Genomic DNA, 142,077 nt, shown 5'->3' on the forward strand with positions numbered 1-142,077 from the left:
AAATTTTAATTTTTGATGCATTTCGATTATTATAATTATTTTTGCTTTTTTTTTTTAACAGTTTTGGGGTATTGTTAAACACTTATTACAATAAAAGAAGTAAAATTATATAAACTTCACAAAATCTCTGCATATTGCATCAAATGCATTTTACATTCCAAAATTGTCCAAAATTATACTAGAAGCAGTTTAACAATCATAGTGCACAAAAAACTTAAGTATATCGACCAAGGTACCAAAAAAAAAAAAAAAATTAAGGATGAAAGTGTGACTTTAGATATAACTTAGGAGCTAACAAAGCTAATAACCCTAAAAAATTATTTCCTGCTTTCCACGTTGCCTATAATCATACTATTATTTATCCTCATTAAACTTTAAATTAATAGAGACAAACTATTCCTAAATATATATATATATATATATATGAGTATACATATATTTTGGTGAATCGCACTATTCCTAATATATATTTCTAATATTTTTATTATTTGATATTTACCTAACTATGGAAAATAATGAAACTACTGAATAGAATACTGCTTAGGGTACAAACCTTTTTATGGTTATCTTTAGATACCAGCTCACATAACAGAACATTGATGGTTGGTAAAAAGATAACATAATATAAATAAATAAATAAAGTTTGAACAAATTAATTAAACAATATCATATTAATTGGTAAAAAAAATATAAATAAATTATCATTTATTAATTATTTACAAATTAATGTGATCAATGCTTTTATTTTATTTTATTTATTCCCTATTGAATTTTACTTATTCTTTTAAAATTTTAGTTCGTATTTAGTTAATATTATAGTCCAATCAATAAAATAAATTGTCAGTTAATGAGCCATTCTAGCCATCCTAGCCATCCTAGTATTATTGATAAATGTTATAAATATATAAGTTTTCATATTATTGGACAAATCAAAAACATCTGAAAAGAATCAAACCGTTTATATGAATTTTCTACCACCATACCACAATCATCGTGGTAAATCCTTCCTCTATCCAACAAAACAGTAAATATAGACAATGAAATGAAGCCATGTCAGCATGTCAACGGTTACTCACAAGCACTATTGCCAGCTTAATGACTTTTCACCATTCATTCTGATGTGGATAAAGTTTATTGGTTAATGTAAAATTTGGTGTGCGTGTGAGCGATCATACCAAGCTAAATATTATTTTTTTTATTTTTTTATTTTGGTAAATATAACAAACTAAATATTAGACTCTTTGTTGAAAATAGCGAAGCATATGTTTTATGCTTTGGATGCATTAATTTTGTCAAAAAATTTGTTTTACAACCAATGATGAGACCATTCTTCAAGAAAAAACAATGTGTAGAATTTGATTTTTGGCCTTGCACTTTTATAGGCATTATTGTATTAGCTATAAGAATGAAATAAAAGAGGGAAAAAAAAAAGTAAAAAATTACTAATAACAATAAAAAGGAAAATTTATAATTTTTGGTTCATAGTTAATGATTTAAAAAAAGAAAAAAGAAAAGAAATTTTTTTAGTGCCTAGCATATGAGGATTATGACGACTTCCTGAAAGAGTGCAAGAGACATTGACAGACTATTTGATGTCCAATTTTGTATTATCTAGATGTGAAATGGGGATGATTTAGTTTAAATTTAATTATAATCACTTACATAAGATCGGGATTTTATCGAAGCAGTTGGTTTCAAAATTTAGAAGAATTACAAAATTAAACTAAACGTGCTCAAGCTAAAATTCCAATATCGACAGAAAATTACAGATCTATCTGACGAAGGCCAGATGTTACAAAGACTATAATTATTGTATAGTATCCGAAACACAATGACTTGCCTTTAACATCTTCAATTTCAACATTCAATTTCCAAATTGAGTTATTTTTCATGTGGTGCATATTAATCCAATTATTATCAAATTAATTTCTCAATATTAATTGAATTGTCTATATAACTCATCAAAGTATCAAATAACCAATTCACTTCATACAATTTGCATACCATACTCTATAATTACAGTAAGAGTTAAAACCATAATTATTAAATTTTATATTCATACAATTTGCATCCCATATCCTATAATTACAGCAAGAGTTAAAATACCATAATTATTAAATTTATAGAAAGCATCATGTGCATCAAATAGAAAATAGAAGACTCAATATAGTGGATTGATGATTTAAATTACAATATTTTAAAACTAAAATGTACTTACATGCAATTAATTTGTTAATTTGTTAATTAAAAATGCACAATTAGTAAAGTTGAATAATAAAACAATAATACAAGTAAATAAAGGACAAATGCTGTTTAGATCTTTTATGGTTACCTAATTACATTTTTTTACCATGGTTTTGGAATTATATCAATAACCTTCATTTACTTTCATAATTTATCAAAACATACGTTACATACCTATATATCAATTTTTATCAATTAATTTTAATATTAAAAAAAAATGTTAAAATCCAGTACTAAACCGTTTTTTCATGGACGGACACATAGAATTTTTTTCATTTATTTAGGGGAAAATTCGATTTAGATTATTTGAATTCTATTTTAATTATATTTCAATCTATATTCTTAAAAAAAAACAAAAAAATCATGGTTAACCTTCACTTTTTATTAAATAATTTTAAAAAATTTAAAAATATAATTATATTTTCACAATATCTATTAAATGATAGTAAATTCCATAATCCTTCCACAGCAAGTAGAGAATGGTGGGGAACATGATCATAAAAGTCCGTACGACTCACTTTTGCACAGTATGCATGAAAAGGAAAAAAAGTGACGAAACTTGGTATCTATTGGCTGAGCAAAAAGTGATCCGTACGATGCTGACAAACTTTTGTCAAATAGTTTAAAAAACTTACATGACCATGTTCCCCAACATTCTCTACTTGCTGCGGAAGGATTATGGGACCTACTAACATATATATATTTATTTATTTAAATTGAGTTATAAATTATTTGCGTGTCTCAAAAGCCACAAACTGATGATGTGGATTTGAAGAGTACTGTTGCATGGCTATTTTTTCCAATTTTCCAATCATGTATCCATGACAATTGTGGGGTAAATTTCAAAGATTCTATTCTCTTTTAATATACGTGTGGGATCCACACGGATACAATAAAACTCATCCCTGTAGATCCCACATATATATCGGGTAGATTTTTTCCACAATGTGATATAATTTCCGAATCAGGGCTGTAAAGGACGGGATTATGACCATTATTCTACTTAGTTTGTGGCCAAAGAAAAAGTTAGAGACCAAAGGCTTTGAACCTGACCACCAACAGTATGTCTCTCTCCATTTCATCCAATCCTCTTGTATTATTATTATTTTTTTTTTGGTAATATAAAAGGCTTAGTGGGGTAAAAGTTGATATACTTATAATCTCAAATGATGAATCTATCTATATTAATTATATATATATATATATATATATATATGTGTGTGTGTGTTTATATTTACATTTTCAACAATGACAATGGTCAAATTTAAGCTTTTGCTCTTTGTAATTCTTTATCAACTTATTTGTAAAGATATCTAATCCTTTGGAATATGTGATTATATAAATTAGATGAGCTCTAATTTTTGTGCCATTGAAGAATTATTATTATTATTTTTTTGGTGAATGTGTCATGAAACATTTGTTCTGTTATCTGTTGAGCTCACACTTTCAGGTGACACTCTTTATCTCTCATACGATGATATAAACAAGTGAAGAAGTTGCGTATGATTGGCCTGGGCAAAAGCGAGTCATATGATGATAAAAAAAAAAGCGCTTTTGTCTTATAGTTTAGAAATCTTACAATGACCATGTTCCCCACCATTATTGATGATTCTCTACTTGCTGTGGAAGGATTGTGGGACCCGCAACGATAAATTAATATTATATATATATATATATATACACATATATTTATTTTATCTTTTGATTGGATATTAAATACTCCTTCTAGGAAGGTTGTTTGAACCAATGACTTTAAAGATATGATCTGAAGGTCTATTGGTGGTCAATTTCTTCACTCATTGCTTCATTTTTTTTTCTTTTCCCCCCCGATAAAGCTTACGAAGAAGTTGAATGACCTTAAAATATGTATAAAGTAATGCCATTGAACCAACATCAATCCTTACTCAATATATCCTAAACCCTAAAGGGCAAAAAAAATAAAATATATATATATATATATCATGATGAGAATGGAATTCATATGTAATAGAAATTCAGTCCTTCAGTCCAGTTCAGGATTACTTGTTGTGCAAGTTAGCTACCAACTGATAAAATTTCCGAGAAGCTCTGCTGAAACCTAGCGGGGTTGTCATTTTCATCTGTCCTTTATGTCAATTACATATTATGCATTTTTTTATTTTTTATTGTTATTTTTTATTTTTTATTATTATTCTCAAATGAAATTGGCTAGTAGTACTACTGATCCCTCACATTGACACACACCCATAAAATAGAATATTGTGGCTTCGAGTCACAAAAACAACAAAATGAAATAAATTTGATCTTTATATAATTGATTACTAAATTCAAAAGAAAAGAAAACACACTTATCTCTACTCTGGCTTTTATTTCATTAAGACCTGGAATGCGGGGCCACCACCACTACAATATTCACTCTTTCCATTAGCTAGCTTACATAGTGATTTATTATTATTATTAATATTATTAAATTTAAAATTTTTATTTTTTTAATGTAATTTGAGAACCATCTTTTTAACTGCAAGTATATGTCGCCACGTTTCATGTACAGCAGGCATGAATTAGTGCTGCGAAGTACGGGATCATGACCATTATTCTACTTTGTTTGTCGCCCGAGAAAGAGAGAGAAAATAGAAGACTTAAAACTTGACCACGAAAGGTACTATACCACTCTCCATTTCATCTAATACTGTCGTAAATGTGTGTGCGTGCGTGCGTGCGTGCGTGTATATATGCAGATAGATTAGATGAGCTATCATTTTTGCGCCATTGAAGCCACCGTTTAGTTATCTTTGAGCTTACACTTACAGGTGACACTCTTTCAATTCTCTCATTATCATTGAATACCCTTTTAAAATCTTTCTTTGACTAGCCGGTTTAATTTTCAGAACGCTCAGTAAAGCAGGAAGCCATTGAAGCCACCGTTTAGTTATCTTTGAGCTTACACTTTCAGGGGACAATATTTTAATTCTCTCGTTATCATTGAATACCCTTTTAAAATCTTTCTTTGACTAGCCTGTTTAATTTTCAGAACGCCCAGTAAAGCCGGTTCTCATTGAACTGCTTTGGAAAAATATTTTTGTTTTTATGTGGGTAGTTGAAAAATTGAAGCATTGTGTTAATATATATATATATATATATATTTTTTTTTTTTGTTATTTATTTATTTTGTTTTTAACTGTGGAAGGCATTATGTGACATTTTTTTTCTTTGGTTTTCACCGAGAAAGTTGCAAGAACCAAATTAATTTTATGTCTCCATTGTTTCTCTGATCTATTAGTGCATAATTGCTATAACTCTCTCTTTTGGTAGTGTTCTATATCGGTGTTATATATCGGATTCTGTTATATATATAAATATATATGTAGCACTTGACGTTATAGTATGATAGGAAACTCAAATCTCTGTTCTGTTCAAATTTGATCAACTTTTGAAAAAAGGTACTAATTTACTGTGAGAAACTCAAATTGAGTTTTAGAGTTACTAAAACTTTGATGTTGTTTACGGAAACATGTATACAGAATGGGAAAGACAATCCGGTTACATGGATTTTCTGGTGTAGAAAATCCAAAAGATGCGGTGGAATTTCTAGAGGAATATACTGGGGAAGGAACCGTTTATGCTGTTGAGGTTGGGCAGTACAAAAATCAGCGAAGGGCATTTGCTAAAGTTCAATTCACTAGATTATCATGGACTTGGCACCTGATCCGGATGAACGCTTTTGGTATGATGAGGTGTCTTACTTACAAGCTCGGGAGTTGGATCTCGACATTGAAAAGAAGCCAAAGGTCTCTGCCTATAGCATGGATGATGCAACATTATGCATTGGAGGTCAGATCTCTGAGGACAAGTTTTCTGTGCTATGGAAAAGGAGGAATGTATCAGTGAAATTTGGAATGGGGCTTAGAAACTTCTACTTCTTTTCTCTTATCATTCTGTCGAATACAAGCTTGAGGTCCCCTGTGAGAGCATTTGGAAGATTGAGCTACGTCGTCCACGACGTCAAGCTACCAAGTTTCTTCTCATCCAGGTTAGCTATCTAATTTGATCTTCCAGTTTTGCTATTTTCCCATATTGTACTATTTCTTATTTGGCATGGTGTTTCTTTACTTTGTGATAACACTATAAACATGATGGGAGTAGATCAAATTGATGATTCTGCTTTTAGAAGATGCAAAAAGTTTCTTCCAACTTAAATCTGAAATTTCGTAATCATTCTCAATTGGTTACACTTTGATGAAACAGGCTACTGTTAGTTTATTGCTTTAGAATGTTTAATAGGCTTTTATATGTGTGTATATATGTAAACTCCATGTTTCCATTTGCTACATTATTAGGAAATCAATGACATATTCATTTCTTTTCAATGATGGTAAAGCGGTCTAGAATTTCAGATGAGTTGGTTTGTTTCGTTTGTTGGAGTAATTATGAGCACAACAACTTGGTTAAAGATGTTCAACTTGGTTAAAGAAAAAAATAATTTTATAAGATGCATTTTAAATTTTTATAGCAAAAAAGAAAAAAAATATAACCAAAAAACAAATCGAAATTAAACAAATACAAAAGTAATAGAATATATCAGAAAAATAAAAATTGACTTATGGTAAAACAAAGATAAAAAAGTACATTGGCAAAAACTATATAATTATGTTATTTATGGAAAAGAGCATAAACACATGAACAAAATTATGAATCACATAGTTATAGAGAAAATGAAGAGTTTTTTCTTTTTTCTATTTTTTTAATAAGAGAGTGTTTTCTAAAGCACTATTAAATATTTTTTTTTTTGGCTAGTTAAAATTTAGTAAAATAATTTTTTTCAATTTTCAACCAATAACTTTCCATAAAATAATATATAAATATATTTTTATTAATTAGTTTTGCATATAGTGATATTTACTATGCATTATTATATAGGTTACCTTAATGATGTTTGATAATATTTAATTGTGATGTGTGTTTCAAGAATAATAAAAAAAAATCCTGTTAATTAATATGTTCTATTTTTTTTCAAAAAAAGAAAAGAAAAAAACAAAGATACATTCATCTAATATTTATATATTTTTTGATCCTTTTATCTTCAAATTTTGTGCCAATTAATTTTGATAAAAATAAATTCCTTTCAAAAAACTCTTTAAATAAAAAAAAAATACATATACATAATTTATTATATAGCTATGACTATGGTATCCTTATAGTTGCATATGTTGCATACCCTCAAAGCTGACCCTGATTGATTACTTATGAACCATTGCTGCCAGAGCCCAAGATAGTTGCAGACAATTGGAAGAGAGGCAGAGCTATTGGGTGTACAATGACTTTTTATTGGAAGATGCTCCGTTTTGCTTACACATATGGACTTTGTGGCTGAGTTCCAGCGCAGGAAATCATAACTTTCCTAAATTTTAACAATTATGAATTGCACTTAGATGCTTGAATTTTTTTTTTTTTTTTACTCTTTATTTTCTAAATTTTAATTTTTAATGCATTTTGATTAGTAGAATTATTTTTGCTTTTGTTTTTAATAGTTTTGAGGCATTGTTAAACACTTATTACAATAAAAAAAAAATTATAAAATTATATAAACTTCACAAAATCAAAACTTTACATGCTACATCAAATGCAATTTACATTGCAAAATTGTTCAAAATTAAACTACAAATAGTTTAACAATCATAGCGTGCACAAAAAACTTTGAGTATATAGACTAATGTACCAAAAAATAATTAAGAATGAAAGTGTAACTTCAGATATAAATTAAGAGCTAACAAAGCTAATAACCTTAAAAAATTATTTCCTACTTTCCACGTTGCCTATAGTCATATTATTATTTACCCCCATTAAAACTTTAAATTAATAGAGACAAACTATTCCTAATATATATATATATATATGAGTAAATATATATCGTGGTGAATCACACTATTCATAATATATATTTCAAATGTTTTTTGTTATTTCATATTTACCTAACTCTGGGAAATAATGACACTACTAAATAGAATACTGATTGATATAAACTTTTTTATGGATATCTTTAGATATATACTGGCTCACATAACAGACATGAATGGTTGGTTAAACCATAAACATAATATAAATAAATAAATGAACTTTGAACAAATTAATTAAGCAATATCAAATTAATTGGTAAAGAAAACATAAATAAACTATCGATTTATTAATTAGCTACCAATTAATGTGATCAATGATATTATCTTATTTTATTTAGTCCCTCCTAAATTTTACTTATTCTTTTAAAAATTTACGTGGTATTTAGTTAATATTATATTCCAATCAATAAAATAAATTGCCAGTCAAAAAGCCATCCTAGTATTATTGTTAAATGTTTTTTTTTTTGGGGTAAATATGAAGTATTATTATTAAATGTTTAATGTTATAAATATATAAGTTTTACATATTATTGGCCAAAAAATATGCATAGATGTTAAAGAATCAAAAACATCTGAATAGTTAAAGCGAAAAAAAAAAATATATATCTGAATAGAATCAAACCGTTTGTATAAATTTTCCACCATTATACCACAATCATTGTGGTAAATCAGAACCCTTCCTTTATCCAATAAAACAGTCTATTGCCAGCTGAATGACATTTTCACAACATCCATCTGATGTAGATAAAGTTTATTGGTTAATGTAAAATTTGGTGCGCGGTAACGATCATACCAAGCTATATACTATTTTGTTTTTCTTTTTTGGCTAAATATAACAAACTGAATATTAGACTTTTCACACCATCCATCTGATGTGGATAAAGTTTTGCTCCCGTACGCGTGAAAGCCCAGCAAGCTTCCAAAAGCAAATAAAATAACAAAATTTTAGCAAAATAGTAATAACAATAATAATAATAATAATAAAACCAACCATGAAGGATGAGGACTCTGATACAAAGGAAGGAAACATGGAAAAATAGGGGCAAGCATAAAGCGAAGTGCTTTATTATTAGCCAAGACGCTTCAAAATTGCTAGAGGAAAAAAAAACAAAAAAAACAAAAGAAGCTTAAAATTGAAGAAGCATAAAATAAAATTAAAAAAACCAAAAGTTTAAAACAATTATTTTTCAGAAAAAAAAATATTATATTTACTAAAAAAACTGACATGGATAAAATTTTAATTTTTAAAGAAAAATGAGTGTTTTTTCTTCATTTGGACATTACAGAGGACATTTCTCATAAATATCCACATGATCATAATGGAATCTATATATGTGGGATAATATGAACCCCATTTTCTGTAGAGGGGGGGGGGGGGGGGGGGGGGGGGGGTTACAACACGTCGTAAAACAGGAGGTTGTGCTCCAGAAGCACAATTACTTTTTTTGTATAAATAGTATAGTCTAGTGTAAGATTATTATTTATTTATTTTTTTTGCAAATGTGCAGTCTAAGATTACTTGTTGTGCAAGTTAGTTTGGCCACTGACAAATTTCCAAGAAACTCGAGTGTTTGTTTTTTGGGGTGCATTCCCAGAAACTTACTGGGGTTGTCACTTCATCAGTCCTTTTATGTCAATTGTGTAGTATGCTCTTTTCTTTTTTCTTTCTTTTTTTTTTTTTCTAGTCAAGTCAACGCTTCCCCAGCAAGGAGTAGACTTGTACTCTCACTGTCAACTCCACTAGTTACACAAATTTCCCATTTTACATTTTTTTTTTCGATTGCACATTTACGAATTTTCTTCAATATTTCATTCTTTCTTATAATTAATCGTTTTAATTGTAAATGCAAAACAAAGAGAATGAAACAAAATAACCCATACAACTCCTATCCTGACTTCTGTTTCATGATTTCTTTGAAGGCATAGAATGTGGTCCATTTGATTCACCAAAAAATATATATATATATATATATAGTCCATTTGCGTGTCTCAAAAACCACAAACTGATGATGTGGATTTGAAGAGTATACAGTTGCATGACTATTTTTTCCAATTTTCCATCGTATATCCATGACAATTGTGGGGTAAATTTCAAATATTTCGAAGAGAATCTTTTCTCATTTTTAATATACGTGTGGATCCCCACACGGTATGAATTCAGATGGATAAAACCCATCCGTGTGGATCCCACATAGATACATCCGGTAGATTTTTTCCACAATGTGATATAATTTCCGAATCACCTTCTAACTGCAATTAAATGCTGCCACGTTTCATATACAGTAACATGAATTAGAATGGGTAAAATCCAATTCAATCCGTTCGACTCGTTCAATTCAATCAATTTTTAACGGTTTGGATTAGATTTTTACATCAATTGGATTAAATTGAATTCAAAATATTATAAATTGTATGGATTGGATCGATTATACGTTGAAAATATAAATCCAATCCAATCAAAATAATATATTATATAACTAAAAAATTATATATTTTTTATTTTTTTTATTTTTATATATTAATTTTAGTATTTTTTTTTAATTTTTTTCCATTTTTATATATTGATTTTTAATATATATATATATTTTACATCCCCACATTCCGAATTCTAAATCAAATTGTAAGTTGTAACTATAAACTAAACATTTACCTTTATTGTCGTCCACCACCAGTCCATCACCATCACCATAATATATATATATATATATATTTTACATTCCCATCATATATATATATATATATATCTACATATATTGTATTCAATTGTTACTTATATATTTATATATATATATATATAAATGTTTAAATATAATTTATTGCTAATTTTATTGTTTTGATATTTGTTGAGCTTACAGAATCAACTAAAATTAATGACCCTATCAACGTTGATTGACTTATCATTTACCAAAGTTTTAAGGTTAAAACAAAGAAAAAGAAATTATGCATTGATTATTGAGTGAATGAATTTTAATGAATATATTATTTTACATTATTTATTCTAACAATTTTAATTTAATTTTATAGGAGTGAGATGATAACAATAATGTTTGCTATTTAATAAGTGCATGATGTGTATCATTTGCTACATTTTCTTCTTTATTTTCCATTGTAGACTATGTGGTATTATTCTAATTGTATTTTATGTTTGGATAATTATAATTTATTATTTATATTTTATATTTGAAAATTTTTTTATTTGTATTATATATTTATAAATTAGTAAATTTTAAACCGATCAACCAATCCAAACCAAATCGATCATAAATTATTTGGTTTGGTTTGTATTTAATGTTTTAATGATTTGATTTGGATTGTAAATTAGAAAAACTGATATATATAAATTGGATTATATTTCGTTTCAAAACCGAATCAAACCAATCTATGTCCACTCCTCAATGCATGAATCAAGGTTTCAAAGGACGGAATTATGACCATTATTCCAATTAGTTTGTCGCCAGAGAAAAAGTTAGTGACCAAGACTTTGAACCTGACCACCAAAAGTGTATCTCTCTCCATTTGTACTTTTTTTTTTTTGGTAATAAAAAAAGTTAAGTGGGGTAAAAGTTGATATACTTATAATCTATCTATATTAATTATATATATATATATATATGGGGTAAAAATTAAAATTTAAGCTTTTGCTCTTTGTAATTCTTTATCAACTTATTGTGAAGATATCCAATGCTATATATGGAAAATGTAAATATATAAATTAGATGAGCTCTTATTTTTGTGACATTGAAGAAATTTTTTTTTTCTTTTTTTTTGGGTGAATGTGTCATCGAAACAGTTGTTTTGCTATCTTCTGAGCTCACACTTTCATGTGACATTCTTTATCTCTCATACGATGATATCAAAAAGGGTAGAAGCCGCGTATGATTGGCTTGGGCAGAAGCGAGTCATATGATTCTCCACTTGCTGTGGAAGGATTGTGGGACCCCCATCTATAAATTAATTATATATATATATATTTATTTATTTATTTTATCATTTGATTGGATATTAAATACTCCTTCTAGGAAGGTTATTTGAACCAATGACTTTAAAGATTATGATCTAAATGTCTATTGGCGGTCAATTTCTTCACTCATTGCTTCAATTTTTTTTTTTTTTTTTTTTCATAAAGCTTACGAACAACTTGAATGACCTTAAAACATGTATAAAGTAATGCCATTGAGCCAACATCAATCCTTACGGAATATATCCTAAACCCTAAAGGGGAAAAAAAAAAAAAAATCATGATGAGAATGGAATTCATATGTAATAGAAATTCAGTCCTTCAGTCCTGTTCAGGATTACTTGTTGTGCAAGTTAGCTACCAACTGATAAAATTTCCGAGAAGCTCTGCTGAAACCTATTGGGGTTGTCATTTTCATCAGTCATTTATGTCAATTATAGAGTATGCCTTTTTTTTTTTTTAATACTTTTTATTATTATTATTTTTTTAAATTTCCCATTCCACAAATTTGATATATTGTAATATGGTAAATGAAATTGGCTAGTACTACTGGTCCCTCACATTGACACACACCCATAAATAAAATATTGTGGATTCGAGTCACAAAAACAACAAAAATAAAATAAATTTGATTCGAATATATAATTGATGACTAAATTAAATATAAAAAAAGAAAAGCAAACGCACTTATCTCTATTCTGGTTTTTATTTCATTTAAGACCTAGAATGCGGCCCACCACTAGCACAAGACTCGCTCTTTCCATTACCTAGCTTTCATAGTGTTTTATTATTATTATTAAATTTAAAATTTTTATTTTTTAATGTAATTTGAGAATCATCTTCTAACGGCAATTATATGTCGCCACGTTTCATGTACAGCAAGCATGAACTAGTGCTGCGAAGTACGGGATCATGACCGTTATTCTACTTCGTTTGGCGCCAGAGAAAGAGAGAAAATTGAAGACTTAAAACTTGACCACGAAGGGTACTATATCTCTCTCCATTTCATCTATTACTGTTGTAAATGTGTGCGTGTGTGTGTGTGCGCGTGTATATATATATATATATATAGATAGATTAGATGAGCTATCATATTTGCGCCATTGAAGCCACCGTTTAGTTTTCTTTGAGCTTACACTTACAGGAGACACTCTTTGAATTCTCTTATTATCATTGAATATCCTTTTAAAATCTTTCTTTGACTAGCCGGTTTAATTTTCAGAACGCCCAGTAAAGCAGGAAGCCATTGAAGCCACCGTTTAGTTATCTTTGAGCTTACACTTTCAGGTGACAATCTTTTAACTCTCTCATTATCATTGAATACCCTTTTAAAATCTTTCTTTGACTAGCCTGTTTAATTTTCAGAACGCCCAGTACAGAAGGTTCTCATTGAACTGCTTTTGAAAAATATTTTTGTTTTTCTGTATATGTGGGTAGTTGAAAAATAGAAGCACTGCTTTAATATTTTTTGTTTTTCGTTATCTATTTATTTTGTTTTTAATTGTGGAAGGCATTGTTTGACATTTTCTTTTTTGGGTTTTCACTGACAAACTGGCAAGAACCAAATTAATTTTATGTCTCCATTGTTTCTCTGAACTATTAGTGCATAATTGCTATTACTCTATCTTTTGGTTTTTTTGTTCTCTATCGGATTATTTTATATATATGTAGTACTTGATGTTAAAGTATGATAGGAAACTTAAATCTCTGTTCTGTTCAAATTTGATCAACTTTTGAAAAAGGTACTAATTTACTGTGAGAAACTCAAATTGAGTTCGAGAGTTACTAAAACTTTGATGTTGTTTACTGAAACATGCATACAGAATGGGAAAGACAATCCGGTTACATGGATTTTCTGGTCTAGAAAATCCAAAAGATGTGGTGGAATTTCTAGAGGCATATACTGGGGAAGGAACTGTTTATGCTGTTGAGGTTGGGCAGTACAAAAATCAGCGAAGGGCATTTGCTAAAGTTCAATTCACTAGCGAAGAAAGTGCTGAAATTATCATGGACTTGGCAGCTGATCAAGATGAACGCCTTTGGTATGGTGGGGATTCTTACTTACAAGCTCGGGAGTTGAATCTCGACATTGAAAAGAAGCCAAAGGTCTTTGCTTATAGCATGGATGATGTAAAATTACACTTTGGAGGTCAGATCTCTGAGGACAAGTTTTCTGTGCTATGGAAAAAGAAGAATGTATCAGTGAAATTTGGGATGGGGATTAGAAATTTCTACTTCTTTTTCTCTTATCTTTCTGTCGAATACAAGCTTGAGGTCCCCTCTGAGAGCATTTGGAAGATTGAGCTACGTCGTCCACGTGGTCAAGCTACCAAGTTTCTTCTCATCCAGGTTAGCGATCTAATTTGATCTTCCAGTTTTGCTATTTTCCCATATTGTAATATTTCTTATTTGGCATGGTGTTTCTTTACTTAGTAATAACACTGTAAAACTTGGTGGAAGTAGATCAAATTGATGATTCTGCTTTTAGAAGATGCAAAAATGTTCTTCCAACTTTAAATCTGAAATTTCGTAATCATGCTCAATTGGTTACACTTTGATGAAACAGGCTACTGTTCGTTTATTGCTTTAGAACGTTTAATAGGCTTGTATATGTGTGTGTTTATATATATATATATATATATATAAACTCCATGTTTCCATTTGCTATATTATTAGGAAATCGATGACATATTCATTTCTTTTCAATGATGGTAAAGCGGTTTGGAATTTCAGATGAATTGGTTTGTTTTGTTTGTTGGAGTAATTATGAGCATAACAACTTGGTTAAAGATGTTCAAAAAGAGTATGAACATACCAGAGCAATTTAGACCATTGGGAATACTTGAATTTCACCAATGGCTCAGTCTTAACGAGTCTTAACGATCCTTGCAGAGATTAGACAAGACATCAAAGTCTTGAGCAACATTACTTTTTGGTTTGGCCGCTTTAATCCTCACTAGCTTAGCAAAGAATAGATGCTGTCATGTATAGTAATTTAGAAGTTGATTAGAATTGGAGATAAGGGGCTTGAAATTGGAATTATTATTTCCGATACACAAGAGGATTTCTTGGTACCAAAAAAATTGTACCTTCCTTCTTAACCATATACTATCTTTTAGTCTTTGTCAAGTTCTTAGCCCTCATCCTTGGTCTTCTGAAATGTGTTCCTCGTTTGAGATCTTTGCTTTTTTCTTACCTTAGATTCAAGAATCCCACATAAATCCTCTGCATATTCTTTATTATCAACCCTGTTGCTTCCCTTATGTGCACCATTTGGTACTAAAATCTGATGCATTCTTCAAATTAAATTATGAAACAGTTTAAGTGATTGTTTTTGTGATGATGTTGACGTTTGAAAACAAGTTAATACTTTCTCTTTTCCTGTCAGTGTATTGTAATTCAGAGGTTATTTATAATTGGAAATAGGGGCTTGAACTGTGGCACTATTTACCCTTGAAAGAAAATATTTTTCCTTTTAATACTTAAAGTTGCAATACACAGCTGGATTTCTTCGCACCTTTGAATTTTGAATGTTCATCCTTGGTCTTCTGAACTTTGTTCCTTGTTTGAAATATTTGCTTTTCTTAGCTTAAATTCAAGAATACCACATAAATCCTCATTCTTTTAGAATTATCGACCCTGTTACACCCTTATGTTGTACTAGAATCTTATGCATTCTTCCATTTGCTCAAGACTCGAAGCTGTAAATTAAATTACTTTAAACAGTTAAAATGATTAAAATCTCAATGCTATACTTAAATGGTTGTTTTTGGATGATGTTGATACTCTGAAAAATCAGTTAATACTTTCTCTTTTCCTTTCTCCAGTTAATTGGTGCTCCAAAAATTTATGAGAAAGATGTCCCTATTGTGAACTATTTTAAGGAAGCTCCTAACAGGTACTGGGTCCGGGAAGTCGATTTTACTCCATCATCCTCCATCGGGCAATCTTCTGCTATATGTTTGGAGCTCCCATACAGATGCCAGCTTCCAGATTTGCGTGATCATTTCATTTATTACAAAGAAGAAGAAGGCCATTTCGAACTCCAGAAAGGTGACAGTTTCTCACATGATTCGAATCTTGTTCCTCTCGTTGATCCACCACCAGGCATTGACTTGCCATACAAGATCCTGTTCAAGGTAAATTCCTTGGTTCAACATGGATGCCTTCCTGGACAAGCACTTGATATCAATTTTTTCCGGTTAGTCGATCCGACTAGGATAAATATCCATAGTATAGAATGTGCATTGAACAGGTTATATCATCTAAAAGAATGTTGCTATGACCCTGTGAAGTGGCTCAAAGAGCAATACCGAAAGAACCTCTCAAATACACTAATTCCTCAAGTACCTTATATTGTTCTGGATGAAGGATTGGTATATGTATACAGGGTTCAAGTAACACCTTCAAAAGTATATTTCTGTGGCCCTGAGATTAATCTATCAAATCGGGTTTTGCGCAATTATCCTGAAGATATTGATAATTTTCTGCGTGTTTCTTTCGTCGATGAGGACTTGGGTAGCATTTATTCAACAGATTTATCTCCACGCACAACTTCAGCGGATGATGAGGAAAGGCGAACTGGAATTTATGAAAGGATACTAAGTGTACTAAAAGATGGAATAGTTATTGGTGACAAGAAGTTTGAGTTTCTTGCTTTTTCATCAAGTCAACTAAAAGATAATTCTGTTTGGATGTTTGCTTCAAGACCAGGGCTTAATGCAGAAGACATCAGGGAATGGATGGGAGATTTTCGTCACATTAGAAATGTGGCAAAGTATGCTGCTAGGCTGGGACAATCTTTCAGCTCTTCCAGGGAAACACTGAGTGTTTTCCATCACGAAAGAGAAATAATTCCCGACATAGAAGTCGAAAAGGGTGGAGTCAACTATTGTTTCTCTGATGGGATAGGGAAAATATCAGCAGAATTTGCTGAAAGAGTGGCAGGAAAATGCAGCATAAGTTATACTCCATCGGCGTTTCAGATTCGATATGGTGGCTACAAAGGCGTTGTGGCTATCGATCCAACTTCTTTCAAGAAATTGTCGTTAAGAGAGAGCATGGGCAAGTACAAATCAAAGAATATAAAACTTGATGTTTTGTCATGGAGCAGCTATCATCCCTGTTTCCTCAATAGACAAATAGTAACCCTTTTGTCTACTCTTGGAGTTAAAGATCGCGTTTTCGAAAAGAAGCAGAAAGAGGCAATAAACCAGCTGGAGGCTATTCTAACTGATCCATTAAGAGCACGGCAAGGACTGGAGTTAATGTTTCCAGGAGAAAACACAAACATTCTAAAGGAAATGCTTGTGTGTGGCTATAAGCCAGATTCAGAACCATTTCTTTCGTTGATGCTACAAACTCTTTGTGCATCAAAGTTACTAGAACTCCGGACGAAGACGAGGATATATATTCCAAATGGAAGATCAGTAATTGGATGCCTAGACGAAACTGGGACATTGGAATATGGCCAAGTGTTTGTGAAATGTTCTTCTCGTAAACTCTTGGATGATTCTTCCTTTATGTTCAGCAGTAGCAGTTCAAGAGAAGACAGTTTTGTTGTTCGTGGAAAGGTAGTTGTTGCTAAAAATCCTTGCTTACATCCAGGAGATGTTCGTGTTCTTAGGGCTGTGGACGTGCCTGCATTGCACCACAATGTGGATTGTGTGGTTTTCCCACAAAAGGGAAAAAGGTAACAAAATTTTCATATTTTTATCTTCTAAGGCATTCAGTCATATTTCACACTAACAGATATAAATTACCTTCGGATTTTATATACTTTGTCTATGAAACATAACAGATTAGGACTGACATGTGCTATTTTGGATATTGCTATTCAATTTCATTTCATTTTTCGGGTTTTTACTCTGTCTCAACGAAGTTCTTTATTAGTTGATTCGATCAATAATTTTTACTGAGATTGTATTAACTTATTTGGATCTGTTTTTTCCATGGCTAGACTTTGTTAACAACATTATTGAATGACATAGCTATTTTTCCATTGAATTAGACCTCATCCTAACGAATGTTCGGGGAGCGATTTGGATGGAGATATCTACTTTGTTTGCTGGGACCCTGATCTCATTCCTCCTCAGCAAATTGATCCTATGGATTATACACCAGCACCGATCACAGAATTGGACCACGATGTTACAATGGAGGTATATATTTATATAGCCAATTTATTGAAACATTAAAATACCAGCAAAAAGACACATGTTAGTTTAGTTCACTAGTTGTGTATATCCCAAGATTTCTGCTCACACAATCGTGTTGTGCTTACAGGATGTTGAGGAGTATTTTACCAACTTTATGGTAAATGATGTCATGGGAATTATTGCAAATGCTCATACTGTCTTCGCAGATTCGAGCATGAAGAAGGCTAAGAGTGATTCATGTCTTAAGTTAGCAGAGTTATTCTCAATTGCCGTTGACTTCCCAAAAACTGGTGTCCCTGCGAAAATACCACGCCGTCTGCGTGTCAAAGAGTACCCGGATTTCATGGAAAAAGCCGACAAACCTACCTACGAATCGAAACAAGTGATCGGGAAGTTGTTTCGACAGGTAAAAGATGTTGAACTACACACAAACTCCATAAAATCCTTCACTGAGGAAGTAGCGGCGAAGTATTACGACCCAGAAATGGAGGTGGATGGATTTCAAGAGTATGTAGATGATGCCTTCAAGTATAAAACAGAGTATGACTACAAGATGGGAAACCTGATGGATTACTATGGATTCAAAACCGAAGCAGAATTACTGACTGGAAACGTTATCGGAATTTCGAAATATTTCGATAAGAAAAGAGACTTGGAATCTGTTAATTATGCTGTGAAATCATTGAGAAAAGAAGCAAGGACTTGGTTCAATGAGGAGGGAAATGAGGAGTCGGTGAATTATGCAAAAGCATCAGCTTGGTATTATGTTACATATCATCCTAGTTGCTGGGGCTGTTGCAATAAGGGAATGAAAACAGATCATTTCTTGAGCTTCCCATGGTGTGTTTATGACAAGCTCATCATGATCAAGAAGAACAAAATGAGCAAGACTCGATTGCATATGTCATCACTTGAAAGCCATAGGCTAGGTTTGCTATCCCTTTGATTCGAGAAATTTTACATTTTTAAAGTGGTCGAATTACGTTGTGTCATAAGGGTGGTTTTCCTAAGCAACTTAAATATGGTATTTGTATGTTTTCGTAAGCAACTTATGTATGGTATTTGTATGGTTTTCCTAAGCAACTTATGTATGGTATTTGTATGCTTTTCCTAAGCAACTTATATATGGTATTTGTATGCTTTTTCTAAGCAATGGTATTTGGATTAAAATCCTGTTATGCATATTTTATTTTATCTTGTGTTTTATACTGGAGCATATGATGATTTGAATTCGAAATCAATTTTTTCTCGAGCAGGAATATCCCCTCAGGGATTGACCTCTGTTTTGCCTTCTTAATTTGTAATAATATGTTTTTATCTATATTTCCACCAGCTAAATAGAAAATAAGTATATATATATATATATATATTTGTTACCATTTGTGTCATGTAGCAATTAAATCTTATTTAAAATCAATAATAAATAAGATTTAATTTTCCATATTAAAATTTATTTTAAATAGTCAAAATGAAAATAAAATACTTTTAATCAATATATATTATAACAAACTGCAAGTTTCTATGAAACAAATGTAACAATTCCAAAAATTATGTAATAATAAACTAAAATTTAATTAATAAAATAATTAAACTAGACGAATGTATTTAGGAACAGAAAACATTAACAATCCTAAAAAGGTTTTTTTTTAATGCCTAAGAGAAAGGACTTTAATAACTGAGAATAAGTATAACAATGAAGAAAACTAATTTAAAGAGTAGAGAAATAAAAAAACTAACCAAAAAAAAAAAAAAATTATAAGCAAAGACAAAAACTAAGAACGATGAAATTGCAGAAAAAAATTAAGAAAATTCAATGAAGAAAAGTTGTTCGTTAAAGGTATATGCATATGTTTCTTTAAATTGTGAAGCTTGTATTTATAGTTTTAAATATCCTGTACGTGTAGAAATTTTAATCCAAGTAGAATCCTATGGATAGAAATATTAGAAATATAATTCAACAACCACCATCTCTTCAGCTGTAAATTTGCTTCGATAAGATGATATGTTCATCTACAAAAGAAACTCAATTGGGCTTAATCATTACTTTCAACTAAAATATTTAGCTAATCCATAATTAAAACTAATCGGCCACCATTTTAAGAAACCTGATGAACCAAGATAAAGGTATCAGCTCCTTTTGCGTTTTGACATGTTAGCCCACTGGCCAAGCATATTTGAGGGGTTTTACGATTATTACCTCTCTGACAAAAACAAACCTTGATTCTGAAGTTTTTATTGTTGCCCGTTTTAACTGTTCAGTACATATAAGATGTCCTTCTAAGCCCTTGGACATGACATCTCATCAATTCCAAAAAACCACTTTGTCTTCAACCCTATGGCACATAAATTGCCATTTTGAGTGATTTTTTGATCTGGAAAACACCACCATTTTAAATAAAAATAAATAAAAGCTTCATTTCAAACTCCATTATCGTGCCAAGATAACAAAAGAGTCAAATTCAAGATCTACCAAATGTCATTTCGCCATCGTATAGATCAAATCCACATCCAAAAAATTAAAAAATAAAAAATAAAAACAAATCAAACCAAAAGCAATTTTGATACTATCGAATTAAGTTGGCTTGGTAATTTCGCTTGAATTTTCTGGATTTGATGAAAAAATAATAATAATAATAAAAAATAAATAAAACCATGTCAATCTCTCTTAGTAGACTAGGAGTTTATTTATGATCCTTTTCTAGACTTTACGAATCAAGCGTAAGAACCCATAGCTTCACAAATTTGGAGTAAAAGAAAGTAGAATTCAAGGAATACAACCCATTCTTACCCAAAGAACTTAAAAAAAAAAGAAAAAAAAAAAAAAAAAAAGAATGCACCCCATTATCTATTATGTAGAAGTACTTGTAAAAGGGAAACTATAGAACCCATAGTTAATTCAATTTAAGATGTGCCACATCGTTTTAGAAATTTTTTTTCATTTTTGCCATTGAATTTGGTAGAAAACAATTATTTTCCAGTAGCTTTTTAATCCAAATCAAACTAATTACTAAATTTATACAGAACATGGAATTTTAGCCTACAAGATTGCCAGCTTAATGTCGAAGCTTCTTCATGTATGGCAATCGTTATAGGACAAAAACATGATTCGGGTTCGAAATGATTGGATCTCGAGTGTGAAAGATCATCTCCAACAACGAAGCTTTCCTTCTCGGCCTCGCTTGCACAAAGATGGTGGAGAATCTTTGACTACGTGGCAAACAATGCACAACCCAAACCATGCCTTTGATTACAGGGCGGGTCCAAGTGCACTGTTCAAAACTCAATAACAAATTATTATAAAACTACTATAATACATAATCATTGAATATCAGATTATTATGTAACAAAAATATAGCATTTCCATTTGCTTTTTTTTTTTTTTTAATATACCATGAAGGAAAAAAAATAGAAGTAAAACATTTAATTTTATAAGATGCATTTTAAATTTTTATGCCAAAAAAAAAAATTCGAAACTAAACAAATACAAAAGTAAATAGAATATATCAGAAAAATAAAAACTGATTTATGGACAACAAATCTATTCGACTTTTCCAAAGCCATCAATCAACTAAAACTTACTGCCCGATGCCTACTAGCCAAGCCCCATTAGCCAATCAAAGAACCTTGGCTACTTGACAACTAAGAAGTAATTTGGCCAATGGACAATCAAAAAAGTGACCTGGTTAATTGACAACAAAAAGTAATTTGGTCGATGGACAACCAAAAAGTAATTTGGCCAATGGATAAAGCTCCTTATCGTATTGGCCATCAACCAAGGCATCTCCAACTTTCTCTTTGATGTCAACCTTTAGTCAATCTTCACCGAAAATGCCATGCTCTCAGAAACTTCGCTTACTCACTCTGCTTGAAAGAAAAAGAAGACCGAAGTTTATGATTCCTCTGTGGATCCATTTTCCTTTAAAAAACCAAAAAATCATATTGATATTAATACATCTTAAATTATACATGCTTTAGGACTTTGCATTATAATTTATTTATTATTATTATTTTTTTTTGTATTTTGCATTTTAAAATTTATTTTTCTTTGCATCGTTGCTCCCTTCTTTCTTTTAATAGATTTTTCATATGGCTGTCATATGGGATAAAAACCAAGGATATAAATCGTAATTCTATATAGTTTACGATGCAAAATGCAAGAATTTTAAAATAAAAGTTAATGAAAATACCAAAAAAAAAAAATTTAAACAATACTATTATATTTTTAAAAAGTTTGTAAAAAAATTTTAAAAATAAAATAAAATGTAGTTTTTCAAAGATAAAAATAAAAAATAAAAACCAATAAAAAAATATGAACATGCATTAAAAATATTTTATTTGAAAAAGTAAAAATTTAATTAAAAAATACATATTAAAAAATCTTATAAGTACCCTTTTCTTAAATAATAAGTATAAATGTAAAAGATACATGGAATAATAATAATAATAATAATAATAATAATAATAATGTGCCAATTCTTTTAGATTTTCTGGATAGCTTATCTTTTTTCCAATTCTTTTAGATCCATTATAATATATACAAATTATTATTTAAATTTTAAAAAATAAAAATAGATATTATTTAATTTTTTTTATTTAAAAATTTTGTATTTTGCATTCTAAACTATATAGAAATGCATTTTGCATATTATTTTTTACCCAATATACCAGTTATGTAACAAATTTATTAAAAAGTTAAACAGGAAAAGGAAAAAATGTACAATATAAGAAAAAATGAAATTCAGAATGTAAAATGCTTAAAAAAAAAGTATTAAAATGAAAACTCAATATGTATCCAAAAAAAAAAAAAAAAAAAACAATATGATGGGTTTTAAAGTTAAAGGTTTAAATTACAACATTATGAAAAAAAAAAGTATTAAAATGTAATTAATTTGTTTATTAAATATGAAAAATTAAGTGAAGTTTTTTTTTTTTTTTTTTGGTTTAGTACTCGTGCATGCTGTGATGTGCACCCCAAAAAAAAAATAAAATAAAATAAAATAAAATAACAAAACCATAACAAAACAAAAGAGTGAAGAAACTTGGCATCATTGGCTGGGAAAAAGTTAGTCATGATTTTTTTTTTTTTTTGGTAATAAAAAAAAAGAGTCATATGATGCTCTGGAAAAGATGCTAACAAACCTTTGTCATATGGTTTTAAAAAGTTTACATGACCATGTTGAAGGATTCTCTGCTTGCAGTGGTAGGATTGTGGGACCGACTACCATAAATTAATTATATTTATTTTTATTTAATTTTTTTAATATATATTATTTTATCATTTCAGGGATATATATTGCGTATTCCTTAGTTAGCTTGCCATATAAATATCCAATAGTAAAATTTTAATAAATAACTAATCTCATTAAATAAATAAAATTATTCAATTTCAATTCATTAGCAGATTAAATGAATAAATTCATGAAATATATACAATAATATATTTTTTAAAAATCTTTTAAGATCCATTAAATATATAAATTAATAATTAATTAAATTTAAATAAATAAATAATATATACAAATATTTACCATATAAATAAATAAAATTTTATCTAATACCTTATCTATATATATATAATTTTTTCAATTTAAGGTAAAATTTTCTTTTTACCGTACATATATAAACTTCAATAGTTCACATGATTACTGCAAGTTGTTGTGTCACCCTTCACCTTATTTTTAGCATTAGTTATTGAAGTATCTTGTATACATTTGATATTAGATAATACAAATGCTATAAATGTACTGTTTGTGTAATAAGTAATGTATGTCAACTAAATGATATATGAAAAAAAAAAATATATATATATATATATATAATTACATTTAAATTAGGTCCTTAATATTATGATTAATGTTAAAAAAAAAATTTTTAACTTTTAAAGATTAAGATTTAAAATTATATTTATTAATTGTTGCTCCCAACAAAATTTATTTATTTTAAATAGGATATGTCATTAAATCTATATTTTATTATTTTTAAATATTAAATACTGGTTTTTGATCTTTATGTAATCCAAAAACTAAAAGCAGAAGATCTGATATTAAAAATATTAAATCATCTTAATTTAGATTTGCTATATATATATATATATTTAGAAAAATTATTTCTCAAAAATATAAAATTCTTTTTTTAATTTAAGGATAAATAAAAATAATCCCTTTAGATTAATAATATTTTATAGCCCCATATATTCAAGGATTTTAATGTATTTATGAATTTATTATCATATTAATGAAATGTTCTAAAATATGAAATTCAATCTTTCATTCCAATCCAAACTTACTTGTTATGCAAGTTAGCTACCAACGGATAAATTCATTAGTCCTTTATGTCAATTAGATAGTACGTTTCTTTTTATTTTATATTTTATATTTTTTTATTCTTATTCCTTTTCTTTCAATCCAAGTCCAACCCTCCCCAGCAAGAAATTGATTCGTATTCTCACTGTCACCACTAATGATTCCCATTCTACAAATTTTCCACAATCAACTTTGGTATATTGTAATATGACCAATGAAATTGGTGCAGTGGTCCCTCACTTTGTGGGTTCAAGCTACAAAAATAACGAAACTAAATAAATTTGATCTTCTAATTCTAATTAATGAAAAAAATAAAATAAAAATAAAAAATAAAAAAATAAAAAACATACGCGTTTTGAAACGACACTTTTCTCTATTTAAGGCCTAGAATGTGGACCACCACCACAACGCCCACTTTTTCCCATTTGCTAGCTTTCATAGTTGCATGGCAATTTCTTTTAAATTTTTTTTCCAATTTTCCATTAGTTCAAGCTGTTTTTATATTTGAGAATCATCTTTTTATATATATACAGGTGAAGCTACCGTGAACAAGTGCTGCGAAGTAAGGAATCATGACCATTATTCTACTAGTTTGGAGCCATAGAAAATGAGAGAAAAATGACTTTAAACTTGATCCCCAACAGTACTATGTCTTCTCCCATTTCACCTAATGCCTTAGTATATGTGTGTATAAATATAAACGGTTTTGAGATGATAATTGCTTTATAAAAAATGAATAGTCATCTACAATCATCATATCACGAGAATTATATAGATTTAACAACTATAAATGTTATTTCTCACCATCTTTATTTATAAATCCCTTATTATATGATTTCTAATATAAATATATATATATATATATATAGATTAGATAGCTCTCATTTTTGCGCCATTGAAGCACCGGTTTGGTTATCTTTGAGCTTACACTTTCAGGTAACACTCTGTTCTCTCATTATCATTAAATACCCTTTTGAAATATTTTTTTTAACTAGCCTGTTTAATTCTCAGAATTTCCAGTAAAGCAGATTCTAATTGAACTTATTTTGAAACATATTTTTGTTTTTCTGTATTTGTGGGTAGTTGAAAAATAGAAATGTTGCTTCAATATTTTCCTCGTTTGGCATGTCTTTTTGGGTTTTTACTTGGAAAGTTCCAAGAACCGAATTCATTTTATTTCTCCATTGTTTCTCTCAACTAGTAGTGCATAATATAGCTATAACTCTCTCTTTTTGCGTTCTTTTCTCTATATATTATTGGAGTCTGTTACACATAGATATACAATATGACTATATATATATATATATATGCATAGAAAATTTCTTACCATAAGGTCCAGATGAAATTTTCATGCTAACTTAATCGTATCTAATTAAAGATAAATGGCTATTTTAAAATATACGTGTACTCTTAATTGGATACACCTTGGTCTATATGAAAAGTTTATCAAAATATCTTGATGAGAGAATGAATGTGTATATATATATATATATATAATACTTAATGTTATACTATGATAGAAAACAAATTAATCAAATCTCTTTTCTGTTCAAATTGATCAACTTTAAAAAACAATAGTAATTTACTGTTAGAAGCTCAAATTAAGGTTAGAGTGATTAAAACTTTGATATTGTTTACTGAAACATTCAGAATGGGTAAGACAATCCAGTTATATGGATTTTCTCATATAGAGCATCCAAAAGATGTGGTTAAATTTCTAGAAGAACATACTGGGGAAGGAACTGTTTATGCTGCTGAGATTGGCCAGTCCAAAAATGAGTCAAGGGCATTTGCTACAGTTCAATTCACTAACAATGAAGGTGCTGAAATTATCATGGACTTGGCTGATCAAGATGAAAAACTGTGGTACAATAAGGATTCTTATTTAAAAGCTTGGGAGTCGAAACTCGACATTGTAACAAAGCCAAAGGCCTTTGTCTATGGCATGGATGATATAACATTACACTTTGGAAGTCAGATTTCTGAGGACAAGTTTTCTATGCTATGGAAAAGGGAAAATGTATCAGTGAAATTTGGTACGGGGTTTAGAAATTTCTACTTCTTTTTCTCTTATCGTTCTGTCGGATACAAGCTTGAGGTCCCATCTGAGAGTATTTGGCAGATTGAGCTACGTCGTCCACGTGGTCAAGATAGCAAGTTTCTTCTCATCCAGGTTAGCTCTCTAATTTGACCTTCCAGTTTGGATACTTTCTGATATTGTAAAATTTTTTAAATGGCATGGTATTTCTTGAATTACTTTGGAGCACTATAAAACATGGTGGAAGTAGACCAGACTGATGATTCTGCTTTTGAAAGATGCAAAAATTTCCTTCCAACTTAAAATCTGAAATTTTGAAATCATTCTGATCAATTGGTTAAACTTTGATGAAACAGGGTACTCATAGTTTATTGCTTTAGAATGTTTAATAGGCTTGTATAATGTGTGTATATATATATATATATATTTATATAAACCTTCCATGTTTCCATTTGCTATATGATTAGGAAATCAGAGACATATTCATTTCTTTTCAACGATGGTAATGCCGTTCATAATTTCAGATGAGATGGTTTGTTGTCTTGTTTGGAGTGAGGAGCATAACAACTTGGTTTAAGATGTTCAAAAATAGTATTGCCATACCAGGGCACCTTAGACACTTGGGAATATACTTGTACTGAATTTCACCTGGCTCGGTGCTTAACGAGGCTTACCGTTTCTTGCACATACTATACAAAACATCAAAATCTCGAGCAACATTACTTTTTGGTTTTTTTTATTTGATACTAACAAGCTTAGCAAAGAATAGATGCTGTCATGTGTAATATTTCAGCGGTTAACTAGAATTGGAGATAGGGGCTTGGAATGTGGCACTCTTTACTCGAGAGAGAAAATATTTTTCCATTTAACTCTTAAGTGGGAATTATTATATACAATACACATGAGGGTTTCTTCATACCTTTGAATTTTGATATAAAAAAAATGAACCTTCCTTCTTAACCATATACCATCTATTTACCTTTGTCAAGTTCTTAACCTTCATCTGAAATTTGTTCCTTGTTTGAGATCTTTGATTTTTTTCTTACCTTAAATTCAAGAATCCCACATAAATCCTCTGCATATTCTTTTCGAATTATCAACCCTGTTGCTCCCCTTATGTGCACCATTGGGTACTAAAATCCGATGCATTCTTCAAATTAAATTATTGAACGGTTAAATGATTGTCTTTGTGATGATGTTGACAGTTTGAAAACCAGTTAATACTTTCTCTTTTCCTGTCAGTGTATAATAATTCAGAGGTTAATTATATTTGGAGATATGGGCTTGAACTGCAGCACTATTTACCCTTTAGAGAAAATATTTTTCCATTTAACAGTTGAGTTGAATTATGATTTGCATTAGACAAGAGGGTTTCTTGATACCTTTGAATTTTGATATGAAAAAAAATTGAATCTTCCTTCTTAACCATACACCATCTTTTTATTTATCAAGTTCTCAAGCTTCGTCCTTGGTCTTTTGAAATTTGTTCTTTGTCTGATATCTTTGCTTTTTTCTCAACTTAAATTCAGGAATCGCGCATAAATCCTCTGCATTGTCTTTCAGAATTATCAACCCTGTCACACCTCTTATGTGCACCATTTGGTGCTAAAATCTGAATGCATTTTTTAAAATTAAATTATTAAACGGTTACGAGAAAACCAGTTAAACTTTCTCTTTTCCTTTCTTATTTCTTTCTCTAGTTAATTGGAGCTCCTAGGATTTATGAGGAAGATAACCCTGCTGTGAACTATTTCAAGGAAGCTCATGACAACTACTGGGTCCGGGAAGTGGATTTTACTCCATCATCCTCCATCGGGCAATCTTTTACTATATGTTTGGAGCTGTCAAACAGATGCCAGCTTCCAGATTTGCGTGATCATTTTATTTATTACAAAGAAGACGAAGGCCGTTTCGAACTCGAGAAAGGTGACAGTTTCTCACGTGATTCGAATCTTGTTCCTATTGTTGATCCACCACCAGGCATTGACTTGCCATACAAGATCCTGTTCAAGATAAATTCCTTGGTTCAACATGGATGTCTTCCTGGACAAGCACTTAATATCAATTTTTTCCGGTTAGTCGATCCAAATAGAATGAAAATCAATCACAATCACATAGAATGTGCATTGAACAGATTATATCTTTTAAAAGAATGTTGCTATGACCCTGTGAAGTGGCTCAAAGAACAATACAGAAAGTACCTCTCAGGTACACTAATTCCTCGAGAACCTTATATTGCTCTGGATGAAGGATTGGTTTATGTATACAGGGTTCAAGTAACACCTTTGAAAGTGTATTTCTGTGGCCCTGAGATTAATCTCTCCAATCGTGTGTTGCGACATTATCCTAACGATATCCATAATTTTCTGCGCGTTTCCTTCGTTGATGAGAACTTGGACAAAATGTATTCAGCAGATTTATCTGCGCGCACAACTTCAGCAGATGATGAGAAAAGGAGAACTGGAATCTATAAAAGGATACTAAGAATTCTAAAAGATGGCATAGTTATTGGTGACAAGAAGTTTGAGTTTCTTGCTTTTTCATCAAGTCAACTTCGAGATAATTCTGTTTGGATGTTTGCTCCAAGACCAGGGCTTAATGCGCAACGCATCAGGAGATGGATGGGAGATTTTCGTGAGATTAGAAATGTGGCGAAATACGCTGCTAGGCTGGGACAATCTTTCAGTTCCTCCAGGGAAACACTGAGTGTTCGTGGAAACGCAAGAGAAATGATTCCCGACATAGAAGTCGAAAAGGATGGAATCAAATATTGTTTCTCTGATGGGATAGGGAAAATATCTGCAGAATTTGCTGACAAAGTGGCAAGAAAATGCAGCTTAAGTTATACTCCATCGGCATTTCAGATTCGATATGGTGGCTACAAAGGTGTTGTGGCTATGGATCCAAGTTCTTCCAAGAAATTGTCATTAAGAGAGAGCATGTGCAAGTACAAATCAAAGAATATAAAACTTGATGTTTTGTCATGGAGCAGCTATCATCCTTGTTTCCTCAATAGACAAATAGTAACCCTTTTGTCTACTCTTGGAGTTAAAGATCGCGTTTTCAAAAGGAAGCAGAAAGATGCAATAAACCAACTGGAGGCTATTCTAACTGATCCATTAAGAGCACAGCAAGGACTGGAATCGATGTTTTCAGGAGAAACCACAAACATTCTAAAGGAAATGCTTGTGTGTGGCTATAAGCCAAATGCAGAACCATTTCTCTCGATGATGCTACAAACTCTTTGTGCATCGAAGTTACAAGAACTGCGGATAAAAACAAGGATATATATTCCAAATGGAAGATCTCTAATTGGTTGCCTGGATGAAACTGGGACATTGGAATATGGCCAAGTGTTTGTGAAATGTTCTCGTCGGAAACTCTTGGATGATTCTTCCTCTACGTTCAGCGATAGCAGTTCAAGCGAAGACTGTTTCGTTGTTCGTGGAAAGGTAGTTGTCGCTAAAAATCCTTGCTTACATCCAGGAGATGTTCGTGTTCTTAAGGCTGTGGATGTGCTGGCATTGCATCACATGGTGGATTGTGTGGTTTTCCCACAGAAAGGAAAGAGGTAACAAGATTTTCCTACCTTTTATCTTCTAAGGCATTCGAAAGGGGTAAAAGAAAAAAATTCATATCTTTATCTTCTAAGGCATTCAGTCATATTTCACACTGAGATATTGATAGATTTAGGCCAGCCTATACACATTGGAAAGCACAGGTAGCACATGAACCAATAGTGGAAGAAGTAGATGGTATATTTGTCTATGAAAAACATTAAGAGGAATATGTAAATTACAAACACCATAACCAACTTATAAACGGATTAGGACTTACTTGGGCTTTTTTTGGATATTTCTTTTTAATTTCAATTTATTTTCGTGTTTTTTTCTGTGTCTCGACGAACTTCTTAATTAGTTGATTAAATAATTTAAGCCAGCCTATATAAATCAAAGACATTCAAAACCAGGGTTTTATATTTGTCTTTGAAACATTCAAATGAATATGTAGTTATAAACTCACACCGTAACCAATTTATAAACTTTCATGCATTGATGAAATATTATAACCTAGGAGCAAACACAGTAGGACTGACTTTGTGCTCTTTTTTTTTGGATATTACTATCTAATTTCATTTCATTTTCGTTAGTTTGTTGGACGAAGTTATAAATTAGTTGATTTACACAAAAATTTAGCTCGCGTAGTATTCCATACTTGGCTACCATACTACTTTAATGTCTAATCAACTTATTTGAATATTTTTTTCTTTTCTTTTTTTTCCTCTCCTTCATGGCTTTATGCTTTTATTAACTAATTGTTGAATGACATAGCAATTTTTCCATTGAATTAGACCCCATCCTAACGAATGTTCGGGGAGCGATTTGGATGGAGATATCTACTTTGTTTGCTGGGACCCTGATCTTATTCCTCGTCGGAAAATGAAACCTATGGATTATATACCAGCACCGATCACAAAGTTGGACCACGATGTTACAATAGAGGTGTGTGTGTGTGTGTGTGTATATATGTATATATAAATGTGTGTATATATATATATATATATATTGCCAATGGTCGAAACATTGCAATACCAACAAAAAGACTCATGTTAGTTTAGTTCACAAGTTGTGTATATCCTAAGATTTCTTCTTACACAATTCTGTTTGTGTTTACAGGAAGTGGAAGAGTATTTTACAAACTATATGGTAAATGATGCCTTGGGAATTATTGCAAATGCTCATACTGTCTTCGCAGATTCGAACATGAAGAAGGCTATGAGCGATTCATGTCTTGAGTTAGCAAAGTTATTCTCAGTGGCGGTTGACTTCCCAAAAACTGGTTTCCCTGCGAAAATACCACCCCGTCTGCGTGTCAAAGAGTACCCGGATTTCATGGAAAAAGCCGACAAACCTACCTACGAATCGAAACAAGTGATCGGGAAGTTGTTTCGACAGGTAAAAGATGTTGAACTACACACAAACTCCATAAAATCCTTCACTGAGGAAGTAGCGGCGAAGTATTACGACCCAGAAATGGAGGTGGATGGATTTCAAGAGTATGTAGATGATGCCTTCAAGTATAAAACAGAGTATGACTACAAGTTGGGAAACCTGATGGATTACTATGGATTCAAAACCGAAGCAGAATTACTGACTGGAAACGTTATCGGAATTTCGAAATTTTTCGATAGGAAAAGAGACTTGGAATCTGTTAACTATGCAGTAAAATCATTGAGAAAAGAAGCAAGGACTTGGTTCAATGATGAAGGAAAAGAGGAGTCGGTGAATTATGCAAAAGCATCAGCTTGGTATTATGTTACATATCATCCAAGTTGCTGGGGTTGTTACAATGAGGGAATGAAAAGAGATCATTTCCTGAGCTTTCCATGGTGTGTTTATGACAAGCTCATAATTATCAAGAAGAACAAGACGAGCATCAAAACTGTAAATGTCATCATCACTTGAAAGCCATAGGCTTGGTTTTCTATTACTTTGATTCAAGAAATTTTACATATTTAAGGTGTTCGAAATACGTTTTGTGTCATATGGTACTTCGATTAAAAGCTTGTTATGCTTATTTTATTTTCTGTTTGTGTTTTATATTGGAGGAGGTATGAAGATTTGAACTAGAGATCATATTTCTTGAGGAAATGTCCCAGTAGGGATTGACCTCTTGTGGTACGTACTCTCTTAATTTATAATAATATGCTTTAATTTATGTATATTTCCACTAGCTAGAAAGGAAAAAAAAAAAAAAATTTATTTGTCACTTTTTTGTATCATGTGGCAGTTTGATTAACAATCCAGTTTACTTTTTCATATTAGATTTTTAGTTTAAATAGTCAAAATATAAATAAAACACATTCTGTTAGCATTTATCATATTAACAATAGATTATTGGTAATGACCATTAGTATTGATGATAATGTTAGATTGATTCTTTTCCCACTACTTGTTGTGGTAAGCTTTCACATTGCTGGAAAATAATTTAAAAGCTTTAGTGGATATAAACTTTGAAGATTAAAGGTCTTCTCTTAGTTTAATTATTTGCTGAAACATATAAACTCAACACGTGCACGGGGAGGTTCGATATCCCAAAAAACAAACCCAAAAAAAAAAAAAAAAAAAAAAAAAAGATAAAAAAAATTGTGTTCTCAACGGATTGTAATCTGCAAATTAAAGGTGAGAGCCTAGCTAAGTCTATATTTATTGGAAACTAATTAATGCTTAACGACAAAATAACAAGCCGATACTATTTTCTGAAGATTTTTTTTCTTTTTTTTTTTGGGGGGTCAAATTATGAAGATTGCGTTTTAGACATATATCCTCAAAAAGAATGTTACAAATTTGTACTAAGTACAAAAAATAGTTAAAAGGTAATTTATTGGTGCCAAAAGACAACAAGTCACAATGGTTAAACGTAACGTGGCTAATGCTCTTTTTCCTTCTTTTTTTTTTATTTTTTTATTTTTTTTATTTTTTGGTGGAAAAAAGGTATTGCACACACAGCAACAAAAAGGTCTGTGAACAAGGCATGACTGAACTCATTTGAATTCAAGGGAATCAAAATAATATTTTTCCGAATAAAATATATACAAAATCAATTATGAATGTGTGACTGCTTACGATCGATTTAATATCTCAAAGCTTTTACGAAAGCATACATTTGCTAATGAATATACCATATCCACGCCACGTGTCTACACAAGTTACACATAACATGAAAATGGTCCCAAAAATTCTGCATACAATAATAAAATAAGCATGCAGAGAACATGCATATAAAAATAAATAAATAAATATAGCGCGCTAATATGCAGATGAATTTGGACAACTCGCACTAATTAATGTGCTATCAATAAGCTCGAAATTGTCAAAAGCAACAGAAAAGGAAATAGAAGCTAAAGTTACTGCTTATACATCTATATAAAGGACTAGCATGCATGAATATTTTCGTACAAAACAAACAAAGCTAAAATATCTTTACGATCAAAATATGGATTTTCTTTCTCTATGGCTGGTCTTCCCCTTCATTGCCATTCCTCTCATTTCCTATGCATTCATATCCAAGTTCAATTCCACCAGTAACAAACCCGGAGCCCTTAACGTTCCTCCGGAAGTTTTGGGTGGCCGATCCTCTTGCTCTGCGGCACGGCCGGTCACAAATTCATCTCTTCCAATGAGTTGGAGAAGTTCCTTGCATGGCGTACTCAGTCCATGCAGAGACCCTTCAGCTCTTCCACTCAAAAAGCACAGCGATTCCGTCCTCATTCCGCGCCAAACCGAGATGCAGATCGTCCGTGCGCCGGGTTTTCTCAAAGCCGAAGCACTGGTTCACTATGTTGGAATAATGGATTCTCAGGTGCAGGAACATATTCAAAAGCATTGGGTTGGAAAAGAGACCGTCGACGTTCATAGGAAAGCGCAGCTGCTCTTGCTAACCCTATCGTCTCAATTCTTCATGGGATTGGAAGATGATGCTCGTGTACAAAAGCTTTGCGATTTGATGAACACTATGATGTTAGCTCTCGATGTTATTCCTTTTGACTTTCCCTGAACGGCTTTCTATCGAGGAATGAAAGCCGCTACGGCGGCGAAGAAGGAGCTACATTTGTTGATCAATGAGAAGAAAGCAGCCATGTCTAGTGGAACGAAGATGCATGATATCATATCATTGATGATCAGTAAACCTGACCCCACTACTGGAAAATTCATGGCTGTGAGCGAAATTGCTGATAAAGCTTTGGGATTACTTTCCGGAGCATTTAATTCACCTTCCATTGCTACGGCTTTTGTTATGAAGTATCTTGGAGAAAGACTTCAAGTTTTTCATAAAGTCGGAAATGGTAAATATTAATCCTTCTTTATTCTCCTTCGCGCATGTAAAATTTTATCAATTTTTCACATATTTTTCAATGATATGCTAATAAATGTTTTGAAATTAAAACAGAACAAATGGAGATTGCAAGCTCTAAAAAGGCAGGTGAAGCACTTAATTGGGAGGATATACAGAAGATGAAGTATTCATGGAATGTAGCACTTGAAGCAATGAGGCTACAACCACCAATTCAAGTAATATTTAGAGAGGCGTTGACGGACTTCACCTATGAAGGCTATACAATTCCTAAAGGAAGGAAGGTATTTAAAAATGAAAATAATTTCATTTTTTTCAAATTTTCTTTTGAAATTAGTTAAAGTTTCTTGTACGAAAACAATTTATAAATGTATCAAATTTTATTCTAATAGCTAGGTGTAAATAAGCAGAATATATACACAAAGAGAATCTTTCTGAATATAAATGATACTTCATCTTCGTATATGTTTATTTATAAAATTAAAGTTTTTGTATATGGGATTTTGTTTGAGTACGTAGGTGTATTGGACAGTTAGCACAACAACTATGAATCCAGAATGTTTCTCGACACCAGAAGAGTTTGATCCGACAAGGTTCGAGAGAGAAGGTCCTCCACCGTATACGAATATCCCATTTGGGAGTGGTCCTAGAAGTACTTGTCCTAGAAGAGACTATGCTGGCCTTGAAATTCTCACATTTATGCATCATGTGAAGAAGTTGATGAATATTGATATTATTCAATCAAGGCTTGCTTTCCTTTTACAAGCAATGCATACATATATAAAGTACACGCTGGGATGGAATATTGATTAATTTCCTAAAACAGAGGAGCTAAGAAAAGAAGGTAAAATAATGTTTCAGAGAATACAATGAAAATGATTTATTTTGTTTCTAAGAATGTTGATTGACACTATCATTTCTTTCTCTAGTTGCTGGTTGACTCCATTAACCATTCATTGCTGTCATTGCTTTGTTGGTGTTTATCAAAGGGTGAGCTGCATAACTGATTACTAGCCGTAGCCTTTGCTGTCATTGCTTTGCTGGTGCTTAGCAAGGGGTGAGCTGCATAATTGAGATTGATCAGTTGCATGATTGAGATTGGGATGAGATTGAGCTATTCTGTCATGCCCCCTCAAGCTAAAGGGTGGAATGGAATGAACCCCAAGTTTGCCTCAAAAATTGTGGAACAAGTCGCCGGTCAATGGTTTTGTCTTAATGTCTACAATTTGAAGGTGAGAAGGAAGAAAACGTGTGACAAGATGTCCTGTGGCAACCTATTCCCTAACAAAGTGATAATCAATTTGGACATGCTTGGTATGGCCATGGAGAATTGGATTCATTGTCATATGCAAAGCACTGAGATTGTCACAAAGAAGCTGTGGATGTTTGAGAAGAGGAACACCAATATCTCGTAAGAGGAATGTGATCCACATCAGTTTTGTAATTGTTGAGGCCATTACTCGATATTCTGCTTCTGTACTTGATCGTGCAACAGTTGGTTGTTTCTTCAAGGACCAAGAGATGCAGTTAGCACCCATGTAAACACAATAGCCACTTGTACTTCGATGGATGTCAGGGCATCCGACCCAATCTGCATTATAAAAACCAGTTAAATTAAAAGAACTTTGTTGAATGAATCTTAGCCCAAAATTGATTGTTCCTTTGAGGTAACGAAGTATGCATTTGACTTCACGGAGATGGGATTGGATAGGATTTTGGAAATGCTGGCATACTCTACTAACGACATCGGCTATATCTGGATGAGTGAATGTGAGTATTGTAAACTACCAACCAGTTTTTGATATTCTATAGCATTGGTAGGCTGGTTATCATCATCTTGAGGTGTCACTTTTATGGCCAGTGGAGTCTTAATTTTAGCAGCTTCTAGCATCTTTGCTCGAAGTAGAAAATCTCTAGTATATTTTTCTTGACTTAGAAAGATGCCCTCTTGAAAATACCATGCCTCAACTCCTAGAAAATAATGCAGCTTTCCGAGGTCCTTTGTCACAAATTTTGTACCCAATATGCTTATTAAACTATTGATCATAGCAGGATCATTTCCTGCTAAAAGTAAGTCATCGACATAGATCAATAATAGGATAGTAATATTATTTTGTTGGAAAACAAAGAGGGAGGAATCAGATTTGCTACATTTAAAACCAAGACAAAGTAAGAATTGAGACAAACGGTCAAACCATGTTCTAGGGGCTTGTTTGAGTCCATAAAGTGATCTTTTTAACAAACAAACATGGTCAGGATAAGTTGAAGAGATAAAACCTGGTGGTTGCTCCATATAAATGGTTTCTTTCAGATGTCCATGCAAGAAAGTATTCTTAATATCAAGCTATCGAATTGTCCAGTTTGATATAACAGCAAAGGAAATAACTAATCTGACAGTGGTATGCTTGACTACCAGACTAAATGTTTCATCAAAATCAATCCTTTCAACTTGTGTACATCCTTGTGCAACCAGTCGTGCTTTCAGTCGATCCACTTTACCATCCTCTTTATATTTGGTCCTGTACACCCATTTGGATCCAATGATAGTTGTATTTTTAGGTCTTGGAACTAGTATCCAAGTATTATTGTTATGAAGAGTAGTAACTTCTTCTTGCATGGCATGAAACCAGGATGGATCTTGAAGAGCTTTTCGAAAAGTCTTTGGTTTAGCATATACAAGTGACATTTGAGATGCAAGATTGGGATTGCTTTAAAGTTTTCTTCTTGTAATCGTTGGATGACCATTGAGATTTTCTGAATTTGTTTTATTGATATTGGTTGGAGAGACCTGCAAATCAATTGTTAGATTATCTTGAATACCTATGGGATCGTGATATGAGATAAAAGGAAGATATGATTGTTTTTCATATTGGCTTGGCTGTTCTGGTTGTGATTGACTGGTACGGTTTTGCTCAATGTTGGATGTAGAAGGATAAACATCTCTTTGTTGATTTGAGATGCTGGTTTCCAAAGAATCAGTGATAGAATGAAGACTTGTTTGTTCATTCTATTCCTCATGCATGTTTCACCAGTTCCTGGCTTATTCTGCTCTTCATGCTTGCTGCTGCTGGTGGCATCGGACTGTTCACATAGGTACTGTTCATGCAGGCACCAATTTCTGGTTCTTTTTGTTCTTTATTTTTACTGCTGGTGTTGTTGGTTTCAGTAACTTCTGCATTGTTTTGATGTGATTCTGGAATGTTGTTGTTGTAAGTGGTGTTCGGAAAAAAAATTTCTGTTTAAAGGTATATAATTTTCATGTTTTGGAAAGCCCACAAGTTCAAGAGATTCCTGCAAAACAGTGTTAGTAATTTTGCAAAAAGGAAAACTTGATTCATCAAAAACTACATGTCTGAAAATATAAACCCTTTTTTGTTTCTGGATAATAGCACCTATAACCTTTATGATGAGGGCTATATCCTAAGAAAATACATGGATATGATTTTTCAGAAAATTTATGGTCACCATGATTTCTTAAGTATGGAAAGCATTTACATCCAAAGACACGTAAATGACCATAATTAGGGTGTCGTCTATATAAACGGAAGAAAGGTGTATGTTTTTGTAAAGGTCTAGAAGGTAGACGGTTGATAAGATATACAACCGTTTGGAAAGCTTCAACCCATAGTTTTAGTGTTACATTAGCATGAAAAATCATGGTAAGTCCCATTTCAACTATGTGTTTGTGCTTTCTTTCTGCTAATCCATTCTGCTCAGGTGTACCTCGATAAGAGATGTGATGGACAATTCCTTGTTCCTGCAAGTGAATTATGAATTTTGTGTAAGTGAATTCACCTCATCCATCACTTTGAAAGATTTTTATATGGTGATCAAACTGTTTTTTCATCATTCCTTGAAATTTGATAAAACAATCATAGAAATCTGATTTTTTATGTAAAGGATATAACCAAGTGAATCTACAAAATTCATCAATAAAAATAGCATAAAACTGAAAATGTTGTGTAGACATAATAGGGGCTAGTCCCCATAAATCACAATGTATCTTATATAAAGGCATAGGTGAGAAACTATTTGAAACATCAAAGGGAAGTTTGCAATTCTTTCCCATTTGGCAATTGTCACAAACATGAAATTTATTTTTCCAAACAGAAATACTAATATTATTTTTTGAATGTAAATCCTTTAAGATGTTGGAGTTTGGATGCCCCATTCGTTGATGCCAAAGTTCTGAAGAAGTTTTAGTTGCATTCAAAGCTTGATGGCTTCCTTCATCCAACACGTATAGCTTTCCTTTTTTAAGGCCCGTGGCTAGTATTTTTTTATTGTAGTCCTTAATAACAAAGCCAGAAGATGAGAATTCAAAAATGCATTTGTTATCTTGAGTCATTTGACTTACAGATAACAATTTTTTCTTTAAAACTGAGGAACAACCAAAATATTATTTAATTTAAGAGATCCATTTTCTGTTTTAATTTTTGTATTACTAGTATATGAAATTTTTAAACAATTTCCATCACCAACGAAAATTCCATCAATACCATTATAAGGAATCAGATTAGAGACCTTACCTGCATCATTAGTCATATCTGAGGTTGCACTAGAGTCTGCATAGAAATTTGGATCTGTATTGTCAGCTATATTCAATGTAGCAAGTGCTTCTGGAACCTCCTTGTTGGTATAGGAATAATCAAACCTATGCCAACAGTCTATTGCACTATGATTTGGTTTGTCACAAATCTGGCATATGAGTTTTTCTTCAGTTTTTGCCTTCTGTTGTTTTTCTTGGTCTGTAGTAGGTTCACGTGGTTTGTGTTCAATTTGCAACAACTTAATTGAACCTGCCAGCAGGAGTAAAACCCCTTCCTCTTGAGTTGAAACGACCACCTCTGCCTCCTCATCCACATCCACGTTGACTAAAGAAAGCTTGATTGGGGTCGAGCTCATACTTTTGTTCATCAGTTCCTATTAATTGCTCATGATTCTGAAGGGCTAAGGAAAACTGATGAAAAAATGGATATGGAGGTTTTGAAAGCATGGCTATTTTGAATTCCTTATAATCTGGACCAAGTCCTCGGGCAAAGGAAAATACCTTATCAATGTCAGAAACATGTACATTATAGCAACAAGATTATCACAAACCTGCTTGAATTTTCATGTATATTCTTTAGTGGATGATGATCCCTTTTTGAGAGATACAAGCTTATCCTTTAGAAGATGTTCTTGCTCTTTTGTAAAGGGCAGCAATTGTTCTTCAATGGATTTCTAAAGAGAATGAGCATCGTCAATCCCTACATTCAAACTTAAAATTTCATTATTCATGGTGCTTAGGAGCCATGTAATGAGTAGTCCATCATTGTTAACCCATGTATTGTAATTTGGGTTTATCACAATGATCTCTTCTTCATTTTGAAGAAATTCATCTGGTGGTCCAGCATTGGTAAGGTGATGGCTTATACCAAGGCTTCGAACCAATGGCAATATTTGAGATCGCCAAAGCAGTAAATTTGATACACTCAACTTTACAGAAACTAGGCTGGTGCATTGATGAAAGGAATGAATTGTGAAAATGTGTTCTGTTTGATGGATTGCAAGTAGCCGTGGCTTATCTTATGTTTGAGAGGATTTCTTGTTTTGGGGTTCCATGGAAATATAGTTTTGCACAGCAAAATTCTCTGATGCCATGAAGAAGTTGATGAATATTGATATTATTCAATCAAGGCTTTCTTTCCTTTTACAAGCAATGCATACATATATAAAGTACACGCTGGGATGGAATATTGATTAATTTCCTAAAATAGAGGACCTAAGAAAAGAAGGTAAAATAATGTTGCAGAGAATACAATGAAAATGATTTATTTTGTTTCTAATAATGTTGATTGACACTATCATTTCTTTCCATAATTGCTGAGTGACTCCATTAACCGTTCATTAATAACTTTTGCTGTTATTGCTTTGTTGGTGTTTATTAAAGGGTGAGCTGCATAATTGATTACTAGCTGTTGCCTTCGCCAGTGTTTAGCAATGGGTGAGCTGCATAATTGAGATTGATCAGCTGCATGATTGAGATTGGGCTGAGATTGAGCTATTTTGTCATCAGTTGTGAAAAGATTCAAATGGGAGGTACTAAATCCAGATTGCAAGGTTTTAAAAGGGTTGAATCCAATAGCATTTGAAGGACTTCATATTCGTTTCCATAGCATTTCGATATGAGAAATTATTCAGTAGGCTCGTTCTGTTAGATTTAGATATACTTTTGGTCCATATACGAAATCCATGTGGCTAGCGAAGAAGTTGATATGCTTATAGTAAATAATAGGTGCCCAAGTGCCAAAAATATGTTACTTCTTCTTTTAATGTTTAATTTTTATGTAGTAATAAATATGAATAAGATTGGAGGCCATGAACTACTCAAACCTAAGATGAATATGAATTTATTATTATTTTGGGAATATGTTTTGGTTCACTTAAAAATGACAAAAAAATTTAAATCTTAAATTTTAAAACAAAAATGTAATTTATCACCGTTAATAAGTAAAATTTTTATGTTATACGGTAATTTTGAATCAGATTTATATGTTATATGCCACTTTAAATACTTATAATTAAAAAATTTACTTTTAAAATTTTAATATAAAAAATAATGAAAATAATAAGTTCAATAATTGAGCATCTGTACCTATGCTATGGATTCAAATCATGAAAATAACAAAAGATTTTTGGAGTAATTTATAGTTTTTGAAAAAAAAAATAGTAATATAAAAACTAATAAAACTAATTATCTTAATTAAATTTTGCCATATAAACCAGTAATAATTTGGTGATAAATAGTAAAACTTGTAAAAGAATTTTAATTTATATACATAGTCATGATGTTTAATTTGTTGCTTCAACAACATTTCAAATTAATTTTGAACAATGCTAGTTAAAAGGAAAACTAAAAATATCATCTTCGGTATAGGTCCAAAAGTCCTACTTTTTTTTTTTTAAAGGAAAATAGAAAATAAAAATAATAAGAACATGCAACCTTAATCTTGAATTGACGCATGAACGACCTGGCTACTATTTTTTACGTTGGTTTACTCTCTTTCTCAGTTTGTATTTTTAATAAAAATTATATATATATATATATATATATGTATTTTATTTGTTATAGTATATAATAAAAAGCGGTTAGAGTCGACTTTTGTCGACTTTGCTGTCCCAAAATCTAATTTATTTCTGTCCAACATAATGTACGAGGATATCCATAATAAATAATAAATAATAAATTTGACCTTTTTTTATATTTATATATAAAATAAAATAAAAATATTGTTTGTTATTATTGATGAATAATTATTGGTAAAATTTAATACATAAATTGATGCTCATAGTCAATGATAACAAAAAATAAAAATAAAAATAGAATAGTACTATTTATGTAAAGTTGGAACCTTTTATAATATATCTGATCTACAAAACAAGGACGAGAAAGAGCATCATGTGTTTTTATTTAGTTATTCGTTCTTGGTAAAATTGTAATATTTTTTAAATAAAAGAAAGGGTGGATTTCTTGGTACATTAGTGCCCAATGCCCATCCCTCACATTAATGTGTATATTTGAGTTTTGTTATAAGAAAATAAATTCAATCACCTATAATCAAGCATAATATTATAAAACAAATATAAAACAAGTACGCATTATTAATATTTAGTAAATGCCTGGTGATTCGTTGTACTATATTACCTGTATAATAAAAGTTTTTGCTCCCAGCTCCCTTGAAGATATCAATTTCTTACAAATTAATTACTTGCAGTTCACCTCATTTTGTGCATCCAAAAAATGTTAAAAAAAGATAGGTAAAATTACACAAAACGCCTTGAACTATTTAATATTTACCAATAACCCCCTGATATTATAAAATATCCATTTAAACTATTAAAAACTTACAAAGTCAAAGTAAAAAACTGCCCCTATAGAAAATCTAAAATCTAAAATTACGTAAATGCTCATAATGAATAAATTCATTTAATCATATATATATATATATATATATTATTTAAGAAAAAGTACACAATAACGCATATAAAAAATATAAAATTTAAAATTACTTATATGCTCATAATGAAAAAAAAAATTCATTTAATTAATATAAATATCATTTTAAAGGTTTATTGAAGAAAATATTATTTTAATATTTCTTTTGAATAAAATATTATTTTAATATTGTATGACTCTTTTATTTATAATTTTTAAGAAAATATTATTTTTAATGTTCTTGATGAAAATATTATCTTTAATATTTTTGATGAAAATATTTCTTTTATTGTTTTATAGGAATTATAATTATTATTGAGAAAAAAATATTAGTTTTAGTATTTATTTGAAAAAAATATCGTTTTTATTATTTTCAATTTTTTCTATGCAAGTATTATTTTTAATATTTTTTGAATGAAATATTATTCTTAATATTTTTTAAGAAAATATTATTCTTAATATTTTTTAAGAAAATATCATTTTAATATTTTTAAGAAAATATTGGTTTTATTATTTAAAAAATGGTATAATGGGCATGACAAAAGGGTATTTTGTCATATTAGAATAATTTTAGCATTTTATTGATTTGAAAGGGGTAATATGTTATACATAATCATAGTTGAGTGGCTATATTGTTATTTTATTAATTTAAATAGGTTATTAATAAGTGTCAAATAGTTCGTGGAGATTTTTTTTTTTAATTTACCCAAAAAGATATTTAGCTTTATTCATATCTACTCCCAAAAAAAAGAAAAAGGAAAAAACTTTATTCATTTTGTATATGGTACTAATTTTATTATATTCTACAATGTATTACATAATTTTGTAGATTATTTTGGTTGAAAATATATTTTTTAACATCTTGAATCTTTTCTTTTGTACACTTACATTTGTATATAAATATATATATATATATATATATGTATGTACGTATGCATATTTATAATTATCTCCTTTATAGTAATCAATTAAACTACTCCATAAGACGCTTTTAGAAAATTGATATAAATTAGAATGTCTACTGTGCGAAATAATAACAATGTCCACTATATTTTATTCTTTTATTGTATTGTAGGCTGTAAAACTAAAAATTTTATTGTTGTTTTTGTTGAATAAAATGTTTATTATAATTGCAATATATGCTTTTTTCAAAAACCCCTCCTATTAGTGACTAACTTTGGTGTTTGTTTTTAAAATTCTATTATATATAACAAATATTTATAAATTAATCAAATACATTTGAAAAAAATTAATAGAGCTCATGAATATTTTTTTGCGTTTCATTTCTACCTCACTGGATAATTTTTTTATAACCAAGTATTGTATTATTATTACACTGTTTGTTATATTTGTAGGTCAAAACTATGTTAATGGGCCATGGGTTGCACTATATTTTGGGCTCCCTTTGCTAAAAGGCTTTAAGTATGGAGATAGATTTTGGGCTTGCATTTCCAGCTTGGTTTGGGCTTTGTGTTTGGAAATGTTTTTTTGGGGGAAATTTTGTCCAATGCCCCTCTTTTAGAGGGGTTAATGAAATATACTCCTTTCATTTCAAATGTTTTTGTTTTACCTTTTTATTTTTTAATATATCCAAATTATCCTTTTGAAAAGTGCCATAGACGGAGCATGAAGAAAAGCGGAAGAGAAAGTGAGAGAAAATGGCAAAGCAGCTACTGGAGAGTGCTTAAGGAGGAGGGACGAGTGGAGGAAGCACCCTAGGCTCACCAATCAGCTCCGCCATGCCCTTCCTGGTTTTGGCCTCAGAGTCGCTGCCTTAGGCGTCTACCTAGACGGTGAGCAGGTTTACAACAAACTCCTTGCTCCTTCCGCCTCCTCTTCTTCTTCTTCTTCTCACCACTCTTCCCATTCCTTTGTTTCTCACTGACTCACTAAGACAACTAAAACAACAACCTCATCCAATTTTCATTTTGTTGTCACGGATTTTTATTTTTTATTTTTTTGGTTTCTTTCCCATTTGGATCCTAAACAGAATTCGAAGCGGTTATTAAAATTTTCCTTTTTCCACATTTTCTCAGCAACCAAACGTACCATCTAAAGATTGAATTCATCAAAACCATCATCGATTTTTGGTGCAAACTTTGAATTCGAATCTTCGAGACCGAAAATGATGCTGAATCTTGGAAAATCTCTCATTGAGCAATGAGTTACAGAAGGTAATCTTTATATTTGGTAAGATTTGCATTTCAAGCAGTTTTTTTAGTTTATATATTTTTCGTGATCACAGTTCAATAGTCAATCAGTCATCGCCTTTCATGTTTAATGCTGTATATATATATATATATATATATAGAAATATATATTCTGAATTTGCTGAAACTATTGCAGTTGTATCTTATTGGTTTTCTTTGCATTTGAATTTATGGTTTGCTTCAGTGAATTTCGATGAAAATAATCTTTTATGTTACACAATGTACGAGCTTGAACTTTACAATTTGGCCAATACTTAAATCTTGGTTAATTAATAACCCATAAGCAGGTAAAAAATGCATCTATGAATTGCTTTGTCGGATAGTCTATTCTATGAATTTACATGACATCCATCAGTAATTTTTAAAAATTGAGACTAATCTGGGCTTAAGAATTATTAAACATTATGTTTAATTTCTGGTTTTGGAAGATAATTGTTTTCACTAGATGTTAGGGATAAGAAGCACCCAGTTATCTTAGACTTCTTAGTGAGATAAGGACCACTAAGGATATGGTTTCTATGAGCATTGTCACACAAAGGAAGGTCATCCCAATTATATGATATCGTCTTTCGTCAGCTTCTCACATTTCCCTTATCCCTTTTGTTTCTTCCTCCAAAACATGGTATTCTTCATTCAAGAAAAAGGATTAAACAATGCCCTTGTTTGTTACCATGAAATGTTAATATTAAATTTATGATAAATTTTGCTATATATAATTATATAATCTGGCTTTTGGTTGTAGTTTTTCCTGTTATTTTAAATCCCTTTTCACTGGTTCACCCAATTCCACTCTTTGTTAGTCTTAAAAGGCAATGTACCCGGGTGGTTATACTACAGAAGTTACAAGCTTATCTCCAAAAGCAACAAAAAAGGATATTTATGATTTTTTTCACTTATTGTGGTGTAACTGAGGATGTTGAAATCATCAGGTAGAGTCCTTCTGCACAACTTCTGATTACTAATTATGATTCCTTTTCCTCGAGTGAAATCTGCAAAATGATGGTTTGGTCATTGATTATATATGAATTTATTGTTCATAAACTCATCAAATTGTTTGGATGTTATTTGGTTTGAAAGTGGTCAAAATATAAGAATCTTTTCTGGAATTTATATTACAATTATTTAATTTCCTTTTTTTCTTTTGTCATTTTAAATATCCATATGTCAATTAGTCCATTTGAGTGTCTTGTAAAAGCTAATTTATTCCATAAGACCCCTGCTTTAATGGATTTCTAAAGGTATATGTGGAGAATATAAAATATTTTTCTATATGTGGAGAATATAAGATATTTTTCTTTCCATCATTTGGTCAAGAGGCTAAAGCTAATATTACTGAGAAGTTCATATTTTAAAATGAGATTGAAATGTAAACATAATAGAAATTTTAACTTTTTCATGAAAGCATGTTAGGAATTGTCTTCTCTTTCTTTATCCTTTTTTTTTTCAATAAAATTCAAACTCCAAGCATGGCAATAAGTTGGGAAATTGTTTCATTATTCAATATTAATGTGATGGTTAATTATCCTCCTAACGAACAATAACTTCCTCAAGACAGTTTATTTCCACATGTAATTATCAATGTCAGACTAAGAAGACAAGATCAAAATTTGAATCTTATCTGTATAAAAGCTGAAACTTCATGGAGAAATTTCCAAATTATCATTGCTTTCCTTTGCCACCTTTGTCCCAAAAAAAAAAAAAAAAAAAAAAAAGAAGCACACTTGAATGCCTTCTGTTATATAGATTCTACAATTTTATGTCCTCATAAATTACGTGCTGTAGAAACGATTCCAGATTATGATCCATGTAGGGAGGTAACTATACATCCAGTGCCATATTTCCTTTCAAATTCTTATTAACACAAAAGGGTCCTCTCTGTCCCAATATAATTTTAGAAGACCTTTTATTTGTTTGTTTCTCTTTACAGGTTAGATTCAATTGAGTGGTTATTTTTAGCCTTTTCTAACTTGCTACTCTGCACATGTGCATAAATTGTATGTTGGTATAATTGAGTTATTGGTTTGCTGGAAATAAGTGTGGTGAGTATGCCTATACTGCATATGTGACATTCAAAGATGCTTATGCTCTGGAAACCGCTGTCTTGCTTAGTATATCTTGTTGTTTACACTCGTCTAAAATGAGTACTCATCTACATGAACCAAGAAAATAAAATTGTGAGGGTATAACTGAACAGTCAGTCCCCTTGCCTTTCCTCTCATTCATTTTTGTACAATGGAGTAGAAAATAAACAAAGAATTTTTGGTTTTTTAGTTCTAGTCTATTTTCCACTTTTTCTTCTTCTTTTTTTTTTTTTTTTTCATGTTCTTTTATACCAGTGCTTGCAAATGAAATCCATTTATTGATGACTGATGATTTACGGATTTCTCATAGTAATCCCACTTCAAAGGTTTCGAGCCTATAGTATAACAAAGTTTAGTTTTCATTAGGTGTCAATATTCCCCTTGAATTGAATTGTTGAACTGTTAAGTATTTTTAACATCAACTTTTTAATTTGACGAGACTGCTATTGATTGGAGATATGGTGGATCAATTGATTAGCTTTCTCTTTCCTTAATTCCTTGTAATGATATGCTGGGGTGCAACCATTGTAGATCAGTGAGTATGCATAACACATTAGGGAATATAAACAGATGAAGATGATTGTTGGAATAGTAGTCCATGGAACCATGAGGGCAATAGTGGTTCATTGGTAACAAATCAATAGAAATAATTTCCATTGGATGGGAAAGATGGGTGCATCACTTCACAAGTCTTCGAGAGGACAGGCAATAAGGTTAAAACCTCCATACCTTATGGTAAAATCTGTTTTCAATATCCTTTTATTTTGGTTTTATCTTGTGTATACACTTATTTATATGGTGAAAACTAGACACTGACTTTTGTAGCTTGAGCATCTATGTTTCATTCTAATATAAAGAGAAGTCTACCTCTTATTTCCTACATGTACTTTTCAATTATTTTCTGTTTCTCTTGATTATTTATTAGCATGCATTTCTTCCTCCATATTCGAAGTACAATTTGTTTGTATGTTATGTCCTGTGTCCACTATCTTCTTAGTGTTTACTCGTTGAAATTTATCTTTTAAGCATATCTTAGTTATGTAGCCCTTGTTTGGGATGTTTGGATATGGAGGACCTATTGCATCTATGCATCTAGGAAGGTATGAGTTGCACCTTCATTTGTGTCCTCATTCTGATTGAATATTCCTAAATGTTTAGTTTTACCTTTTTTCATTTCACTGTCTTGTCGTAGGCATGCGCTTGTTTCTTCGAAGACAAAGAATTCCAAGAAAGTATACATGTTACATCTTGAGAGAGAAGCCTTACTCAGTAGTTCTGACACTGAACATACTTGGACGATAGTTAAGTTGCATACTAGTTTCTTGATCTGTCAGAGGGCCATATTTTTTAATGCTTTTATATGATTTCTCTTACATCTTTGCAATAGAACCACCCAATGGTTTTCAATCTCTTGTATTAATGGACAATTTCATTTCCATTTTAGACTGATGGTGGTATCAAAAATCCCTCAGAAGATGAAATTAGGGACACACCCCATGGAGAACTACTCTGTTTCTATTATTTTTACTTTTGGCATGGTCAAGTCTTTTCAATCCTTGATATTGCAATGTGCAGCTTAGAAGGAACTAATTTTTAGTCATTTTACTTCATCAATTAATTCTTCAAATCATAAAGGTCAGTTCGTAGAATTGGATGCTTAGAAAACTGTCTTATTCCATGGCGGGCGGGGCAACATCTGTTGTTTATATATTGATGGTGGATTCACCAAGAAAATGAAAATAGTTTTTAGCAATTTTATAGTTGTTGGTAGAGGAATGTTCTGTTGGCGGCAGAGAATTTTTGGTTCTTGTCAGAGCTTTATATACAGCAAGTGGAAAAAATCATCTTGTAATATTCTTTAGTTTTTATTCATAAAATACTTGTACATTTTTCTCTTACTAATTCAGATTTAGTTTTTAGTTTTCTACATGATTCTCATTTCAAGAGGAAGTTTAAGGATCCAATTTCATTATTAAATTCTCCATATTTTTTTAGAAGTGGAAAAGCAAGAAATAAGAAGGATGATAATTTAAATGGTAATTGAGTTCTCAAATATTCGCTCTCTAGTTTAGGACCATTTGCACTTGTTTGAATGGTATGCATTGAAATTTAGTTAGTTTTAGATTGGAGACTATTTCCAGCTTAAAAGCTTCTTCCAATCTCTTTTAGATTTGCATTTCTCCTTTTTATAAGTCATCTATCGTATTGTATTGGTAAAATATCATTATGTGTTCAGTATTTTGTAAGTTTCTTACTGTTACGAGGATGCTATTAATGCCCAATGGTTATTACCGATGCATCGTCGGTAATTGACATTTATCCACCATCGCAAAAGAATCACCATAATTTCATCCAATAGCTTCGATAGTGTGTTTTCACTAAGAACGTGCTAAATCTACCTTTATTAATGATAACCGTTGATAAAATAAGAGAAAAAAAGACATTAAGAAGTGAAAACATTTAAATAGTATTTATCTGAAACCAAATAAGAGAGAAACAGACCTTCAGAAGTGAAAACATTTAAAAAAAATGAATACGGATGGTGCATTGGTAATTACCGATGCCGACGATTTCATCGGTAATTACCGAAGGCCTTTCGGCAATTACAGTTGATAAATTTTTTGACTCCCACAACCCTCCTAATGTGTGTTTCGTGCAACAACATGCAAAATATACGTTCATTAATGATCCTAAACAGCAAAATCCCTATAAAGTTCGGAAAAAGTTCTAAAATTGCCCAAAAAATTTAATTACTATAGGGCCTTCGGTAATTACCAATGAAACCATCGGAAATCAAATTGCCCTTGCTGGAATAATTACCAAAGGTTTCATTGGTAATTAGCGAATGGCCTTCGGTAATTACAGTTGACAAATTTTTTAACTCCCACAAGTCCCCTAATGTGTGTTTCATGCAACAACATGCAAAATATACATTCATCAATGATCTTAAATAGTAAAATTCCCATAAACTTCGGAAAAAGTTCTAAAATGTAAAAAAAAATTGATTACCATAGGGCCTTCGGTAGTTATCAATAAAACCATCGGTAATCAAATTTCCCTTGCTGGAAAAATTATCGGAGGCTTCATCGGTAATTACCGAAGGCCCTTCGATAATTACAGTTGACAAATTTTAACTCCCACAAGTCCCCTAATGTGTGTTTCGTGCAACAACATGCAAAATATACATTCATCAATGATCCTAAACAGTAAAATCCCCACAAAGTTCAAAAAAAGTTCTAAAATTGTCAAAAAAAAAAAATTGATTACCTTAGGGTCTTCGGTAATTATCAATGAAACCATCGGTAATCAAATTGCCCTTGCTGGAAAAATTATCGAAGGTTTCATCAGTAATTACCGAAGGCCTTTCGGTAATTACAGTTGACAAAATTTTTGATTCCCACAAGTCCCCTAATGAGTGTTTCGTGCAACAACATACAAAATATACATTCATCAATGATCCTAAACAGCAAAATCCCCATAAAGTTAGAAAAAAGTTCTAAAATTGCCAAAAAAATTTGATTACTATCAGGTCTTTGGTAATTACCGATGAAACCATCAGTAATTAAATTGTCCTTGCTAGAAAAATTACCGAAGGTTTCATCGGTAATTACCGAAGGCCCTTCGGTAATTACAGTTTATAAATTTTTTGACTCCTACAAGTCCCCTAATGTGTGTTTCGTGCAACAACACGCAAAATATAATGAGTATTGACGATAGCATACTGCTTGTGTTTAACCTGATTATCATTAATACAATGAGTATTATTGTGTTTACACCACACCGGTCCACGACAAGGCAACAAATAAACAAAAAAACAAACCCACACCGGTCCATGCCAAGGCAACAAATAAACACGGCAAGGAAACAAATAAACAAAAAAACAAACCCACACAAAAAAACAAGCCCACACCGGTCCACGACAAGGCAACAAATAAACAAAAAAACAAACCCACACCAGTACACGGCAACAAATAAACAAAAAAATAAAAACAATTGCCTAATGATAGATAGCCGTTCAAGGGTTGTAAAAAGTGTATTTTTGTTTTTTTTTTTGGTTTAAAAGTTAAAAGGGACATGAGATGAAGTTTTTTTTTTTTTCAAAAGCAACGTGGAATACTGGTGTCGTGTGGTGAAAATAATGTTTAGTAGAATGGATGTTGGGAAAGTAAAATAAGGATACCCAAGTCATTTCTCATTGTTTTAAGGTTAAAATGGGTATTGAAAAGTAGAAAAAAAGAAAAAAGATAGCAAATGCAGGGTACCAATCGTTAAGCTCATCCTCATGAGGGCATTGGGCCAAATTCCCATATTACTACGTAAAAATAAGGGATATTTGGTCCACTACCCCTTTTAAAAGGGCTATGAGGATTTCTACCCACTTATTTAAGAAATTTTTTGTTTTACCCTTTCGTTTTTCAATATTTCTAAACTACCCTTGATATAAAAAACAAATCAAATGAAAAGGTTTTTTTTTTTTTTTTTTTTAGTTCCCTTCTGTCCACTCTTTCAAAAATCTTCTCCAAAAACGGCATAGCTGGCTCTTCTCTTTTTCTTGCTCACCTTTCCCCCAAAACCCAGAGCCAACTCTTCTCTTCTCCTTCTTCATCCTGCCCCCAAAAACCCCATATTTAGGGTTAAGGTTGGAGTTTTTGAATTTTCATCTTCTTCATCCCTATAAGAAATTTTGCATGGTTGTTTCAGAATGGCATGATCATCAGCATCATCATCATCATCACAATCATGTACATGATTCTGCTGTCTCTAGCATTAGTATTGTGTCCGAGGGAACCCTTGATCTTGATGAGGTAAATAATTTATATATTATATAGTACATACGTTGTATATTAGTTGAATGCGTGTGCTGGGGATGCATTGATAAATTGTGGGTTTCTAACAAATAAAGAATGCCTTATTGAAAAAAGAAAAAGAAAAGTTAGCTCTTATGTTTAGCTAATAAAAGTATTAGTCATCAAAGTGTGAGAAAACAAGTACATAGGAGCCTAATTATTTAGTCAATTTCAAAATAGAATAAGGCTAGCCCAATGCAAATTAGAGATAGCTCTCAGATAGTCAGACAGCCCTTTATAATGAGGAAATTTAAAATGTTTAAAAACTTGATATAATTAAACCTATGATTTTATCCAAGGATTTGACTTTTGTTCATTTTCCAGTAAAAACATGTCACATTTAATTTTCTATTCTCAATTTGATATCTTAGAATGCATAAATTTTTTGCAATCAATTTATTTGGTTTGAAATCTGATTTTTCCTTATTTTATTTACAATTGATAATTTAAAAACTTAGAATCCAGTGGAGTTGGAAGGTTTGAAGAAAGCACACATTCGGGATGGCACTGCAATGGTGCAATATCTTGTCTGGTTGCATAAGCATGTAGTCGGTGAAACCTGTGCAACTGTTTATTTCTTGGACAAGTAGTCAATATACCCTTTTTGGAGGAAAAGCTTTTTTATGAAAGCAATAAAACTAAAAAATAAATAAAAAGATGTCTAAGCTTTTATTGCATATACAGATGCAGAAGATATATGGGGTTTCTGGTTACTTCTTGGAGTGAGAAGAAGTGACCAAGAAAAAACAATTGTAAGTTCATTTTTTTTTCTAGTTTTTTTTAGGTTGTTTTGCAACATCTAACCTTTGATTGACATACTTGTTGAGATGTATTGTGGCCTAAATATTGCCTAAAATAGGAATGTAAAAGGACATAAACCGTATCAGACAAGTTGTCAGTACACAGCTTGTGTATATTTCTATGTGTCTGCATGCAATGCTCTGCTTGTGCAGTTTCAATACACACTAATCAAATAATGATGCAATGATTTCAGGCAAACACTTAAACTAACAGAGGTGACTACAAGCGATAAGCTAGAGAGTTTTCCTGCAGTAAAAGAGGTATCTATGAACTTCAAATGAAAATTCTATATGATAATAAATGGTCATGGTTGAAAATTCTATATGATATCTGTGAACTTCAAAAGAGGTATCTCTGACATTGTCATTTATGTACATGAGTGGTAATGGTTCTTAAGTTGTATTGCATGGGTACAACCTACTTCTGAAGCAAGCATGACATGCTATGCATGGCAAATTTCACCATATAAAGATAAACAAAGTGTTTTCCACTTTCAAATGAACTTTGACATGGATATGCTAATTCCTACTTTAGCAATGACTTTCAAAAGCTAGCATGACATGCTATGCATGACAAATTCCAACATATGAAGAGAAATAAAGGGTTTTCCACTTTTAAATGAACTTTGACATGGATATGTTAATTCATACTTTATCAACCATTTTCAAATGTTCTTCTTAAAAAGTGATATAGTTGAAAATGTTGGGGTACCATTCCTCAAAACAGTTTTATGTTTGTTTCTTATCTTATGGACCAAATAATGATAATTTTCATAGATTTTCTAGTTAGCATAGCATGGGTCTGATAAAAAATCCTTTGAAAAGTGAAGCTAATTTAACTGTACATTACATGTCAGGGCTTTACTTTAATTAGCAACTGAAATATGAATTATGTAATACACTAGAGGAATATGTTTTTCTTACAAAATTTGTCATGATAGAGATATTGTTTTTCTTACAAAATGTGTCATGATAGAGATATTCTTTTCTGTTATATCTGCAGCATTTTAGAGGCTTAAGTTTTCCTACTATTTCGTTGGTTGGTCCAAATGCTACAATCATCCATTATGCATCACACGTAGAAACTTGTGCTGAGTTTAATCTAGACAGCATATATCTTTTTGACTCAGGAGCAAAGGCTTGTTAGCTATAATTAACTATTATATGTACTTTGACTGGTAACAATTATGTAAAAATTACAAACTACATTCATGCACTTATTTTTATTAAATATTTTAGCTAGAGAGACTATGTTTTCTATCGATACATTTTTAAGTTATAAGTGGTTATCTTTATGGGCATTTATGCAGTATTTACATCGAACAACTGATATAAGAAGGACAGCTCATTTTGGAAAACCATCAGAACATGAGAAACCATGCTATACTGCAGTAAGTGCTAATCTATTTTGTTTTTCCTTTTTATTATCATTATTATTATTATATTTTTTTCAAGTATTGTAAAGTAATTTTGTTTGCTTCATTTTGCAGGTCCTCAAGGGTCATATTGCACTTGGGAATGCTCGATTTCCTAATGGAACCAATGGTATTTTATTTTCTTTTTCAAATAATGTATTTCATTTTAGGTGAAATGTATTGACTATATTCTTGTAAGTTTGTGTGACAGGAAGGTACATGTTCATTTTCCTATAGGTAATGCCCTAGATATTCTTGCTCGAGTTCCACTATGGAAAAATAGTCTTGATTATCGGCATGGTACAGGCCCAAATGGAATTGGGTCTTACCTTAATGTTCATGAAGGCAAGTGTGTTTTACTACTTCTTTCCTCTATTATTTGTGTTTTGATTTCAAGGCTATAGTAAGTTTTCCTTCTTCTTTTTTTCCCCTGTTTAATTCATTTTACACATTGAACAGGACCCCATTTAATTAGTTTCAGACCACATGCTCGAAATGTACCACTACAAATTGTGGACTTCAAATTCTTGTTTCGTTGGAGCTCTAATTGTGGACTTCAAATTTCTTGTTTCAGAACCTCGTTACTATGAGGACGGGAGTTTTGGTATAATGTTGGAGAATGTCCTTATAAGGTTGGAGCACTAATTGTGGACTTCCAATTTATTTTATCCAATAAATTTTATTCTTCATCTTCATAGATTGAGTATGATACAAACGGGAACCGAATAACATTACTACTAGGGTCAGTCTTAAACGACATCATTTTGGCCTTCGAAGACAAAGAAAAATCGCAATTATTGTGTCTTCCCATTCAATTTGTTCAAAGATATGCCATGACACATAATCAGCTCTTAACATGTTATTTTGTCTTCCCATTTAATTTGTACTTAAGTATCTCATCCGCTATGACAATCTACAACTCCCTTCATAGAGAACCCTTAAGAATAATGCAACGGAAAGAATAGCTTAACAATCATTCCAATTGCATACTACATAGATTGAGTATGATACAAAATTGTATTCGAATTTTGTTAATGATAACTTGTAATGTTTTTGTCATGTGTCTTTTAAATTCGAATCAATAAGAGTTTGTCATCATTATATACTTTTTTGGCCACTGTGTTGTTGGTAGTATTTATATTTATACTATATATACATATGTTTGTCCAAATATTTATATTTATATTTTATCCTTTTACATATATGGTATATTTGATGGTTTGTTGTCAACAAGAAAATAATGGTATGGTAAGAATATTGTATAGGTGGCCTCAATTTATATTTGTTCAATTTTTTCAAAGCAAATCATCACAATTCAATCCGACAACCTTCTATAATTTATGTTTCTACCAAGAACATGCAAAATATAACTTTATTAATGATTCTGACAAAAGAATCCACCAAAGATTTGGAAAAAGTGAGAAAATTACAAACAAAATGGATTAATTACCATAGGTTTCATCGGTAATTACCGAAGACCCTATGGTAATCAAATTTTTGTGCCAATTTAAGAACTTTTTTAGAACTTTTGGGGTTTTTTCTCCTTAGGATCATTGAAGAAAGTATATTTTGCATGTTATTGCATTTAACACACATTAGAGGACTTATGGGGGCCAAACAATTGGTAAAATGTGATAACCATAAGGGTTTCGGTAATTAACGATGAAATCTACGGTAATTTTTCCAGCAACTACAATTTGATTACCGTAGGTTACATCGGTAATTACCGAAGGCCCTACGGTAATCAAATTTTTGTGCCAATTTGAGAACTTTTTCAGAACTTTTGGGATTTTTTCTCCTTAGAATCATTGAAGAAAGTATATTTTGCATGTTGTTGCTTTTAACACACATTAGGGGACTTGTGAGGGCCAAAAAATTGGTAAAATGTGATAACCATAGGGGTTTCGGTAATTACCAATGAAACCTATGGTAATTTTTCCAATAACTATAAATTGATTACCATAGATTTCATCAGTAATTACCAAAGACCCTACAGTAATCAAATTTTTTTGCCAATTTGAGAACCTTTTCTGAATTTTTGGGTTTTTTTCTGTTTAGGGTCATTGATGAATGTATATTTTGCATGCTGTTGTATTTAACACACATTAGGGGACTTGTGGGGGCCAAAAAATTGGTAAAATGTGATTACCATAGGGGTTTCGATAATTACCGATGAAATCTACGGTAATTTTTCCAACAACTACAAATTGATTACCGTAGGTTTCATTGGTAATTAGTGAAGGCCCTACGGTAATCAAATTTTTGTGCCAATTTGAGAAGTTTTTCATTAATTTTGGGATTTTTTTTTCCTTAGGATCATTGAAGAAAGTATATTTTGCATGTTGTTACATTTAACACACTTTAGGGGACTTGTGGGGGCCAAAAAATTGGTAAAATGTGATTACCATAGGGGTTTCGGTAATTACTGATGAAACCTACAGTAATTTTTCAAGTAAGGACATTTTGATTACAGTAGGTTTCATTGGTAATTACCAAAGGCCCTACGGTAATCAAATTTTTGTGCAAATTTGAGAACTTTTTCAAAACTTTGTCGTTGTCTCAACCACATTGCATCCCTCATATGTTTGACTCATGCAGCCTTGCCTCATTCCCCGTCACCATGCAATTTTCCAAAGACTCATATACTAATGCAACATGCAAGGTCAGGAAACTATCAAATGACATATTTAACAACCAAAGAATTAAAGAGTGGGCCATTAAATGACATATTTACCAGGGAAAAAAAAAATCAAAGAGTCGTGCAAATTTATGGTTCAAATTATGAATATATTAAATACTCTAAATTATCCAGGATTGTCGAGTTTCATTAATGATGTTTAACTCTCAATATCTGGTTGACATTGAAAATGAAAAGATCGGTCGTGTTTTGAAACTTGATTCCCTTAAAAATTGTGATCGCTGGAAGGAAGGACCTAAGCAACCGTATGATCATTTTTATAAACTAAAAATACCAGAACAAGCATAACAATTATGAGAAATGCATAAAAAATTGATTCCAAGTATCTAGAGGTCCAGCAATACACCAATGGTTACAGTCCATGCGCCTAAAGCCATTATAAAAGCCAGGATGTGCATCTTTTCTGAGTTGTGATAAAGTTGTTATGTCAAGCAAATGAACATGTTTTCTCATTCCAGTTAATACATCTTTCACCACATATAATTCCTCGGGCAATCCGCCTCGATAGACTGATCCACTTAGGAGTTTTGTCTCATTTCCACAGTTTGTCACCCCTAGCTCATTCCGATCCCTTGCCACTAAATATGAAAAGGAAAAAAAAGAAAGAAAAAAAAAAGCATCAGAGAAATTCACGAAATTAATTTTTGGTTTTCAAAAATAAAAATTGGTGATGGGAAAGAAGTAAACTTAATGGTAGTGGGTAAGAGAAATCCCTTGGAAGATGACTTTGGTTTTACTATGATTCATAGTAGAATCCACCCACTTAGCCCACGTTGTCAAACCCTTATGAAAAGCAACCATACAATTCATGTCTTTGAGAGTTTGGTTACCATCTTGAGAATTTAAATGCCCTCTTTCAAGTCCTCAGGAACTAAAGTGAAGGCAGTTCATGGGGATGCAGATTGGACAAAATGGGAAAACAAAAGTAGCAGAGAAAAGAAGTTAATCATATGTTTATAGCAACTTCATTAAAAACTCTATGAGCAACAGAGCATTTAAATTCTTTTTTAATCATATGCTTATAGCAATTTCATTAAAAACTCTATAAACAACAGAGCATTCAAATTATTTTCCTCTTTTGTTTTCTTTTACCTGGTATCACCTCTAACTAGACCCCATTTGTACCCAACAAGGACTGATTCCTTAAAGCCAATATTAAATCCCTCTTGTGCTACAGCTTCTTCTCTTGCTATGAGACCATCGTGATATCCACTCTAGTAATACACCAATTGTTACATGAAATTCATAGAAAGGGTGTGGGGGCAGCGATTATTACTTATAGACAAAAAAAAAATTAAATGAAAATAAAAATAAACCCACAACTTCAATATGTTAAGGAGGGACATTACATCAACCTCATAACCAAGTGCACAAGGATAACGATATGCACCTGACCTAAGGCATTTTCAAGCACATTTTTTGAATTGTAACCAATAGTATGGGTTTCTCAACCTGTAAATATCAGTTTATCATGGAAGTCTTGAGTGCCATTAGCCTATTATACAAAACCACAAGCAAACTAATACCACATCTTGGCAACCAACCTCAAATTCATAAATAGGAGTAAGTATAAGACAGTTCACCTATCCTATCCCCAACTGCATATTTGTAATCAACTTGAAAATTAATAATGTTCCACCAGCCAAGCCTAAGAAATTCCAACCTTGGCTGAAAACTAAACAGAAAGAAATTAGGGCAAACTAAACAACATATATAGTATACCTCATGGTCCATATAGCAAGTATAACATCTTTTTTAAATATTAACTAATTGTAAAAAAAAAAAAAATTTACTTATATTCGCCATAGAACATATAACTAAAAGGATACCATAAGTATCACTTTGGTCACATCGGGCACTTGGCATAAGATCACTTTCTATTTGATGCTGCAAACTTTCAAAGTAAAGCTCCTCTACACAACTACCGCTCACCTTCATAACCATAAACAAGAAACCAACATAAAATCAAAATGAAGTTATGTAATTAAATTATGATATCTAGCAAGATGGTGAGTGTCATATAAACAAGACAACAAATGATTCAACATTTGAAGCAGATTTTAACCATAACTGCTTTCTACTTATTCTTCAATTTTGTTTTTTTGGGTTTTCTTTTTTTTTCAATTTCTTTTAATATTCGGTTGCAATCAGAAAATTCAACAAACACTTGTGAAGTGTTTCTAACCTTAAAGCAATATGGAAACCGACCCTAAAGCTCACTCATAATATTTAATTACCCCACTAAATTGTATAACCTACTACTACTACTACTATTTGATTTCGACTAGTTTCCTCCATTCCAATCATCGTCTTTGCCTTTCGCCAATCAAGCAAAAACCCAAGCTAAAAAAAATAAAAAAATAAAAATAAAAAAAACCAATCAAAATACATAGATCCTTACCTCAAACACAATTTTTCTTTAGTCTTTCATATGCTTGCAAGAGAAAAGGTAAGAGATGTAGGGAGATGGAGCATGGATTTTTTTTTTCTCTTAATGAGATTGTGTGTGGGTTTTATGGGGGATGAAGAAAAATAGAAAAACAGAGTGCAGAAACTAAAGACTCTGGGTTTCTCGGACTGAAGGAAATGAAGAAAGGAAAGTAGAGTAATTTTTTACTTTCATTGGGGATAAAATGTAAAGCAGAGGGCAGATTAAAAAAAAACTAAGAAATGAGGGGTATAAAGGCTTTAAAAGAAGGGCATTGGGCCAAATTCCCCTTTTTTTTTTCTTTTTTTTTGGTATGAGAATATACTGAACAATTTTACAAGCTTGAAACTCTGCCCATGCTCATCAATCAAATATTGTAAAACCTGGTATATATTACCGGTCAGAATTAGACCATAATGAAATTTCCGTCTATACTGGCACACATATTATCAAATTGGGAGGAAGATTAGATTTAGAGATTGATTAAAAAGCAAGGATGGGCTCATGTGAGTAGGAAACATATAAAAGAATAGGAAACAAAAAATTTTATTCCCACGTTAAATTTCTTTCAATAAGATAGTTTCCAATTATGTATAATTCATGATTTCTTACAGGTAAGAAACCTGATACCGCCCAATTTATATGCCGGACTATGCAGTGGAAAATTAGTGTTTCTAGAGATTGTCAAAGCCGTAGATGGTTGTGGTTGCAAATTGCTAAACAATCCATGAAAATAAAATAAAATAATAATAATAATAATAATAATAAACAACCCATGAAAATGTTTAGCCGGTTGAATTTCGTTTGATCATGTCCTCTAAAATATTTTATCTTCACCTAAAGCCCCTTCAGTTTCTCATTTCTAATAAAAACTAGTCCTTGCTTGGCTATTTTTTACCTTGGAAAACCTCACACTTGGAAAATCAATATATAAACTAATTCCTTGAAAAAGCTGTAGCTGTTTGTATTCTGATCGTAATCTCCAATGTGAGAGACTATGTCAAATATCTAATATTAATCATTAATGCTCAACGAGTATATATAATATATGCATTCAAAAACCAGTGGAAAAAAATATATATATATATATAAGTATCACTATTTTTTCTAGTGAGACCGATCGATGAATAATTGGTATAACGATTATTGATTGGTTTTATTTAAATATATCTCTTCATGTTTTAAAATTAAAAATTTATATAGAAAAAGATTGTTGTATCCGCATTTTTTTTTTTTTAATATTGGCCAAATAAAATGAAAGATCAATTATGCAAGTATATAATTGTTTATTTGTTTAAAACCAGTTTAACTTCTAAACTTTAATTTTATGAATAGCATATGTACATCTATACAATATATACATGTTACATATAACATAAAAAAAAATTAAAAAAAAAATATGAATACAATAAAAGAATAAGACTGCTGAACATGCAGACGTAAAATAACTAATGCGACAAAAATGAAAGAAACAATGTCATTGTACAACCAATAATATTTTTAACCACGAATATGTAAAAAAATAAAAATAAAAAAATAGACGAGAAAAATCCACACAACAAGTTGCTACTTCGTACATCTATATGAAGGACTAGTCTGCGTGAATATATATATATATTTTTATTCCACCTAAACAAAAACAAACCTAGCCATACGAGACCATATGGAGAACCATCTTTCACTTTCTTTATGGCTGATCTTGTTCTCTTTCACTGTCATTTTTCTCATTTCCTATGCATTCAAATCCAAGCCAAACTCCGGTAACAAAACCGGAGCCGCGGCCGTTAACGTTCCTCCAGGAAGCTTCGGGTGGCCGATAGTCGGCGAAGCCTTTTCGTTCATGTACGAGAAGCACGAAAACTTCATCAGAAAAAGAATGAAAAAATACTCATCCAAGATCTTCAAAACAAACATTTTAGGTGAGCCGGTGGTGGTCCTGTGCGGCACGGCCGGTCACAAATTCATAGCTACAAACGAGCTGCAGCTGTTCCTCGCATGGCGAACTCAACCCATGCAGAAGCTCTTCCGCTCATCCACCCAAAACCACAGCAATAATTCCCGACTCATTCCGCGTCAAACCGAGACGCAAATAGTCCGAGCACCAGGTTTTCTTAAAGCCGATGCACTGGCTCCCTATGTTGGAATCATGGATTCACAGGTACAGCAACATATCCAAAAGCATTGGGTTGGGAAAGAGACCATCGACGTTCATAGGAAAGCCCAGCTGCTCTTGCTAACCCAATCGGCTCGGTTCTTCATGGGATTGGAAGATGATGCTCGTGTACAAAAGCTTTGTGATTTGATGAATGTTATCATGCTATCTCTCGATGTTATTCCTTTGAATTTTCCTGGAACCGCTTTTTATCGCGGAATGAAAGCCGCTGCGGTGGCGAAGAAAGAGATTCAGATGTTGATCAAGGAGAAGAAAGCAGCCATGGCGAGTGGAATGGAGATGAAGGACATACTGTCTTTCATGACAAGTAGACCAGACCCAGCTAGTGGAAAACTCATGGCAGTGAGTGAAATTGCTGAAAAAGTTTTGGGATTGCTTTCTGGGGCTTTTAATCCAGCCTCCATTACTATCTCTTTCATTATGAAGTACCTTGCAGAAAAACCTGAGGTTTTTGACAAAGTCCGAAATGGTAAATTTACCTTATTGCTCTACTTTTCGATATAATAATTGTATTATTATTATTTTCTTTTTTAAAATGTTTGCTTTGGAAAAACAGAACAAATGGAGATTGCCAGCTGTAAAAGGGCTGGTGAAGCACTTAATTGGGAAGATATACAGAAAATGAAGTATTCATGGAATGTAGCCCTTGAAGTAATGAGGCTACAACCACCCAATCAAGGAATTTTTAGAGAGGCTTTAATGGACTTTACATACCAAGGCTATACAATTCCTAAAGGATGGAAGGTATTCAAAAATAGATATATATATATATATATATATAATCTCCTACTACTAAAAAACAAAAACAAAAACAAAAACAAAAAAATATTGAAAACCATTAATTTAAATTGTTTATAAAGCAAGGGTTATTGGGATTAAGGTTTTCCTATTTGTCATTATAAATTGGTATCATAACAAAGTTAAATTTTGTTTGATTTAGGTGTATTGGACAGTTAGCACCACAAATATGGACCCAGAATGTTTCCCGGCACCAGAAGAATTTGATCCTTCAAGATTCGACAATGGAGGGCCACCACCATTTACAAATATACCATTTGGGAGTGGTCCTAGAACTTGTCCTGGAAGAGACTATGCTCGCCTCGAAATCCTCACATTTATGCATCATATTGTAAAAAGATTCAAATGGGAGCTACTAAATCCTGATTTCAAGGTTTTAAAAGGGTTAAATCCTATACCATATGAAGGACTTCATGTTCGGCTCCGAAACCTGTCTATCTAAAAAAAATTATTCAGTAGATGCGTTTTATATATCCATCTTATGTATTAGTAGAGTTTTCAATTATGTAACTTATAAAGGTCCCATATGTTTGTGACCGGAAAAGCACGTGATAGAATGGACAACCTACTCAATAATTTGACAAATATTGAGCTATTATAATAATTTGCCTCTCATCCAAAACCATATAGCCAATAGATTCCTATTTTGTAGCACATAGTGTCCTCTTTAATTTGTATCGTTTTATTTCTTTGTAGTTTTCACCTTAAGGAAATGAAAAGACTAGGATGATAGCCCGTCGTAAAACAATGGCCGACAACATGCATGTATTTTTATAGTTTATTTTTTCTAGATAAAATAATACGTATTGTCGAATAGTTAATGTCAAAAGTTTTGTGTTGTATAAAAATATGAATAAAAATGGAGTACTAATACTATCATAAACTGCTTCCTCCAATATGATTATAAACTAATTGATATAGTATTATTTTAAGAGCATGTGTATTGGTTCCATACACTTAATTTTTGGTTTCCCTTTTCCTAAAAAAAATATAAAATTAAGCTCCCAAAAGAATCATCCACATCCCTTCCATAAGAACTTAACTCATTGAAGGTTCATAGAATTGATATCATCGTTCTTCAAATATTTGGATGTTTCTATTTGTAAAAATTAAGGATCTGAAGTAACTATTAGTATTATTATTATTATTATTAATTTTTTTTTTGTAAAAAAAATAAAGGCTTTTTATTTTTATTTTTTCAAATAAAAAAAGTGATACCTCAAATCATGGAAGTCGGTCTCCCATCAAAGTATAATGAAATTTTGTCTTAAAATACAATTATTACTCATGATATTACATTGACTTGGATATAAGCTAATTATTAAGCATTAAAATGTTATTTACACGCCAATGTTTTTATTTGTTATTATTATAATTATTACAACTGGGAGGGTCACTAAACTTGGATATCATCTCAATAGTTTTTATCATTCGATGAAGGTGCACTATATGACTGTGTCGCACATAAAAAGATTGTTATATGTCTAATAGTCATTAAAATGTGGAATCTTATATTATTATTAGAATGATCGATATATCCACATTCCCAAAATCGAAGTTATCTTTTTATGAACAAAAGTAAAATTAATTAATAATATATTATACAATGGTTTTAAACAGTCTACATTAGAGCATATTCTAGCAAAGCGTTATCTAATTTTTGTCCAAATTGAAACTGCAAAAGCTTAAATTTTAAGCAATGAAAGTGAAACATTGATATCAATGTGTGAATTTGTTAATCAATTTGCTCTTGCAGACCAATACTGATGAGAAAAAAATATATATCTTATCGTTGGATATATATATATATATTAACTAAACAGAATCTACTTTTCCAAATCAATAACCAGATACTCTTGATAAATTAAAAGAAAAGAGATAATTAAAGACATTTTAGCAAAGTTTTGGAATGACACTTCTAAGAATAATGTTTAATTTCCTCATGTCCTACAGCAATTCAAATTAATTTTAGTTAAGTAAATTTATCTTAGATTTTAAGGTGAAAACCTCTAAAAGTTCATATCTAAAGACTGTATTTTATAGCTAGTATACATTTTTTTTTTTTTAATTGAAAAGCTATTTTTTATGCCTTCTAGATCCTTCGTTATTGTAGACCATCCTATCATTGATTTTTTGTTTTCTTATCACATTTCCTTTTTTTTTTTTTGATATTTCAAACTCACTACTTCACATATAAATATAAATAAATAAACATGAATATGAGAAATACTATCAATTGAGTAATTTCGTTTTAAATTCTATCATTCGTTAAGAACTGAAAATAAAAAAGAAAGATATATTGACTTGACATTCAAGATTTAACCAAGGATAATGATTTACTCCCAATCATCCCTTATGGTGTGGTCTATTCACATAGGATGCACATCAAAATGGTTTTCAATGCGGATTTATGTACTTAATGGACCGCATCATGATATTTCTTGTATGCCACACATTTGATCCGTACGGACCACACTATGAGATTTCTATATATATATATATATATGTATTTTTTTTTTTTTTTTGAAAAAGTATACCACTCATTTCAAAACAGGGTACCGCTCATTTACTATGGTCGGCCACGTTTTGACTTTTGTCAAATCAAAAACATCATCTCTTTCTCTTTTTGCGTCGTGTTTGTCATTTTATATTATATAAAATAACTTACGGACATAAATAAATAAATAAATAAATCGGTGACCTTTTACGCATTGTATGTTTAGGCTGTAAGATAGAAGTTTCTTGTAATTGTTTTTGGTGAAGAAAAAGTTAATTAAAATTACTCTTAACCAGCGATTAAAAGTCGAAATAATTGGTCGAAGATGTTGAGATGGCGAAAAGTGAACAGTTCTCTCTATATTTTCACAATAATCAATTTTTTTCGGTCGAAGATGTTGAGATTTGAGAGCTGAAAACTGTTGAAAATGAGCGGCGACTTTCTAACGAGGAAGAAGACATCCTAAATGCTAAACCTAAGGTTAAAAATGGATTGGCCTCCACGCAAACCCAAGAACTTATATGGGCTGCACCTGCGCATAAACAAAACTAAATTGGCTGGTCTAAATAAAATTAAATTGATTTAAAATTCAAAATTTCGATTGAATGCTCAAAATATATAAATTTATATAGAAATATTAAAAATTATTAAATATTGATAAAAATTTATAAAAACTAATAAAAATATATTTAAAAATAAAATTTTTTATTGGAATTTTGGATTATTTTATTTAATTAATTTAATTTAAAATAAACGATAATGATCATAAATAAATTATTATTAATAAAAATATTCTAAAAATATATATATTTGATAAAATTATTTATTAATTAAAATAAAATAATTATTACAATTATATAATATTTCATAAATATCATCTCAATATTCATAGAACTTTTATATGGTTAAAAATTTTAGATCTCTTTCTCGTTCTCATTTATATCAGCCATAAAGTTCTTGTATCACATGTAGTTGTTTTATATGTTTATTATGATATATTCTATCATCTTTATATTTTTATTTGCTTAATGTTATTAATTTAAAAGCTATCAATATTAATTATACATAATATTTTATATCCACATTATTATTTTACATTTTTATGTAATCAATTATTAACTTGTAATTATGAATTTCTAATGAATCTATTTTACACAAAATGTATAGTAATTATATATAAAGTTTATCAATGAATAAAACCTATCAAGGTTATTCAATTTAATCCACTCTATTTTATTAATTCACTCTATTTTATTTATATTATTAAATATTTGAAAGACAATTAAAAAATAAAAAAAAATATATCACTAAAATTAATTTGATAAAATAATTTACTAAATATCAATCATATTTATAAATTTTTTTAATTAAAAAATTTAAAAATTTCATAGATATTTCTAAAATTTTCATGGAAACTTTCAAAATTTCAATGTATATTATGGATTTTTTAACCAAATTGTAAAAGATCTAATATAGATATTTTAACCGAAATTTCCATAAAATTTCAGTGACATTTTAAAAATTTCTATAAATATTATGGAAATTCTATCCTTTTTCATTTAGAATTCAAATTTGCTTTCGATCTCTTAAAAAAACATAAACTTTGATAAAATTTTAGCTAAAATTTCGATCGCATAATCCTCACAATGAGCTATTTTCAGCATAGATATAGTCATCAATTTAAACCAACAAAATATTCTTTTTTGATATTGATAATATGTTTTTAGTTTTTATTTTTGAAAACTTCATTTCTTTTAATATTACTTATCAAAATACTTATTTTGGTACTATCAAACATTTGAATTTATTTCAATGTACATTTGCCTAGGCCTAGGAAAAAACAAATAAAATATGATGCAAAAATATCTTGACGAGTGACATGGTACAATAGATTATAGTACTTTATTTTTATAATTTTTTCTCTCAATATCGCTCGTTTCACTAATTGGAAAGGTTCCCTATTAAAAATTCATTTCACAAAACTTAACTTGTACCTTAAATCTATATTATAAAACAGATGTTTAAATAATATAAATTCAGTTACCATTAAAATATTCTATATTAGATGAATCATGGTTTAAATATTGAGCATAAAATAGTATAGACATAATTTCATCAAATAATTATGGAAAATACAATAAAACCATAAATATCAAAAAAACCAATAATATATTCAAAAATATAAACAATGTACTATACGATCTAGCACTGCTAAATGTTGCATGTGTCCTGAAATATCATCAAACAGTAAAAGAAAAGGAACTTATGTGACAAAGCCACCTCATGACTCTTATCATCTTAAAGGCGTCGTGACCATACAAACTTGTAAGATAAACATACCTTATAACATTTAGTGTACGAAATGTATCTTGGCAATGATGAATCTATGGGATAAACCTATCTTACGATCTTTAGCATACTATAGGAATCATGGTAAACCTGTGCGCTATAAAATAATACTGAACAGAAGCACTGGTACTATATAGTACACCAATTGAAAATAACATTACAATATCCATAAAACAATCTTTGTAAAATTATATTTTTCCAAATAATACTGTATTATAAAGCGTAATCTAATATTCAAATTCAACTATTTATTTAAATAGTTTAAAATTTTTCAAATTATCATTTCATACCAAAACATAGTTACATGGTAAATTCATATCACCAAAAATCATTTTTAAACACTTATCACTTAAACACGCTTAAAAATATATAATTTTCAGTTCGCTTTTTCAAAATCAATTATTTTTTAAAAGGACAAAAATATCAATTTAATTACCAAAATATTTTAATGCCAATATTCACAAGTTCATTATGAACTCATTGAAATTTAAAACAATTAAAATTTTTATCAAAAATCACATGAAATGATAACACATATATGTGAAAACCAATACTTATATATGCATAAAGTAAACATTTAGATCAACCCGTATATATATATATATACATAAAGTATCCAAATCATATATATTGTACTAGCATGAAAACTATTTAAAAATATAATCATTCATAAATACTGCTGATGCTAACTCCTCCTCCCCCATAGAATTGCCTCTAAGTACGAGTTCTTGTAATATAATAAAATATCTTCAGTCTCCGACAACTATAAAATTACGTTAAATTGGATACTTAATGGTACAATTATACCATCAAACCTTAGGATTCGATATCTAAAATTAGGGTTTTTCACTCGAAAATAAATTTTATGAAATTGAACCTTCCAATGGATTCTATTATTATCTAGTTACACTAATCTAACTTCAATTTTATCCAATTTGACCAATTTTTATCCAAACATAGTCCAATTTTATTTAGTATTTAACTAATTAACCTAAAAATGGAAAAATTATCATACAATAAATTTACAAATTTTTTATCAATGAAAAGCCCAAAAGATAAGGAATATAATGGTGTGTTCGCCTTGATTCAAAAGTGTTACTACTAGTTGAAAATCTCATCAAAAAATTTGACCAAGCTTCTCGTTAATCAATCTCTCAAACCATAAGAAATCTTAACAAATGAATCTTGGGAATGGATTCAAAAGGTCAAAAAAAAGGGGTAAAAGGTATAGGTTGGTCTGGAATAGCCAAAGAATGAAGAAAACATCGGGAAAAAAAAGTCAAACCGCGATCACCAGCCTTAAACGGCTGATCCCAGCTAGTCAGCAGGTAGTTCAACTGGAAATGTTAGCAGCTCGGTCTCCATGAGTTAGGCTTCTACGGTTGTCGATGCATGTAGCTTGGTAGTGGATGGAAAAAGAAAAAACAGCAGTGACACGTTTGGTGTTCAAATGGGTTCGAGTCAAATCGGTTTAGCTCCTTGAGTTTATGGAGAGGTTTCTTAGGTTTGGGGGATGAAATAGGTGTTTTGGATTTTGTTCCCTATTAGGAATGCTTCTCAGCACTTATATAGAGACTTGGATCACTAGTAGACAAAATTCGAATTTGAAATACTGTCAACCTATGAACTTGTATCAACGAGCTCTGCACAATGGTATATCAATCAAACCAAAACATTGGCCACAGAAAAAATCAACTTGAAATTTACATATAGTCCACTTAGTCAAATTGGATCAAACTTGTACAGCATAAGTATTTTAGTAAGGGTTGTTACAGATAGTCTTTGTTAGTATTCTGCCTAGTTTATGTCTATTACCCCATCCAAAAGTTGGGAACCCTGCCTCTAGTGTAGCGAGATACCAAATAGAGTCTCTGTCCTATACTTGGCCAAGTCACTATTTGGTACCCTGCCCCAATGGGCCAAGAACCCTGACTTTTGGGTGGGGTGAACATCCATTAACAAATAAAAAAGACCCCCACTTAATAAAATTCCCCATTTGATAATTGAATACCTCGCCTTTACATGAGTTTGTCTATATCCCAACCCCAACCACATATCCTGATCATATACCTTAATTCTATATTGAGATATAGCGTCTTCAACTTTGGATTGATATGGCTTTTTCTGTTTTCTTTATTTCTTTTTTTTTTCTTTTATCTAATTTCAGAATACATATACAGCATGCATACACTAATATTGCTCTCCTCTTTTATACTTTCCTTTTTTCTTTTTTTCAATATTTTCCTTCTCTTTCCCTTGTGAGTTTATGGAGAAACAAGCAAAAGGGTGAGAATTTTTTTTTTCTTTTTTTGGTTGGGAAAAGCCTAAAGGAAGTTGGAAATGATTTTCCAAGGAAATAAAGAGAAAAAAAGAAAGAAAAAATGGGTGTGACATTGACGGAGAGAATGAGAAAAATTATACGGTTGGATGAGAAAATATTCCTTTGTTAATGATTCAAAAGGGGATATAATTGATATTTATTAGGTAGGATAATTGAAGTATGGGCAAAATTATGGATTTTAAAGAGGGGTAGGCATTAACAAAGAGGATTAGCTCTAGTGGTTGAGCACCTCTATTTGTACCCACGAAAGTACGAATTCAAGTTATGAAAAGGGAGGGATTTTAAATAGAATGTAATTTAGGTAAATTGTTCCCAAAAAAAAAGAGGGTAGACATTTTTCCTTCTTTTCGGTCCACATGTGAGCATTTTTGTTTTCTTCCCAGTAAAATATTTAAAAATTAAATATTCTGTAGGGCTTGGTCTAAATCTCGGGTTCAAGGTTATGAACTTGGGCTCGGATCTAGATTTGCCATCTTTCATAGGCTATATGGTCTTGGGTCTAATACTTGGGCTCATCTTCTGGATTCCATGGAGGGGAATTTGGCCCAATGCCCTCATAGGGATGAGCTTAACGATTTTTACCCCTTCATTTGGTATCTTTTTTTTTTTTTTTACCCTTTTAATTTTTAATAATCCTAAAATACCCTTATATCCAAATTAAATATTTTTACTTATTTTTTTTTTCTTTCTTTTCTTCATTCGACTTTTCTCTTCTCTTTCATCACCTTTCCCCCAAAGCTGGCTCATCTCTTCTCATTCATCAAGCTTTCTTCACTTCGTTGCCTTTTTGCCAAACAACCCCATTTCATCTCTCCGGTTACCAAAATTGCATACAAAGAAATTGATGGTTTGGAATTTGAAATTAGGATATTGTGAAGAAGGAGGACATGGATTTGTATACGAAGCTCAAGGTTGGTGTTGCATGGCAGAAGCAGATGCCCAAGGTTACTGTTTCACTTGGCCTCTCTAATAAAATGCCTGGTCTCTTTGCTTCATTTTTCCTTTGGCTTTTTTGATTTGATTGGTTTCTAGGGTTTTTTTTTAAAAACCTTTGTGGGGTGTTTTTTTTATCTGATTAATTTTGGGATAAGTTGGAATCGAAATTAGAGTTATGTTTTTTTTTTTTTCTTTATGGATACTCTAGGTATTTAATTATTTTCTTTGAAACTTGTATGCTAAATATTGTAACTAAATGCAGATATTTCCTTTGATTTCATCCAAGTATCAAATCGGTCTTGATAATGCTTTTATTTAATCTGGGTAGCTTCAAATTGATAATTCCCTAAATTCTTTTGTTTTTTGTTGTTTCTCCTTGTTTTTTCAACAAATTTTCGATTCAACAGTCCACTGGTGTCTTCATAGCTGTGTCAAGGTATGCAAGTGCAACTCCCCTGTTACCTTCTATTCTTAGCCGTGGTGTTGGTTGGTAGGTACAAACTTCTTGCTAATATCAATGTGGATAGCAATTATGAATTTAGTTGTAAAATATGACAGTGTCACTAAAATGTACTAACTTTTCACCTTGCTGCTGTTAGAAAGTCTTCGACACTTCTTATATATAATTTGATATTTTTTGTCAATAGAAAAAAAAAAAAAAAGGTTTTGATATGTTTGTCTCCGTTCTGTCAATTTGCTTGCCAAAATAGTCAAACTTCATTAGTTCTAGCAATGATTTTTAGGTTGCCTTCATATACATATCCCATTTCATTTTTTTGGGTAATCGTTATGTTTTTCTCCTGATCACAGGGAGTCGACACTCTTTTCTCTGGTATATTTGGAACTTGGAGTGGATCATCTGTATTTGTGTATGGTTCTAGGATTCTTGTACTTAAAGATACTGTTGAGTTTATATATTAACTAGTTTTCCCCAGCTGGCTTATACCATCCTTCAAATTCTTCCAGTGAAAATGCTGGTTTGTTAGCTTTGACACGTGTTGGCAGCTGAAGAGTTATTCAGATTTCAGCTGGATTCATGATCTTCTTTTCTATACTAGGTAAATGATATATTTTGCATATAATTCTTTATTTTTAAAGAGAGTACATGTATTGAGCACATAAACATAGATTTCAGGAAAATTTGGAGCTGTCTTTGCCTCAATTCCAGCACCAATCATTGCGGCTTTGTATTGCTTTTTCTTTGCCTATGTTGGTATGTTTTATGAAAATAATGAAGCATTTTTTGTATTGTCACACCTTTGAAAGTTTATGAATCTAATTCTCTAACACTATGCATGAGCAGGTTCAGCAGGTCTCAGCTTATTTCAATTTTGCAATCTAAATAGTTTTAGGATGAAGTTTATTATAGGCTTCTCAATTTTCATAGGCTTTTCAATCCCACAATACTTCAATGAGTATATTGTTGTTAATGGTTATGGTCCAATGCACACTGGAGCAAGATGGGTACCAATCCTCTTTTCTCAAATATCTCACTTTTGCTTTAGTCCTCTCTGGGAAAGTATTTAATTATCTCACATTTCCTCCTTCATATGCAGTTCAATGACATGATCAACGTACCGTTCTCGTCAGAACCGTTTATTGCTGGTATGTTGGCAATTTTCCTTGACATCACTCTGCATAAGAAAGACAGTGCAACAAGGAAAGATAGAGGCATGCATTGGTGGGATAGGTTCCAGTCGTTTAAGACAGATACAAGAAGTGAGGAATTCTACCATCTGCCTTTCAATCTCAACAAGTTTTTCCCATCAATATGATCTCAAAAACACAGTAATTGTGAAGCTGGTGTTCTCCAATGGCCAAATACTCCTCTAAATATCTCTTTGTGGGTATGACATTAATGCATGAAATCTTGTTTTGCTCCCCTTATATATGTCAACTCCATGAAAGAAAACCTACAGTGTTTTTAACATCAAATCTTTGTGTTTCAAGGCGCAATTTGTTGCAGCGATCCATTTTTCCCATAAATCATGATCCTTGAAATGGTAAAAACATAAAATTATACATAAATCTATTGCAATGTAGTAGCACATTACTTATTGATTTATATTTTTTGGTTTTCCTTGGACTGTCCTAGACAATGGTTGTCCCTCTGCTTTTTTCTTCTTTTTTTACTGTTTTCAGGTGTTTGTAACTTTCTACGTATTGGAATTTAAAAGTTATAGACAGAGGGAAAGTTAAAGATTCTTATCAGTGAGTGTGAGAGTTAGCATCAGTATGACTTTTTAACAAAAAATTCTTATTACAGAAAAATCATATGCATGTCTTAAATCTGAAAATTCTTATCCCCCTAAAAAGAAAAGCCAAAGTGGCTAAAAGCAATATGATTGGTTTATGGGGTTTTTCTAAAACATTTGTGGGGTGTTTTTTTTTTTTTTTTTTGATTAATTTTGGGATAAGTTGGAATCCAAATTAGAGTTATGTCTTTTTTTTTTTTTTCTTCATGGATACTCTAGGTATTTAATTATTTTCTTTGAAACTTGTATACTAAATATTATAACTAACTGCAAATATTTCCTTTGATTTCATCCAGATATCAAATCGATCTCGATTATACTGGAGGTACCAGTATGCTTTTAATGCTATCACTAAATTTTGGCATTATACCAATTGTGGTGCCAATTGGTGTTCGAGATTTTGACATTGATGGGGAACTTTAGGTCAAATTGAGATTGATACCAACAAAGCCTTTTGTAGGAGCTGTTTCATGGGCTTTCATTGCACTTCCAAAAATCAAATTTGTGTTGTCACCATTCCACTTGTTCAATTTAATGGGTATATCATAAATTCTGAGCCTTTTCTATGCCATATTTGACAGCCCAACTGCCATAAAATACACTATCTTAAGATACTAATTCGTATCTTATTATTTTCTTCTTTTGTGTCTGCAATGGGCAATATCAGCAATTCCTGTTCTTTCAATGTAAGTGAACTTTGTCTCTCTCAGCTTTTTATATGCTCTGTTCAAATTCATTTGTTGATGTTTTCTATTATTTTTTATGCCTATAAATAAATTAGATTGCTTTTGACAGTAATGGGATAATTTTTACTTTAATGGTGTTTTATCTATATCTTGTATATTGGTATACTTGTTTTCTTTGTTTTTCTTTCCACTTTTTGATGCTGATGCTTGACTGCTTGCATTCTAGGTTTTTGACAAAACGTCTCACCAAGAATTGGATGCTTAGAAAACTGTCTTATTCCATGGCGGGCGGGGCAACATCTGTTGTTTATATATTGATGGTGGATTCACCAAGAAAATGAAAATAGCTTTTAGCAATTTTATAGTTGTTGGCAGAGGAATGTTCTATTGGTGGCAGAGAATTTTTGCTTCTTGTCAAAGCTTTATATACAGCAAGTGGAAAAAATCATCTTGTAATATTCTCTAGTTTTTATTCATAAAACACTTGTACATTTTTCTCTTACTAATTCAGATTTAGTTTTTAGTTTTTCTACATGATTCTTATTTCAAGATGAAGTGTAAGGACCCAATTTCATTATTAAAATCTCCATATTGTTTGAGATGTGGAAAAGCAAAAAATAAGAAGGATGAGAATTTAAATGGATGGTAATTGAGTTCTCAAATATTGGCTCTCTAGTTTGGGACCATTTGAATTTGTTTGAATGGTATGCATTGAAATTTAGTTAGTTTTAAATTGGAGACTATTCCCAGCTTGAAAGCTTCTTCCAATCTCTTTTAAAATGAGGCTCTATGGTAGTATGTCCAAAAGAGAGTAGTCAGGAGAGAATTAATTGTGCAGTTGTGGAAAATATTTAAATAAATGGATATGAAAGTGTCAAATAAATGGAACCATCTTTCATTTCTCATCTACCCTCATTTCTCATTAACTGTCGAATAAAGTGGAAAATATTTTGCATGTTGTTGCATTTAACACATATTAAGGGACTTGTGGGGGCCAAAAAATTGATAAAATGTGATAACCATAGGGGTTTCGGTAATTACCAATGAAATCTACGGTAATTTTTCCAGCAACTACAAATTGATTACCATAGATTTCATTGGTAATTACCGAAGGCACTACAGTAATCAAATTTTTGTGCCAATTTGAGAACTTTTTCAGAACTTTTGGGGTTTTTTCTCTTTAGAATCATTAAAGAAAGTATATTTTGCATGTTGTTGCATTTAACACACATTAGGGGACTTGTGGGGGCCAAAAAATTGATAAAATGTGATAACCATAGAGGTTTCGGTAATTACCGATGAAACCTACGGTAATTTTTCCAGCAACTATAAATTGATTATCGTAGGTTTCATCGGTAATTACCGAAGGCCCTACTGTAATCAAATTTTTATACCCATTTAAGAACTTTTTCAGAACTTTTGGGGTTTTTCTCTTTAGAATTATTGAAGAAAGTATATTTTGCATGTTTTTGCATTTAACACACATTAGGGATTTATGGGTGCCAAAAAATTGATAAAATGTGATTACCACAAGGGTTTTGGTAATTACCGATGAAACCTACTGTAATTTTTCCAGCAAGGACAAATTGATTGCCGTAGGTTGCATTGGTAATTACCGAAGACCATACGGTAATAAATGTTTTTTGGCAATTTGAGTACTTTTTTTGAATTTTTTGGATTTTTTCTCCTTAGGATCATTGAAGAATGTATATTTTGCATGTTGTTGCATTTAACACACATTAGGGGACTTGTGTGAGCCAAAAAATTGGTAAAATGTGATAACCATAGAAGTTTCGGTAATTACCGATGAAACTTACGGTAATTTTTTCAGCAGCTACAAATTGATTATCGTAGGTTTTGTCGGTAATTACCGAACGCCGTACGGTAATTAAATTTTTATGCCCATTTAAGAACTTTTTTAGAACTTTTGGTGTTTTTTCTCTTTAGGATCATTGCAAAAAGTATATTTTGCATGTTGTTGCATTTAACACACATTAGGGGACTTGTGGGCGCTAAAAAATTGGTAAAATGTAATTACCACAGGGTTTCGGTAATTATCGATGAAACCTGCAGTAATATTTCTAGTAAGGACAAATTAATTACAATAGGTTGCATCGGTAATTACCGAAGACTCTATGGTAATAAATTGTTTTTGACAATTTAAGAACTTTTTCCGAACTTTTGGAATTTTTTCTCCTAGGATCATTAAAGAATGTATATTTTGCATGTTGTTGCATTTAACACACATTAAGGGACTTGTGGAGGCAAAAAAATGGGTAAAATATGATTACCACAGGGGTTTCAGTAATTACCGATGAAACCTACGATAATGTTTCCAGCAAGGACAAATTGATTATCGTAGGTTTCATCGGTAATTACTGAAGGCCCTACAGTAATCAAATTTTTTGGCCAATTTGATAACGTTTTTAGAATTTTTGGTGATTCTATTCATGGCTTCTCCGCCCTCATTGATGCTGATTTTTCAAAAAACATTGGCGAGCAACGTTAGAAACTTAAAAACACCCACAAATCCTAGTAGAACTGAAACAAAACCACCATTTGCTAAAGATCCAGATTCTTTCGATCCACCATTCAAGTATTTCTGAAGCAGCAGAGAAAAAACAACCACAAGTGAGAAGGTAAAAGCATTCTGATACTCGTAGAAATAAAGGAGGGATTAAAGATGGGCATCGTCGAGCATTAGTCTGAAGATCTGAGCATTGCTTTCTTCGAACTCAAGCTTGTTGTCTTTAGATTTGGTCCTCTTTCTAATCTCAGCATTGGTTTTTTATGAGAACCCAGAAACCAAATCGAAGGAGCCACAAAAGATTCTTTTATATTAAATCTAAAATAAAGAACATATAGATTTTTTAAAATTTTTTAAAAATGTAATGAATATTAAAAAATAAAAAAAAAATTGATCAATGAAAAAATATATATCATCGTAGCCCTTTAAAAAGTGACATTGGGCCAAATTCCCCTTTCATGGACCATACTAAAGTACTACAACCGTGGGTCGCACCCACCGTGTGAAAACCCATTGGAAAGTCTGAAATAGAGAATGAATCGCATACATAACGACACAAATACTAATTCTCTTCACGCCAATAAAAAACAGCCAGATGTTCAACATATAAAAAACAAAAAAATAAATAAAAATTAAAATTACTCAAAACCCACTGAAAATGCCACTAGATTTCATTCAGATTGTATTTAAATACCAACTCACCCTATAAGCCGCCTCCGCCTCTCTCTCTATCTTTCAAACATTTTCTCTCTAAAGCCAAGGTGGGCAAAAATGGCGGCTTTCACTAACCAGCAGCTCCATTACCGGTCCGACCTCTTCGGCCGGCTTCGTATACCGGGACCCAAATCCAGGAACGGTCCGACCCGGGTCCGGATGTCCCTCCAGGAGAACGCGCCGTCGCTGGCTGTTGTCGGCGTAACCGGAGCCGTCGGTCAAGAATTCCTTTCGGTCTTAGCCGACAGGGATTTCCCTTATCGCTCCATTAAAATGCTGGCCTCCAAGCGCTCAGCTGGGCAGCGAATCTCATTCGAGGACCGAAACTACGAAGTCGAGGAGCTCACCGCCGATAGCTTTGACGGCATCGATATCGCGCTCTTCAGCGCCGGTGGCTCCATAAGCAAGCAGTTTGGTCCGATTGCGGTCGACCGCGGTACCATTGTAGTGGATAATAGCTCTGCTTTCCGAATGGTGGACGGTGTGCCGCTTGTGATTCCGGAGGTTAATCCGGAAGCCATGGATGGGATTAAGGTTGGGAATGGAAAGGGTGCACTGATAGCTAACCCTAATTGCTCTACCATCATTTGCTTGATGGCTGCAACGCCTCTACATCGTCATTCTAAGGTTGAACACTGTTCTTTATTTGTTTGCATTGGGTTTTTCTTGGATTTGATTTCTGAGCCAAAAAGTTTGGTTCTAGGAAATAAGGAATGGGTTTGTTTTTACTTTTAGGTAATACGCATGGTTGTTAGTACTTATCAAGCTGCTAGTGGTGCTGGTGCTGCTGCTATGAGGGAGCTTGAACTGCAGACCCACGAGGTTTCTTCCTATTTTTAGTGTTTTTCTGAGTTGAGCTTGTGTTTTACATTCATTCACTGTGAGTAATATATTTTCCTTTATGTTTTTTCAAGGTCCTCGAAGGAAAACAACCTACTTGTGACATATTTCAGCGACAGGTATGTCTGCATATTGTGCAGTGCTGAATTTTGGGAATTCATTTTTCTTTCTTCTTCTTCTTCTTCTTCTTCTTCTTTTTTTTTTTTTTTTTGACTTGCTATTAGTCACCACTTTGTACTTTCAAACTTTTGCAGTATGCTTTTAATTTGTTTTCTCATAATTCCTCTGTTCTTCCAAATGGGTACAATGAAGAGGAAATGAAATTGGTTAAAGAGACACGGAAAATATGGGTAAATACACTCTTCTTCTACGCTAAGCTAAGTTGTGCTTTACTGGGTTTTTCCTGTTTTATGAGATGGGATCCACACTTGTTTAATTGTATGTGAAATATCTTTTCCTTTTCAATCCCTTTTTCAGAATGACTCTAATGTCAGGGTGACTGCCACTTGTATACGTGTCCCTGTTATGCGTGCTCATGCAGAGAGTGTAAATCTTCAATTCGAGAAGCCTCTCGATGAGGTAACAGTCTAAGTCTATCATATATTGTTTCCCCTCAGTGAGCCATTACTTGTATTAGTCCCAATTTAGGATTTTCTTATAGGCTACAAGCAATGAATTGATAAATTGTAGAGAGTCACCATGCATAACACAAAAGAACATAGGTGCATTCAGTTGCTTGCTATACTTAAGACTTTAAGCCCCGTAAGAGTTGTTAACTTAAGTCTTAATGACTAGATCTGATAGTTTTGGTCAGCATTTATATTGAAGAAAGTGTCAATTTCTATATCAAACCATTCGTTTGGTTAAGGTTTTGGATATTGGTTTTGTGTTTTAGGTGTATGTTAGGAATTGGGGGTGTCTTAACTGTGGTTCTGTGGTTCTTTGGGACTGTCTATGTTATTTGGTTTCCCAATATGTTGCTGCAGCTGTTTATGTGAATCCCAACTATGATATCTTCTAAATCAAGTTGAAAGCTTTACCATCAATGGTTATATTGGATTGTAAATTAGAACGGACAAATGTCTGATTCTTTTGGAAGATAAACCATTTTGGTGAAGAAAAACTTTGTACCTTCATGTTTGTTTTACAAAAATAGGCCCAAACCCTGTGTTTTGTATGTCTTCCATTTTACTTTATCATTTGGAAAGAGCAGCTTTAGTTGCAAATTTCTCTCTTTGCATTTGCCATCTGATGAGAAATTGTGCACGTTTTTCTACTGATTAGAGATGAGGCTATAATTTGATTGAGGTACATAATTATGTTGATTGCCAGTTTGCCACATCATCTTTCTTTTTGAATCTGATTTGATGTTGTATTCTTGAGTAGTTTGGAAAAAAAACATGAAAATATTAAAGTGCAAAAACATTTTCCAAGTGGAAAATGAGGGAGTATCAAATTATCAATACTGCTGTTTTCTCTTCCCCTTTTGTTTGTTCATATCTTTAGTAATGAACGTTGTTGGGATGGCAAATGATCATGTATATTAGGCTACCATGACTGGCTGCACAATAGCTAGGGCCCATGCATCTTGTTTGTGTGTTTGTTTTTAGTGTCTTTTTTCTTTTCCCGCTAACAAACTAGGTATTAAGCAAAACAGAATTTTGAACCATTTTAGCTGTTACTTGCTAGAGTTCTTCAGAGCTTTTATGTTTATGCTAAACAATTTCTTCAAAATAGAATTTTGGATAGCTGTTCCTTGCCAGAGTTCTTCAGAGCTTTTATGTTTATGCTAAACAATTTCTTCAAAATTTGAATTCATTTAATGGCCAGGACAAAGCAAGGGACATTCTGAAGAACGCACCTGGTTTGGTGGTTATTGATGATAGGGCATCTAACAACTTCCCTACACCATTGGAGGTTTCAAAGAAGGACGACGTTGCAGTTGGCAGAATCAGGCGTGATGTCTCCCAAGAGGGAAATCATGGGTAAAGAGCTAATTTGCAGTTACCATATATGAAAATCTAAACATATCCTTCATACTAATAGCATAGTTTTAATCAGGTTGGACATATTTGTCTGTGGTGATCAAATACGCAAAGGAGCTGCACTTAATGCTATTCAGATTGCTGAGATGTTGTTATAATCCACAGTTTAGTTGCATTTGAGGATTGGAGGTTCATTATATCAATTTTGTTGGTGTGAACTGTTGCAAAGTGATGTTGAGTCGCATAACTTCAGCGGTTTTTGTAGTATAAGCTATTAGGTTTTATAAAGATGGTGGTTGATCTTATAATCCTTATATGGGGATTTTATCAATATATCCTTATATTTGTTAGGGAATTTTGTTTCAGTAATTTGTATGACTTGGGGGAACCTGTGCTATATACCTCACACTTTTTGAGTGATAATTATTCTGAAAAATTAATTCACATTTGTGAATTTTCTGAATCCTATAACTCTCAGTATTTTGTGATGTGATGAGTGATGCATGCACTGCGCTCATGGGTTATACTTGTACACTGGCCATTTATGAGAGATTTGAAAACCGTACTGTTGTCCTGATTTTTGTTTTTTTTCCTTTTCTATTATATAGTTTTATAGTTTTGTTTTTTTCCTCATCTGATTTATAGTTTTACATAAAAGATGCAGCTTTTATATGTTTTGCAACACAATTTTAATATGTGAATTAGAAGTTTTCTTAGACATCTTTTGGTTTGGAGAACCTACAATGGATATTTTAGACTATTAAGAGACTTTTATAAGAAAAGCAGTTACTGATATAGATCAAATTTGGCCATACATGAGGTTGCTTTTATGCATGGAAAAATATGCGAAGTTATTGTTACAGATCACGTTTGAACGTCTGGAGGGTTTCTTTTATGTCTGGAAAACTTCAAAAGCTCCAGTAATCACAAAATATATTATAGATTCCTGTCATAGTTTGTATATTGCTATAAAGAGAAAGTACCAGGTGGTATTTTTATCATCTTTGCATTTGATGCTTCTTTGCTGACGTTCAGATGAATAGATAAGATTAAAGAGCGAAGAGTGTGCCTAATATGTTGTTTGAGCGTAGTGTCAATGGGACATTGTGTTTTCTGGACATGGTTATCAAAAATGTCTTGAGGTGTGCATCTCAAGAAGAGGCATGGAGCCAGCACCTTCAGATTATATGTGTTGGTGCTGAGGCGGAGGCTGATACTGAGGCCTAAGCCTTGGTGTGGTGAGGGGAACTTCCTCGAGGGTTAAGTCTCAAGGCAGCTGAGATGGGAATTTTAGGTTTTGAAAAGAAGAGAGATAAAGGGTGAGAATAGAAGAGTATTGGATTTTCTGCCATTTGATGAAGATGTTGAAGACTGCCTTTGGGATGGGAATTTTAGGTTTTGAAAAGGAGAGAGGAAGGGTGAGAAGAGAAGAGCATTGGATTTGCTGCTATTTTATGAAGGGTTTGAAGACTGTCTCATTAGAGCCATAGAGAGTTGAACCATGGGAAAGAGCCATAAGACAGTTAAAACTTGTAGACCAAGTTGAAGTGTCATCTTTATTATCAAATTCAGGGGCTTGTATTGAACATATGTCTCATTATTATGGAAGATACATCATATTCTGGTGAAGAAAAATTATGTACCTTCATGCTTATTGTACAAAATAAGCCCACACCATTAGCCCCTTTTTTTTTTTCTTTTTTTTTTTCAAATTGTCAGTCATTTAGGCGTACATAAAATTTTTTTCAAATTTTTGAATTCATTTTAATGTATTGGACAAAACAAAAGGACAGTACGAAGAACTTGATAAGCAAAGTTATCATATCATATCCATTAAAAAAGTGGAATTATAGAACTTGATTCACCTATCTTTTATGATAATACAACATAAGGTTCACTTTCCATATTATATATTTAATATATAAAAAATCAAAAAACAAAAATAAATGCATTCAATTAAAAATTTCCATTATAGTAGCGGATGGTAGTAAAACTCTCACAGTTTTTTTAAAATTATGAGTTCGTACTTTAACTATTAGATGGGGTGGACATTCGAAATGTCAATTTTGTCCTTGATAAAAGTGAAGAGTAAATAAATAAATAAATCTATTTATTCTTCTTGAGGAAGTCTATTTGAAGTATAATCCTATTCCTATATTGACTTGAAACAGAGTTGGGAAAAGAATTGGAGATCACAAGGCCTATATATAGGAATGGTGAGAGTTCTCAACCCTCTTTGCGGACCATTCTCTTCGGGTTTTCTTCCTCTCTGTAAGTTGTTAATAATTACTTTTCTTTTTTCAAAATTTCTTTGAACTTCTTGGTCATACATGTTTCGCTTTACTTTTTTTTCAATTTTACATTATTTTTTTAAGTTCTCAGTTTATTTGTAATTTTGTTTTGTTACCCTGTTTTACTCAACAGTCTGTTCAAAGCTTTGCTTTTTAAGTTATTAATTTACAAATTATTATTTTATAGTTGATTTTATCTTTCCGTTTTGATTCTTTTAAGTTCTTTGAAATTTCTTGGATTGCTTTTTCGCAGCTTTGCTTTTCCGTTTTTTTTTTAATTAATTGTTAATCGTTTGCTATTTTGGTTAATTTTCTTTTTAATTTTTCCAAGTACTTTTTCAGATTATTAGTTTATAAGTCTTTTTTTACGTTCTTAGTTCATTAATCTTTTTTTTTTTTTTCTTCCTTTTTTTTGTCAATCTTTAAGATCTTAGTTCAAGTTCTCAGTCCATTAGTCTTGTCTTTAATTTAGTTCATAGTTCATTACTAATAGTTATTTTGCCATAATTTTCTCTTCAGTTTTTCTTAACTTAAGTTTTATTAGTTCGTTAATTAATCTTCTAAGTTCTTGGTCTATTACTCCTCTGCTTTTTTAGTTAATTTTTCCATTCAACTTTTTCGTATTTTAAAATTATTTTTTATTTTTCTAGATTATTTCAATAATTTTGTTGCAATATTATATATTGCAGATAAACTCGCCGATGATGAAGAACAACATCATACTTACAATTGGCAAAGATTTTGGTTAAAGAGAAGCCGGTGGAAATATTAATCACAAACTCTTTACTCTTAACAGTCGTATTCATATAACTCATGACTACACCTTTTATTAAGGTTGGCTGTTAGGTTGTCTCCCTCCCGCCATGAGAGAAGAAAAAAAAAAAAAAAATGAATGAAAAAATTGTGCTGAAAAAAAAAAGTGAGGAAAAAAAAAGAATGAAAAAAGAGGGCAAAAAAAAGAATGAAAAAAAAGAGTGAGAAAAAAAATGAAAAAAAAAAAGAGAAAAAAAAAGAACGAAAAAAAAAAGAGAAAAAAAAAAGAGTGAAAAAAAAAGAATGAAAAAAGAAAGAGTGAGAAAAAAAAAAGAATGAAAAAAAAATAGTGAAAAAAAAAAGAATGAAAAAAGAAAGAGTGAGAAAAAAAAAAGAATGAAAAAAAAAAGTGAAAAAAAAAGAATGAAAAAAGAAAGAGTGAGAAAAAAAAAGAATGAAAAAAAAAAAAAAGAGTGAAAAAAAAAGAGAGAGAGAATGAAAAAAAAAAAAAAGGGGGAAAGAGGAGGAATACAACTTAACGATTTTTGAGAAACACTCTTTATGAGTATAAAAGAAAAGAATAGCAGAAAACTACATGGTAACAGAAACCATATATGTTTTGTTGGAAGACAAATACTTCTACTCTTTTGAGAAGATATTATATGTTCAGGTAGCTCAGAGGATCCCTACCATGTGATCCACCATATTTGAAGACATTACTCCTCAACCATCATCATCATCATCGGATCAACTTCTGAGAGAGAGGAGAGCAGGAATGCAATTAAACTTTTTTTAATTTACTTTTGTTTGGATAATGTCCAAAACTTTTATTGTAATTATCACTCTGAGCCGAAACCTTTTTTGTAACCCATTCAATTTTACTAGTGAAGAATTTGGTAGTGAAGAATTTGGTCCCGTGGTTTTTTACCCTTCACTTTGAAAGGTTTTCCACGTAAAATATAGTGTCTTGATTCATTATTATTATGTTTTTATTTTATTTTATTTATTAATTACACTTTGCCTATTTAATTGCTAAAAAAGGAAAAAGTAATTTACTGGCCAAATAATTTCACGGATTATATTTTTAAAAAATAAATAAATAAAATGGTTTATTGTATTTCACTTAACTAGATTCCAAGAAAGTATAAACGTATACCACTTTTCAAAGTTCATGGATTAGATTAAAATGGTTTTGCCAGGATGTAGAATAATACATGTTATAAGATTAAGGTTTATACAAATCTTTTCAGAAGTTAGAAGTTGTATTACCAAACTTCTGAGGCTGCTGTGGATTCAACCATCCAAGGGCGGCAATACAACATCTTGTATAGCTACTAGTTTCGCTCTTCCACCATATTCTTCTGGCAAAATTTCTTCGCCAACTTCTTGTATGAAATTTCTATTTTCATCCTCGTTCGTCACAATCACAATCTGTTTTTGACATAATATATCTCACACTTAAATGAATCCAAAAGCACCAAAAAAAAAAAAAAACATAATTTCACTAAACAACTTGAACAAAGCAACTTAAGTTGTCATATTATACCAGTTTATCCGTACAAAATTTAGTAGCAAAATTTTTTTAAATAGATTGAATTTGATGAACAGTTATGCACAGAAACTGTCCTTAATAACATGCTGGATTCCGAAATTTTGGTAAAGGGTTGAGAGAACCTAGCAACTTTCCAGTGCGTATTAACAGATAAAAAGAAAAACGAACCTTTTCTAGTGTTGCCTTCTCGAGAAAGTAAGAAACCATCCTCCAAACGCTTACAAAGAACCGTGGCATGTGCAAAATATAGCATTTTGCTAAACGTTCAGGGTAATATGACTGCCAATAATTAAATGCATTAAGGAAAATAAAAAAATAAAAAGCACTTTCTGAGCATGTTGGCAGGTTTAAAATAAAATACATGGCATGCATTATAAATACAACCCAGTAAATCATCACCTAAAGTTTGGTAAAACATAAGTAAATTAATAGGTAAAAAGAAGTTTATTTCACAAACTCAGCTCCACATCAGGTTAATTTCTTTTAATGTCTCGGTGAAATGAAAGCAATGCACCATCTTTTTGTTAATTATGTGAAAAGTATGCATATGAGCATGGAAACTCTGTATGCAAAACAATCATATGCATATGAGCATGGAAACTCTGTATGCAAAACAATCATAAGAGACAAACCATCACCCATGTTTTCCTCATAGTTTCTTTTTCAATATCTTTGCTCTGTCATTTAAGTATTGCCCAATGGAAAAATTCGAAAGTCCATGATTATAAAATGGGTCACCTGTAAAAATTGAAATCCAGTGATCAATCCACGTGCATCAATGTTCTTATATGTTATGTGTTCCAGATCAAGAATTCCAAGCAACTTTTCATTCCCAATCTCTCTTCCTTTAAAAGAGCTGAAATAGGCAGAATGAACTATATGAAAATATATTTTAACTGCAGTCATGTAGAGTGCATTTCCATCCTTACAAGGTTAAAAAGAATAAAATCCTTATACAATCTCAATCACTTCAATGCATAACTTTTGACACAGAATGTAGTAAAAATTTTCCACAGTAAGTTTTGAGACTATGATATGCCAATGCTTCAGATTTGGACAACAACGAACACTTATTAAGCAGAATTTGAGTTTTATGAACCTAAATCTTTCTGACAACTATATCTAACCAGAGTTCAGACTAGACACGTATAATCACATCAAGTTATTCCAGATTTGAACTGTCCACGTTGATATGTTTTATCCTGTAAGTCTGTGCCGTGTTCAACATTATGAAGTTGGATGATACTGTACCTTGCAATTGTTTTGTCCAGGAGGTGTACCACAAATTCTGCGGAGAAAGACAAGTGAATAAGTATCCACCAGTTATTTATTAGAAATAAAATCATACATGAAGAAGTCTAAACCAATTCCATTAGTTTTATTGTATTCATGCTTTTCTTGCCTCGTCAATGCACACTAAGGATACCATTATGACTGCATCAAGGGGATTCAACTTGTCAATTCCCATAACCGGGTTGGTAAAGTCTTCACTGACATATAATGTTCTAAACGGCAAGATTACAAGTTTCTATGACATCCCCAATAACTTTAACAATAATAGGGATCAGAACAAGGTAAATAGTCTCCCAAGTGTACGACTACTTGGCGCCTTGAAACATCTTTCTGGATTTAATCAGCCATTATTTTAAAAAATAAGAAAAGATATCCTATTTGAGATTTCTCTATTTAGGTAACACCAATTGTTGAAGCTATATTGGTTATACAGACCAGCAATAAAGTCTTAGTAGTAAGACTTAATAGAAGGAGATGCCAGCTCAGCTTAACAACTTTCTGTTTACATTGTTTACACGTGTTTTTTGTTTTCTTGTATAAAAATAGTTATACAAATTTATAAATAGTTGGTTGGTTGTAAAATCTTGTTCTGTAAGCAAACATAATAGTAACATACAGTAGAAAATTTTCTTTCAAATTCTCTTATTTTGTCTCGGATTTTCTCTTCTTTTCTCCTAGAAAAACTTAGGTTTTCTTCATTCTTCTCTAAATTTGAGGCTCAAGAATTATCACATGGTATCAAAGCACAACGAAATGATGGAGTAGAGTATGATCCTGATGATTTCTCCATTTCCAAGCAATTTGCTCAAGCTCGATGATGGAAACTACTTCATCTGGAAATCTCAGGTGCTTCCTGTACTTAAAGGTCATAAATTCAGTAAATTCATTGAGTTTTCATCTTTTTAGGATTGGATTAAGGATGAACAACATAATTCTGGTTTTAATGGAAGTCCGACTGTTGTAGACATCAAAAATTTTGATCAAGAGAAAGAAAATTAGTATATTCAAGATCAATTTTTTGTTGGATGGCTTAAAGGAACATTGTGTTATTCTATTTCTAGACATTTTGTTGGAAAAGACACAACATTTCAACTCTGGCATGCGATTGAAAAATCGTTATGCTGCAAAATCTCAAAATCGTGTTTTACATTATAGAAAGTTGTGTCAAAATGCTAAGAAAGGAAATCTAAGAATTGATGAGAACATTTTGAAAATGAAAGTTCTGGTAAATAATCTAGCTGCTGCCGGTGATGAAGCTCAGAAACAAATCTTATTGTGAACATACTTGGAGGCCTAGTGTCTGAATATGAGTCTGTTTCCACAATTTGGGGAATTAAGCCTGAATAGTATAACATAGAGGAAGCCAGAATCATTTACTTGCCTTTGAGTTAAAGCTAGATCAGCTGAATATGTCGGTGAATTTTGATTTGAGTAACTCATCTGAACACTTTGTTTCTAAGCAATATGGTCATAATGATAGAAATACTGGTCAAACCAACTTTCCTTCACAGCTTGTTAATTCCAGTTACAATGCCTGTAATATTGATGAGGCTTGTAAAACAATTGGTTCTGGTGGTTATGGCAACTCAATGATGCATCCTTTTAGAGGAAATATTACCATCTCAGGGTCAGGATATCCTTCAAGAGCTAATGTGCTTCGTGTTGACATGAAGTCTATAAAAAATGACATGAACAGGAGTCATGTTCTTGATAGAGGCTACAACTTTCAAAGACCCTATGATCCATATTTTACAGATCAACAACACAACAGGCAAACTCATTTTAGAGGAAAAAGAAGAGGTGGTAGAAGATGTGTACAGTGTCAGATCTGCCATAGGCCAGGACACACTGCAGACAACTGCTACTACCTTGTGGGACATCCAGCTAGAAATGTTATTAGTCAGTATGCTAGAGTCAGGAATGCTATTAATAGTGCTCCAATAGTTCCAATGGTCAACGTGTCATATGTTCCTAACATTTTTGGTTTTTTTGCTCCTAACAGCTTAAATAATATGTCAGGTTTCTCACAAATTCAAAGTGCAATGGTTCCATACAACCAGTTTCTTGGTTCACAGGGTTTTGGTTATACAAATACTGGTTTTAACATGACATCGGCTACATTTCCTCAAGTAGGCAGTCACAGTACTATTGGTATTCTATCTGGTTCAGCTGTTGGAAATCAGCAACCTCATGTTAAACCAAATCAAGCTCTTGTTATAGGACTTCAGTTATCTGAGCAAGGTTCCATTCCAAGTCAAGCTTTAGGAATTCCACCATCTAGTCAAGGTATCTCTGCCTTTGTCAATATACCAACATCTATAGTGGCTGGAAATCCAAATTGGTACTTGGACAGTGGTGCTACTAGTCATGTGATTGAAGATGGTTCAAGTTTACTTCAGTATATGGACTATAATGGTAAGAGTCAGTTATTGATTGGAAATGGTCAAGGTTTACAAATAGTTGGTACTGGTTTCACATGTATACCTTGTTTTACAAATCAGTTATTGCTCCTAAAGAATGTCCTTATCGTTCCTCGAATTGCCAAAAAACTAATTAGCATTTCACAACTTACTCAAGATAATGCTGTATTAGTTGAATTTCATTCTAACCATTGTTTGATTAAAGACAAGCAGCTGGGAGTAACAGTTCTTAAAGAAGTTCTTGTTGGATGATTATACAAGCTTGAAGTACCAGCTAATTTACAACCCAGGAGATCAACAATTTCAGCATTGTCAAATTTTCCTATACAAGTCTGCAATAACACTACTATGTATGCCTTTTAGAATTGTATGAAAACAAATTATGTACTGTCAGGAGTTCTTTCTACTTGTAATAGTGCTAATTCTACTACAACAAGTTTAGCTACTTAACAAAATAGTAAAAAGTCAATTGTAACACAAAAACTTGGAACAGATGTGAATATTTTACATCAACATTAGGGTCATGTGTCAATCTCTGTGTTACAAAAGGTTCAGCAACTTTGTAATCAGTTCAAAGTAATAAATAAAGGTGAAATCTTATTTTGTGAAGCCTGCAAGCTTGGTAAACAAAGTTTACAATCTTTTTCTTCTTCTCTTAGTAAAACCAATGGACCTTTTGAAATTGTATACTCTGACCTTTGGGGACCAGCTTCAACACCTTCAAAGGAAGGATTCAGTACATTTTGTTGATGACTTCAGCAGGTTCACATGGATATACCCTTTGAAACTTAAGTCAGATGCTCTAGGTTGCTTCATTATGTTTCATAAAAAGGTAGAGAGAGCTACAAAATGTAAACTTAAGTGTTTACAAACAGATTGGAGTGGAGAGTTCAGAAGTTTCATGCCTTACTTAAAGCAACAAGGTATTATGACTAGATACCATTGTCCTCATACCCATGCTCAAAATGAAAAAGATGAGAGAAAACACAGACACATAGTTGAAGTTGGTTTATGCTTACTTGCTCAAGCTCATATTTCCTTACAATACTGGTAGGAAGCTTTTAGCTCAGCTGTTTATCTTATTAACAGACTTCCAACTGCTATATTTGATTACTACAGTCCATATCAAAAATTATATGGAAAGATTCCAGATTATGCACTACTGAAAGTATTCGGCTGTACTTTCTATCTTCATCTAAAGTTTTATAATACTCATAAGTTTGAATTTTATACCAAAAAGTGTGTTTTCATTGTTTATAGTACTGAACACAAAGGGTATAAATGTTTAGACTCATCTGGAAGAGTCTATATTGCAATGAGTGTTGAATTTTTGGGAAAGAGTTTCCTTGTGCTACTAGTTTTCCAAGGAAGACTACTGGTGGTGTGTCATCTTTACCTACCAATTATTCTCATTGGATTGAATTACCTCTCTATGTCATTAAAACCAAAGATAATAGGAAAATCTACCAGTCACATGATTCATTTTCTCCTTCAGGACAATATACTTCTACTGGAACAACTTAGACTCACAGTTCACTACCTTGTATCAATACCAAAGAAGTTTCCTCATCAATTCAACATTCAAAACATGATAATATAGTTGAGACAACATCAATTTCAAATGTTAATGGTCAATCAACAACTAGACCAGAACCAATAATAGAGTTGAATTCTAATTTACCAACTACAATAAATTCTCATTTCATGCAGACAAGATCTAAGAGTGGCATTAAAGTATTTCTCTCTCATCAGCAAGCTTTGGATAAGCATTCTTCAAGTTCAACTGACTCTCAGCTCAAAGTGCCTTTTACTACTCAATCTGCTGAAGGTATTTTTCTTGAAACAAAACCTAAAACAGTTGAATATGCCTTGAAAAATCCACAATGGAAACTGGCAATGGACAAAGAATATGAAGTTTTAAGGAAAAGTAGTTCCTGGTCTCTTGTTCCATATTCACCAAATATGAATGTTGTGGGAAATAAGTGGATATATAGAATTAAATATAATTCTAATGAAAGTGTTCAGAGGTATAAAGCAAGGCTTGTAGCTAAAAGTTTTCATCAAAAACCAGGTTTTGATTACTTTGAGACTTTTATTCCAGTTATTAAACCTACAACAATTAGAATTATTTTAACTTTGGCTCTTGCTTACAACTGGCTAGTGAAACAGATTGATTTTGATAATGCTTTTCTTAATGGAGACCTTTAGGAAGATGTATTCATGGAGCAACCACAGGGCTATGTAAGTTCTATCTATCCTAATCATGTGTGCAAACTGTATAAGGCACTCTATGAATTGAAACAAGTTCCAAAAGCATGGTTTGACAAATTAAAAGAAGCTCTTTTTCAATGAGGGTTTGCAACTTCAGTTGCTGATACTTCTTTATTCATATTGAAAACTGAAAATGTGTATGTTATATTGCTTATATATGTTGATGATATAGTCATCATATGTTCAAGTCTTACATACATTTCTGATTTGGTTCAAGATCTTAATAATTATTTTTCTTTAAAAGATCTGGGAAACTTACACTATTTTTTAGGTATTGAGGTGTTAAGAATTGAACATGGTATGTACTTATCACAAACAAAGTACATTAAAGACTTACTACACAAAACAAGAATAAGTGATGCTCACAGTTACTCTACACCAATGAACTCGGGAAAGTTGTTATCTCTTCATGATGGAGACATATTGAGTAATCCAAAAGAATATAGAAGCATTGTAGGTGCATTACAACATGTGACAATAACAAGACCTGGGATTTGTTTTTCAGTTAACAGACTTTGTCAGTTTGCTCATTCACCAAAGACAAGTCACTGGGAAGCTCGCAAAAGGTTACTTAGGTACTTAAAAGGCACAATTGACGATGGTTTGCATCTAAAAGTTCCTGATTGCAATAATTTGGTTTTTCATGGTTTTGCTGATCGTGATTGGGCTAGCTGTCATGATACCTGCAGGTCTTGCACAAGCTACTGCGTTTTCTTTGGACCAAATTTGGTATCTTGGAGTTCTAAGAAACAACCTGTGGTTTCAAGGTCTAGTACTGAGGCAGAGTATAGGGCATTAACAAATCTTACAGCAGAACTTAACTGGTTGATTGAACTCTCAAAGGAGCTTAAACTACAGCTTCAAAGGCCAATTGTGTGGTCAGACAATCTGAGTGCAGTAGCCTTGGCTTCAAATCCTATTTTTCATGCTCGAGTTGAACATATTGAAATTGATATCCACTATGTTAGAGAAAAGGTCTTGCATAAGTTATTGGAAATTAAATATGTGCCCAATTGTGAGCAAACTGCTGACATCTTTACGAAACCTCTGGGACCAGCTCGTTTTCTGATTTTAAGATCAAAATTAAATATTGTCCAAGTTCCAAGACTTTGAGCTGAATATTAAACAAAGACTTTCTTGTTATTCAAACAAAAGACTTGTTTGTGAAGCTATGGGGTCTTTTGGTTGAGGGGGGCTGTTGAAGCTGTACTGGTTATACAGATCAGCAATAAAGTCTTAGTGGTAAAACTTAACTGAAGGAGATGCCAGCTCAGCTTAACAACTTACTATTTACATTGTTTACACATGTTTCTTGTTTTCTTGTACAAAAGTAGTTATAACAGATTTACAAATAGTTGGTTGGTTGTAAAAGCTTGTTCTGTAAGCAAACATAATAGTAATATACAGCAGAAAATTTTCTTTCAAATTCTCTCATTTTCTCTCATTTTCTCTTATTTTCTCTTATAAAAACTTAGGTTTTCTTCATTCTTCTCTAAATCTGAGGCTCAAGAATTATTACACCAATGTGGCATAAAACAGAAAGTACATGCTCTACATGAAGGCTACAAGTTCAGTTGCCTGTCTGATGACTTTTCAACTGTAGGTGAACTGCACATTTAGCCTTTAGGCCCACTACATCCATAAATAATTACCCTATCACCTTCCTCAAGGTGTAGGCTGATACTGAGGCTTAAGCCTTGGTGTGGTGAGGGGACCTTCCTCGAGGCTTAAGTTTCAAGGCAGCTAGGATGGGAATTTTAGGTTTTGAAAAGAAGAGAGAGAAAGGGTGAGAGTAGAAGAGTACTGGATTTGCTGCTATTTGGTGAAGGTGTTGAAGATTGCCTTTGGGAGGGGAATTTTAGGTTTTGAAAAGAAGAGAGAGAAAGCATGAGAAGAGAAGAGCATTGGATTTGCTACTAGTTTATAAAGGTGTTGAAGACTGTCTCAAAGGGACATAAGTGAGTTGAACCATGGGAAAGAGCCATAAGAGAGTTAAAACTTGTAGACCAAGCTGAAATGTCAACTTTATTATCAAATTCAAGGGGTTTGTATTGACAAATGTCTAAGTATTATGGAGAAGAAAAATTACGTACCTTCATGCTTATTGTCCAGAGTAAGCCCACACCATTTCCTCATTTTTTTTTATTTTTTTATTTTATTTTTTTTTTAAAAGATTGTCAGTCATTTAAGAGTACTACATATTTTTTTTTTTCAGATTTTTTAATTCATTCTAATGTATAGGACAAAACGAAAGGACATTGCGAAGAATGCATTTGGAATGGTGGTTAATAGTTGATTATAGGATTCTGAACTTCCCTGTGCTACTAGAAATAAAAATGAGGTAGTCTTGTCACTACAAAACCTATCACGTTATGTAGATTTAAAATAAGGATTTCATAAAAGTTTGTGAAAGGAACTATGTAATTTTGGGAGTACTTGATTTGTATTTCACTAAAGGTGTCAATAAATGATGATGTTGCAGTTGGCAGAATCCACCACAATGTCACCAAAGGAGAAATTATAGGGGATGAGCTAATTAATTTTGTACTTATTAAATATGAAAACTCTAATTATGCTAATCATGTAAGGTAAGAGGAATCAGTGCTACTCGTTTAACACTTTTTGGGTGATACTTATTCTGATAAATTAATTTCAGGTTTTTGTGAATGTTGTGGATCCACCAAGATGTTGTTGCGATACTTTATTTTATTATTTTATGTCTTTTAAATTGGAATAAATAATATGATTAAAATTAACAAATTATGTCTATTAAAAAAAAAAATGGAAGTATAAAGGTTTTGAGTCCTTCAAGGTATTGTCGTCATGCTTTATTCTATTGTTTTTTCTTTTGTTTTTTAATGGAATAAACAAAATATGATAAAAATTATCAAATCATATCCGTTAAAAAAAATGAAATTATAGAACTTGATTTACTTATCTTTTATGATAATACAACATAAGGTTCACTTTTCATATTATATGTTTAATATATAAAAATCAAAAAATAAAATAAATGGTTCACTTTCCATATTTTATGTTTAATATATAAAAAATCAAAAAATAAAATAAAATTTTAGTAGCGGATGGTAGTAAAATTCTCACGGTTTTTTAAAATTATGAGTTCGTACTCTAACAATTAGATGGGGTGGGCATTCGAAATGTCAATTTTACCCTTAATAAAAGTGAAAAGTAAATAAATAAATAAATCTATTTATTCTTCTTGAGGAAGTCTATTTGAAGTAAAATCCTATTCCTATATTGACTTGAAATAGAGATCAGAAGGCCTATATATATAGGAATGGTGAGAGTTCTCAACCCTCTCTGCGGACCATTCTCTTCGGGTTTTCTCCCTCATTGTAAGTTGTTAATTTTTTTTTTTTTTCAAATTTCTTTATTTTCTTTTCAATTTTAATTTTTGTAAAATTCTCAGTTTATTTATAATTTTCTTCTGTTGCACTGTTTTACTTGACATTCTGTTCAAAATTTTGTTTTTTAAGTTATTAATTCACTAATTACTAGTTTATAGTTGATTTTATCTTTCCGTTCTGATTCTTTTAAGTTCTTTGATAATTTCTTGTATTGCTTTTTCGCAACTTTCTTGTCACTTTTTTTTTTTTTGTTTCTTAAATTGTTAGTTCATTAATCTTTTGCTATTTTGGTTAATTTCCTTTTTAATTTTTCCAAGTACTTTTTCAGATTATTTGTTCATATGTCTTCTTTTTTTACGTTCTTAGTTCATTAATCTTTTTTTAGGTTCTCAGTTTTTTTTGTTTTTTTTTTCCTTCAATCTTTAAGTTCTTAGTAGTTCATTAGTCTTTTCTTTAATTAAGTTCATAGTTCATTACTAATAGTTATTTTGCCATAATTTTCTCTTCAGTTTTTCTTAACTTAAGTTTTATTAGTTCTTTAATTAATCTTCTAAGTTCTTGGTCCATTAATCCTCTGCTTTTTTAGTTAATTTTTCCATTCAGCTTTTTCGTATTTTAAAATTGTTTTTTATTTTTTATTTTTCTAGATTATTTCAATAATTTTGTGGCAATATTATATATCGCAGATAAACTCTCCGATGATGAAGAAGAACACCATACTTACAATTGGCAAAGATTTTGGTTAACGAGAAGCCGGTGGAAATATTAATCACAAACTCTTTACTCTTAACAGTCGTATTAATATAACTCATGACTACACCTTTTATTAAGGTTGGTTGTTAGGGTGTCTCCCTCCCGCCATGAGAGAAAAGAAAAAAAAAAAAAAATGAATGAAAAAAATTGTGCTGAAAAAAAAAAGTGAGAAAAAAAAAAAGAATGAAAAAAGAGGGGAAAAAAATAATGAAAAAAAAGAGTGAGAAAAAAAATGAAAAAAAAAAGAGAAAAAAAAAGAATGGAAAAAAAAAGAGAAAAAAAAAGAATGAAAAAAAAAAAGAGTGAAAAAAAAAAGAATGAAAAAAGAAAGTGAGAAAAAAAAAAGAATGAAAAAAAAAAAGAGTGAAAAAAAAAAAGAATGAAAAAAGAAAGTGAGAAAAAAAAAAAGAATGAAAAAAAAAAAAAAAAAAGGGGGGTGGGAAAGAGGAGGAATACAACTTAACGATTTTTGAGAAACACTCTTTATGAGTATAAAAGAAAAGAATAGCAGAAAACTACATGGTAACAGAAACCATATATGTTTTGTTGGAAGACAAATACTTCTACTCTTCTGAGAAGATATCATATGTTCAGGTGGCTCAGAGGATCCATACTATGTGATCCACCATATTTGAAGACATTACTCCTCAATCATCATCGGATCAACTTCTGAGAGAGAGGAGAGCAGGAATGCAATCAAACTTTTTTTAATTTACTTTTGTTTGGATAATGTCCAAAATTTTATTGTACTTATCACTCTGAGCCAAATCCTTCTCTGTAACCCATATTTCACTAGTGAAGAGTTTGGTCCCGTGGTTTTTTACCCTTCATTTTGAAGGGTTTTCCACGTAAAATATGGTGTCTTGATTCATTATGTTTTTATTTTATTTTATTTATCAATTGCACTTTACCTATTTAATTACTAAAAAAGGAAAAAGGTAATTTACTGGCTAAATAATTCCATGGATTACATTTTTAAAAAATAAATAAATAAAATGGCTTATTGTATTTCACTTAACTAGATTCCGAGAAAGTATAAACGTATACCACTTTTCAAAGTTCATGGATTAGATTAAGATGGTTTTGCCAGGATGTAGAATAATACATGTTATAAGATTAAGGTTTAGACAAATCTCTTCAGAAGTTGAAGTTGTATTACCAAACTTCTGAGGCTGCTGTGGATTCAACCATCCAAGGGCGGCAATACAACATCTTGTATGGCTACTAGTTTCGCTCTTCCACCATATTCTTCTGGCAAAATTTCTTCGCCAACTTCTTGTATGAAATTTCTATTTTCATCCTCGTTCGTCACAATCACAATCTGTATTTGACATAATATATCTCACACTTAAATGAATCCAAAAGCACAAAAAAAACATAATTTCACTAAACAACTTGAACAAAGCAACTTAAGTTGTCATATTATACCAGTTTATCCGTACAAAATTTAGTAGCAAAATTTTTTTAAATAGATTGAATTTGATGAACAGTTATGTACAGAAACTGTCCTTATGTTAGATTCCGAAATTTTGGTAAAGGGTTGAGAGAACCTAGCAACTTTCCAGTGCGTATTAACAGATAAAAAAAAAAACGAACCTTTTCTAGTGTTGCCTTCTCAAGAAAGTAAGAAACCATCCTCCAAACGCTTACAAAGAACCGTGGCATGTGCAAAATATAGCATTTTGCTAAACGTTCAGGGTAATATGACTGCCAATAATTAAATGCATTAAGGAAAATAAAAAAAATAAAAAGCACTTTCTGTGCATGTTGGCAGGTTTAAAATAAAATAGATGGCATGCATTATAAATACAATCAAGTAAATCATCAACTAAAGTTTGGTAAAACATAAGTAAATTAATAGGTAACAAGAAGTTTATTTCACAAACTCAGCTCCACATCAGGTTAATTTCTTTTAATGTCTAGGTGAAATGAACGCAATGCACCATCTTTTTGTTAATTATGTGAAAAGTATGCATATGAGCATGGAAACTATGTATGCAAAACAATCATATGCATATGAGCATGGAAACTCTGTATGCAAAACAATCATAAGAGACAAATCATCACCCATGTTTTCCTCATAGTTTCTTTTTCAATATCTTTGCTCTGTCATTTAAGTATTGCTCAATGGAAAAATTCAAAAGTCCATGAATATAAAATGGGTCACCTGTAAAAATTGAAATCCAGTGATCAATCCACGTGCATCAATGTTCTTATATGTTATGTGTTGCAGATCAAGAATTCCAAGCAACTTTTCATTCCCAATCTCTCTTCCTTTAAAAGAGCTGAAATAGGCAGAATGAACTGTATGAAAATATATTTTAACTGCAGTCATGTAGAGTGGCATTTCCATCCTTACAAGTTTAAAAACAATAAAATCCCTATACAATCTCAATCACTTCAATGCATAACTTTTGACACAGAATGTAGTAAAAATTTTCCAGTGTAAGTTTTGAGACTATGATATGCCAATGCTTCAGATTTGGACAACAACGAATACTTATTAAGCAGAATTTGAGTTTTATGAACCTAAATCTTTCTGACAACTATATCAAACCATGGTTCAGACTAGACACATATAATCAGATCAAGTTATTCCAGATTTGGACTGTCCATGTTGATATGTTTTATCCTGTGAGTCTGTGACATTTTCAACATTATGGAGTTGGATGATACTGTACCTTGCAATTGTTTTGTCCAGAAGGTGTACCACAAATTCTGCAGAGAAAGACAAGTGAATAAGTATCCACCAGTTATTTAGTAGAAATAAAATCATACATGAAGAAGTCTAAACCAATTCCATTAGTTTTATTGTATTCATGCTTTTCTTGCCTCGTCAATGCACACTAAAGATACCATTACGACTGCATTAAGGGGATTCAACTTGTCAATTCCCATCACCGGGGTGGTAAAGTCTTCACTGACATATAATCTTCCAAACAGCAAGATTACAAGATTCTATGACCTCCCCATTAACTTAACAATAATAGGAATCAGAACAAGGTATATAGTCTCCCAAGTGTATGATTACTTGGTGCCTTGAAACATCTCTCTTTTTTTCTTTTTTCTTTTTTCTTTTTTCTTTTCTTATTTTTTCTTTCTTTTCTTTTTTTTATTTTGTGTGTGTGTGTGTGTGTGTCTGTGTGTGTGTGGGGTGAGGGGGGGAGGGTTTATTTAAGCAGCCATTATTTTGAAAAATAAGAAAAGATGCCCTATTTGAGATTCTCTATTTAGGTAACACGAATGTAGTATAAAAACAGAAAGTACGTGCACTAAATGAAGGGCCACAAGTTCAGTTGCCTGTCTGATGACCTTTCTCCTGTAGGTGAACTACACCTTTATCCTTTACGCCCACCACATCTATAAATAATTAGCCTATCATATGATGGATTTCCCAGACCAAAGTTTGACCCGATTAGTTATGCCTAACAATCAGATAGGAACGTCACATTGTCTGTGGGGCAAATAAACACCTTCTTATTGCTATCATATTCATGGCTTTTACGATCTTTTCCTTCGTTCTGCAAGAATTTATTATATGAATTTCAAAGGTGGGGAAGGTTCTGCAACTAAATTAACTCTAAAATAACAATTCAAGTCCAATAGCAGTAATCCCATTCTAAATTATTCACTTTCAGTCCAATTCCACTAAGCTACATTATTGCTTTTTGGAAATACAGACACCAAGGTCCATTGAAAACCAAACAATCCAAAGCAAGTTTTACGCAATAATGTAAGGCCAACAAACTAACAAATAAAATAAAAATAAAAAATAAAAAATAAAATACAAAAACAAATGGTCCCATTGCAGGACACCAAATCAAAGCATGTAAGCAATAAAGTCCAAGCCACCCAATAAACCTTTTTTAGTTGGAAGTTTGCAAGTATTTCAGCAGATGGCCCATTAATGGGACAAGTTATATCAAAAGGTATAATTGCATCGACTAAAAAGAATCAACTCCAAAAAAAAAAAAAAAAAAAAAAGGGTATTTAATAAGATAAAATAAATAAATATAGCTATCAAAATACTATAGACTAATCAAACTTAGAATTACAAGAAAAAGAGCCTTATTATATTAGAAAGGAATAGTGAAAATTACTCTTGAACTGAAGTTGGTCCTTAGCAGGAAAATACTTGCTTGCTTTAACAAAATATATTAGAAATAAATAAACATAGCTATCAAAATACTATAGACTAATCAAACTTAGAATTACAAGAAAAAGAGGCTTATTATATTAGAAAAGGAATAGTGAAAATTACTCTTGAATTGAAGTTGGTCCTTAGCAGGAAAATGCTTGCTTGCTTTAACAATCATCACCGGGTATCCATTCTTGGATAAACCCTGCAAATAAATCTTTCTGGATGCAAGTTCGTCGACTACTTCGGACTCAGCAATGAACCCATTTGGAACTAATGAAGCCCTCCATTTCTGCCATTGAACAAACATCTTCCCTGCCTTCTCTGGGTCCATTGATCTAGCAATCAAGAACCTCAAGAGCGTTGGGTCTCCATATTTCTGCACAAAAAAGAAAAAATTTAATAAAAATCCAAACTTGAATACATAACCATATTCTACCTTCAAAAAACCAAAAAAAAAAAAAAAAAAAAAGGACATAGCCATAACATTTTACCTCTGTGGAAGAACCAAGCTTCTGAACTGATTTCCTCATCTGGTTCAATGCAATTTCTTGGTTTCCTTCCATATGGGAATTTGATGGGAAAAAGTTTTGCTTTTTTTTTTTTTGTGGGGGGGGGTGGGGGGGTGGGGGTGGAAAAACAAAAAAACAAAAAAAACAAAAAGAGAAGAAGAAGAAGAAGAAGAAGAAGAAGAAGAAGAAAAAGAAAGATGAGATTTATTGGACACTCAAAAACTCAGAGCATTTAAAAGGGGGTATTGACCAAGTTTTGCAAAGAAATTTTAAAAACTGGTTAAACAAAGAGATTGTGGTTGGATTTGAAGGGAAGCGAGGAAGATTGAAGAGAAGTGACAGTTTGCGTTGACAAAACGGAACAAGAGGCGAGACAAAGGAGGTTGAGGTGCAAAATGGATGACTTTTTAAAAAAAAAAAAAGGGTTTTTAGAATAAGTAAACTAAGTAGAGCATGGATGGTTGCTATTGTTGCTTCTTAGAAGAGGCTCTGCGCGAAAGTTACCGTTTTTGAATACCATTTTGTTTATTTTGCCTAATAAGAAGAAAGAAGCAACCCGCACTTGGACAATCGTAGAATTTTGTACCACATTTATCCTGTTTTTATGTTTATTATTATTATTATTATTTTTTGAAGGTAAAGTTATTATTATTTATTTTATTCTAAAACTTAGGTGTTTTTCTCCTTGTTTTCCGTTTTGGTAAAACAACTTCTTGAGGTGTTCGTTTCGATCTCAAAAATAATTACGCTAACTTAAATGTAGTTTGTTAACCTGTTTGATTTTTATTTTTTTCGTTGTTACTCCTAAATTGAGTATAGTTTACTTACTAATTAATACTAATAAATAATAAAAATAAATAAATTATAAACAATTTAAAAGAAAAAATAAAAATAAAAAAACAAAAATTGAAGAAGTAAAAGTTTCTTAACTTTTTTTTTTCTTCCGAAAATATCAAACTTAAATAGTTCGTGTTGCCAAAAACATTATTTACTTCTTTTTAATTTTCTGATATTCATTATATACGTCTTATTAATATAAAATATTAATAACATGTACAAAGTATTAATAATTTGCTTTTTTAATTAATAAATTGAAAATAACAAAAAACCTATTATTATAATGTAGAATAACTATAAACATTTTACGCTTAAAATAAAATTACATGGATATTGATTCTATCTTTAAATTAAGGAGATCAGTTATTTTGCAAGCACGCAGAAAATAAAATAATGGTCATAATGGACAAATGGAAACAATTTTTCTTTTTGGATCAGAAATACTAATTTTATAATTTTTATTGGTGATATGTTAAATATTATTTAGTAATTCGGTAGTTTTTTCTCTGGTCAAAAATTTTGATAGTTTTATTTATTTATTTTTGTTATATTTTTTTAATAAAACAATTGTGCCACTTTGTCATATTTATTTACAACAATGACCTTTAGGTAATTTATGCCACTGCAGCTGTTAGGCATCCAAACAAAAGTCAGCTGCAAATGAAATGAACCAGCGATTTTAAGCATCTGATTCTTACAGATATTGAAATTCAATTATTCTATTTGATTTCTAGAACTATTATTGTTTAAATAAATCTAAAAAATTATTCAATTCAAATTCAGGCCTGAGAGGTGTTTAAAAGTAAAAAGAAACCAAAAGAGTACTGATTAAATCCCATATTAGCGTGGAAAAGTACCATAAGCAGAAAGCTAATCTAAACTCCCAACCCAGAAAAAGAAAAGATAATAATAATAATAATAAATAAATAAAAGTAAAAATAAAATAAAATCTAAACTTCCAAACAAACATGTCATGTGCAATAATGGCAAAATTTTGACTTGTTGACAGGGCTAGGAACTAAGAAAAGGCTTAAAGATGACTGACAACGAAACGAGGAATGCATGGTCAAGTTGGTAATCAATCATCTACTTTTCTCATCTTCTCTTTGCTAATTAACTTCAAGAAGCAGAAGAGGCACGTTATCACCAAAAGTCAAGTCACTATCTTCCAACAAAGTAGGCAGCTAACAAGCGGACGACAACTACAAACCATAGCTCTTCATTGCCCAAAAATCTCTTTTAAGTTCTATTCACCATGGCACTAAAACCTTGCTCCATATTACCTCTTTCAGGAATAACCAAATAAATAAATAAATAAATAAAACAAAGAATTACAATTTCCATGCCAGAAACAGGAAACTCCACTATCTCAAGTCATGGGCAGAAAACATACTTTTGAGGACGAACAATGTACGTAAAATCGATTGGCAAACCAGTAAACATAAACCCTAATCAAGTAAGTCAATTTCAGAACAAAAATCCAGTCAGATTGGATAAACTGGGTCAGTGCGTGTAAATGGACAATGTTATAAAAATAAATATATTACAGCTTCATGATTCAACGTGCGATAGTAGATGAACCATATTCAATATCACTACAGCCAAATTAACTACAATTATGCGAGCAAGATGCCCACCATATTGGACAATCAATTCCAACCGTTGGGAGTCTCACACAGTTTATTTTTTCCTACTGACTAAATAAAAGGTAATAATAACTTCAACTAAACCAGCCCAGGAACTTGTCATAACTTAATGCATACATTTTTCATAAGAAGCTCTGCAGTGGGTCTCAGATAATGAAAGGCTCTGCAGTACACCTGAGCCTGGAGCAGACACTGGACTTGAATTAGATCGGTCATAAAAATAGACTTCAACTGCAATCTCTACTTAATAATCTGAATCGATCTGCACGCCCCATGGGAATCAAGACTTGTGCTAACCACACAACAAAAGCCTGCTGGAGATTAAAATTAGAATTAGACAATAAGCCAAGATAATTTACAGAAGAGCAAGCTAAACTAGGAGTATAGGTGCATTTTTATTGATGAATTGAAATCCTTCTCCATTAGAATAACAAATATGTATATTTTTATAACTGGTTAAACATGGTTCAACACCAGGTTCAACCTAACGTAAACTTCACCACAATTACACCCTTTAGTTAACTTTATTACCAAAGTGTTATTGTAAATAATCTATCATAAATTCAAACATACTCCTTCTGTCCACGATTTGCCCTACGTCACAGTTATCCTAAGTTAGAATAGTGACATCTAAAAATATATTCAAACTAAAATTTTATATTTACTTTACAAATAAATTTTACATGACCATCACGAGAATACAAATAATGCACTGGTAGGATCAAATTTATGATGACCAAATGAATTCTATGTAAACCCCATGAGATTACTATTTTCATTTTAGTAGACATCAGATTTCTTGGCATTTTATGCCACCATTTTGGCCTCAGTAACAATGTTTGTTAGGGCATAGTTCAGCTTTAGTTGCAAGTGTTTATTCTGTGTACAAGTAGCAGTCATCATACAGAAAAATGACAAATCAGAATCTAAAGAGAAGTATAATTGTAATCGAAGCAAATGTAAATCTGAAATAAATTCTTCTAGATACCACCTTAATTTAAACTTTTTTTTTTTTCTCGCACAAGTATGATTATGATGTAATTTCTTCAGAGAAAAAAAAAAAAAAAAAAGTACACTCTAAACGTGTAAATTATTTTCCATAAAGTAACAGGTTGAATACCATATTTCATCCCTTCATTGTAGTTTTGCAGGTAGAAACTACAATAACTTTCACCTATTCATAGGAATAATTCAATATAGCATCATATTGTGTTCACTAAATCAGTGCATGAACTAAAGCTGCACTAAGATCAAAATCACCATGGGCGTGATTAAACTTCCTCAAAGGCAAATTAGCAGAAAGGAAATGACACAATACCAAGTTACCTATTCTGTGAAAACACTCATGAGCTCATTTGAAGAATATTGCCGTAATATTGGGACGCCAATTTTTGCATTATCCAGGAAATCCATATTTGGTTCCTGCTTCACAGTATTTCCATTTTTCTCCAAGTTGACTTTTCCTTGGTTCATGTTGCTTGGTGATGATTCAAATTCATCCACAGCAAAACGGCTAGGAATGCAAGTCCCTTTACCAACAAATCCAAGATTTTTGAGAGGGCCTTGATCAAGCACTTCACCTGGTTTTGCATCATAGGAACCTTGGATATTCGATGTATTAGAAACAAGCCCCGGGAATCGCCTAGCATCACCAAAGGTTACCGTTGAGCTTTGGTGAGTGGCGCTAGTGGTAGCATTTAATGAGCAAGATGATAGGCTAGAGCAGGAAGCAGGGGTTGAATACCCAGATAGAATGCCTGTAGCTTTAATATCTCCATTTGAGATTTGTCCAACATTCACTGCGCTATCGCTGGATTGCGATGAGAGAATACTGTAGTCAATAACAGTATTCCTGTTAAAGCTGCAATTCTGATTGACTGAAGCCGGACTATTTCCTAGCTGGAAACCAGGCGATGTCTGAGGAACCACAAGACAAGATGGTTGCACATTAATCGAGCGGCTTGACTCTGATAGTACAGACAGCTGCTGCGTTTGTAATTGTTTTTGCTGCTGCTGTTGCAATATATCCATCAATGTATTACTATTCTGAGTACTTAACCCTCCAAGATTGATACTGGATCCTACTGTTCCAAGGCTGTTGGATGGCCATGCTCCAAATCCTGAAGAAACATCCTCAACTGGCAAAATGGATGGTGGAAAATGTTTTGAAATGTTGGTTTGGCATTTTACCAAAGGCTGGCCAAATGGCACACTATGTTCAACAGGGCCACGTTTAGGCCCCTGCAGTGTTGCATGTAAAAGAGTAGGCTGGTCCAATGCTGGAACTAGGTTCCCTGTAGGTCGACCTAAAAGCTCAGCATGCAAGGCAGCTAGTGTTTGTGGAGGAATTTGACCAGAGGCAGCCAAAGCTTGAATGTCAAATCTACCAAGAGAACCCAATTTGACATTTGGTTCTACAGAACCACAGAAGGCACTTGAAATCCCAGTTTGTTGTTGAGCTACTCCACTTATTCTCTTCAAATACAACCTAAACTTCTGTAAATCCATTTGATGTTATAAGTGTATAGTTTAATTTAAGAAAAATAGGTAATCACAGCAGTACACAGGTTGCACACAAAAAAGCCCAGTCTGGAGGAAGCAAAACATAAAAGATAAACAAATTTCAAAATAGTAAATATTAAAAAGAATGCCACACAGATTCAGTCTATTTTAAATGCAAGCAACATAACACATATGTTGTCACCAAACAACGATATCTAGGAAAGTTGAAATCATGCATTTTACAATATTTTGACATCGTGGTAGCTGCAAAAGCAAAGACAAAAGATAATGCATAGTGGAGAAATTCTGCATGTGGACTAGGCGGAAAATTAGTGTTAGCATGCTTGTTCTGGTTCATGTTTAGGCTTCTCAAGTAGATTAACCATTGACTAAGGCCCATTAGCATTAAGTCAAAGAAGAAACATACATTTGATCTAGTGAAGAGGAAATAACAATAAAAGGACCAGTGCCCTTGATTTGGTCAATTAAGGTTGGGGCTCAAGTTGAGATCTGGCTACTTCCTAAGTTGGTCATTATAATGTTGTTCAAATATGGATTACTACTATATTACTTGATGAAAGATGACAACAAGGAGCAAAATTCCAAGTCTGACTTCCAACTTTAATATGGAGAGGAGAAACCAGACCTGCAAGTGACTTGCAACATTTTCTCTAGTTAAACCTGGTACATTCATCAATTCAAGAATTCTCTTTGGTACAGCCTCTGAAATGGAAATTAAGGAGCTCCCATCAACAACAATAGAGTTGTAATGTGCATTATAATATTATCTCCAAGATGACATAACAGAAGAACTATAATACTACATTAATATTAAAAAAACGTACATACAAAATTCACAAAAATAACAATATGAGGTAAAATGTTAAAGATCATACTATCAAGACCAAGTTGGTTGACAGCACTGACAAACTGTTGATGGAGTTCAACTGACCAAACTACTCGCGGTTTCTTTGATGAGGAAGGATCGTCATTTTCCAGCTCCCCATCATCTTCTTCCTTTGAATTGCTCCTCTTTTTCTGACATTTCAATGATCCTTCTGTCCCTTCATTTACAGAGGAAGTATACTCAGCGTCATCATTTACCTGTTTATGCCGATCATTATCTTCCAAGCTCCCTGAATTTTCAAGTTCCTTATTTTCATTCCACTTTTTCCGAACAACATGCTGCCATATATTCTTCAGCTCTTCCTCACGTATAGGCTTAATCAAATAATCGCAGGCTCCATGTCTAATTCCCCTCATCACAGCACTTGTACTCCCATCAGCTGACATCACTGCAGAAAATATTATATGTTAATATCAAAAATTTAAATATGAATCATCATGGTAAAATCAAGAAGTCATATTTGATAATCGTTGTGGCAAGAAGAATGATACTCACTGATAACAGGAAGATCCATTTCCAAGCCAACATGTTCAAGGAGTTTATACCCATCCATATCTGGCATGTAAACATCACTCAATACCACATCAAAACAACCTTTCCTCTCTCTTAGCAATTTCAAAGCAGCAGTAGCCTGGAAGCAAGTGGTAACTACAACCAATGGAAAAATAAATGAAAAATAATTAACAAAAAGTACAGAAATTCATTTTGCTTAAGCATTACATAGAAATAAAAAATAAAAAATAAAAAATAAAAATAGCTAAATCAGATAGTAATTCATCAAATACAAAAGTACCAATATTTACAAGCATGCTTGGATAAAAATGCATGTACAAACAAGTCACAAAATTAGCAAACAAAGCAATAAAATCTTAGAAATCTTAATAAATCTAAAGTCTAATATCATCTCCTGAAAACATAAGATCAAAAAATAAATGCCACAAAGAACAAAAAACATTTGAGGGAAAAAAAAAAAAAAAAAAAAAAAAAAGAAGTAACCTCATCCCACACAATATGCTAAGAAGATTCAGGGAAGTCTATAACTTGGTGGACCTTGGTCGGTGACGCTAATACTGACTGTATTTATATGCTGAAGTATCCTGAATAGTCTTACAATATCAAGGACTAGTTATAAGACATCTTAACTAACCCCTTGAAAGTACAGCTATATTGCTTTCGTTCAAGAAATAGGTAGGCTTCCAAAAATAGAGATGACATAATGCATGAAGAATACAAATACAATACCTGCTTCTTCTTATAATAGAAACAGACTTGTTACAAACCATCTTAAAAAAACTCCACGAAAGTAAATCTATATTGCTTTTGTTCAACAAAAGTGGTAGGCTTCTAAAAGTAGAGATGACATCATGTATGGAGAATACAAGTACTTGTTTCTACTCTTCTTAACACTTCCACAAAAAGAGATGAAATCATAAATGGAGAATACAAAAACTTGTAGTTTTTCTCAAACTTAAATAGCTCATGAGAAAAAGCTAAACTGACTGACAAGATAAGTCGCCGTTCAAGTTACTAAAGATGTGTGTGCATCCATTAACACACCACTAAATTACTTAAGCACTCTCTTCTAGCTGTTTTTCTTTTTCAGAAGATGCACAATTGCATTATAAAGTCAACATTAACTAGTACTACTAAAAAATAAAACTAAGCTTTTAGTTGACCCTAATCTTACTCAAAGTCTTCGCATCTTCAAGACAAGCAGATGGGAAGAGACAGTTTCACCTGTGACCAGACTCATCATTTTATTAAAATTCATGATATACGAACTTGAATAACTTCACTTGTCTTAAAAATTAGTAAGACGAATCCAATCAGAGTTTCAAGCCTCATCCAAAGACTTAAATTTTTTTTTTTCTGTTCTTTTCATAGTTTCCCAAATTATAAATATAATAATTATATAATATATATACACCAATATGTACATAATATCTACACCACATGTCAAGAAGATCATCCAGGGATCAATTTCTGCCAACTTAAGAAGCACTAACATTTCAAGTACCTTACAATAAGGTGGCATTAAGATCCATGCAAATGGAAACACAGTTCATTCTAAGCTATGCTTAATTATCCATACCAAGGTGACTGCAATTACTGTGTTAGGTCAACCCTGATACCAACGATTTAATATATAAAAGGCGACGGAGAAAATAATAAAATTGAAATGGAAATTGACATAGGTAGTTAAGAATATTAGAACTGATTCAACTGGCAATAAATCAACTCAAATTGACATAGGTTACCACTACTAATTAGAATCTGAAGCAAAGGGCTGATCCCAGACCATAAACAAAATTCGCCAAACATAATTCAAACCAGTTCCATCCGGTAGTAGTACATTTCAAACTATTCACAAACAATATGGACCAGTGGACCCTATGCTTGATACAGAAAAAGAGTTTATGCAATCAGGGGGAAAAAAAAATCAAATCTTTAAATGTGAGTAACTACACCCAAATATCTAAAGCAAATATATGCATAGCCGTTTATGTAATCCCGAATCAAAATCTTTAAATGCAATCAAGATCACTTCATTTTCGCATAAAAAACGAATCAATTCAAGCAATAATACAACGACCAATCACAGGCTAGCAAAAAGAAGGAGTAACAGACCATGGTATAGACAACGACGAAGCATCTTCTCAAGAATCGTCAAGCAAGTGGTATCATCGTCGACAACCAGAACCCTCAAACCCACCGGAAACTTATCGGAGACCACCATCTCTGAAGCAACAGCAGCAGAAGAAGAGGTAGCAGTTTTAGTACTCGTATTAGTAGTAGTAGTAGTAACCCCGGCACCTTTACAAGACCCGTAGCTACTTGCTGTCGTGCTGATACTCGACTGAGCTACTCTCTGCAAAGCAGCCATGGCGTCTACAAAAATTAAACAAATCAAACTCTATAAAGGTAATCAAATAGTTCATTCCCCATTTCTAGGACCAACAGACGCCAGATCTGCTACACAGAAAACCCTAGAATTTGACAGGCTGAAAGTGAAAAAAAAAGAAAATGCAAAAATTTTTGAGCGGCAGATCTGCAAGAAACTGGGAGAAGCTGTTGAATTTAAGGGTTTTGGTTGAAGACGAATTAGAATTTCTGAGCTGAGAGATAGAAAGAGAAAGAGGGTTCGTATAAAATTTTGGGGGTTGCAGGCTTTGGTTGAAGATAACGCGAGGCAGAGAAAGAAAACACCATATAAAAATTAAAAAATAAATAAATAATGTCCTTATTTGTTTTTTGTTTTTTTTTTTTTTTTTAGTATGGAAATAGGGAAATAAAATATTATTTAAAAAAGGAAAATTTAATAAAAAAAAAAAACAGAGAGAAATAATTGAAGCTATGGGCATTGTTGATGAGAGTAAAACAGGGAAGGAGTGTGGGTCCCAGCATGCAACACTTAGGCGTGCGTTTTTCTGCATCCGTACGGTTACAGCTTTGAACTTCTTTGAAACAATTAGGCAAGCCACCGGCTCTCCTCCTCTTTCGGCTCACTCAGCCAGCAACCTCTCTAATTATCCCCTGTTTATTGTTTATTTTTATAAATTTTTTACTCTTTTTTTTTTTTTTTATGTTTCCAAATTTAGCCATTTTTAACTGTAATATAATGTGCATGAGTATCAATTGGTTTTTGATCACCTTACTTACTAACTAGTAAACTATCATTGATAATTATACTTTTAGTTCTACATTTTTTTTAATGATTATATAAAAGATTGATCTTTTTAGGGATTAGTTTGAAAAATTATCCTTATATATATATATATATATATATATAAAAGACATTAAAAAAATATATAAAGATTTTATGAGCACAACGGTCTGTTTGGTATTTATGCATTTGTTATTATTTTTTTTTTATTTTTTTTTTTTTTGGTAAGAGTTTTTAAGCATTAATGATCTTGTAATAAGTTTTGTCCGATTGGAAGAGACACCGTTTTGGATCTCCCAATTTTATGACATAAATTATTTTGTTTCTTAAATGGGGAAATGGGATGAATATTAAAAGAAAAACATAAAGAATAGGATCACAATTAATACATAAGGTATAATATTAATGTAACGTTGCAAAATATTGTAATAATAATGCCCGACATATCAATCATATGTTATCTATTTATTCATTTATTTCTATGGTATCAATATATGTATTTAAGATTTTTATGTACGATAAACAATAAGAAAAATGTAGATTAGACTATATTCTTATAGATTTAGTTGCATTTTAGTTTGTGACTATTTCAGTGGAAATTAAAATTCATTATTTCATAACAATATTTAAAATTAATAAGAATTGCATTGTAAATAAAGAATATACAGTACATTTAACATCCCAAAAGCATTAAAAATAACATATGCATATTATTTTGAAAAATACATTTATATATATATATATAAATGAAAATAATTTCATACTATTAAAATTTATGAATTTAAGAAAATAAAATTAAAATTATTAAGAAAATGGGAAATAAATAGCAAGCAAAAGGAGGCTAATTAATTCGCCATTAATTATTTGCAAAGTAGAGAGTATAATTTCCAAGTCTCCATTATAAATCCGAGAATCTAGCAAAGATACTGCTGGTACTATGCAGTTCGGGTAAGGTTCCAATTGTTTATATTTAAATTCCATGCATAATTATCAACAAAATCAAATACATTAAATTATAAAATTAAACGTCAATTTAGCTGTTATATCTCTAAAAACTATACAAAGAAAACAAGAACTTTTTTGGTTACTAATTGATATCAAATATTTTTCAATAATTTAAATTGTTTTTGAGAATTTAAAATAATATTTTGTTTTGCGAGAAAAACAAGACTAAATGGAATTTTACCCTTTAAAAGGTGACATTTTCTATTTTTCATGAATAATAATTGGATAAGCATATCGGCCCCGTCAGTACTATAGGAGAGCAACACGTGTCATATCAGATCGTGAAAACTGTGCAATATATTATGCACCCACAAACATCAAACAGTGGGAGCGAATAATTAATCTCATAATCAAACAAAAAATAATGATTTTAATAATAATAAATAGTATTCAATCTGTGCTGTCTTTGCCATCAATAATTAATCTTGTAAAATATAAATAAAAAGATAAAATAAAAATATTTTGTATTAGTAGTATTTGTTTTACCAATAACGGGCATTCATTTTTTTTAATTAAGGAATTGACATTTTTTTAATAAAAAATTTAATTTTTGTATAAATATTAAATTATCAGTTTATTTATTTATTATCAAATAATTTTTATAATAATAATTTTATTTATTTATTATTAAATAATTTTTTATAATAATAAATTTGATATATATATGTATATAAGTACTATAAAGTAATAAAAATTAAAACATAGATAAAAATTAAAAAATATACAAGAAATATATTCTTCATAAATTTAACTATTAAAAATTTATATCATTAGCATATTAATAATTACATGTAAATTTATCAAAAAAATATATCAGTTAATAATTTATTCTTATATTTCATATTTTAAAACAACAATAAAAAAGATATAAATAATTTTTAATCCACATAAAAATTTTATGTGATATTAAAGTAATATTTATAAAATATAATATAATCGTAATAATTGTCTTATATATATTATTAATAAATAAATTTACTAAATATGTGTTTTATTGTATTTTTTATTAATAATTATATATTTATGATTATCTATGACAAAATTTGCTCCGAAAACCCTTGTAAATCTCTTGAGTGGTCTAATAAAATATCACTAAGCAATATTTAGGGAAAGTCCAATGGAAGCCACCTAAATCGCGGACAACCAATGTATACACTATAAAATAATATCTCATCGTATAAAGATAAAGTCATAACAGTATACAAATCTTCAACTATAGTCAACAGTCATAGTTTGTCATACATACTACAAGCCATTCTGCACATACACATTAAGGTCATTATTGTGTTCAATTTTTATATCATAACATTTTAAGTGTAAATATAAATATAAGTCATACAAATGATACAAATGAGTAGAGAAAGATAAAGACAAAACAAAGCAAAATAAATATTGTTATTGATATGTAAACTGTGGAAACGCTATATGATATGTGAGGGAAGATTGTCCACAAACTACTGGAATCTAAGGAAACAAATTTAAAAACAAATAAAATATAAGTTAAAGATATCTCAATGAATGACATAGTATAATAGTAAAGTAATATTTTTTCTTTTTTTTGTAAACATTTCTCTCAAAACCTCTTTTTCTACTTTTTCGAAAAAAAAAATTTTAAATCATTTCACAGAACCTAATCTTGAATGCCAAATCAATATCATAAAATTGATGCTTAAATATAATAACTCAATTACCATTAAAACATTATAATTCAGATAAATTAATCATGATTAAACAATATATCATTTACTATATCTAGTGCTGCCAAGTAGTACATGACATCCCAAATCACAATCGACAATAACAAAAGAGAAACAGAAAAAGAAACCACATAGTGAATACATCTTACAACTCTTAACATCCCAAAAGCATCGTTGGAATAAATGAACTATGGGAATAACTTATTTCACAATCCTTAATCTCCCGAAAGCGTCGTAACAATAGAGAAACCATGTGAAGAACCCATTTTACCACCTTAACATTCCAAATACATCATGGCAACCTAGCATACTCATAACATAATAACATAATTGAGCTATTGGTACTATGTGGTATATCAATTAAAAACAACAATACAATATTCATAAAACAATTTTTTCAAGATTATATTTTCACTTTTCCAATAATACAATATAATAAAACATAATTTAATATTTAAATTCAACAATTTAATTAAATATTTCAAAATTTTCAAATCATCATTTTATATCAAAACATAGATGCCAACAGTGAAATATATATTACCACAAACCATTTTAAGCACTTTCAAATACAAATCACGAAAACATATTTAAAAATATATAATTTCTAATCCACTTTCTCTATATTAATTATTTTCCAAAATGATCAAAATATCAATTCAATACCATGATATTTAAATACCAAGATTCACAAGTTTACTATGAACCCATTAGGATTTGAAATTATTTAAACTCTTGTTAAAAATTACATAAAATGATAACGTACATATGTAACAGCAAATACTCATATATGCTTAAATAATTATTTAAATCAAAAAGTATATACGTAAGATACTCAAACCATTTATATATTTTACTAATATTGTAACAATATACACATAAAATACTCAAACCATTTATATATTATGCTAATATTTTAATATCCCGCCAGTGGATTAAGCCAGCATACTAGGTATGAGGTTTTTTGTTTAAATCTTCTCAGAAAATCACCCATCCTAAATTATTTTCGTCTGAACACCTTTAACTTCGAAGTTCTTTTGAACCTTAAAACCAATCACTTTGAAAAGGCCTCAGCATTATAAGAGTAACTATTATTACATTTGAATCATCGTTTTGTGATGTTGGATAGACACTAGGTAGTCTCGTAGTGTCCTGTACTCACCCACACTAGTCGTCACAATCCACCCCCTAGTATCTAGCATCCTTGCTAGCATACTTCATGCTGTGTACAAACTCTGATACCATCTGTAATATCCGCCATGGTTGTTCTCGCCTTAACACGCTTAACTTCGAAGTTCTTTCGACCTTAAAACCAACTACTCTGGAAATGCCCTAGCGTTATGAAAGTGATTATTGCATTTGAATCATCCCATGATTTATACCCATACAATATGGAATTGAACATTAGGTAGTCTATCAATGCCCCATACCCACCCACATTTGTCGTCGCAAATATGCCCAAAACATTTAAAAATATGAACCACTTACATATACCACTAATGATCACTCTTGCTCCTTCATAGAGTCACCTTCAGACATGATTCGAATCCCTATAATAAATCAAAATATTTCTCACATTCCAAAAATCAAAGATATTGGTTCATGCCAGGTGTTTTAAAATAATTTATACAACTATAAAATTATATAAATCGCACATCAAGTTTAATTATATTGCAAACCCTTAAGTATTATATCCAAAATCGAGGTTTTTTATGTGAAAGATAATTTAATGAAAGTAAACATTTCAATGAGTCCTACTAACATTTGGTTACATAAATCCAACTCTAATTTGGTCCTAAATTGTTTAAATATAATATACTTTTATCCGATATTTAACTAATTGATCAAAAAATGAAAATATTTTCAAATGATGCCCAAAATTTACAAATTAGATGTCGATAGAAAGCCTATAAGACAAGAAATGCATTTGTATATTTTGATCAAATTTAATGTTAATGGATCTTTCAAACTATGAAGAATTTTAATAAAGGATGGCCAGATTCGAATTCAGAAGGTTAAAAAATGGTAGGTAAAAGATATGGATTGAGTTGGGTTGGTCAAAAAATGGCTAACTTGTGGGAATTTCAAAGACCATTGTTGCCAACGTTGATGCCCGATCTAGGTGAGTTTGAGGATGACTAGCTATCAAATTTAGTGGTCGAACTTACGGCGGCATGGGCAACACCAATGGTTGGCGTGTATGGCAAATAGGCAGCCAAAAGAGGGTCAATCGGCAGTGATCCAGTTTCGAGGAAAAATGGATTGCAAGGGACTCAGGTTTCAGGTTTGCAGGGGTTTTTGGAACCTTTTAGTATTTTTGAATTTGTTTAATGGAAACATTCTCCCCAATGAATATAGATAGGCCCATAGATTACTAACAGATAAAATCTGAAACTAATTTGAATACTAATATGATATTGATGTGCAAAACTTCTTAGAATAATAACTTTTCAACTATAATTAAAATTAGACATGTTGTCAATCTGTGAACTTGTATTGACATGCTCTACGCAATGATATATTGGTCAAACCCAAAACTTAATCATACAAAATGTCAAATTTGGAACCCAAAAAAGGGACTAGTTGATCAAAATTGTAAATTTTCAAATATTTTTGGGACAAGGTGTTACAAGTAATATTTACTATACATCAATTGATTAAGAGAAAAATAATATTAATTTAGTATTGTTGTAATTTTTATAGTTAATTTGATAATTGATTGATTAAATAAGTTAATCCCAAAATTACAATAAAAAAATTTATTTTTTAAAAATAAATTTGCATAAATTTTTATCCTTTTTTTTTATCGATTTTTGATAATTTTTAATATTTTCATATTTAAACTTTTACTATTTCCATCAATATTGAAATTTTAAATATTACTGATAGATACTTATCATCTTGATCCAATCTCATTTGATATAACTCACTTCATTTAATTATATATTAGCTCAAGGTTGATGAGTTGTACCCAAATGTCATTTTAAATTGAAACACTCAATTACTTTACTTATGAGTTTAGTTTTTATTTTTTGTTTTTTTATTACCTTGTTAATGAGATTAGTCTTTTATTTTTTTTCCACTAAATTGAGTATAATATGTTTATTTTAATTATTTATTAATATCAGTTAGTAGTAGTTAAGCATATTAAATAGTCATAAATTCAATGAGAATGAAAAAAACATAAACACTAAAATGAAACACCATTTGAAAATATGTTGGTTTTTAGTTTTTGTTTTTATTTTTTTCTTCTTTTACATTTGGATTTAATTGATATTTCTAACAAACTCTAACTACCACTAATATATACTAGCATGTAATTGATCTAAATAAACTACACGCATTTTAGTAAAAAAAAAAAATTTAAATTAAATGCATTAATTAATGGCAAACTAAAAACTTGAAGAAAAGAGGGGGGGAAAAAAAAACACAATTTGAAGTTGTACTCATTTTTATATTTATGTTTTATTTTCTCTTTTTTAACTTAAACATCTAACAAACTTTAACTATCACATATTAAAATTTAATATAAATAAATTACATACAATTAAATAACGAAAACTAAAAACTAAATTTTTTTGACGTCGCCAAACAATACCTAGTCACCTTAATCCGAACCAACCCTCAAAGCTATTTGAGTTGTGAATTAAAATAAGGATAGTTAAGTATTTGTTTGATATAAAATAGAGTCGGACCTCTTATATTATTGGGATTAAAAAAATGCAAAATTATAAAATTGAGAAGATCCTAGTTAAAACTGCATTTCTTGAAATCCAATTTATCAAATTTCAAGTTTACCACTAATGTTAACTTTCACATTCTAAATTCAATTAGGTTTAAAGTTAAAATAATCTCGTCACCCCCAATTAATAAATATATAAAAAAAAATGGTTAAATCAAATTGCTTCAAGTATGTCAAATCTAAATAGCTAAAATTTGAATTAGTGACATAAAAGAAGGTTAGTTTATTTATTTCATATAATATTTTAAAAATTGCTATAGTGTTAGAACTCCATAAAAAAAAGTACACGGTATTTCAACCTGTCGGCCTAACAAAAATGAATTTTAAGTGGAATTATATTTTTACCAATCTTAATTCTTAAGGTAAAAATTGAGAGGGCAATAGGATATATGGGTTTTACACCTTATCTCTAAAATTCGAGTGGCTAAAACTAAAAGTTTGAGGGACAATTCTACGAACAGGCTTCATTGCTGATGTTGAATCACTTGGGAACACGCTCTCTGCTATCTTCATATTCAACCCCTGTGTTTGCTTTTGCTTCAAGGCAAACTGTTCCTCCAAACAGGCTCAATAATAGTACAAATTACAGCTTTCAAGCTCAGAATTTGAACCAAGTACGAGTTCTGAGCACTCCCTGCGCTGCAAGGCGCAGAGTGAGATATGAAGAGGATGAGGAGGAGGAAGATGATGGTGAAGAGTATGGGCATAACGAGGAGATAGCAATGCTGGAGATGTACAGTCAGAATGCCAGAGGAGAAGCACTTATTGTCCACGCAATTGTGGATCAACAAGATGTGGAAGTGCTTATCTTCAAGGTGATTTTTTTTTTTTTTTTTTTAAATGTCTTCTAAGAATATTTATGGTAGGGGTTAGCTTGAATGACAATATTTCTTATCAGTAAAAAAGCAAATAAATAAAGCAAAAGAAGAACAATGTGATAATAACCATAATATGATGCAAGTTTACAACACTTTGATTCCCAAATTTGCATTTTCTCTAGGTTATTGGAATAAATGGGGCTTGAACTTTGGGTTATTGTTTGAGAAAACCATTAATTTTTCATTTTATTCTCTAGGATCACTACAACTTCAAAGTTTTACAAATAATAAAGAACGAATACCTTATGTTATAGAGAATCTGTATCTCTCCAGCCACCATGTTGCTCTATGCTTTTTTTGTTTCCTTTTTTTTTTTTATTCTTTAAAATGGAAATGAGAGATTCAAACTCAGTTCTTTTTTTGGACTTTGCGACTGAACTAGGACACGTCTTTTGTTGTTTGTTGGTAGTAACATTCTTCTTCTTAATTTTTTATTTTTATTTTTGGCCATTATTTAATTTGTTCCATGCATCAAACTTTTTTGAATCATATAACTTTTTGCAGTTTTAGGTTAATATTGATTTTGAATTTGTGCAATATATTTCAGGGATTCTCGTCATGCTTGAACTATAGGACTTCACCAGACCCATCAAAAAGTATCCTCCCAGCTAGAGCAGTGATAAAGTCTTTAGACAGAGTGAAAGGACCTTTTGACCCTTCCAATATTGAGTACCTTCAGAAAGGCCTAACCTGGGAAGCATTTAAAACCAATCTCCTTCTCAATTAGAATTAAAGCTATTTAATTTATTTTTATTAGTCTCATATTTCACCAAGAGCTGCAGCAAGATGATTCAATCTCATTATTCAATTTATTTTCATCTGGCAAAAATACCATGCAAAGTTAATAGTGGGCTGATAGCTTTAATACGAATTGCATTTTGCATGTAAAACTTAATATAAACACATTCACACTTGCACAAACATATATATATATATATATACATGATTTTCATCTATCCCGAACATAAATTCTGTATTATGCTAGAAACAAACATATATATATATATATATACATGATTTTCATCTATCCCGAACATAAATTCTGTATTATGCTAGAAATGTATTGAGAAGATGTTATGTGGAAATTTAATAGATCTTTTCAGAATAATTGAGTTGATAATAACTGTAGATGATAGTTTATAAAACATAAATTAAATAAGATATGATATTTAAGTCATCTCAATTTATAAAAATTATTTTTTATCTAATTAAAATTTTAATATTAAATAATTAATTAATATGACACTTTCAACGTTTAATATACCATTAAATTCTCCATCCAATATATACTCGTGTACACACACAACACAAGCATTACTGACACGCAATATCTCTTTCTATATATTATATCTCACAACATGATCAATCTATGCATTTTCATTTGCTTTTGATCACTAATAATCAAGAAGTAGATGGTAAAGACACCAATAACCTAGCTTCCCTACGAGCTGATTCGAACCTCACAAAAAAAATAATAATAATTAAGAAGAAGATTTTTGTTTTTTTTTTTTTTTTTGACTTTATGTTTTATTATATTTGTTGGTAGATTCAGCCACATTCAACTTCGTATCAACGTAACCATTGTACATGTCTTTATTATATAAAAGCAACCTCGATTTAGGTGAAATGTTTTTATTGGTAAATCGATTTAGGTCAAATATACAGTCCTTTAAATACATAGATTGGACAAGTAGAATTCACCGAAAAATATGATTGGACCTGTTATTATCATACTTCAGATACATACGATTGGACCTGTAGAATTAAAGACAAAAAAAAATTAATATACACTCAAAATACTAATAATAAGTAATTAAAAAGGTAATTCAGAAACCAAAAAAAAAAAAAAAAAGGGTAATATAAAAGGTGTACTTTATTTATTTATTTTTTGAACAGGAAGAAAATTTTATTAAAATTGATTAGAATCTAATAATAAAACAGAAACTAAGGCTGGGTGATTGATTGGTTGATGTGTTTAAATTAACACAATGCTAGTTTCTTTTTGATGGGTTTAGCAATAAAAAACCCGATATATTAACAAAAAAAATATTAAAACCCAAAACTAATGTAATATAATACTCTAATTCTTAGTATACATGTAAAATAAATCTAATAATTGCTCATTGATATTATTCATTAGGCTGTCTGTCTCCCATTGGAACTTCTTCTATATGTTAGCAAGTGCAAGAAACTCAAAGGAAGTTGATTATTGGTCAAACATCATCACTTTCATTGTTATTATTATCAAAAAAAAAAAAAAAGAAAGAAAAAACTTAGTCTAAATCTTTCTCTTTATAGTATGACAGCACAAAATATATTTTATACTATGCAGTTAGGTACAAAATATATTATAATTTAATATAGTGTACTATATATAGGAGATGTAATGAGAAGGTTTTCGTTGTTTATGGAATCGATCACCAAATTCAACTTTATTCTAAATATTAAATAAAGTAAAATTAAATTAAATTAAAAAAAAAAAAAGTAAATAGTATGATATTTTTCCTGAACCGAAAGATTGGGATAAGACAGAGATTAGCGACAGGCATATGACATGGAGTAATGGACGGTCAAATAAGAAGCGGGACCACAGGAATCAAGGTAGGGATTCCCGCAGCTGCCAAAATCCCACCCAAAGGGATCCGAGACGCAACCAAAAAATATCTTCCGCAACCATTACCTGACGTGTGGAAGCTATGCGTGGGCCCGCTGCCACCCATCTTCGCCCATGGATATTTTTTCCCACTCTAAAATATCTATTCCCCATTATCACTCTATCCACGTGGACTTTCCTTCCCTACTTTAACCCCCTTTTTTCCTTTTTATTTCTATTTTGCCACTCCCTTTTCTTTTTTTTTTTTTTTTTTTGGTTTCTTAATCGATAACTACAATATATTTTATTCTAAAAATAAGACTCCACTGGATTTAATGCAACCTCGGACTTTAATCTAGACTTACCGCACTTGCTTTTATGGTGCCTGTATGCTTCATAAGGTGCGGTGGGACATAAAACCCATCATCTTGTGTAAGCGTACAAATCTAAGTAAAATTATACGTGTATTCAAAAATAATTTTTTTTAAATATTTAATAATTTATTAAATATTAAAAATATCATGTTAATTAATAAATTAATATTAAAATTTTAATCTAATAAATAGTAATTTAAGATGGGAGCTATTTACTATACGATTTTGTTTATGTAAGTTTTAACAAGGTAAATATTAATATAAAAAAAAAAGAAGAGAAATATCATTTTTTTTTTTTTTTGAGAGGAAAAGATACCATAATTAAAGGGACAAAAGAGCGGGAGGTTATTTTCGCAATTTAAGGATCCACGCCGACCATTTTGGTCTGACAATTATAACGTATATAAAAAATATCTGATTGAGGAACTCTGAGTCCAACCACTTCAAAGTTGCTCAGAGCCAGAGAGAGAGAGAGAGAGAGAGAGAGAGCGAGATAGAGGATTTAGGGAAGAAAAAAAAAAATCAGGATGGCTATGGCGAAGAAAGAAGAAGATGACGACGAGGGAAAAGCGAAGGTTCTTCAAGGCTCAGGGAAGAGGCTAAAATGGGCAAAAGAGGCAGAGGCAAAAGAAGTTATTGATGAAGAAGAGGAAGAAGATGAGCAAGAGAGCGAGCTTCCGTTGGAGGCTGGGTTCTTCTTCTACCCAATGACTCCCACTTCCTTCGTCGTGTCTGATGCTCTCGAGCCCGATTTCCCCATCATTTATGTCAACAAAGTCTTTGAGATCTTCACTGGTTACCGCGCAGACGAGGTCCTTGGTCGAAACTGGTACAGTTTCCAATCTTTCCTTCTTTTTTGTTTTTTAAATTATTATGTTTTTCCCATATATTTTGGCTTGCTGGGAAAATATGGGGAAAAAAAGAATGATTTTGGGTTTCTCATGCTCTGTTCTCTGTTCTGTTTTGAAGAATTACACTGTTTTAGAAATGAAACTTTACTTGAAGCAGCAGGCGTAATTAGACTTTTTTGTTGAATTGATTTTAATTTTTTTTTTTTTTGGGGGGGGGGGGGTTAAAGTGAATCTCAACATTCTTTAAATTTTTAGCGTCATTGGGTAAAAATGTTATTGCTTTGGAGCATCTGATTTGCAACAATTTAAATGTTGTTAAAAGATGACAATTTTTTATTTTATCTCTTCCCCTATTTGATAACTGTAAAACTGTAGTTTTGTTGTTGTTAAGTAATTGGGGGATATGAGTGGACAATAGTTACTAAGATTTACAATCATAGGCTAAGTGACGCTAAAAAAGTTGATAAGCTGATGTCTGTTTGATAATTTGTGCATAGTTTTCTAAAGGAGACAGGGGAGAGTAAAAATTTGTAAAATGAGAAGTCTTTTTGTATTCTTGCCCATGCAGTAGCGTCTGGCTTCAAAAAATGATATTTTTTATCGGAGTTGAACCGCGGGAGTAAACATATATAATTTTCTCGAGTTTAATATAAAAATTCATAATTAGATTAAACTTGAAGTTAATGAACATATCCCTCATTTTTTCCTTTTATTTTGAAGTTAATTTTGTCTCTAAGACCATCATATTTTTACATGTACTCTTGTTGAACTTGGATTTAGGACTTAGAAGATGGACATATTGTAAGGCTGGAGAAATTTTGAATGGTAAAGATATCAATTTTCAACAAAATACTCATTTGCTTCTCGAAAGGTAGATGGAATTCTTGTGGCCTCGTAGTATTACAAGTTTATGTAAATAGCTTACTACTAGTTCGTTATTGTTCAGCAGAATCCCCTGATGAAATTTGCTTTTGGTCAAATTATGTAAATCGGTTTCCATCTTCATCTTTCAGAAAGATTTGATGCAGATTTGGTACTAGAAATCATCAATAGTTACAAATCCTGAAAGTGGCAGTATCAAGTTTCTTAAAGATGATAGTTCTACCAAAATTGCCCATTTGAAACGTGAAAGGATATGATTTTTGGATCCAGCATGTGGACGATAAAAAAGGAGCTAGCCTTATTAAGTTATTGTAGACTTAGGGCCAAGAAAGTTGTAAATAGAAGAGCCTAAAAGATGAGGAACTTTCTTTTCCATTTAAATGTACTTATCAGCAAAATATATCTGTATTCTATAATTGAGGCTTCTCCAAAGAATTACTATTCTTCAAAAGGTAAAAGGAGTTAAGGACTCAAAATTTGGATATGAATTACTGAAATATATTAAAGGTCATTGAAGGTATCATAAGTAAATCTGGTTAATGATGATTTTTTTATATGTCGCTGAAGTGGAAGGGAACAGTTCAAAGAAATTAGAGACTTGAATAGTTTCATTAGTTACTTTACATGATAAGACTAAGGGAAAACAAGGATAAAATTTTGTTAGACCAGAGCAGTGCTTTCTTGATGTAACTGAGTGATAGTATTGCCAAAAAAAAAGTACATTTTGAACAAAAAATGCTATTCCCCCTCTGTTTCTGCTGTGCATTTGTGAAAATCATTTTCAGATAAACATATTTGTGATGCGGTAACAATTTCCAGTTATCATTTTTGTTACTTGGTTGATTTGATTCTTGTGCTCTGCTTGAAGCTTTCTGTCATAATCTTTGCCAAATATGCTTTTTTCTCTGGAGGCTCTTTTTACTGTGGCCTTTTTAAGGTCTCTCTTAAAATACTTCTTTGTAATTTATTTATTTTTTCTTTTTTCTTTTTCCCCGTTTGAATGTGTTTGAGCTTTTTTACATCTATATTTAGTCTTGGATATGCATTTCTGTAACAATCATCAATTTTGATTTTTTTTTAAGGCAAGGTATTTAAAGGTTAACCCATTGAATGAATACTTTGTTTCAGTCGGTTCTTGCAGTATAGGGATCCTCGTGCTCAGAGACGGCACCCACTGGTTGATCCTGTAGTTGTCTCTGAGATTAGAAGATGTCTTGAGGAAGGTGTTGAATTCCAGGGCGAGCTTCTCAATTTCAGGAAAGACGGCACACCGTTGGTAAATAGGCTAAGACTTGCACCTATACATGATGATGATGGAACTTTGACACACATTATAGGTATTCAAATATTTTCTGAAGCAAAGATAGATCTGAATCGCCTGTCATATCCAGTTTTCAAGGAGACTTGCAATCAGCAGTTGAATCAGTCAGGTAAGTATGCTCGTATGAGGGGACAATTACCAAAAAGCCAGCATCAAGAAATATGTGGAATTCTTCAGCTTTCTGATGAAGTCTTAGCTCATAACATACTCTCGCGCTTGACGCCAAGGGATGTTGCATCCATCGGGTCTGTCTGCAGAAGGATCCGCCAACTGACAAAAAATGAGCATGTGAGGAAGATGGTGTGTCAAAATGCATGGGGAAGAGAAGTCACAGGTACACTTGAACTGATGACTAATAAGTTAGGGTGGGGACGCCTGGCCAGAGAACTGACAACTCTTGAGGCTGTTTGTTGGAGAAAATTTACAGTTGGAGGTGCAGTGGAGCCTTCACGGTGTAATTTTAGTGCTTGTGCTGCTGGAAATCGGCTTGTACTGTTTGGAGGTGAAGGAGTTAATATGCAGCCAATGGATGATACATTTGTTCTCAATCTTGATGCTGCAAATCCAGAGTGGCGTCGAGTGAGTGTGAAATCATCCCCACCAGGACGCTGGGGTCACACTCTTTCATGTTTGAATGGTTCTTGGTTGGTAGTTTTTGGAGGATATGGACGTCAAGGATTGCTTAATGATGTTTTTGTTCTTGACTTGGATGCCCAACAGCCAACATGGAAAGAAGTATCTGGTGCAACTCCCCCTCTCCCTAGATCGTGGCACAGCTCGTGCACAATTGAAGGTTCTAAATTGGTTGTTTCGGGTGGATGCACTGATGCTGGCGTACTTCTTAGAGACACATACTTATTGGATCTCACCACAGACAAGCCAACTTGGAGAGAGATTCCTACATCATGGGCTCCTCCCTCTAGGTTGGGACATTCACTTTCTGTTTATGGTCGGACAAAAATTCTTATGTTCGGCGGGCTTGCCAAGAGCGGGAACTTGAGGCTGCGATCAGGGGAAGCTTATACCATTGATTTAGAAGACGAAGAGCCCCAATGGAGGCAACTAGAGTGTAATGCATTTACTGGGGTGGGCAGCCAGAGTGCTGTTGTTCCTCCCCCTAGACTTGATCATGTTGCTGTCAGCATGCCTTGTGGAAGGATTATCATCTTTGGTGGTTCCATTGCTGGACTGCACTCTCCTTCTCAGCTCTTCCTTCTGGATCCTTCTGAAGAAAAACCATCATGGAGGATTCTCAATGTTCCTGGGCAACCACCAAAATTTGCTTGGGGTCACAGCACTTGTGTGGTTGGAGGGACTAGAGTCCTCGTATTGGGCGGTCACACGGGGGAGGAGTGGATACTTAATGAATTGCATGAGTTGTGCTTAGCAAGCGGGCAGGACTCGGACCTGTGATAATGATAGTGTGTGCAAACTGCAAGTTACATATAGTTCTCAGAAATTCCTTGGTAGAAAAAATTTTGTTTCATGGTCTGCATGCTGCTTGACAGACTCAAGGTTCTACTTCTTCCTGCTGCATATATTTGCTTCATTTTATATTTTCTGACTTTTTCTTTTTATTTATTTTTTTGTTTCTATTTGTTTTTTGATGCATTTGTGGTGTTGCTTAGGTTTGTAATATGTCTTGTATAAAGACAACATCTTCATGCCTATCTGATGGTTGTACATTTTGAGCATAGAACATGAATCCCCATGTGGTATATTAGTGACTCTTGTCTTTTAGATGATGCCCTTTTAGTTAAGCATCATGCTTATGAGTCAGTCGCTTATTAGCTCCTATACTTAAAAAATTTTCATTTCCTTATTTTCTGTGACTTTTAAGAATTTGTTTCCTCCTTCTAGTGTCTTCCTACTCTCAGACTCTACTCGCCTCGCCTGCCATGTACTTGAGTCTGCCTCATTGACCAAAATCTGAATTTTGCTCTCGTTCGTATGATTTGCTCAATATCCTCTAGAAATTGTATAAATTTCTGGTTCAACTTTGGAAAAGATTATGCTGCGCAGTGAAAAAGAGAAGGGAGTGATATTTTATTTTGGTTACAATATTTTGTTAAACGTTAAATTTCTAAAAGTTGACGATGAAACAAGATAATCCAACAAAAGGAAAACAGAACTCTACGAACTTTGCTTTCTTTGGAGTTCTCAACAACTCTGTCATCGCATAGCTGCCAAGCATTGTTAATGCAATTACTAAGATTGAAGTAATTCATTCAATTTTTTTTTTTTCCTAAACAAAGATTAAGTTAAGTAGTAAAAAAAATTAGTATACAAAACCATCTTATCGGAATTGTTTGCAACAAGTTCAAAGCCAGATTAATAATAATATTATAAGGAAAGGAGAATATATGTAACTTTATACGTGAAAGAATGACAATGGAAACACTATATATGCAAGATTGATTGAGAGGAAGCAAAATCAATTTATGACTAATCATAATCATACATGGTCAAAAGAATTATATGCAAGGCAGATACCAAGCTCTTGCAGCATAATTGTTTCTTCCTTATTTGAAAGTACAAATATAAAGAATATGCAACTGGTTTTAGTTATTAAACTGTCATATTTGTGTAAAAAATATGCACGATTTTTGTTTTTTTTTTTTTTTTTTGCTTCTTTTTTTCTTGTTTCTGTCATGAACCTCATGCAATGCTGCCTCCATTTTATTTATTTCCATGCAACTTTTTCAATTTCATCTTTGGCTGACTTATACAGTTCAAGCCGTTTAGCTATGGTTTCTCTTCTTTCCATGAGTGCCGGGTCTTCATCCAACATTGCACTTAGCCTTTCCTTCTGCAAATAAATATAGAACATGATTTCATCACTTTCAATTATGATTCACAACACACAGATTCTATCACATGCTTGATATAGGGGTTGACTCCTATTACCCTTCTGTTTTGGGTAATTAAGAATACATATTATCCGTTGAATTTTTTTCTTTTTGGTAAATAAATTTTGTTTTTATTTTTGTTACTCAGTCACTGATTTGTACATTTCTATACTTTCAGCTTGCCTATAGAAAATTCCAAATGATTGTGTACAAAGAGAAGAAAGGAGAAAAAAATGAAATTTAACAAGAGGTTACTTAATTTCCAAAAACACGAAGATAAATCTATAAAAGTTTGCAAATCACATGAAAGATTAAAATAATTTAACAACAATGTTATAATATATATATATATATATATATTTTCCCATAAAACTATTGTCATTATCAAGAAAATGCACATCAACAATTGCTTCGACTGTTTATGGAACACTACTAATATATAATTTTAATAATATTGATGATAAAAAGTTGATTTGGAAACTTCACCTCTTTCTTCCCAAGTTGAATATAGAAGTTGCTGAGCAGTGATTTCCTGGCCTCTCGAACTTGACAGTAAACCACAGCCTTTGGAATTGTATTCTTCAGTGTATCACAGACCATACCAATATAAGCAATGACATTTGACCCTGATACCAACATAGAACAGAACATATCCTCAGCAATTGAATCTACTCCTTATGGTGAATCTATACTTCATGAATCTTTTACCAGCAACTAGCATGTGCTGTGGTGATAAATTAACTTCGTGTTTAAGTGCATAGCTTTTGATGAAATAGAAGTATAAATGGGAATACTAATAGTACTAACCATAATCAGTAAATAAGAGAGAGAGAGGAAATGAAGAAGAAGAAGATGAGAAGCATCATGAATATATTTCAAAGCCTAAACCAATTGTTATCAAATCTACAATGCGGAGATTAACAAAGTGCATGTACAGTATACTTTGAGAGACAAGCAGGAAACAGAATACCAATTTTTTTGAGATAAGCGTCTGAGTAACGATCCCCAGTTGATCCCATTTGCCTTTCATATCTCTCTCTCTCTCTTTCTCTTTCTCTGTCTCTGTCTCTGTCTCTGTCTCTGTCTCTGTCTTTGTCTTTATCTTTGTCTCTGTCTCTGTCTCCTGGAGTTCTATCTTGTTCAAAATGAATCTTTCGGAAAAATTCCACTGTTAGGTAGCTAGATTCCATCTCCACCAGCCGGTTAACAGTTTTCCTGCTTTCATCACGGAATCTTTCTAATGCTTCATTTGCAGCAGTTGCTATGTCAGTTTGAAGTGTAGGGAATCGTTTCAGTTCCTGTAGTTATCAATCATGAAGTATCATTGGCATACATACAAAAAAAGTTCTATGCACATGTTTAGCCATCTCAATCCATCTGAAGTGTAACAAGAATTTGCAAGGCTACCAGCACATGCTAAGTGGGAAGCCAACTGTCTGGCCAACATAATCTCAAATTTAGAAATTGCTTGCTCAGCCACATGCTTAAAAGAAAAAGAGTCAAGAAAAACATTCTTCGGTACCCATTTAAGTAATATGTAAATGCATACAGTTTCTGTACTTCTAATAAGTCTGTTATAAGTAAAGATACCTCAGTTGCAGCTATTGACTTCCGAACAAGTTCTTTCAAAACTAGGTGCACCTGTTAAGAGAACCAAACATAAAAAAATTCAACAATCAAGAATGAAATAAACTGCCTTTGTTTAACAAAGACGGAAAAAACATAAAAAGCTGTCTAATATCAACTTGCCAGTGACTATTATATGGCATCAGTCTAAGAAAACTTTACAACTAATTTATCCTAATTACAAACTATAAAATCATTGACTAGAATATGAGACAAGGACAATACAGCATCCACGGAGGCTTCAGCTGGTCCTTTGAAGTAGCCGATAGATCCATCAATGAGTCTTCTGTATCCTTGCTCTGGAGCAATCAAGTGGGGCTGATAACCGTCTGCTTCTGAAACAATTCTCTGGACATTTTTCAATGAGAGATGACGATCAAAGGGGAGTTTCTTTAAAGCAGCTGGTAATTGATGATCAAAAACTCCATATATCCGATCTCCACCAGGTCGCCTGAGGTATTAAGGCACAATCAGGTTGACACATTTTATGTTCTCAAAATTATAAGTTCTATAAAAAATGACTGGTTGTTCAAAAAGGCAAACAAATAATTTCTTCTCAAAAAAAAAAAAAAAAAAGAAGGGTAGAAGAAGAAGAAGAAGAAAAGAAGAAGTTGCTAGACATACCTTAAAATGCCATATACATTTGGAAATTTTAATTTTACCCATAAAGGCAGAAACATATGCACATGGCTACAGAAAAGAGGATATTTAAGAATTTCTATGATTCTAATCTGATGATCATTAAACAGGATAAGGGCAAAGGAAAATCTTGCTAAATATTGGATATATTAAACCATGATCCCATTCTCTCCAAACTTTATCATGCAACAATAGAAGTTATATCATACAAAAAATGAAGTTGTTTATGTTGACGTAAATTCAAAACAAATTGAACACACATGTTGAAGAAAAGGTCAAGGAATATACCCTCCGTCCAAGTGTTCCTTAAACACACGATCAAATGCACGACACATTTCTAAAATAGTGTATAGCTGGGCCTGTGATATAACACAATTAATGGTATTATTATTGCGTAAATTTCATGCATAAGCAAGAAATTGATTGCCAGAGAAGTCCAAGTTTTACCCCTGAGTCTACAGCAATTGGTCTGCCAATTTTATCCAGCTCTGCATTTAGCTCATCAATAGTCTTATTTATTAAAGCAACGATACTTGGTATGCGCTGCCTGATGACAGTCTCCAAATGCTGAAAATATATGAAATGGAAGATGGTAATTTGGGATAATGAAACTTTCAGTAGAATTATTACACAAGCATAATAAGGAAGATAAAACAAAGTCATTATAGATAATGTGACCTGAGATAAAAGTTTTGCAAGATATTCTGAACCCATTTTATGTGCCAAGTGTCCATACTCAGGACTAGTTTCAAAATACTCTTTCTCCTTTCTGCGAGCAGCCATCATATCAACATTCTTGTTAATGTCAGCTTGCGAACGATTAACAATTCCAACCCATGGATGCTGAAGTCTGTATGATCTTCCTTCAAGAACCTTAAACATTCATTATAGGTAAACATTATGTTTTGACCAGTTATAACTCAAACTGACAGTACACCAAAATCTGATAGCATAAATAATTAACCAAACAGAAGACAAAAAGCTGAAAACTGAATATGATATAATGCAAATTAAATTATTGAACTTGTAAATGCTAAAGTAACTGCTCTGGTCTGATCATTTATGCAGTCAGGATGAATGAAGAACATACATCTACAGCGTTAGTTCCCCTGTCCATCAGATCAAGTTTTGTTAGCACTCCAAATGTCCTTTCGCCTGAAATATGAATGATAAAAGAACAAAGTAATTGCTTTGGCCTGTAAACTAAACATTCTTATGATCAACAAAGCAATTCGAGTGACAAATATTGTATCCCCATGTAGCATAGATCACGTTACCAGAAGGATCAACTTCTCTTCCAAGTTTTATAGCATCAGAAGTGGCAATATCTTGATTAGCAGGAGATATAGCCAATATAATGCAGTTAGGCTACAAAACAAAGAAGTCTATAAGATGGACTGAGCATGAGAGAAAGTAAGAAATTAATAATTATTTGATCGTGGAAACAATTTTTCAGTGGTAAACCCTTACAATTGTGTAATCGACCTTAGATTACTAATGGAAATATCGCATGGTCAATTCAACATGAAAGTAGGTCTATTTATTTGCCTCACAATAAGAATCAATCACCTAACTGCATCCTATGCATGTCACTGCACACGATTTGGAGAATTCCACCTCACTTTACATAGTTGGGAATTTTACATAGGCACATTCCAATCAGAGGGAAATATACATACATATATATATATATATATATATATTCCAATGCTAAAGAGCTAGAAGAAATAGATTAGAACATCTTTCAGTAAATATAGTTCATAAAAACTAAGAAGCAAAAGTCAAGGTGGTGCAAGATGAATTGTAATTATCCTCTTGGGATTGATTTTGAATCTGTTAATATACAAGACTTACCTTCTCAACATAACTACGGACCATGTTTTCAATATCTTCGACGATACTCTCTGGCTGTCCCTCTACAATAATCAAATGTCACCAAGTATATAAATTGAGTTTTTATTAGATGTGAGCATCATTCCTCAGGATTGAACCTCGTAAAGGAAGGGGCAGGGAAAGAGAAAGTCAAAGTAGTTACCTACAGCAACCTTTGTCAACCCAGGAAGATCTATAAGGGTCAAGTTTACAACTGTGGCACAAAACATGGCATAAGCATCTTAGAAGCTGAGACGAACTGATAAAGAATTCTAAAACAAAAAAGTGTACAAGAAGTTCGGAAGTTGGAACTCCTCTCCCTTGTGAAAATCCCAAAATGGTGAGCCAATTATAAGAAGCTTTGTTATAAATCATATGGTTTGCATCACATTCAGTAGCAGAAATATAGTAATCAAGTTCCATTTCCCCGTTAGCATTCAAAAACTCATAAATTAAAGAAAATTATAATTGTACAACAAGCCAAACAATTTTTTAGAAAGGTAACTCTATTTACGTTTCGCTGCATGACAACTAGGATGGAAAATGGCACTTGACTTTATCTCAAATCTCTATAAACCAACTGTATTCCAGAGTCCTCCGAAATTAATTTTCCAACAGAAAGCTCCCATAATCTCAAATCTTTTCTGAACATTTGATGATAATGAGTAAAAAGGGGAGGGGAAAAAAAAATTAATAATTTGCTAACCTTAATGAATGAACGACCAATGTTCTTAAAATGGAAGAAAAAAGAAATTAAGATATGCATAAAGAAACAACCGTATTTACATGTTACAATGTTTAAACCAAAACAGTTCCATCTGAAATTACATAAGGGAAATAAGAACACAAACCATTTGGAGAATATATACTCAGGTGGATGGGAACATTAGAAATCTGCTTTGATTTCCCTGTTATACGATCCGTCTCATCACTGATCTCCTTACGCACAGCAGCTGCAAAAAGACACACACACACAAAAAAAAAAAAAAAAAAAAAAAAAAAAGCTTACTTTTTGGTGATTTAAACAGTTCTAATATGACTACTTAAATTTTTTTCGGATCAACTGTATAGCCAATGGGTTAATAATGCCTTAATGGCCAATGAATTTTCATGAACTAACCAGACAGCAGATCAAAACTTAAAAGGAATATTAATCAATGAGAAAAAAAAAAAAAGCATTAGCTAATAAATGAAGTTTGTCTTCAATGAAAGAGATTAATCTCAGCTTCCACTAAAATTTGGCTCACCAAAATCAGTAAACTTCTTCCTAGGCGCATGGAGAAATTCTGCATATTCTTGTTGCCCGTCCGCTATTTTATGAAGTTGCAAGACTAATGGCCTTCGAGTAACAATACCTTACAACCCAAGGAAAGTTGATAAGAACAAAGTAAAGACATTACAGTATATATGATTCTGAGCATCATATTTATACAATGAACAAAATTATTCTAAAAATATGCTTTACTTAGAAAGTTTCATAAGGCACCGTTTGGTTCACGGTAAACAGAAGCAGATAAAAGAATTTTTATTCAATTTTATTTATTTCTTTTCCATGCTAGAAGAAATAAAAACATCTACTCCATTGAGCAGTAGGCGATTACTTGCTTGCTTGAAAATGAGCTCTCAACATATCAGAAATCAAATTATGGAATAACATTCTCGCATTCTATACTTTGTACCCAAATAAAAACATTTTTAAAAAACAAAAACAAAAATCTCCTGAAAACAACAAAAATTCAAATGGAAAATTTACACATAAACCGAGCAATTACCAGATCCACGAGGCAAGAAATCTCTCCCAACCACGCTTTCCAACACCGAAGATTTTCCAGAACTCTATTTTTCTCCAACGGAAAAGAAAACCATTTTTAAAAACAAAAGAAAATAGAAAAAATATCAAAACCAAGCATAAAAATTTAAAATTTGAAAAAAAAAAAATTGAAAAACCTGGCCTCCAACAACAGCAACAGAAGGAAGAGCTTCCCAGAGGGACATTCCTTCTCCACCATAGTCACCTAAGACGGTGCAAGCTCTTTGGATTTTGTTGACAAGACCAATCAAGCTCTCCATTGTCGCCATTTTTTTGAAATCAAAAGCGACCAAAAATGATCCACAACGAGTGCAAACACAGAAGAAAATGCAGGAAAACGGAAGAAAATAGGTGGGTTTTGGATCAGAATAGGAAATGTGGATCCACAATGAGATTTTGGATCACATAACTCAGATGGGTTTTTGGTGCAGAGATTGAATCTGAGAGAGAAGAGGAAAAACAAAAATAAAATAACGGTTATAGGCGTGGTGGTTGCATGAACATGTATGATGTATGTATCTGAATGATATATGTAACTTGGAGCTAAAATGCTCATAATTCCTATGAATATCACATCTCAAGCACCCCACGTGCAATGCTCTCTCTCTCTCTCTCTCTCTCTCTCTCTCTCTCTCTCTTTTTTAATAATTATTAGAAAAAAATTGTGAGATATGTAGTCCCTTTCCTATCAAATTAGAAAATGAGATATTAAGTATAAATTATTTTCCTTCAAATATCCTACAACTAACTTTCATAGTTGAAAGCTTAAGTTTAACTAGTTTTTCCACTCCCAAAAAAATAAATAAATAAATAAATAATATTGTTTCTGTTCTTTATTCTTTTCTTGATCTGTTTGAAAATCTAATATTCCAATACAAAAGTAAATACGTATGTTAAGTAAGAATTTGAATATCTTTATCAAATACATTATACAATATGACGTACTTAAACTTCTTAATTTGGAACGAGGCAATTGGGATATAAATATAAAATTTAACTAGTATAATTACATGAAAAATAGATGAAAGCCAGTCAAATGATTCAAATCCAACAAACCACATAATATAATAGTTCTATAAATCGGTATTTTCGTTTTTTTATTTTTGTGTAGGAATGGAAATTGAGCAAATTAAATATGAACTACGTATTCCATAATCAATTTGTTAGATAAGCTAATTCAATTTTTATAAAATTTGAATCGATATTTCCAAATTGTAATCCCATGACACTTTTTTTTTTTTTTTTTTAAGGCTTTATGGTCTAAATTTATCTTCCCTTTAGTGATTATGTTCGGAGCCAGACACTACTCCCGAAAGGAAAATAAACGGAAAATTTTATTATCTTTAAAAAATAAAAAATAAAAAAAAAGACACCAACTGGCAGGCGTGGATAGTGAAAGGAGGAACCACTAGTGACTGGTCTCTGTTAAGGAAGAATAGCGTCTTTGACAGCGAACCAATTCGTAGAAGTTGGGCTTTATAGATGCTTCACACCAAGGCCCAACCCAAAATACCATTAAGCTGACGATCCAGAAACCAAACCAATTTAATAATAATACAAAATCTTTTCTTTTTTGGTAATAATAATAATAATAATACAAAATTGTTCCTATAAAAGAAGTACAAATTCGTTTTTGAATTACAAGAATGTTGCTTTTACAATTAATTACGAATCAAAAATTGTTTCCCCATTCCAAAACAAACCTACAATATTCTTTAGATTATCACAAAGTTTTTAACATGTTAGAAAATTATACATATAAGAAAAATATTGCAATGAAGCATTCCGCGTCTCTCTCTTCTGCTTGGAGAGTTTTTTCTCTCATGATTTCTGCATGAGTTTTTTATCCTTCTAATCTTGGGAAGGAATTTGTTTGTTTTTTTGAAAAAAAAAATAATGGAAGAAGTGACAACTATGTTTCAAAGACGTCTTTTACTCACATCAGAGGAAAGTTCATCTTTAGATCTACGTTCTCATCATCGTGAAGAGGAGGCGAATGTCCTACAAGTATGTGTATTGGATACCATGTCTTCATTGTGGGGTTCTTCTACACCAGTTCAGATTCGAGAATTATATGAAAATATTTTTATAGCCCAGTTTCATTCTGTTAATTACAAAGAACATGTTATAAATGGATCTCCATGGCATTTTGATCGTTCTTTGGTCCTATTAGAAGAAATAACTGGTCCAGTTCTCCCACGTCAAGTTTCTATTACACATGCTATGTTTTGGATTCAATTGCACAATCTTCCTCTTCAATGTATGATCCAGTCTGTTGGTCATGCTATTGGTAACCAATTGGGCAATCTGGCATCTATTGACACTGATGAGGAGGGTAAATGTTGGGGTCGATTTATGCACATTAGAGTCCAAATCGATATTCAGAAACCATTGCGGAGAGGCATGAAAGTTAAACTTGACGAAATGGACAGTTTCTGGGTGGATTTCCAATATGAGAAACTGACAAAGTTTTGCCTCGTATGTGTGGTCTCTTGGGACATTTGCAAAAGGATTGCCACATAGTACACTCTCATACTACTCCATAATATGGCGCTTGGTTGCAAGCAAATTCTGTTTTGATTTCACCTAAAGGATCAAAACTAGGTGTTGGTAATCGCTGTCCTGAGTCTACCAATTCTCAATCTCATACTTATGATGATAGGACAAGGATTTCACAGAAGGGGTCTGAATCTTCGACAAGGAGCATTGATGGAGATTTACCGTTACTCCCAGAAACGGTTATGGAAATTGAATCACAGACGGTTTCAGAGAAGGCAGCAGTTGAAAAACCTCCTATGCAACTGATGCTATTGACTGGGGATGACTCTGGTGATGATGTGGCAACAAAATCAGTCTACAGAAAATCTGACGTGGAAAAAAATTTGACCAAGGATGACATGTATTGTAATCTAACCAGGGTTTCTAATTCACTTAAAATACTTACACATGGAAGTATTCGAGGATCTAGTTTTGGTTTACGAAAATACCAAAATGGGACAGTTTTCGGGGTAGAAAACATACTGGTCTGAAATGGACAAGAGCTATAGAGAGAGGTTTGGTGTTGAAGCAGAAGAAATTGAAGAATTCAGTGGATTCCAAAGTAGAAGATGTTGAATCTTCTGAAGTGGTGGGGCTTGCAATGCAACCCCACCACGAGCCATGAAGGTGCTAAGTTGGAATGCTCGTGGGATCGAGAACCCACGGACATTCAGAGCATTCCTTCGATCGCTCAAAATGAAGAATCCCGACATTGTGTTTCTTATGGAGACACATTTATTGACACGACAATTGGAGCAAATTCGAGTGCGTATTAACATGGGTGGATGTTTTAGGGTTAATCGGATACGAATGGGTGGTGGTCTTGCCTTATTTTGGAGACGAGACTTGCAGGTGCAAGTTAAATCTTACTCAGTAGGCCATATTGACTCAGAAATTCTACACCCAGTAAAAGGTTGGCTGTATTTAACTGGTTTTTATGGAAACCCAGAGGAAAATCAAAGACACCATTCTTGGGAGCTTTTACGTCGATTACAATCTACATCTTCACCAGTGTGGTTTGTTCTTGGAGATTTCAATGAGATTCTGAGTTTACGTGATAAATTGGGTGGTCGTACTCGTGCTGCATCCTAAATTGATGGTTTTCGTCAGGTAATTGACCTATGTCAGTTGCGTCTAGTGCCTTTCTCTGGCTACCATTATACATGGTCTAATGGACGGGAAGGGGAGGCTAATGTACAAGAGTTGCTTGATAGATCTTTCTGTTCTCTTGAAGGTCGGCTTGTGTTTCCAGCTGTTAACGTTCGTCATCTTATATCTTCTGTATCTGATCATTGTCCGATACTTTTGGGTCTAGATGATTTCAGTGAAAGGAACATTCAGTTTGGCAAGAGGTTTCATTTTGAAGCCATTTGGACTAAGGAAATTGAGTGTGAACAGATTATTGGTAACGTATGGGGCTCTGCAAGTGACGGGTTAGTTCCATTGCAACATCTTTCATCAAGATTGGCTATTTGTGCACATAAGTTGGGGAATTGGAATAAGTATAATTTTAGACAAATTACTCATGAATTAAAGGAGTGCCATCGTTCCTTAGCATCCATGAAGTTGGCATCGGTTTCAACGGAAATTTTTTCCACAATCATGCTTCTTCTAGGCAACGGCATAATACCATTATAGGTGTTACTGATGGTTTGGGAATTTGGGATGATAATCCAGTTTCTTTCCCTAAGGTTTTCCTTAATTATTTCGACAACCTGTTTTCTACTGGTGGCTCTTTGGTAGATGAAGATGTTTTATTTGGAGTTCATGGAAGAGTTTCAGATGAAATGAATTTGAACTTATCTCGCCCATTTACTACAGATGAAGTGAAGGCTAGTTTATTCCAAATGCATCCCACAAAAGCCCCGGGTTGTGATGGAATGCCTGCATTGTTTTTTCAAGAATATTGGCCAATTGTTGGTCCGCAATTAACGGAGGCATGTCTGGATGTTTTAAATAACAATGGTGATGTAAGCGTGGTAAATCACACTTTGATTGCTTTAATTCCAAAGATAAAGGAGCCTAGGCAGGTAGCGGACTACAGACCAATAAGTTTATGCACTGTTATTTATAAAGTTATTTCAAAGACAATAGTGAATAGACTTAAACCCATTTTACCATTGATTATGTCTCGAGAGCAAAGTGCCTTTGTGCCTGGTAGGCAGATAACAGACAACATTATGGTTGCTTTTGAGTTATTACATAAGCTTGGTAAGCATCAATCTTCTTCTAACCCCTTGATGGCTATTAAGTTGGACATGAGTAAGGCATATGATCGGGTTGAATGGGGTTTTTTATAGCGAATGATGCAGGAGATGGTCTTTGCTAGTAGCTGGATCAATTTAATCAAAAGGTGTGTTACAACGCTCACCTATTCTGTTTTGGTTAATGGTTCTGCGACTGGTTTGATATGTCCACAAAGAGGGTTAAGACAAGAAGATCCAATGTCTCCTTATCTTTTTCTTCTATGTGCAGAGGGTCTATCTTGTCTTTTGAAAAAATTTGAGTTCCTGGAATTTTTCAGGGGCTTGCAGGTTGCTCCGTCCAGTCCTGTAGTATGCCACTTATTTTTCACAGATGATACCGTTTTATTCACACATACTTCAGAGAATATTTGCCAGCTTATTTTACAGATTTTGCGACAGTATGAAGCAGCTTCGAGTCAGCAAGTTAATATGCAGAAGACTGACATCACTTTTAGTCCAAATGCTTCACCAGAACTTCGGGCCTATATAAACTCATTATTTCAAGTGCACTCTTGTCAGGGACATTCGGAATACTTGGGTCTCCCATCTTTTATTGGTCGTCAAAAAGTAGAATTGTTCAGAGTCATTAAAGAACGTGTTTAGAGAAAGCTGGAAGGTTGGAAAGAGCAATTATTATCCTGTGCAGGAAAAGAAATCTTGTTGAAGGCAGTGGTTCAATCCATTCCTACTTACTCAATGTGCTGTTTCAAGCTCCCAAAAACACTATTGGATGGTTTAACTAGCATGATTTGTCGTTTCTGGTGGGGTAGTTTTGGAGGCAAACGGGGGATTCATTGGGTTAGTTGGCCGCAATTATGCCAACCAAAATCAATGGGTGGTCTAGGATTCCGATCATTGCAGGAGTTCAATAGAGCTTTGTTGGCAAAACAATGTTGGAGAATTATCCAAAATCCTGATTCTTTGGTCGCTTTGATTTTAAAAGGAAAATATTTTCCAAATGGCTTCTTTTGGGATGCAGGAATAGGAAGACAGCCTTCTCATTTGTGGAGGAGTCTCTGTTGGGGTCGCAAGATTTTGAACAATGGTGGGATTTGGCGTGTAGGGGATGGACGCTCCATACATATCTATAAGGATCCTTGGCTTCCTTGGGCTAGTTCTCGTAAAGTCTTGACAAGCCCTGTTCTACATGAAGACTCTTGTGTTGCAGATCTTTTCACTGCTTCTGGTAGATGGAATATCCCATTGGTTCGTTCTATTTTCTCTTATGATGAAGCTAATGTAATTGAAAAAATTCCAATTGGTGGCCCTGGTCAAAAAGATCATTTTGCATGGTACTATAGCTCACAAGGCATTTACTCTGTCAAATCTGGCTACTGGGTGGCTCGATCTTTGGGTGTGGGTGGTCTGATTGCTGAATCAAGTGGAATCGTCGAAATAGTTTTATGCATGGTCACGAGCTTCAAAATGTTGAGTCTTACAGAGATGTGGATGCAGCTTACAGAGATGCTTCGGGTAAGGTTGGGGTAGGAGTTGTTATTCGTAATTCATCTGGTGAGCTGATGGGTATTCTTGCAAAACCTTTTACTCACTCTTGGTCTGCTTTATTTGGGGAGCTCTTGGCTGTTCGTGCGTCTTTTTGCTTCTGTGTAGATTCTGGTTTCTTTCAGGGGGAAATTTCATCCAACTCACTTACTGCAGTTAATTTATTAACTGGGGATGGTATTTGTTTGGATGCCAATTGCTTTTTGGTGGATGAGATCCGTGAACTTTTAATTAAATTTAAAAGACTTTCATGTTTCTTATTCTAGTCGGCAGCAAAATAAAGCTGAACATTCTATAGCAAAATATGCTGTCAATTTAATTTCTTATGAAACTTGGCTTGAAGATAGCCCTGCGTGGCTTCATCCCGTGCTTCAAGCTGACAAATGTATTCCTTTGGTTTACTAATGAATTTCTCTATATTTTTCCCAAAAAAAACAAATAATAATAATAATAATAATAATATTGCAATGTAAACGTATTACAGGGTATTGCAATATGACCAAGCCAACGGCATAATAGACCTTGTATATATAGGAGCACTGGACCAGCAACACCAAGGACCATCCTCGCCAGAAAAAAAAATTTTGCAAGTCAATGGCTTCCAACAATTCATTTCTTATGCTACCCTTTATCATTTATGAACTAACAAGCAAAATAAAATACTGATGCAGGAATATTGATACCCTTTTAATAGAAAGAGTCTTCTTATCTGCAAAAAGAAGCTCAAAATATAAGTCTCATAGTAGCATATGAAAATGAAATATACAATAGAAAGGTGGAACCCAAAATGGGGAAAAAATTACTAAACGCAGATATATAGATTGACAAGAAATTTATCTTAAAGGGCTGAAGTTCCATTAACATATTATGTAACATAGACATAAAGGATATGAATTTTCTAGAAAAGAGCAGGAATGCAATACAACAAAAACGACGATACTAATAAAACATGATTAATAAAAAAAGCCTCATCAGTTGTTGATGGATCTGAAATATTATGTAAGGCTTTACAAATTCAACTAATAAAACAGGTACAATGTTGCTGAACATAGAACAAGACTAACCATGAAAAAAGAAAGTCTACATCTTGAGATTACTAATGGATTATTTACTCTGCAAAAGACTTCATCATACCAAGTGAGGGCATCCACTGGGATGTGGTGGAGACTACTGTTATCAGCAGCTGCTAGCGTCGAAGAGGCAAGTTTGATGGTAATGATCAGGATTTCACAAGCATGTTTACATGCACATCATAGCCTCTTAAACTTCTGCCAGTGATATAGAAGCGCAATCATAGAGCTAAAACAGTCAGAAGAAGTTCATACAAGAACAAAATTTGCAATATTGGAATCAATCAAAAACTTGCTTTCAAAATAAACCACCAGCAACTAACCATTACGCGTACTTATTTCGGGAGGAAAGATCTGGTAAGTCTTAGCCAACACATTAAACATATTGGCAACATTTCTTTTTCTTTCAGCTAATAACATACCTGCGATCACGTGATCACCATAAGGTTAAAGGATATTAGATGACAACAAACAGAGTAAGATACCAAATTATACAAGAACGCATCGGCTCCTTATATTTTCAAATGCAAACAAACATCAGATGCAGCAATTTTTTGTTACCTTGAATAACGCATCACCCAAAAACGGATTAATCTCACACAAGCACCGCATAGTTGACTAGGCTGAAAACTGAAGATGACCAAATAAAATTCATCCTTGAGGTATTTCATATTATTAGCCTGACAAGGAATACCTGATGGAACCATCGCATATTAACAAGAGCAAAACTTCTCTACAACCTATTTTCCTCTAATAACTGAAAGTCCTCTCTTTATCATTTCATCATGCAAACCTAAAACTGCAGCTTCATCACCCTCCTTAAGGTAGCCTCTAACCAGAATATCATAGACAGCAGAGTCTGGAGTGATTCCCATTTTCAACATATTATCAAAAACCTGTTTTGCTTCAATCATTAGCCCCTTACTTGCTAAACCAGATATTAGGGAACTATAAGTTAATAGATCAGGTTCAACTCCCTCTTTAACCATTTTATTCTTTAGTCTAAAAGCCTCCACTAGATTTCCTTGCTTGCAGAGCCCAGCAATCCAAGATGTGTACACATATTTATCTGGAACAAACCCTACCTCAGACATCTCTTTTAAGACCATCTCAACCTCATTGAATTGTCCTTCCTTGCATATCCCATCAATAAGAACTGTGTATGAGATTTGATTTGCCTTCTCCCTACAAAAATAGCGTCTAGCCTCTTGTAGATGCCCATGCTTACATAAGCCATTCAATAATGTTGAAAGAGTGATGACATCGGGTTCAAAACCCCTAACTAATAGTTCCCTGTACAAATTCAAAGCTGCTTTTAAATTCCTAGACTTGAAATGTGCATCCATAATGGTAGTTAAAATGATCTTATCTGGCGCCAATCCACTTGCTACCACAATTCCCATAACCTCCATTGCTTTATCTAACCGACCAGTTTTACAGAAGCCCCAAATAATCACCCCAAATGTGGTCAAATCAAACCTAATATTTTGCTCGCGCATTTTAATCACATACTTTATGGCATTATCTACATTCCCTTTTACAAAGTTTCCATCTATCATTGAAGTGTAAACAGCTGAATTAGGCTCAACCCCATCTTCCAACATTTTAGAAAACAATGACTCAGCTCCTTCCAACATCCCATGTTTGCAAAGACCATCGATTAATGCAGTATAAGTAACCACATTTGGCGAAAGTGAAGATTGCTTCATCTTCTCAAACAATTCAAATGCCATTTCCACATTTCCAGCCTTACAATATCCATCAATCAAAGAAGTGAAAGCAATCAAATTCGGAAACACCCCATTCTTCATCATATCACTAAACACTTTATAACCCATATCCAAATCTCCCATTTTACAAAACATATCAATAAAAGTACTATAAGTAACCACATTGGGCAAGCAACATTTCCACATCAATCCCATATACACAAATGCTTCTTTCTTCATTTTCAGCTTCGAAAACCCATTCAGCAATATATTAAACGTGACCACATCAGGGTTACAATGTCCCACACGAATTTTCTTCAATACCAAACAACCCCTTTCAATATCAAAATTCTTACAGTAACCATCGATCAAAGAATTGTAAGTTACAGCATCGGGTACACACCCGAAACCGGGCATTGAATCCACAACCTTTTCAGCGAAACAGAAGTTTCCCAATTTGCAAAGGAAAGAAAGAACGGAATTGAACGAAGAAGGGTGGGGAACATACCCTTTGGAGAGAAAAAATGAGAGGAATTTGAGGGAAAGCTCGCCGCAGTTGGAATCGACGAGGCTGTGGAGGAGCTTGTTGAAGGTGAAAGGGCTTGGGAACTTTGAAGCCCTTCGCAGTTGAGCGAAGAACTGGAGGGTTTCGCTGACCATGCATCGATTATTACACAAATGGGTTTGTTCGGAAAAGGTCTTAGATTGTTTTAGGATTTGGAAGGTTTTTAAGCGCTTTTAGGGTTTTGGGTTTAAACCCTAAAACAGGGTTTAGAGGCGGTGGTGTCGGACTCTCTGAGATAGAGAAAGCGAGGGAAATTCGTACGACGTTGTTTTCCTATTCATCGCCGTTTGTCCTGTGGATTAATTATTCACTGCATCGAGCCTTAGAATACTAGTTAGGCCGAGGTGTATAATAGCCAATAAAAATTACAAACTACTAACATATGCTTTTTCAGCTCAAATAGACTTTTTTTTTTTTTTTCATTACATCCAAGAAAGAAAAATAAAAAAAAGAATCATGAAAAAGAAATAAAATCATAATCGAAGTCAATTGGTAAGCTTCTAACTGGGTTTGGCAAAATCAAATCTAACATGTTTAAATCGATTAATCCAATTTATTTTTAATAGTTTAAATTGGATTTTTTCACATAAATTAGATTGAATTGGATTCAAAATATCATAAATCATTTAGATTGATTATTGGATTGGAAATATAAATCCAATCCAACCCAATTCAACCTAAATAATTATTATATAATTAAAAAATCATATATTTTCTATTTTTTTTTATTTTTATATATTAATTTTTGATATATATATTTTTAACTTATCTCCAATTCCCAAATATAATTGAAATCATAACATTTACATGCCTTGCCGCCGCAACACCACCATAACCATTAACCAAGCTTCGATTTGACCATCACACACACACTCGTCAAATTCAAAACTCACGGCACCACTAGCTAGGAGTAAGATGATGACTATTAATGTTTGCTATTTGATGAAGTGCATGATATGTATCAGTTGCTATCTTTTATTGAAAAGTTTTATTTTATTTTATTTTAACATTGATAATGCTGTTGGATATTATAGATTGCATACTTATAAATTGCAATATTATATTTTATTATATATTGGATTACTCTAATTGTATTTTAAGTTTGAATAACTATAATTTATTATTTATTTTTATATTTAGAAAACTTCTAATTTGTATTATATATTTATAGGCTAGTAAGTTTTAAACCGATTAACTAATCTAAATCAAATCGATCATAAATGGTTTGATTTGGATTTAACACTTCAACAGTTTAAATTAGGTTCTATATTAGATAAACCGAAAATTATGGATTGAGTTATATTTTGGTTCAAAACCAAACCAATCCAATCTATATCCAACCCTACTTCTAATAAAAATAAAATAAAATAAAATAAGTCTTTTTTTTTTCCGAAATAGTAAGCTAATAAATGATAATTGGCTAATTCGAAGAGTAATAACAGTTCAGTGAGAAGGGTCCAGTGACGATGTCTACTTTCTCTATGTTCGAATTTTGTAATTTAATTATCAACAAGAAGTGGTATTTTAGTAAATAAATTTTGGTATTGTTGTCCTTGAATTTCCAAAGGATTTGTAGTTTGCACTTTCTATTTTATATTTAGCATTTATATCTTCTAAATTTACAATTTTTTTATAACAATCCCCTCAAATATATTTTTTGCTCATTTAATACTATTAAGCTTGAGGCATTGCTGTAAAAAAACTACAAATTCAGAGGATACATGTGTTAAATATAAAATACAAAGCACAAATTATAAACCCACTAAAAGTTCATAAGGCAACAGTACCAAGAACCCCTTTGGCAGTTCTAGTTATATGTTGTTATCTTTTAGAGAAATATTTTTATACAATGGTAGCAAATCACTTTTAATCATTATATGCAATAGAAATTTAATGATCTATACTTACATATAATATCACATAATATTAAAATAAAGCATATGTTTTGTAAAAAAATATTCATTTCAATATTATTATGGCCTATTAGCTATTACATGATATCACATGCACAACAATCATGCATAAAAAAAATAAAAAATAAAAATGATATTTTTCACTTTTAGTAACCATTACTATTAGAACTTATGATTATATATCAATTACTGATAAATTAATGATAAGTGTTCGCTTTTCCATTTACAATTTTAGTCAAAAATAGATTTTTATCAAAGTTAACTAATTATTAACATGCAAGCATGGATTTTATTGATGGTAGTTATGATGATATAATACGATATTTTGGAAAATACTATTTACCACTAATTGTATCCTATCATCAATAAATCTTACATGCTAACACAACAATTTATTATATTACTATTTAAGGTTAACTTTTATAGATTAGATCTTATTTAACAAAATATTAAATACAACCAATTAATATTTGATGATCACTGTTAATAATAAATAGCAAAA

General features: G+C 31.9%; 15 protein-coding genes and 3 long non-coding RNA genes across 55 annotated transcripts; 12 read left to right on the plus strand and 6 right to left on the minus strand.

The window, feature by feature from the left end:
• Positions 1-4,742: 4,742 nt before the first annotated feature.
• On the plus strand, positions 4,743-7,789 carry LOC125418776 (RNA-dependent RNA polymerase 1-like). Of its 4 annotated transcripts, none has more exons than XM_048463255.2 (3): positions 4,743-4,882; positions 5,745-6,253; positions 7,485-7,782. In XM_048463255.2, exons 2-3 carry the CDS (start codon positions 5,913-5,915, stop codon positions 7,630-7,632), a joined length of 489 nt encoding a protein of 162 aa, XP_048319212.2. In that variant the 5' UTR covers positions 4,743-4,882; positions 5,745-5,912; the 3' UTR covers positions 7,633-7,782. The 4 variants fall into 4 exon arrangements, with proteins under 4 accessions (XP_048319212.2, XP_048319211.2, XP_048319210.2 ...); XM_048463254.2 differs by lacking the exon at positions 4,743-4,882 and adding an exon at positions 4,894-5,033; XM_048463253.2 differs by lacking the exon at positions 4,743-4,882 and adding an exon at positions 4,904-5,033 and having other exon boundaries at positions 5,112-6,253.
• A 5,364-nt stretch (positions 7,790-13,153) lies between these two features.
• Positions 13,154-19,427, plus strand: LOC107429227 (probable RNA-dependent RNA polymerase 1). The gene is made up of 5 exons (XM_016039878.4): positions 13,154-13,362; positions 13,899-14,424; positions 15,903-17,767; positions 18,086-18,236; positions 18,361-19,427. The coding sequence occupies exons 2-5, from the start codon at positions 13,900-13,902 to the stop codon at positions 19,177-19,179; spliced, it is 3,360 nt and encodes a 1,119-aa protein (XP_015895364.3). The 5' UTR covers positions 13,154-13,362; position 13,899; the 3' UTR covers positions 19,180-19,427.
• A 5,546-nt stretch (positions 19,428-24,973) lies between these two features.
• On the plus strand, positions 24,974-32,295 carry LOC107429229 (probable RNA-dependent RNA polymerase 1). 2 transcript variants are annotated; one of them, XM_048462910.2, is made up of 5 exons: positions 24,974-25,471; positions 26,186-26,708; positions 28,274-30,144; positions 30,925-31,075; positions 31,250-32,295. In XM_048462910.2, the coding sequence occupies exons 2-5, from the start codon at positions 26,187-26,189 to the stop codon at positions 32,036-32,038; spliced, it is 3,333 nt and encodes a 1,110-aa protein (XP_048318867.2). In that variant the 5' UTR covers positions 24,974-25,471; position 26,186; the 3' UTR covers positions 32,039-32,295. The 2 variants fall into 2 exon arrangements, with proteins under 2 accessions (XP_048318867.2, XP_015895366.3); XM_016039880.4 differs by having other exon boundaries at positions 24,974-26,708.
• A 1,934-nt stretch (positions 32,296-34,229) lies between these two features.
• On the plus strand, positions 34,230-35,842 carry LOC107429222 (beta-amyrin 28-monooxygenase). The gene is made up of 4 exons (XM_048462024.2): positions 34,230-34,419; positions 34,524-34,711; positions 34,947-35,173; positions 35,512-35,842. Exons 1-4 carry the CDS (start codon positions 34,230-34,232, stop codon positions 35,840-35,842), a joined length of 936 nt encoding a protein of 311 aa, XP_048317981.2.
• Positions 35,843-43,974: 8,132 nt separating this feature from the next.
• On the plus strand, positions 43,975-54,453 carry LOC125423393 (aminopeptidase P1-like). Of its 25 annotated transcripts, none has more exons than XM_060813446.1 (7): positions 43,975-44,198; positions 44,396-44,579; positions 52,538-52,604; positions 53,654-53,734; positions 53,834-53,888; positions 53,996-54,103; positions 54,218-54,453. In XM_060813446.1, exons 2-7 carry the CDS (start codon positions 44,566-44,568, stop codon positions 54,346-54,348), a joined length of 456 nt encoding a protein of 151 aa, XP_060669429.1. In that variant the 5' UTR covers positions 43,975-44,198; positions 44,396-44,565; the 3' UTR covers positions 54,349-54,453. The 25 variants fall into 25 exon arrangements, 7 of the variants coding, with proteins under 7 accessions (XP_060669429.1, XP_060669428.1, XP_060669427.1 ...); XM_060813445.1 differs by having other exon boundaries at positions 43,977-44,206; XM_060813444.1 differs by having other exon boundaries at positions 43,978-44,198; positions 44,442-44,579.
• Positions 54,454-56,524: 2,071 nt separating this feature from the next.
• LOC125418587 (uncharacterized) lies at positions 56,525-59,425 on the minus strand. 3 transcript variants are annotated; one of them, XR_009635057.1, is made up of 3 exons: positions 58,858-59,326; positions 58,286-58,388; positions 56,525-58,131 (listed from the first exon to the last, which is right to left on the minus strand). It is a non-coding gene; the product is annotated as an uncharacterized LOC125418587 (long non-coding RNA). The 3 variants fall into 3 exon arrangements; XR_009635056.1 differs by having other exon boundaries at positions 56,525-57,327; positions 57,549-58,388; XR_009635055.1 differs by having other exon boundaries at positions 56,525-58,388; positions 58,858-59,425.
• A 1,099-nt stretch (positions 59,426-60,524) lies between these two features.
• Positions 60,525-62,583, plus strand: LOC107429226 (beta-amyrin 28-monooxygenase). The gene is made up of 3 exons (XM_016039877.4): positions 60,525-61,526; positions 61,614-61,801; positions 61,998-62,583. Exons 1-3 carry the CDS (start codon positions 60,548-60,550, stop codon positions 62,295-62,297), a joined length of 1,467 nt encoding a protein of 488 aa, XP_015895363.2. The 5' UTR covers positions 60,525-60,547; the 3' UTR covers positions 62,298-62,583.
• Positions 62,584-70,671: 8,088 nt separating this feature from the next.
• Positions 70,672-71,747, plus strand: LOC132800118 (uncharacterized). The gene is made up of 3 exons (XR_009635020.1): positions 70,672-71,036; positions 71,114-71,191; positions 71,282-71,747. It is a non-coding gene; the product is annotated as an uncharacterized LOC132800118 (long non-coding RNA).
• Positions 71,748-72,591: 844 nt separating this feature from the next.
• On the plus strand, positions 72,592-73,451 carry LOC132800327 (uncharacterized). The gene is made up of 3 exons (XR_009635361.1): positions 72,592-72,771; positions 72,901-72,919; positions 73,146-73,451. It is a non-coding gene; the product is annotated as an uncharacterized LOC132800327 (long non-coding RNA).
• Positions 73,452-76,143: 2,692 nt separating this feature from the next.
• On the plus strand, positions 76,144-79,562 carry LOC125418739 (uncharacterized). Its single transcript, XM_048463065.2, has 7 exons — positions 76,144-76,787; positions 76,896-76,982; positions 77,075-77,119; positions 77,255-77,350; positions 77,478-77,579; positions 78,831-78,985; positions 79,062-79,562. Exons 1-7 carry the CDS (start codon positions 76,218-76,220, stop codon positions 79,141-79,143), a joined length of 1,137 nt encoding a protein of 378 aa, XP_048319022.2. The 5' UTR covers positions 76,144-76,217; the 3' UTR covers positions 79,144-79,562.
• Positions 79,563-83,125: 3,563 nt separating this feature from the next.
• On the minus strand, positions 83,126-84,927 carry LOC132800153 (uncharacterized). Its single transcript, XM_060813169.1, has 4 exons — positions 84,833-84,927; positions 84,320-84,437; positions 83,750-83,860; positions 83,126-83,460 (listed from the first exon to the last, which is right to left on the minus strand). Exons 1-4 carry the CDS (start codon positions 84,925-84,927, stop codon positions 83,323-83,325), a joined length of 462 nt encoding a protein of 153 aa, XP_060669152.1. The 3' UTR covers positions 83,126-83,322.
• Positions 84,928-94,669: 9,742 nt separating this feature from the next.
• Positions 94,670-98,864, minus strand: LOC107429238 (sec14 cytosolic factor). Of its 2 annotated transcripts, XM_048463063.2 has the most exons (6): positions 98,319-98,853; positions 97,948-98,203; positions 96,368-96,404; positions 95,854-95,971; positions 95,283-95,393; positions 94,670-95,007 (listed from the first exon to the last, which is right to left on the minus strand). In XM_048463063.2, the coding sequence occupies exons 1-6, from the start codon at positions 98,388-98,390 to the stop codon at positions 94,870-94,872; spliced, it is 732 nt and encodes a 243-aa protein (XP_048319020.1). In that variant the 5' UTR covers positions 98,391-98,853; the 3' UTR covers positions 94,670-94,869. The 2 variants fall into 2 exon arrangements, with proteins under 2 accessions (XP_048319020.1, XP_048319021.1); XM_048463064.2 differs by lacking the exon at positions 95,283-95,393 and having other exon boundaries at positions 98,319-98,864.
• Positions 98,865-100,680: 1,816 nt separating this feature from the next.
• On the minus strand, positions 100,681-107,449 carry LOC107429254 (two-component response regulator ORR21). Of its 4 annotated transcripts, none has more exons than XM_016039908.4 (6): positions 106,857-107,449; positions 104,724-104,876; positions 104,218-104,616; positions 103,968-104,044; positions 102,146-103,315; positions 100,681-101,130 (listed from the first exon to the last, which is right to left on the minus strand). In XM_016039908.4, the coding sequence occupies exons 1-5, from the start codon at positions 107,110-107,112 to the stop codon at positions 102,146-102,148; spliced, it is 2,055 nt and encodes a 684-aa protein (XP_015895394.2). In that variant the 5' UTR covers positions 107,113-107,449; the 3' UTR covers positions 100,681-101,130. The 4 variants fall into 4 exon arrangements, with proteins under 4 accessions (XP_015895394.2, XP_015895393.2, XP_024933824.2 ...); XM_016039907.4 differs by having other exon boundaries at positions 100,681-101,133; XM_025078056.3 differs by having other exon boundaries at positions 102,138-103,315.
• Positions 107,450-114,744: 7,295 nt separating this feature from the next.
• Positions 114,745-116,170, plus strand: LOC107429249 (uncharacterized). Its single transcript, XM_016039903.4, has 2 exons — positions 114,745-115,151; positions 115,762-116,170. The coding sequence occupies exons 1-2, from the start codon at positions 114,810-114,812 to the stop codon at positions 115,939-115,941; spliced, it is 522 nt and encodes a 173-aa protein (XP_015895389.3). The 5' UTR covers positions 114,745-114,809; the 3' UTR covers positions 115,942-116,170.
• A 2,433-nt stretch (positions 116,171-118,603) lies between these two features.
• LOC107429253 (adagio protein 3) lies at positions 118,604-122,975 on the plus strand. Of its 2 annotated transcripts, XM_025078613.3 has the most exons (3): positions 118,870-119,010; positions 119,813-119,903; positions 121,043-122,975. In XM_025078613.3, exons 1-3 carry the CDS (start codon positions 118,917-118,919, stop codon positions 122,646-122,648), a joined length of 1,791 nt encoding a protein of 596 aa, XP_024934381.3. In that variant the 5' UTR covers positions 118,870-118,916; the 3' UTR covers positions 122,649-122,975. The 2 variants fall into 2 exon arrangements, with proteins under 2 accessions (XP_015895392.3, XP_024934381.3); XM_016039906.4 differs by lacking the exon at positions 119,813-119,903 and having other exon boundaries at positions 118,604-119,010.
• An 863-nt stretch (positions 122,976-123,838) lies between these two features.
• LOC107429241 (phragmoplastin DRP1C) lies at positions 123,839-130,642 on the minus strand. The gene is made up of 16 exons (XM_016039893.4): positions 130,169-130,642; positions 129,994-130,057; positions 129,469-129,576; positions 129,073-129,174; positions 128,385-128,435; positions 128,204-128,265; positions 127,627-127,717; positions 127,440-127,504; positions 127,028-127,222; positions 126,797-126,916; positions 126,638-126,708; positions 125,936-126,161; positions 125,675-125,725; positions 125,055-125,382; positions 124,571-124,710; positions 123,839-124,044 (listed from the first exon to the last, which is right to left on the minus strand). The coding sequence occupies exons 1-16, from the start codon at positions 130,298-130,300 to the stop codon at positions 123,919-123,921; spliced, it is 1,932 nt and encodes a 643-aa protein (XP_015895379.3). The 5' UTR covers positions 130,301-130,642; the 3' UTR covers positions 123,839-123,918.
• A 2,548-nt stretch (positions 130,643-133,190) lies between these two features.
• Positions 133,191-134,869, plus strand: LOC132800154 (uncharacterized). The gene is made up of 3 exons (XM_060813170.1): positions 133,191-133,641; positions 133,708-134,002; positions 134,185-134,869. The coding sequence occupies exons 1-3, from the start codon at positions 133,191-133,193 to the stop codon at positions 134,867-134,869; spliced, it is 1,431 nt and encodes a 476-aa protein (XP_060669153.1).
• Positions 134,870-136,757: 1,888 nt separating this feature from the next.
• On the minus strand, positions 136,758-139,973 carry LOC107429247 (pentatricopeptide repeat-containing protein At2g01740). 3 transcript variants are annotated; one of them, XM_016039901.4, is made up of 4 exons: positions 137,950-139,973; positions 137,712-137,810; positions 137,453-137,586; positions 136,758-137,027 (listed from the first exon to the last, which is right to left on the minus strand). In XM_016039901.4, exon 1 carries the CDS (start codon positions 139,755-139,757, stop codon positions 138,129-138,131), a length of 1,629 nt encoding a protein of 542 aa, XP_015895387.3. In that variant the 5' UTR covers positions 139,758-139,973; the 3' UTR covers positions 136,758-137,027; positions 137,453-137,586; positions 137,712-137,810; positions 137,950-138,128. The 3 variants fall into 3 exon arrangements, with proteins under 3 accessions (XP_015895387.3, XP_024934441.3, XP_015895385.3); XM_025078673.3 differs by having other exon boundaries at positions 137,383-137,586; XM_016039899.4 differs by lacking the exon at positions 136,758-137,027 and having other exon boundaries at positions 137,151-137,586.
• Between the last annotated feature and the right edge of the window lie 2,104 nt (positions 139,974-142,077).

The sequence above is a fragment of the Ziziphus jujuba genome, chromosome 12, assembly GCF_031755915.1.
Source record: "Ziziphus jujuba cultivar Dongzao chromosome 12, ASM3175591v1".
Taxonomy (NCBI): Eukaryota; Viridiplantae; Streptophyta; class Magnoliopsida; order Rosales; family Rhamnaceae; genus Ziziphus; species Ziziphus jujuba.

Coding starts and splice junctions, on each gene's coding strand:
- LOC107429249 (XM_016039903.4), top strand. CDS start 114,810: ATGTTGAATCACTTGGGAACACGCTCTCTGCTATCTTCATATTCAACC. Junction 115,152..115,761: donor TGGAAGTGCTTATCTTCAAG/GTGATTTTTTTT, acceptor AATATATTTCAG/GGATTCTCGTCATGCTTGAA.
- LOC125423393 (XM_016039874.4), top strand. CDS start 51,404: ATGATCATCAGCATCATCATCATCATCACAATCATGTACATGATTCTG. Junction 52,605..53,653: donor GTTTTCCTGCAGTAAAAGAG/GTATCTATGAAC, acceptor GCATTTATGCAG/TATTTACATCGAACAACTGA. Junction 53,889..53,995: donor ATTTCCTAATGGAACCAATG/GTATTTTATTTT, acceptor ATTTTCCTATAG/GTAATGCCCTAGATATTCTT.
- LOC107429238 (XM_048463063.2), bottom strand. CDS start 98,390: ATGGAAGGAAACCAAGAAATTGCATTGAACCAGATGAGGAAATCAGTT. Junction 98,204..98,318: donor AGCTTGGTTCTTCCACAGAG/GTAAAATGTTAT, acceptor TTTTTTGTGCAG/AAATATGGAGACCCAACGCT. Junction 95,394..95,853: donor CTGGATTTCAATTTTTACAG/GTGACCCATTTT, acceptor AATTATTGGCAG/TCATATTACCCTGAACGTTT.
- LOC107429227 (XM_016039878.4), top strand. CDS start 13,900: ATGGGAAAGACAATCCGGTTACATGGATTTTCTGGTCTAGAAAATCCA. Junction 14,425..15,902: donor CCAAGTTTCTTCTCATCCAG/GTTAGCGATCTA, acceptor TCCTTTCTCCAG/TTAATTGGTGCTCCAAAAAT. Junction 18,237..18,360: donor ACCACGATGTTACAATGGAG/GTATATATTTAT, acceptor TTGTGCTTACAG/GATGTTGAGGAGTATTTTAC.
- LOC107429229 (XM_016039880.4), top strand. CDS start 26,187: ATGGGTAAGACAATCCAGTTATATGGATTTTCTCATATAGAGCATCCA. Junction 26,709..28,273: donor GCAAGTTTCTTCTCATCCAG/GTTAGCTCTCTA, acceptor TTCTTTCTCTAG/TTAATTGGAGCTCCTAGGAT. Junction 30,145..30,924: donor TTCCCACAGAAAGGAAAGAG/GTAACAAGATTT, acceptor CCATTGAATTAG/ACCCCATCCTAACGAATGTT.
- LOC107429253 (XM_016039906.4), top strand. CDS start 118,709: ATGGCTATGGCGAAGAAAGAAGAAGATGACGACGAGGGAAAAGCGAAG. Junction 119,011..121,042: donor GAGGTCCTTGGTCGAAACTG/GTACAGTTTCCA, acceptor ACTTTGTTTCAG/TCGGTTCTTGCAGTATAGGG.
- LOC107429222 (XM_048462024.2), top strand. CDS start 34,230: ATGCATGATATCATATCATTGATGATCAGTAAACCTGACCCCACTACT. Junction 34,712..34,946: donor CAATTCCTAAAGGAAGGAAG/GTATTTAAAAAT, acceptor TTGAGTACGTAG/GTGTATTGGACAGTTAGCAC. Junction 35,174..35,511: donor ATTGATATTATTCAATCAAG/GCTTGCTTTCCT, acceptor GAGATTGATCAG/TTGCATGATTGAGATTGGGA.
- LOC132800153 (XM_060813169.1), bottom strand. CDS start 84,927: ATGATTTTATTTCTAATAAATAACTGGTGGATACTTATTCACTTGTCT. Junction 83,861..84,319: donor CTGGATTTCAATTTTTACAG/GTGACCCATTTT, acceptor AATTATTGGCAG/TCATATTACCCTGAACGTTT. Junction 83,461..83,749: donor AGAAGGCAACACTAGAAAAG/GTTCGTTTTTCT, acceptor TGTCAAAAACAG/ATTGTGATTGTGACGAACGA.
- LOC107429254 (XM_016039908.4), bottom strand. CDS start 107,112: ATGGCTGCTTTGCAGAGAGTAGCTCAGTCGAGTATCAGCACGACAGCA. Junction 104,045..104,217: donor CAACCAACTTGGTCTTGATA/GTATGATCTTTA, acceptor TTTCCATTTCAG/AGGCTGTACCAAAGAGAATT. Junction 103,316..103,967: donor ATGTTGCAAGTCACTTGCAG/GTCTGGTTTCTC, acceptor ATGGATTTACAG/AAGTTTAGGTTGTATTTGAA.
- LOC125418739 (XM_048463065.2), top strand. CDS start 76,218: ATGGCGGCTTTCACTAACCAGCAGCTCCATTACCGGTCCGACCTCTTC. Junction 76,983..77,074: donor TTGAACTGCAGACCCACGAG/GTTTCTTCCTAT, acceptor TGTTTTTTCAAG/GTCCTCGAAGGAAAACAACC. Junction 77,120..77,254: donor GTGACATATTTCAGCGACAG/GTATGTCTGCAT, acceptor AAACTTTTGCAG/TATGCTTTTAATTTGTTTTC.
- LOC107429226 (XM_016039877.4), top strand. CDS start 60,548: ATGGAGAACCATCTTTCACTTTCTTTATGGCTGATCTTGTTCTCTTTC. Junction 61,527..61,613: donor TTTTGACAAAGTCCGAAATG/GTAAATTTACCT, acceptor TTGGAAAAACAG/AACAAATGGAGATTGCCAGC. Junction 61,802..61,997: donor CAATTCCTAAAGGATGGAAG/GTATTCAAAAAT, acceptor TGTTTGATTTAG/GTGTATTGGACAGTTAGCAC.
- LOC125418776 (XM_048463255.2), top strand. CDS start 5,913: ATGGACTTGGCACCTGATCCGGATGAACGCTTTTGGTATGATGAGGTG. Junction 6,254..7,484: donor CCAAGTTTCTTCTCATCCAG/GTTAGCTATCTA, acceptor CATTGCTGCCAG/AGCCCAAGATAGTTGCAGAC.
- LOC107429247 (XM_016039901.4), bottom strand. CDS start 139,757: ATGGTCAGCGAAACCCTCCAGTTCTTCGCTCAACTGCGAAGGGCTTCA.
- LOC107429241 (XM_016039893.4), bottom strand. CDS start 130,300: ATGGCGACAATGGAGAGCTTGATTGGTCTTGTCAACAAAATCCAAAGA. Junction 126,709..126,796: donor CAATTGCTGTAGACTCAGGG/GTAAAACTTGGA, acceptor GTTATATCACAG/GCCCAGCTATACACTATTTT. Junction 125,726..125,935: donor CTGAAGCCTCCGTGGATGCT/GTATTGTCCTTG, acceptor TTCTCTTAACAG/GTGCACCTAGTTTTGAAAGA.
- LOC132800154 (XM_060813170.1), top strand. CDS start 133,191: ATGAAGGTGCTAAGTTGGAATGCTCGTGGGATCGAGAACCCACGGACA. Junction 133,642..133,707: donor ACGTGATAAATTGGGTGGTC/GTACTCGTGCTG, acceptor AGTTGCGTCTAG/TGCCTTTCTCTGGCTACCAT. Junction 134,003..134,184: donor TGGGGCTCTGCAAGTGACGG/GTTAGTTCCATT, acceptor TGCTTCTTCTAG/GCAACGGCATAATACCATTA.